The 144,179-nt window shown below is 39.0% G+C and overlaps 2 protein-coding genes across 3 annotated transcripts in view; both read left to right on the top strand.

Annotated features, from left to right (window-relative positions):
• Positions 1 to 14,414, top strand: part of LOC127977302 (protein mono-ADP-ribosyltransferase TIPARP) — a 21,986-nt gene extending 7,572 nt beyond the window's left edge. The window contains exons 3-6 of the mRNA XM_052582134.1: positions 7,081 to 7,267; positions 7,810 to 7,997; positions 9,531 to 9,806; positions 13,385 to 14,414. Coding sequence (XP_052438094.1) covers positions 7,081 to 7,267; positions 7,810 to 7,997; positions 9,531 to 9,806; positions 13,385 to 13,832 — 1,099 coding nt within the window. The 3' untranslated portion in view covers positions 13,833 to 14,414. The remainder of the gene's footprint in view (positions 1 to 7,080; positions 7,268 to 7,809; positions 7,998 to 9,530; positions 9,807 to 13,384) is intronic.
• An 11,268-nt stretch (positions 14,415 to 25,682) lies between these two features.
• Positions 25,683 to 139,575, top strand: lekr1 (leucine, glutamate and lysine rich 1). Of its 2 annotated transcripts, XM_052582699.1 has the most exons (13): positions 25,683 to 25,925; positions 26,546 to 26,628; positions 32,613 to 32,827; positions 50,609 to 50,728; positions 57,561 to 57,724; positions 67,946 to 68,131; positions 75,574 to 75,655; positions 111,513 to 111,578; positions 115,646 to 115,828; positions 123,814 to 123,907; positions 125,101 to 125,265; positions 126,748 to 127,014; positions 139,064 to 139,575. In XM_052582699.1, the coding sequence occupies exons 1-13, from the start codon at positions 25,922 to 25,924 to the stop codon at positions 139,484 to 139,486; spliced, it is 2,052 nt and encodes a 683-aa protein (XP_052438659.1). In that variant the 5' UTR covers positions 25,683 to 25,921; the 3' UTR covers positions 139,487 to 139,575. The 2 variants fall into 2 exon arrangements, with proteins under 2 accessions (XP_052438659.1, XP_052438661.1); XM_052582701.1 differs by lacking the exons at positions 25,683 to 25,925; positions 26,546 to 26,628 and adding an exon at positions 27,041 to 27,934.
• Positions 139,576 to 144,179: the final 4,604 nt, after the last annotated feature.

The raw sequence follows: 144,179 nt of genomic DNA, 5'->3' as shown, positions 1-144,179 counted from the left end.
CTTTTGGATTTGGTCTGCTTTGTTTCCCCAGCCGACCGTCTGACACCGCAAACCACAGCTGGCTCAGGGGTGCCTTTTTACTGGCGTTTGGAGCATGTGTGCCAGGGGGGCATGGGGTTGGCGGGTTAAAGGCTAATCATTGGAGCGTGTCTTTTAGAAGTGGTTGTATGTGGAACATGCCAGTCTAGACGCAGACCTTGGGTTTGGGAATGCTCAGTGGCGCACAAGGTTTTTGAAAGCTGCTAATCCTTCACACTTCATGCGCTCTCTTTCTCCACTCGCTCTTTTGGCCACCCTCCTCCCCAGCTTTGACCCTTTTATCGCTGTTTCTCTTTAGTACCCCGGGAATGTGTGGGTGTTTAAAGCTGGTGAAATCAGCAGAACCATGATTTAGCTTTCAGAAAAGCAGAACTATATAGTGTTTTAGTTTGCCAGCTGGGCTCGAGTTCCCCTGATTTGCAGAAGTGCCGGATAACAAGAGAATGGCCTACACTGGACAAGTTAAAATAAGCTCACAAATCAGAATTCACTTTGGTTGCGTACACACTGCTGCTGAATTTGCTTGTCGCCCCTGTTCTCAGATTATAAATTTGAACTGTACACACAGAGTTTGTTTATTTACAGATATATAATAATTATGTAGGGGTGCACGATATATATCGTCCGACTAGTCGGTAAAGTCGGTTATTTGATCAGCGGTAAATACCATCAGGTGTGTGATTTCACATAGAGCAGCTGTTACTACACAGGGCCGTTGTTATCTGAAAAGCTGCGCAAATCCAATCGGATAATGAACCTAAACTTAACAACAACCTTGCTAACTATTAATAAGCAGCAAATTAGGAGTTTATTGAGACTAATGTAGTTAATGGTTTGTTAATGGTGAGAACTGGAGCTTAAAATCAAGTGTGACCATCACGATAATATACAGTATTCAACATTTAAATAATATTTATTTGAAAAGAGCCAACTCCAAACTTTTGGCATCCATGCGCCTTGTTTACAGCTGAGAGCAGTCGAAATGTTGCTTTGCTGATCGCTGGTTTAGATTGTGTGGAGTGACTCTGTAAGCATACAGAGGAACAGTTTAGGGGATTTCAAACTTCATTTAAATGCGGTTGTGTATATGGGTTTTAAATTGTGAAATTAAGGCTTGAAATATACTCTTAGTAAGTTCCTGAACACAAACAGTTTTGTGATCTGTTTCATGTGGTATTGCATTCTGAAGTATGTCAGAGAGCATTTTATATAAACAAATATAGCAGTTGATTATCAGTTTTCTCTGCAAAGTCAGCCATTGCCACTAAACTCCTGCATTGGCTAAACGTAGTGTTTTTCAGGCTTTAGTCGATGCTTTAACTTAATCTTTTATCACTAAACAGGCTTTTTAAAAGTGCCTTTCATTTAACAATTTACTTTTCAGGTTATTCAAGATAATTTAATGTTACTGGATAGTGTTTTTAAATACACCTTGTCCTGACTCTTTTTACATCTCACGAGTCGAGTCAAATGAGGGTGTGTGTGTGTGTGTGTGTGTGTGTGTGTGTGTGTGTGCACTGGCTGATCTCAGCGCCTGACACTGGTGAATCATCAGGCGGTTACAGGTCATGGTCACCGTGACGATGAACGCTGCTTCATGATTGGGTCAGGGGGACATCAAAGTGACGAAGCGCTTTAGCAGGACTTACAGGAAGAGCAGAACAGGTTATTCACCCGTGACTCCACCTCAGAGGTAGCGAGAGAGATAAAGAGAGGTGAAACTGGCTTATCAACCGCTCCTCTTTCCCTCTCCTTCTTTCTGTTTCCCTCAACACCCTTTATTGGCTTTAATTACACTCTCTCCATCTTTCTTATTGTCGGCCCATTCACATATTGCACTTAGGGGTGCAATGAGATATAATGCAATAATGAGATATATCTCAATATAGCTCTTTTCATTATATTATATTTTTGTATATAATATTATATATTTTAATTTATTCAGCGACAGCAGGCTAGGCTTACTTAACATAGTAAGAAATATTACAGAATTTAAATAAAGTGTATAAATACTTATAGACTGCATAGCCTTCACTGTATCAATGAAACATGAACTGATTCTTTTTCAAAATTCTTTGTAAGTGCAGTGAGTGATTAACTTTAATAATGACTTTAATAATGAGCTAAATTAGACTGCTGTCCCTTTAAGACCGACTACATGGATCCAATATACTGATGCACATCTGGTTTTCACCCAGCTGTTTATGTTTATTTAGCACATAACCGGCTGTGTTTACGTGAATAGTCCACGCAACAGGCATTTTGACATAATTGTGTGCATATTTGACCATTCAAGCACAATAAAACACCAAAGAGATCCATTGTTGCGATTGCATGCTGCGTATTGAGCACTTTTTCACTGCTTATTTTGCTTAATAACTATCGAGAGCGCCCTACTCTTTATTGTCTCATTCATGCATGTTTCCTTATCACTCAAAGGTGTATATAACTGAAGTAGAACTATGTTATGCAGATGTGTTTGAATACGCAATATAACAAAATCTCTAACGATAGAAACTTTAGTCTGCAGTAACAGTATATTTACCATCATATCATCCAGCCCTAATTGTGCTTATAAATCATTATGTCCACTCTCATACAGCTCTTTACGTTCAGAATTGCGTATGTCCGGATGTGGACTAGAAAAGCCTGTGGCTTCATAAGTAGGTTGTGCTGATGAGTGCAGAGAGAATCAGTCTTTGCACTTAATTTAATGGCCGGAAGCTTATTTTTAGCAGTGGAGAGAGGGAAAGAGGCCGAAAGGATTGAAACCGTCACGGGGTCCTATGGATGGGACGACCACGCTTTGTCTGCGAGGCACAGTAAGGGGGCACTGGGACTTCTATTGTTATCACCATGCTATTACTCGGTCCGTCAGGCGCCCTGGCGGATAATGGTCGCCATGGTTACCCGGTGCACAGGTGGCCAACTTGAGCTGGGGGTGCCATGCTTGGAAAAAGAAGCAGGCACTTGTGCGAAAATGAAAATTGTGTGTGGGTGAGCCACAGTGAAACCTAGTCTGTCAGGAAAGCCGGCGTGAATGTGTGTGTGTGCGTGCTGCAATGAAACACTGCGTGCTGGGTGTCGCATACCTTGATGCACATCCAAAAGAAAAGGGTAACGCGAGCTAAGTGCTATACAACTGTGCATGTGTTCGTGTTAAAGTGCACCGTGTTGTGAAACCCAAGCCAAGTTACGTCCCACCGTCGGCCCAGTATCATCTGAGAAATGACGTCATAAATGACATTGCGCACAAATGTAGTAGCGCGAGAGCTCTGGTCGTTCTGAGATGCTTATTTTTTTACCTCCCAGTGCAGTCACTTAAGTAAACACTCATTCTTTCTTAATCCCAGAATGCCCTGTTCTTTCCTCATTGTACCTCATTGTACAAGCAGAGAGTTCTGGACAAAGAACGAGTGTTGCACAGAGAACAAACAGAAAGAAACGGGACTGCAAGCTCTCCCACTTTTCTTTCTGTCGTTATAAAGAGCCTCTTCATTTACCCAAACCAGTTTTCTCTCATTTGTTGTGTTGTTGTGTTTTCATTCTGGGAAGTGATAGCTATCGTTCTTGGTAATGGCCTTTGTCTGCTCCTGATTTAGATGTAGAAGGGCAGGTGGAACGAAAGTGCAGTGTCCACACTGGACTTCTCGGTCACGAGCCTTGAGGAGAAATGCTGGCACTGTGGAGCGTGTCACTGCTGCTGTATTGAGCGCAGATGAATTAGCATGAGTCAGCAACACCCTGGAGCGAAACTAGCAACTAGAGTCACTCCTGCAGAAGGATATTTGGGTTGTGAAACTCATGAGTGGCTCATTTCTGCTAAGAAACTAAAGCTCAGCCCTATCTTAAGAATTGCATCTGTGGATTTCTGGCAGTTTGTTGTGCAAGGCAAAGCGTTTTTATTTGTCAGGGCGGACATTTTGTACATAGATTCCAGGGAATCTGATAATGTTGTTGTTGTCTTTTGCATTCAAGAGAGGGATTTGCATCATTGATTCAGATGTTTTGCACTTCTTGTTGGTGACAACACTTGTTGGAGTCAAAGTTGTTTGTTTCAATTTCTCCATTTTTTCCAGAGCCGTCAATTTTATTCTCCCCGTGTTTACTTGCCCCCTTGAGATAATGAATGTTTTCTTGACGTGAGATTTCACAAACAATCTACATTTTGTTCACCTGCATCTGGCTGTTTGAGTAATTCTGGATTTAGTGTCCTTTTTAGTGTTCTGAAGGACATTAATGCCTCTAAATGTTCAAGTTTGACTGCTAGATTTGGTATTATCTGGCGCCTTGGCTCCGATGACCTAAAGGAAGTGATGAAACGCCAGTGTTCTGGTCTCCAGCATGGGGAGCCGGTCTCGGTTGGTTTTTGTTGGCTGAGCCAGAAGCCGCTTGCTAGGGCAAAATGTGTATTTGTGCCCAGAACTGTCTGTAAAAGACAGGCTGTCCTGAACATGCTGCTTTAGAGTGATTCTGGGTGTGTATGATTGAAGCCCATGGTGTTCCAGTTGAGAGGACACAATGTGTGTCTTTCACTATGAAAAAAGAGAGTAGGGGCCGACCGTTTTGGTAGATGCTGAAGGTTTTGGGATGATTTCAGAGCCAGAATTTCTGTCATCATTTACTCAGCCTCAGTTGTTCCAAGTCTGACTTGCTGCCTTCGGTAAAAAATTGAAATGGAAAATTTTAATGAAGTGAATGAGGACCAAACATTAAACAAAAGAAACTATTCTTGAAATTAGTTTATGTGACTTATATATCAAGTATTCTGCAGTCAGTCGTGATTGTGTTAAAAACACTCAAATATTGAATTAATCACTGATAATCTTCCACTCGGGTGAGCTGTTAAACACTGTGACTCATTGTGTCAGTCAGTTCCAACCAGTTTTGTGAACAACTTTTAATAGTTTTAGTTAACTATAACACCGTTGTGAAATGACTGAATCGATTCACTAACAAAAAGCTGACTCAAAAGAGTGATTCATTCATTACAAATCAGAGATTTCTGTTTTCATTCTTCCGAATCTCTCTGTGTTGAAGGAATTAAAGTCATATGGGTTTGGAACAGCATGAGGTTGAGTAATTGATGACAGAGCCTTAATTTTTGCATGAAGTAACCCTTTAACTTGTTTACACAATGGGTTTAATTTTGGAAAGGACTGCTGGGATGCCCTTTTACACATTACTGTGGAGACTACATGTTGTGTGTGAATGGCTGGTTTATGGATACGTGTGTTTTGGGCTGACTCTATTCAGTAGGTCAGTTAACACAGTAATGATAAGCATCTTCCTCCCTCTCTCTCTCTCTCTCTCTCTCTCTCTCTCTCTCTCTCTCTCTCTCTCTCTCTCTCTCTCTCTCTCGCTTACATGCGCATGCGTGCATGTGAAGTCTGGGCCTGGATTTGTTTGTCATGCATTTTTTAGATCAGATTTGGTGTCTGTTGGCATGATTTCAAAGATAGAAGACACTGTGTGAGCATGAGCGAGGGAAGATGAATAACCCTCATTTGCTTATTTTATCTGTTCTTTGCCATCTTCTATGACTATGACAATGACAGTTTTGGCAGCTTATGTGCTGCACTTCATTTTCTAAGATGCCTTTTTTTTTTCTCAAATCTTTTAAAATGATGGTCATTGAGAAATATCCTGGTCATAGTCCAAAAATCGGAAGAATAAATCGAATAGATTTTTGTATGGTGACATTATTTTCATGACGAATAAGCACATTGTCATACATTCTCATTAACATTAAAATTATTTTCATCATTGTAATGGTGTTGTAATATATATATATATATATATATATATATATATATATATATACACACAACCGAAAATACCATCAGCATGCCATTCCAATTTTTAACTGTCCTCATTTAGGATGCATTTTAAATTAAGTCTATAGGATTGAGATAATCAAAGCATTTTATTGTGCTTTATTTCCTTCTTTCAATTCATCGCAACATAGATTGTTTTTGATCAGTGTTCTCATGTTTTGTCTACTATATTCATGTTTTGGAGGCTTGTTAATTCTTACAAGCGGTCTCTTGCTGTTTAATTGTATTTCGTGTGTATGTATTTGTGAGGCTGTTGAGATCTTCTCTCTGCTGTTCTCTGGACTGACAGTGTTTAGTCTACCTCGCTTCTGTCCGCCACGTTCGCTTGTGAGTGTTTCTTTCAGGCCCCAGTCCACCCATCCTGTCAGAGCTCTGTGTCCTTCTGGTGTGCTTCTGAGATTAGCTCTCAAAACTTTCTGGTGTGTTGATTTTGAGTGTGTCGGTCGGGCAGTTTCAGTCTAGTACACTCAGCAGTTGTCTGGGTTTTGACCTTTACAGGTGTGTTTGAGTAGGAGGATGATTGTTTGTAAGTTTTTTAATCTCTTCTTGGAATCCTCGGTGTCATATTTTCATGTAATTTATGTGCAGTTTCATATTTGGCCCCTTAGGAACCCAAAGGTGCATTAATACTGAATGGATGGCATTTTGTGTGTGATCACCTTTGAGCATAAGTATTTGAGTGTATGCGTTTGTAAACGTTTTATATGATTTGACCGTTAAAAAGGGGCTGTACAGGCCTCTTATTCTTCTATGGGTATAATTTTGGGTTAGGCATTATTTGAACCACTTTTGGCCAGACATTCACCTTTAACCTCAAATCCTCTTTGTGTTGAGAGTAAGTGTGATCGATGAGGCCATTATTTGCAAGGAGGAGGAGTGACCTAAAAAGCCAGGGTCTGAATGCAGGTGGCAGTCAGGGGGTCACCATTCCATCCCCCTCCGTCTGGAGGACAATCTCGCCCCTCTTTGGGTTTTTCATGACTACAAAGACCAAGGGAGTGTTTTCTAATAAGCCTAAGGAAATTATATTAGGTGTAAGACATTGTTTTTCTTCCAAGGCCTAGGACGTTTATCGATGTTGTGGCTCAAGGACAGATGATAACTGTCGGGAACTGAACCAACTGTTTTTATTCTGTGTAAGTGACGCATGCGCATGTGTTTGGGATTTTGTGTTTACATCTGTTTACTTTTGTTTCACGCACAGCGGTCGAGTGTTTACATTGGACTTCAGTACCATGCAAGTTTGTGACCTGGAGTTTGACCTCGTCAGGCGTCTGTCCACGCCTTCCAGCTCCACAGCCACACCCACAAACACAAGCCCCACCCCTAACTGCCTGACTGTGTGGAAGTACTACTGTAGAGATAACTTTGGCTGGAGGGAATATTCAGAGGTGAGACACACCAATCTTATCCATTCTTTCCCTTTCATTTATAATTCCTTTAAAACAATTGTAATTTTTCATTAGACTCGTATTTTAAATGACGAAAAATGCTGTTCTTTTAAACCTTCTATTTATCAAAAGATCCTAAGCAATTCAACGTTCTTGAAAGATTTTTTAAGATTGCGGACATAAATAGCAGGTTTTAGTTCTCAGAGTTAGTGTATGTGTGTGTGTGTGTGTGTGTGTGTGTGTGTGTGTCTTTGGTTGGCTCAAAGAATGTACTCGTGATTGCGTTGTGTATTGGGTCTCAAGTCGTACTGGCTTGCACACACCGGAGAAGACGTCCTGTTCTACTCACAAGCGCCTGAAATCAGAAGATTGCATAAGCGTTCCTTTGAAAACAAAGCTTTTTATTTCCTCTGAAAATCTCCTATGATGGATACATTCTGACCAGTGCTCCGGATGAATTGAGTGGGAGTCGGAGCACATTGAAGTGTTCTGTTGTTCTCTCTTTCTCTGTCGAATTAATTCCCTCTCTCTCTGTTTCACAGCCGGTGGTTCGGTTGATTGAGGAGGCTAGCGGCCGAGGACTAAAGGAGGTCCGTTTCATCACACTGCAGAATCAGTACATCCTGAACATTCGTGAGGGCTTCCAGCAAAATGCTGTTTTCGGTTTCCGCCGGCAGATCAAAAAACGGCCGCTGTTCAGGTCCTCCATCATGCTCACGCCTTACCTCCAGTGAGTATCCCTGTTTACCTTCAGTGCTCATCAAGTGTCCTAAAACTTTTGTTAGGTTCCACTGATTCTACACTGAATATTCCAGAACAACATAGGTTTGTTCCTCAAACGCCTTAAAAAGAGCCACATACGGCATTGTTTTCTCTGGATGCGTTCCGAAACCCCAAGATAACTCGCAAGCGGTTCACTGCTAGCCAAGGACATATCGGACTTCGCAGTATTCCCATCAGTGAGGGGTTTAAAGCGTGTATCTTATTTTAATTGCTAAGTACTGCTTGTGCCTCCAAATAACTTTTGTGAAATATAGTGTTCCTACTCGCCTTAAGCTAGAACATGGACTGCCGCCTAGGCTAGTCTATAAAAATTCTCAAAAGGAGAGAAATCTCTGTTACATCTCTTGTCAACTGAAATATGATGCGTGCTTATTTACAGGGAAAAAGAAAACAATTTAATGCAACAGAGATTAAATAGCTTATAGCTACGTGTAAATTAAGGGGAACATCAGTTTTGAATCTTTTCCTCCCCTCTTTATTTTTTTATTTATTTATGTTTTAATAGAGTCTAGCTGTAGCTGTCACCACCAATATTATTGGATTCGAATCAGGAGTGGACAGAATATTATTTTAGCCATTTGACAAATAATTTATATCACAATATGTATAAAAAAAAATTTAAGGGTTGAAGTCAGTCAATTTTAACTGATTTACTGAAGCAGACAGTTTGAACTGATTTAGGAAAATAAATGGAAGTCACTAACACTTTTGCTACTACTAATTTTTAAATTAGACTTGCTATTCATCTTTTCGCATTCATATTTGAAAGTTGCAAGACAAGTAGGGATTGTTCACTTATTGCCATCACTCTGCTCCTGTTGTCAGGTAAAGGCCACTGCAATGCAATGGGTGGCCATTTAAAGGGTCCTGCAGCGTCAGGAACACATTGTTCTGAGCACAGGGGTGGAACTCATTAGTACGATTGACAATTTGGCTGAACCACTGCCGGCTCCAGCTGAATTAATGCTCAGCACCCAGCATAAATCAGCCTTTCATTCACACACAGACATCTTAACAAACAGTCCATTAACAGTTGCTTTCCAAAAAGTGTTTGCTTATCTCTTCAAAACGATTGCCCTAGTTTCATTTCATTTGCTTTTCCTCAGCGCCTCTCAAAAATATACGGTAAAGGAATCCAGCACTAGCAGTCTAGTTGAGAAAGGAAAGCAGTGCGAGATAAAAGTTAAAAGATGACTCATAAGGTAGTCACACTGATTTGAGGTATAACCTTTACCTTCTAGAAATCCATTGCAATGTTTAGTCACAGGACTGAACCCTGACCTCCATTTAGCCCTGACCTCCAGTCTCATAAACTCACAAGAACCATAATTTCAGAAGACATTTCTGAAATTGCATGATTCCCAATACCAATTTCTGTACCGCGACAAAAAATACATTACCATTAATGTTTTTAAAATGAATCTTTTCTACATATTTTATAATTAAATCTCATGATTACATGTTGTCCTCTCTTCTTTAGGACTCTTGGTGGCCTTTCCTCAGCATTTCTCTCCTCCCTGGAAAGTTCTGGAAACCAACCTCTCTCTCCAACGTCGAGCGGTCCTTCCAAAGTGTACCCTGAGACTTGGTTACCCATGAACACCAGTCAGGACTACCTGCAGGTGCCCGTCTCCCGGGATGACCGCAGCTACCGGACCGTCTACAGCCTCTTCCACAAAACCGTTTCCGAGACCAAGTTCCGCATCCTGAAGATCCTCCGTGTCCAAAACCCCTTCCTCTGGGAGAAGTACAAAAGGTGTGGTTGGAGATTCTCAAACAATGTCTAGATCCTTTGTGCTATTCAAGTTGTTTAGACTATTTATCTGGGGCCAAAGCAGTGTTTAGTAAACACTGACATTACAAACTGGATGAAGGCAGACAATAAAAAGTTATCAGGACAGATCTGTGTTTCATAAACGTCTGTAAAGTGAGTACTTAGTCGCACACCTGAACACGAGGCTCTGAGGCTGTTATGTTTGCTTTTAAGCTGCTAGATGTCAACCATGTTAACAGTTCTTACTAAGTTTTGTTGTTCGGAAACAGATGTTTTTTTTTTTTGTGGTAGGTCCGCGAGGTGAACTTCTCAGAGTGTGAAATGTGGAACATGTACAGAGGAAGTGAATGAGAGAGGAAAGGGTGCTAGTGTTGGATGGTGTATTTTAAAAAGACATTTAATGCCCCTCGTCCGCGGACGATAGGTTACAGAAAAGGGATGAGTCAGTAAGAAAGAGTTATTGCTGCTGACTCGTAAGGTCTGTTTGTGCGTGCGTGTCTCTTTACTGCTATCTTAAGCATGCGACCGATTAGCTAATCCTTACATATATCTGTGTTTGTCTAGTAATTCAATTGCTGGAGTGATTGCTTTTTACGATCACACAGTAGACTGCATAATGTGGTGACAGTTCAGGTTTATTAATTTTTGGTAGTCTTGCATAGTCATTTTTAAACTTTTTAATGCCAAGAGCCTAGTGGTGAGCGGGATGACCAAAAATTAATATCAGTATTTTTCAAAATTATACCGGTTTCACTGTAAATAATGGTATTTAATCATATTATTCCATGCATGACCGGATGTAAACCACTTTTTCTATGGCTATGCTATGGTTTTTGCTATAGCTTTTACTTTTTTGTCTCATGCAGCGAACTACCTGCGTCTGAGTAACAAACAAACGAAAAAGAAAAAACAAAAAAGTGCATCATATTAACAGACGAACTATGCTCATATTTATAATTCCAAACAGTCAATCAGTGTTTTGTACTCATTTACTGACGAGTCGGCTGCGGTAAGGCGGTGGTTCCCTATCTGTCGGTCACTACGAGTTTTGTCAAACGACATATGGAGACCCGATATGTCGTTCGACAAACGTCTCCGTTCCCTCCATCAGGGAACAAGGTAACCGAGAACCGGTATACCGCCTAGCACTACAAGGACCCTTAAATACTATGAACCCCCTTTCTTAAAATATGAAGGCAGCTACATATTTAAATGTGTAAAGACTGACCCATTTATATCGTGTAAAATATTAAGAAAATATTAAGCATGATAATATGGACAACACGTTGTTTTTAAAAATGAAGTAATAGTTTCAATATAGCCTAGTCATTGTACTTAAGCCAAATCAAATTATTTATATTTTCTGGAAAGTATGTACTTTGTATTAAGTTCATAGCAAATCTTTTTATTCTACTGACTATTTATTAGATGAAAATTTTTTCACTTAATTATCTGTGGAACTGGTTCTTTCTGTTAAAAATAGGCGTGAATAGAAATAACAACAACAACAACAAAACCTGTTACAGCCTTTTAGTTTTTGCACCTTCGACTCGTAAAATAATTCGAATAGTTTTTGCATTGGTACTGAAATTGCTACAGAGAACTGTGAAATTTGACTGGTATTGGTGGCAATAACTACTTCAGAATAAAACGGAATATTTGCATAATGCTAGATAGGCTTTATAAATTATTTAAAAAAAAACAGTATATTACCTACTTCTGTAAAATCTGTTAAAATTGTTAATGTTTAATATATATATATATAGCTAACACCCATATACATATATTATTTATATGCTACTATGTGTCTTAAACAGAAATCCTTAATATCATTCAAAGATTCAATGCATTGAACCTCACAACATTTGGCAAATCCAGCGATTAGTTCATCCCCTTGCAAGCACTTATTGTAGTAGCCTGGGAAAGAGAGCAGAAGGAATAAAGGTTGGTGTGTTCATAGGCTTGTGCAGGTGAAGATCTTTTGTGCAGTAGTTCTGAGTGTTTCCAGGGTGTTGGCCAACGAGCGAGAGAGAGAGAATGTCACTGGGTAAGCATGAAAGAGGATTTGTTTTCATCAGTAAAAGAAAGAACAAAACAGACTGATGGCAGAGTAGCTTGTTGTAAAAGAGCTTAAAGGAGATGAAAGGAGAAGCTGAAACAACACGAGTAATGACTTTACTGACGCATATGGAGTCACTGCTCTTCGGCAATGTGCGCGTGAGCGTGTCAGTCGATGATTGTGACAACTGGGCCTTGCCAATGGAAGTAGGGTCACTTGAGGTCATTTAGGGCCAGGCTATGTCACACTGAGTACTCCACTGATCAGAGAGTTTCTCTCAGCCAGGCTGACCTTGCATCCCCTCTGCCCACAACAATAGAGGCACAGATTCGAGGCTAATGGGGCCCTGTTGATGACTGGGTTCACTCAGGTCCCTGGCACTCATCTGTTCACTCACCCTTTCTGTACCCTCTCACTTCTCTGTTTCCATTTGACAGGATGAGCGCTCTAGAGTTGGCTTGTTGTCTTGTTTTTGTACAAAGACAGCTGGTGTGCTCTGACACAATAAAGTTTGTTTTATTTTAGTCCTCAAAGTTTGCATACAGTAATAGTTGGCATCAGGGTTCAAAATTAACTTTTCACAATAGTGGCTGAATTGAGAAGATTTATTAGATGTGAGGTTGTAAAGACAAATACCAGTGCAAAAGTATTAATTTCAATAGTTTTTAGTGTATAATTTGTAATTTATTTAGACATTTATTTCTAATTTAAATATTGGGAATCTATTCATTATTGGCCATAACGTGAAGATAACTATCAGCTTATCAGAATCAACTAGAATTGTAATAGTGCATCATTAGCCCCTGTAAATCACATTAAGGTATACTAGACAAACATAGGATGCTATATTTTATTCTTTAGAGGTTGTGACAGATGTTTTCTTTAGTTGATGGTTTGTATGTTTTACATTTTTATTTTAATTGCATAAAATTATTGTTCTTATGATGCAATGAAAACCATGCATTCTGTTGCAGTTCCTAACAAAGTTACTGGCCAGCTGGTTTGAATCCTGGTTGTCTCACACAGTCTTAGGGCCAGATTTACTAAATGGGGCAAATTAGTGTTAGAGTGCAATTCTATAAAAGCACCGATCGGAGGGAAACATTTTACAGGTGATTTAATACCAATGCGCACGTTAAGGAATAAAGACCCAGCCAGATCATTTCCATAATGACCAGCGCATTCTACCAAGAGTAGTAGAAATTACCACCTGATTTAAGACTTCCTTATTTTGGCCATTAAATATTGGCGCAAACACAAGTAATTTCACAAGTGCAAATGATATTAAATCGCGTTACATGATTCATTTTATTACTCTTCTCCCATAAATTTAGTGTCTGAAAGTGAAACTCCTACAAATGCATATATTCAATAAGGTCGGGCACAAAAATGTCCATGCCTTTTCAGTGCTAATCCTTCACCTTGCGTCTTTAGTAAATATTGTCTTCTTTCAGCTTTTTACGATGTTAATTGAATTCTATGTTTATCCTTCTCGTTACAGGAAGAAAGAATACATGTCACGGCACATGTCAGAGATGGACTGCATGCTAAACGAACGCCACCTGTTCCACGGCACGTCCCAGGATGTGGTGGAGGGCATCTGTAAGCACAACTTCGACCCGCGTGTGTGCGGCAAGCATGCCACCATGTTCGGCCAAGGCAGCTACTTTGCACGCAAGGCTGTCTATTCTCACAACTTCTCCAAGCGCTCGCCCCGCGGTGTGCACTACATGTTTCTGGCCAAAGTCTTGACGGGCAAGTTCACAGTGGGCAACTCTTCCATGCGCCGACCTCCTCCCCTGAATCCAAGAGATGCCTGCAGCGACTTATTTGACTCCTGCGTGGACAACTGGATGGACCCACAGATCTTTGTCATCTTCAGCGATGATCAGAGTTATCCTTACTTCATCATTCAGTATGAAGAGGTGGGCAATACAGTGGCTATTTGAAGATCACCGCACATCTGGATTCCTGCACAAGAGACCTGTGCGCACATTCGGCCAGTTTGAAAAAAAGACTGGATTTGTTGTGTGCCAGCAATCTGAAAGGGACTCATGGACCATATGGGATATGTTCGGATACGGTTCCCACCCTCAATCATGTGTGAGGGTTTCCGTGTGACCTTTCAGTGCGCGTCTTCTCATGCCCCTGTGAATACAAATGGGGATTGTGTGTACGTGTGTGTGGCGTCCCTCCTCTGTGCTGGACAGTTTAGTTTGTGAATCATGTGTGTGGATGAGTGTGCCTGCTGTGGCTTCCATGACCATGGATTGGAGCCCACATCAGCAAGAGGCACGTCAACGGCTTGCCACTCAGACTCGAGGCTGTTGCTGCAGCTTCAGATTCTTATTATTGTTTCCCAAAAATTCACTGTTTCCATTGCTGCCATTCGCGTTCCATACTTGCTATTTGTTCGAAGTTGTAAATATGTTCTCCTTGTTTATAATTGAACTGTGTGCCTTTTGTTCATAAATAAATTGTTTATTTATGTTAGTCAATGTAACAAGTAAATAAAAACAATTCAAAGAGAATGTGGCTGATGTTAAGTTGGTGTTTGCTTATATAGCCGGCCTTGCATTGTGTTAAGGCAAAGTGTAGTCATGCAACAGTTACTGTTCATCTTTGACCCCATTTGCCTCTGACCTTTTTAATCATACCCTGTGGTTATCTAACAATTCACACGACATTGTTACATGGGTGGTGCCAACGTGAAAATGAAAACATGATGACAGGAACAGAGGCTGATCCTCTGAGTATCTAGATACATCTAGTTGATGATACAACAAAGAAGGCATCCCATGACATTCAGAGAGTGAAAAGGAATGCTAAAATTTGAAGGCAGGGATTCACTTGTTACTGAATGGTTCGCTCTTATCAACCAACCCTGGAGTTAGATGTGATAAATCTTTAAGCATGTTCTCAAAATGAAAAATCTATCTCTTGCTCTCTTAACCCACACAATTCCCTCTCTTGCCCTTTCTCTCCAGAGTACTCTGGGTGCCTAAGCTCCATGCTTAATGAATCCCAGAGTAACAGAAAGAGAAAGGAGGCAGCAAGGGAACACCCTCTGCACCCTGGAGCCAGCCAGATTAGGAAACAGGTCCCTCGAAGTCTCTTCCAATATGCCTGATAACACAGTACCCAACCCCTCAATCTTTCCCTTTGTGTCTCAGCCTGAACTTTAGACATCTTTGACCTTATGTTGTGATAAGTAATTTTCAGTACTAATGTGGGACAGGCCCTGACAGATATCCTGAACTTTACCCAAATATAAAGCGTTGCTGAATTGCTTCACAAACAGCTCTGGAACCTGTGCAAAAGCCAGTTTCTGTTCGTCTGCCCTTGTGGAATTATTACAGCTCCTGTCGCTTTGCATCCCGGGGGCTGGAACAACCGAGGTGGCAGGGAAAGACAAAGGACAGTCAGCGGGGAGAAAACAAGTAGGGTCTCCCCTTGAGGCAAGTTACTGATTGTAACCTGCTGGGATGTGACCCTAAAAATGAGAAACTTACCCTCCCTCTTTACCCACTATCAGTTCTCTTTCTGCATGCTTCCCCCTGACCTTTCTCCCCCAACGCCTGTGCCATCTTGTGTTTCTAAAGGCCACAGAGAGCCCCAATCAAAGACATGAGAGCCCTTGGGCACAACTATGAATTACTTGCCAGACATCCACTGGATGACTTGAAGCAGCTGCACTCCCTACAGTAATTCCTAGTCACAAGATTGCTAAAAGACTGATAAATCTCACATTGGAGAGAGACATATTTGTTCAAGGTGTGTTTGGAAGAGTCAGGCAAAGAATGTGCGTGATTTCAGATATTTGACTTCTTATGTTTATTGCAAATATTTGACTTTTTCTTTGCTTCTTAGAGGAGGGTAAGGGTTGGGGAGAGCCAAAAAGAGCTCACAGAGAGCTCCATGATGCATGAATCCCCGTACTTCCTGCTCAACCCAGTTCCATATTGCTCCAATGACGCCCAGCTGCAACCAATGAACATTCCAGCTTACTTTTTTCATCATTTCAAATTTCTGCCATAAGCCCTTAAGAGCAACAGGGGCGGACCAAATATGGGAAGGAGACTGTGCCCTGAACTTAGCGTGACCTTAAAAGCAGCCCTGCTCCACATGACCTCTGCTTTCTGCCCTAAAGAAGGGGGCTCTAACAGCCAGTGCTCCATGCATGGTCAAGCTCAGGATTTTCCTCCTGGATTTTCTTCTTTGCACACTTCCAATTCATCTTGCCATCTCATTTTCTTTTATCTAGTGCCCTTTTCCTCTGTGTTTTATCTCTTTTCTTCTTTTGGGGAGAGAGTATTTTGGATTTCTATGAGGGCTTGGCAGTTTGACAGGGCAATCAAGCCGGTCTTTCACTTCTTTTTTGGAGCCGTCTACCTGTCATTGTCTGTTTCTTTAATTGGATTTTAGAGCAGGTCAGGCAGTGGATAGGGGATCAGGGAGGTTAGGGCCAATGCTATCCAGAAATGGACTCATTTGCCGGGCAGAAACTAGATAGGAGGCTGAATTGGACTAAAGAATATATAGCGGCTCTATCTAGGGGCCAACAGGTTATCAAGTTCCTCTGAGTCCAGAGCTCTGCTTGCATTTCCCTGCTTTATGCTGATAGTTCACTCACTCATGCTTGAGCAGTAAATCTTGGGTGTTGTGGAAGACATGCGAATGAATTGCTTACTCAGTAGGCAAGGTTTCCTAAAACATGATTACCACTGCCAGTGCATACATGATGATTATTTCATACTGTTTCGACCTCTCATGACAGAAATTTGTAGCTCTCTGTTTTCTCAGAAAATCTCCATCTGGAGGATTAGGGTGAGAGGAAAGGCAAGTACTGTGGGGAGAATGGAGAACAGGAAGGAGGTGGATGATTGAGGCTCATTGCTAGTATATACAGGTGGAGCAAATGTGAGGAGGCAGGAGATATCTCAGTCCGTGCTTAATGCCTGATGGATTTGAACACATTTGCAATCATGCATTCCTACATATTGAGACTAAAAAATGCTAAATGCTTTTATTAGCACACAAGAAATTATAGGTTTATTCTGAGAGTTTTCAACTGTGTCTCTACTGTCCTTTGATGTTGTTTGCCTTTTGCTTCCGTCTGAAGCACTAAGCATGCCAAATGAAAAGACAAGGAAACAATAAAACCCCTACAGTCCAGGATGGTAGTGCTGCTTGTAAATCATCATGAACACTTGGTTCATGGTTGGGCAGAGTTGTTAGTTGTAGCAAACCCCCTGGTACCATTTCCTGACTGGAGCAATGGGAGGTTCTGGAATATGCTGGATGCCCAGAGGAAGGGTAAAAAAAGAGGGGGGAGGTGTGTAGCTAGGGGCAGCGTACGTGCCGCACAGCTTGAGACTGGTGCTGGAGGTGGAGACAAAAGGAACAGAATGCTGAGCGCCCTACAGGAATGCATACGCCCCGGCAGTATGTGCATAACACTCATCCCTCCCGCCCATATAACCACACTGGAAAAAGAGAGCGATAGACTTAAGACAAAAAAAAAAAAAGATAGTCACTGAGAGGGCAGGGTCAGTGAGGAACTTCATTAGGGTGAAGGAACTTGGTGCATCTCTCGTAAAGGAAATGATCTCTGCAGATGTAATTTTAGGGTAGTGTTGACTGTTCTATCACAGTTTCTAGTTATCACAAAAATCAGGGCTGATCAACATACCACCAGTTTGATTCACAGGACTCTGACGTGTGCACTCGAATGTTTACACTGTGCAGGAAGTACCTGATTAACATGAAGTATAAGTAACAGGACACGTGAAAACACATGTCTGCTGACACACTAAATAAACACATAATAAATAATTGGGCATGCACATCTGGGTTAATACAAATTATTTAGGGCCATTTCAGACCCAAAACCCACCCACCCACCCACGTACACATACATTCAGTCATGTGTATGGACACAGGGTCTAATTTGTTTTCATTTATAACTGTTGTAATAGTGAACTATGCAGCAACATATATGAAAGTATAGAAATTGCGACAAAAGGTGTTGCATCAAAACTATTTTTATCACATTTTTATAATTATATAATGTAAGAAAGTGTCTTCGTAACATGGAAACTTTATAAGATGGCAACTTAAACCAAGACATTTGAGTTCCCGCACACAAAAAAAAAAAAAAAAAAAAAAAACGAATGTGAAGTACAGCCACCCCTTGCCTTGACAACAGCTTTGAAGATTTATCAGGCAACTGTATGAGAAAGCCACCTGGGATTTTTGAATCATCATAAAGGAGTTCCATTTATGTGTGACACATGTTGGCAGCATTTCCTTCACTATCTGTTCCAACTCATCCATTTGTAAAGGCAAAACTTACGTTTGATTACAGAACTCATTTGAATCATTTAAACAAAAGCCTTCAGAACAAACAGTCATAAGACATTTAAATTTGCTCAACTGTATTCAAACTTTTGACTGTATGTCTACTTTGAACCAGCTGTCCCACATTGTTGTATCTTAAATGTAAGTTACTATGAAAGCCTGTAATCTAACGTTCAAAAGCCCAGCTGGATTTCAGGCCTGTGTTGTACAGAATGCATGCCGTCGTGTCAAGTGTTAGCCTGCCTGGGTGTTGCTTACAACTGCAACTTCCCCTTACCTGAGGGATCTCAATCTTCAGACATTCCTGAGTCTTAGTCACTGGTAACAGTTTTCATTGAAAGCACATAATACCTTACATAAACCCTTAAGCGAAAGGTTTGGACAATAGCAGGTTTTTGTCACCCTAGAGGCCCCTTGGTGCACTTGAGTGTGTTCAGTAACATTATAAAAAGAACATATTGCTAATCCAGTCGAGCCAGGCCTGGACACCCACCACAAATCTGAAGTTAACTGAGAGATGTGGTTGATATAGAGAATTAAAATAGAAAGAAAGCATGCATTTGTGTCATTCATCTGTGTAAAGCACCAAACGTCACCTTGGCACGTGCGAGAACGACATGCTGGCGTATCCAAGTGTGGGGGCACGGAGGTAACAGGTGACAAAGAACAAACACTGGCTCCCTCCACTCATAGGATCCGACATCAGAGTGCTGCTCATTCCACTCGTACAGAACAAGCCCAGGCAGGTTGTCACGGCAACAGTGAGGGCACATAGTCTCACACTACCTGCGTCACCGGAATTCCATGTAAGTGTGTGCGTGTGTATACGTGAGTACGCTTTTATGCGCGAGGACTGAACAGTGGAATTAAAGCAGAAGAAGACTCTCATCATCCGCCTCGGAGAGAAAAGGCTGAGAACTTAAAATTCCCCTCACATTCATGTCCTTAAGCGGAGCTGCCATTTTACTGCTGTTGGCTGGAATCTCAAGCAGGGTTTCCAGCAGTGCTTTAATTACGGATACTGGGTTGTGTCTTTAAACAATGGGTTTATTTCAGAACTGTGTGACACTGCCACTCTTTATGAAGTAAAACAAACGTGTTGGCACATTTTTGATGTTTATACTGTTTAATATTTTCCATTGTCTTTTGGCTGATATAGTGAGTTGATGTTGACCAGACACGATTTATTCAGTGTTTTATGTTCGCGTGAAGTGGAGGCTTTGGGCTCGAAACCAGTTCCTAATTAGAAACTAGAGTTCAGATTCAACCATGCCCAACAGCAACCTAATCATAATCAACAAAAACAACTCAACCACCACTTCATAGGTCACATGCAGTGTCACATGGAAGCTTCTCTCCCCCGCTCGGAGTGCAAAATAAAAAGTTAATGTGAGGAAAAGTTTAAAATAAGAAATACATTTAAATTGTCGTAAAAAAGTTAGAACTTTTACTCTAATGCTTCCATGGTGACTTGAATGTGAACAGTTTTGGAAATGTGACCATGCTCCACAAAACCAGTCATAAGGGTCTATTTTTTCGAAATCGATATTTATACATGGTCTGAAAGCTGAATAAATAAGCTTTCCATTGATGTATTGTTTGTTAGGATAGGACAAAATTAATCTGAGATACAACTATTTGAACAGCTGGAATCTGAGGGTGCAAATAAATAAAAAAAAAAAAAATATTGAGAAAATTGCCATTCAAGTTGTCCAAATGAAGTTCTTAGCAATGCATATTTTTCATTAAAAAAATTTGTTTTGCTGCACTTACGGTAGGAAATTTAAAAAAGATTTTCATGGAACATGATCTTTACTTAATATCCTAATTATTTTTGGCATAAAAGAAAATCCAATAATTTTGACCCATACAGTGTATTGTTGGCTATTTCTACAAATATACAAAAATACCTGTGCTACTTATGACTGGTTTTGGGGTATAGGATCACATATGAGTTTATGCATTGCAGTGACGCTGAACCTCGATTAATGAAACATTACATGCAAAGAACTTTGTGAAATATTAATCTAAACAAATGATGCTCTATGCCAACCATTTAACGTTCACAAAGATAACCTGTTCCACAGAAACAATCATTAAAGGTCACCTGTTACATAGTGTTCAGAAAGCTTCACGCGTCCTGATATGATCAGTCAGTTATGTTACATTGAGGAGCAAACTGAAACCTGCCTTATCATTATGCATCGCACAATTATGGCACACTTAACATGGAAGATTCTAATCAAGCGGACACACACTACTACTTCCTCACTGTCAACTTCAATCAGTCTTATTTAATCCCCTCCGCTTTCCAGAACAATCTTTCCACCGGTCTCTCGCAGAGCTTAGTAGTAAACATCCACACAATAGCCGATCCACTGAAGGAGCTATTGTCACTCAGAGTGTTTGCCTTCTCACAATAGAATCTCTTTCTTTCAGGGCTAGAAGACTGTTTTTCCTCTTTCCTGCCTACCTCAGGGGTGGTCTGGTGGAGATAACCCAACGGAGAGGTGCTGATACAGATCAGATTTGGGAGAACTGGCTAGAGAATGGCCCACTAAATCAGTCGCAGTTGAGGGAGAGGAAGATAGTGGCAGGCCTGCCTTGGAGCTCTTTCAAAAACCTGATGAATGCTTATGAATGGGAAAAGAGTGAAGGGTTATCTTGTGGACTGATAATCTTCTGTACTCTATTATGTAAAGAGATTTCAGGTAATGGAATAAATAGAGTAATGACTGGACTGGTTAGTTATTGTTGGACCGATTTTAGCTAGCTTTTTTATTTTAAGCAACCAGGAAATCAGACATAAGAACAAGATCGTACAAGTCCTGTCTTTATAAAACATGTGTTGCGGCCACTTTAATCCTGGGTAAAGCAATGCTTCACATTTGTAACTTAAAAAAAAAAGGATAAGCATATGATTAAATCCTGTAATATTATGAAAATAGTGCTACCAGAGAGTGTTAACAGATATGATGTTTTTAATGTGCCAACACTAAATGTGGTGCTTAAACTAAGCTACAGTGAGTTGTGTGGCAAAAGACAACCAATCAAATTACTAAATAGTGCTTACTTTGGTTATTTAAACAGGTTGTGTGCCTGCATGCATTCGTTTAACTTACTGACTTCATTAATATGCAAATAAGAACGTTGACCCAACTGTATAGTGAAATTTTGATAGCTGAACACCCAAGATATGAACATTGTGAGACATAGCAGGATTTCGAATGGTTATGGGTTAACAATTTCAAGTGGAAATAGCCTATGAATGTTGCCCCGTTACATGTCATTTGAGATCGATTGTTCTGGCCGGGCAGAGGATAATGTGCTGACAAGAAAACCTCATTGCTTAGATCTTTCCGTGGTTTATCTACTCCAGGCACACTCTGTTGATGATTAACAATTAAATTTTAATCCATTCTTTGACATGATGCATTAAAGTTTATCTAAGGTCACCATGTTGAGTCCAAACCTGTTCTTTAATCTTTTTTAATTACGCAACTCAGCATGAACTACAGCTCTGATGTGTATATTGTCTCCGGGGTCAGTTATTAGGGTCAGTGACGTGCTTGCAATTATGCACTGATTCTTCCTTAATGTGATTTAAAACTAAGAACTTCCAGAAACATATACAGTTATTCTTTCTTTTTTCTTTCTTTCTTTCTTTCTTTCTTTCTTTCTTTCTTTCTTTCTTTCTTTCGTTTTCTTTCTTTCTTTCTTTCTTTCGTTTTCTTTCTTTCTTTCTTTCTTTTAATCACACATCTTTATCAGACAATGCATGAATGAAAGAATGAATGAATTGTACTATAGAACTGTAGGGATTAGTGAACTTGCAGATGTGATATTTAATTATTAAAATAGTTTAATATCTCAGGTGTACCTCAAGTAAATTGTTAGGTGAAAGAGATTCGACTGCTAATATACACGGATACAAAATAATTAGGATAAAAGCATCTGCTAAATTACTAAATGTGTGGTGCATATATACATAAATACATACATACATACATACATACATACATACATACATACATACATATATATATATATATATATATATATATATATATATATATATATATATATATATATATATAGTCATACATTCATTCAGACAAGATCATATTTATAAATAATATGTATTCTTTTAATGCAACAATTAACATAATGCAGCTCACATTTTACACCAGTTGTTTTCTTTGTGATGACGAACAGGCAGGATTTACGGCAGTTGTGACGCAGTGGTTTATGCCACTCCCCCTGTGCTTGATGCGTGACTACGCTCAGTAAGTCACAGCGGTTATTTGAACTGATACGGCGGGGGATTGTCACGACATCCGCCGCTTAAATGTGTAACACAACGCGCTGCCGTGAGAGGAGCCGAGTCGCCTCTGTGTTTCTCATGCAAATCTATTCACAAGGGCTCTTTTAAATCTCCCTTCCTCCATCTTTAAACACACAGACACGCACGAGTTCAGCTGTCTCCTTCAAAAATGTGCGTAACGTTTAAGCCTATTGCCTATTCTTAGCCAATAACCGTCTTTTTTTATGAGAGTAAATTAATGTACGATCATATTCCTGTCTCTTTTAATTTATCACGGGCTACAGAACGCTCACCCCACTCCTCAATTCTCTTTAAATGTGGGTTTATTTCATATAATAGGCTGCTTTCATGAGGCTGCCCAACCAACGTCAGTCGTCAGGTTCCTTGTACTTTATAGCACTCTCTCACGGAACTGGGCGATAAGTGAACAGCAGTCACTGATATGGAAAGCGACACACTGGCCATCAGCTTTAATTGATTTGCGAGATTGGGTTAACACACGTTTGCGTGCAGACAGCACGAAAAGACCATTTGGTGTTTAGGTTCCCTGGGAGGCACAAATCCCCAAGGACTGAACGCGAGGCTGAACAGTTTTGTGTGGAAACAAATAACAAACCTCAGCAAGCCTATTTACTGCACAAAGAAAACATGCCCCACTAAATAACAGAATGAGTAAACAAGAAAATATGTTATCTGGCAAAATAACGTGCACTATATACAATTAAACATATGGCACACATTTTGACACATATTCATAGATTAATTATTTAACCCTATTGACAGCTGGCATGTGTTATTTAATAATTTATTTATTTATATTTGTAAAAAAAAATGGGGGGGGGGGGGGTTATATAAACACTATTTATTTACACTTACAAATACTATACACACACACACACATTAATAATTATTCAAATAAAAAAAAAAAGTTTATTTATTATATGTGCACAGGAATATTCTATCAACTGTAGAATGTTAAGCTTTCTTTCAGAATAAAGTAGGTGTATATGTAATTTAATTAGACTTTATATTTTTTATTTTTCTCCTAAAATAGCATAGTGCTAGCACCACTGTTTACAGGAGCTGTGCTGTTAACTGTTGTGGCAAAATAAAATTGACTTTCACCGCATTAGAGACAAACTAGCTCAATTGTCTTTTTCAAAGGTTTTAATTCTTGCAAGAAAGGTCAGACAGTCATACAGAAACAGGAGCTTCTGCAGGGTGCGACAAAGAAGGGAGGGTTTCTTTCACCTTTCTACCTCTTGCCCTTCAAGGTTACATCTCCTAACAACTGTACTTTTCCACACAAAGTCAAAAACACATTCTACCATATCATACTTCTAGGACTCGGGCCCTCATGTTTAAGGACATGGTGACCTTCTAGGTCATGGACAGGCGTCTTTGGGTCTCCCAGTTGTTCAGTTGAGTTGAGTTGTTCAGTTGTCCCAGTTGAGCCCAACTTAGGCCTGCACGAACCCCTTGTCACCCATACATCTTGTTCTTCAGGCCCCAAACCATATCTCATTCAGACTTCAAAGCAGTTCTAAGTAAAGCAGGCGTGCTCCATAAGCATATCATGTAAAGTCAATTAAATGATTTTTTCTTTCACAATAACAAATCACAGTCTATACTGCTTGAATATTTAATCTATGATCAAATAATATATATATATTTATATCTGTGTGCGTTTCTGTGTTTATATGCTAATTATTTGTCACATTTTATTATGTTGTTTACTCGGTCTGTTATATATAGTAGGGGACATTTTCCTTTATGCAATAAATAGACTCGTTGAGGTTTGTTATTTGTTTCAGCATACAACTTTTCAGCCTTTACTGACATACAAAATTCAAAAACAGAATCCATAATACCATAAACAGCCTAAATAACTATCAAACCTTAACAATGAATCCAGAACGAGGCAGAAAGGTTAATTTTTAATGAGCCAAAAAGAATACACGTCACACTTTATTTGACCCTCTAACTTTAACACTCACTATTCTAATTATATTCTTTAAAAAAATGTAACTACCTTTTTAATATTTTTGTATTATATTTTCTTTTCATTTATTATTCAATTGTGTGTGTGTGTGTGTGTGTATATATATATATTTTATTTTATTATATAATTTAAAAGCCCATGCTACGTGTACTATGTTAACCTAACTGAGTCTTGTCATAGCACTTACATATCATTGCTCTTTTTGTTGTTTTGGATTGCTTCCACTGTCCTCATTTGTGAGTTGCTTTGGATAAAAGCGTCTGCTAAATAAATGAATAAATGTAAATAACTCACAGCAGAAAAAAATATATAATAAAATAAAATAAAAACAGTCAAATAATAGGGACATATCCAATACCGCTAAATATGTGTATTTTACAAATGAGGCTACTAAACCAATCTGAGAGCATTTTCATTAGATTTTTTTATTCTAGACTCCACCCATTCCTTCCGTAACGTTACTCTCACGCAAATTTACGCCACGGCACGCACATGGGATCGCACGCACACTCTCAGTCATATCCTAACGCACACAAACACACTCATCCAGTGTCCTTTCTTCAAGGTTCTTCTATTTACTTTACACACTTCCCCATACACATAGCGTGCCTGGATGAACTCAGTCCTCCAGGGAACACTGCCATTTAACAGTGGTCGCTTTCTATTGGATTAACATGACATCAACCGATTCATAAGCAGGCAGTGTGTCTATACTATTTAATATTCTAAATATAATAATATATTATTATTATTATTATTAACGGAATTAGCTGAAACATTATTATTAAATCTTGAAAGGAGAAAATCCAAGCCCTTACGAGCAGAATGAGCTCTGCCCGAGTGCCCGGTCGTTGCGTGTCTTCCAGGGTTTAGCGTTGAGAGACACATAAGGACGGGGTTTCGAGGATTTTCTCTCAAAAATCCCCTCAAAGCCCACTTGTTTTATTTTTATCACACGCATCCTCGCTATTCTGCTGTAAACGCGGATCATCCTTCACCAAAGCTGAGCTCATCTGCATTTTTAGACACGATTCACTATCATTCGCCAACCTATTTTTTATTAACTGTGAAGGAAGCGAAACATGGGCAGGGCAATATTTCGAAGGAGGATCCTTAAATAAACGCTGTACCATCAGTTTGTGGGTTGGGTAAATGAATCACGCTCGTTCGCTCTGAGAATACTCACTCACCCAGTTCAAACGGTTCAAAGAGCGTCCTGTTCTTTACGCCGTTTGCGTAGAAAGGCGCGTTGTCGTCATGGTGACTGCATAACGCTTAAGTTTCACCCTAACCAGGCGTGCTTTTCACGGGCATTGATTTAACAATCGAGTTCAACCGTTTGTAGCAAAATAATGGGTATGTAAATACTTTTTGTATGGAATTATACATTTTAAATCCGGATATTTTCACTAAACTGCTGAAAAGCTATCAGACATTCCACCAAAACGTTAGGTTCTTTTGTTCAGGCTAACGTTAGCTTATTATTATTATTATTATTATTTTTTTTGCTGTTCTGCTAATAGCGAAAGGATTTAAAATTAAACTCAGTGTGACTCCTAAATCTGTTTCAGTATCATGGAATAATAGGAAATAATATTATTGCTCTGGTTACATTAAATGTTAGACAATATCACTTCAGTACCATTGTGATACTATTATGCTAAATATTATTTAATAGTACGTACTATTAGTTTATTTATCTATTTAGTTGTATATTTGACGTTTTTATATGCCTGAGTAGTTTTTATTAATTGTTATTTTAGTTATATTTTAGTACATCATGAATGAAAATGGGGAATGCTGCCTCAACAACTAACTTTAGATTGACAACTAACAAACTAACGAATTGAAATACGATTTTTATTTATTTTATTTAACATTCATATTATTTTACTAAATAATACATGAACTTATGTGATGGCTTGTATTAAAAGTAAATTCAGTAAAACTGTTATTTTTTTTCTTCTGTCCTACAGAGGAGACACCTAGGGAGACAGCTGATAAAGAAGACATGGAGATAAACATCCCTTCATACCCCCTACCCCTGGAAATACAGCAGGTAAACAACATTAATTTCACAGATTTTACACCCCTGCTGTGCAGATATAATTGCATAGGTTCTCAGTTTTGTTGCTGTTGTGCTCCATTTATAATTACATACAGAGGGAAGTTTGATCCTGTGTGATCCGTTATGCTCAGGGGCAGCTGGCGAGAGATATGAGAAGATCAGCATTCATTCTGTCTGATTTATCAGGTGCCTTTGTGTCCTAAAGAGGTCATGTTGCACTGGGTCATTCAGAGGAGGTATCTTATCAAAACCTACTTTGTGTAGTGAAAATGTTCAGACCTTCTACATTTGCCTTCTATTCCACCTGCATTTTTCTCTCTTAACACCAAAACCACTTGTTAAACCAGTTTACCTTTTTTTATTTAGCTATTTAACATATAAAAAACATCAGATCAGTGTTCCTGAAATGCCAAATGATTTATTTCTTTAAAAGTAATGCAGAGAACGACGTCCTTTTTACTTACTGTAAAGCGTTATATTGTATATTTAAGACCAGGAACCTCTGCTATTTATATGCATACGAATATGTTTACTCCCTGATTCAAAGAAGGAACTGAAACTCAAGTCAATGAGATACCATTTTGGATTTTGGATGAAGTCATGTGCGCATTTTGCCCTAAGATGCCCTTGCTCTCTGAAATGTCTTTACATAGGGAGGATCCCATTTAAATGAACTCCTTTTTAGTATTGTGTTCCGTGTCAGATTCATGGCGTGCCACTCACAGGGTAAACACAAGGTCAAGAACGCCTGTTATTATCCTTGGGCTATGAACAATTAATTTAGCTATTTTTATGTGCCTCGTTAAAGTGTTTTTCAAAAAAAAAAAAAATGTCTCAGATGTCAATAAAAAATTATAAAGTGTGTTTGACATTTATTAAGCACAGATACAACTACTCTAACTTCTCATTTATTGATTCTGTTTCGCTTCCTGTTTTTTCCTTAACCCACATCCGCCTGTGTTAGGATTTTCAGCCTTTCTTCTATTTATTTTTGATGTTAGCGTGGCAAGTGGCTCCAATGTGACGAGAAATGATGGAGATCCTACTGAGTCTCACTCTTGTGCCTTTCTCTAGCTCTGCTGCTCTCTAAATAATGAATGGGACACGAAAAACAGCCACATTTTTCTACCTCGGGAGACATGGGGGAATAATGGCGGCATGTGTTGCCTGTTTAATGGGATGATACTATCCTCAGGTCCCCCTCTGCTCACCCTCTGTTCACAAACAACACCTTCTCTCGTCTCTCACCTGTGCATCTTACGCTGGGGTAAAAACAAACACTCATCTAGTGCAAAATGTAAGTATGTTTTGGCTTTGGTGTGAAAAAAACAAGCGTATAGCTGGTAACTTAATCAGGAACTGCAGTACAAAGCATGTGGTTTAAACGGCAAGAATGATCTTCCACTTTTACCTAAGTGGAAAATTTGCCATCGGAGATTTATTGAGGATGTCTAAAGATTTTTGTTTTCCGTCCAGAGCTCCGTATGGTGAAACATACGCGAACTATTACTCATGTTAAGCCATGAAAACGCAAGTAAAAATGTTTTTATTAGAGGAAGCATTTCAAGTAGAGACTGGCTCAGACTTTTCACAAGTCTCTGATTAAAGTCAAGTCTCAAACCTTTTATGGTAATTGTTTCCCCAGTTTCTGAAAATTCATTTGATGTGTTTCTTAATTACATTTCTAGAGATTTGCTTGTTTATTAAATTATGTCATGCATACACACTACCATTCAAAAGTTTGAAGTCAGTCAAGCAATTAGCGCTTTTATTAAAAAAAGATGCATTAAATTGATCAAAAGTGACAGTAAAGGCATTTATAATTTTACAACAGTGTAATAAACAGCGCAAGTGTGTGATAATAATAAGAAATGTGTGTTGTCACACTGAGTGCATGGCTAGAATAAACTGCATTCGAAAATGTATTCATATATAAAATAGAAGTCAGTTATTTTATATTGTAATCATATTTGACAATATTACTGTTTTCTAACCGAATAAATGCAGACTTGGTGTGAAAAGAGAACTATTATAAAATCATAATATATATATATATATATATATATATATATATATATATATATATATATATATATATATATATATATAAACTGAACTCAAACTTTTGAATGGTACACAAAATTAATGCAGATTAATTTTTATACATTGATTTAAAGTATATGTCACTATGAGGGATACAGTGACCTCTGTTTTGTTACATAGAGGAAATATGTAATATAATAATATATAATTATTACCATTATGAAATAATATATTTATATTTTGTAATTAAAAGTTATAGTTATAGTTTCATGGCTTAAACTCAAAGCATGAATGACACAAGCCATAGCAGAAAATTAAGTGGTTTTATTATTTTTCTTTCATAAGAGCAATGGAAAACAATGGTCCCAGCTTGTTACTCTCTGTGTGCTTTGGGCTGTAGATCAACATGCGGTCAAAGGTGATTCTTCTCAGCCACTGCCTTCTTCTCCCTCCACGCGAGGAAGTGTGCGTGAAGGCGGAAGAGGAAGGAGGGAATTGGGAGAACTCATCCAGGCGTCAAATTCACCCATGACTGCTGAAGGCCATCGTCTGCCCCCTCCCTGCCCCAAGACCTAGTCTACACCTCCCCCTCCCCAATTTCCCTCTCAACAGCCATCCTGCTGTCATGTAATGTGTTGGCACTGTGGGTCCAGATGAGAATCTCAGCATTGGCTCATGGTACAGTGAGCACCACGGGGGGTCTTTATCTCCCTGAAACTCCACAATGCTGCAGTCACGAACCATCCTCTCATGCTCCAATCACACACTTGCTCGGAAACATCATTTAGTGAAATTAGGGAAAAAATCAAGGAGAAATTCCTTAGCTTTTACTTGATCAGCAGTGTCTGTGACTATTTCATGGGTAGTAGGAGATGAGAGAAGATCAAAAACAAAAGAAAATCACTCTGGGGCCAGTTGTTCTGGATTCTTGAGACTTAACAACCTTAAAAGGATTGTTCACCCCAAAATTTGAATTATTTACTCACAGAGCCTTAACTATCATATAACATATGGCCAAATTGTCCCCAATGTTTGAGGTCCTTATTCTGCTTCGTTAAGATGACAAAAAGTATTTAATGTTAAACTTTGTTCTAACTGCGGTCTCTATCTATCCATCCATCCATCCAAACAATATATCTATATACACATACATAAAATCATAAAATCATAAAATCATATATATATATATATATATATATATATATATATATATATATATATATATATATATATATATATATATATATATATATATGACCTTGGAAGTTGTCCAAATGAAGTTCCCTTTCCAATTTCCCTTTAATACTGCATGACATACTGTTATAAAGTACACATTCAGGTCTAACTCTGTCATTTGTCAAGCATCTTTGTGTCCCAAATGATTTAAATACAGATTTATCAGATGAAATATATAACCGGTTGCTTCATGTAATGGTCGGAGGGGGTTTGGTAATTTGTGAAGGAACTGGGGGTATGTTGCGTGCCTGTAACACTGACCCATTTCTGACACGGGATTTGATGGAGGCAGATGAGAAGAGGGGAGGGGTGAGTCGAAAACAAGATTAGGGGTCTGTTTTTGAAGACCATGGCACGTAAACTGCTCTTTCCTACCCGGTGTGCATGAGACGATAACCCGTGATGCTTGATGAAGGCAGAAAGGTTCCATTTAAATTAATTATGCCTCTTTCCTTGATAAGACCTCTGCTGTTATTTTCAGCCCCCCTGCTATGACTCATATGTTTAATTCATCTTGTCCTAGGGCCATCATATCGATTAAAAATACATAAAATAGGCTTACATTAAATTACCTTAAATGGGAAGTGTGTAATTTCTGCACAAATAGCAGCATTAAAAAGAACTGCTGTGTATTTGTTTTAGTAATTACACCAACAGTGGCATTATTTGAGACTGTTGCCTGTTTGTCAGACAATGGAAAAAGAGGACTTATCCGAAGTCATTTATTTGCAATTTTGCTAATAGCGCAGAAATTACACACTGCGCCTTTCATTTGACTTTTAAAAACGTGTGACCGACATAACCTGTCAGTCAAAGACTTTCTGAATCGGAAAGTGCGATTTTTCTTTTATTCACTGAAGGTTATACAAAGTGAACTTTTATATTTTTCCCCTGAGAAGGAATGTAGAAACAGGGCCTTCCGTGTCTTGGAATATCCATCCAGCTCAGTACAAGGTATGTGTGTAAGCATGTGTGTGAGGAGGGCAGTGTGTATGAGCGCTAAGCGAATGTGTCAGTGCCAGGGGCAGAGGCCTCCCCGAGGGCCATCACTGTCAAGGGAACACGTTCCTACTGGTGGCAGACATCCTCCCCTGAGGCCAGTATGTGCGTGTGTGTTTAAGCCAATGCATGCGTGCCTGTCTCTGAATGCGTGAGGGAGAGCGAGCGGGGGGATCAGGGCTTTCAGATTTCGTGCAAATGTTCGCATTTCTCCGGGAGGCAGAGGATTGCGTGTGTGTGTTTAGACAGTTAGGTAAGCGGGATCACAGACAGGCTTTAACTGAGACAGGGTCAAACTCATAAAGCCTAGTGTTGCATTTGTGTGCATGCGAAAAATCCAGCCATGATCACCGTATGATTAATTAAAGCAAAAGTGACTTATTTATGAGTCTATGAGCTGATCAGCACAACAGCCAACCTGAAAATACACACAGAGTGAAGGGGTGAAAATGACTGGTTAAAGAAAGCACGATACAAATGCAAATAATTCCTTTGGTTTCTCTGCTCAGCAAGAACATCTCTATCACTTCTCTTTTCACAAGCACTATAATCAGAAAGCGTCACAGACCGTATATATTTACAGTAAAATGACTGACGCACAGCTGCATGCTGGTCATCGTGAAAACATGATCACTTACAGTAAGTGTAAGAGAAACTAAGGCCAAAAAATAACATAAAAATGAAACTGCTGTGTCTCTTCTGTTAATTGTCGCTCATAGTCACAAACCTAAATGAAAGGGAAACACGTTGCCAACATTGTGCTGTTCAGATCAAGGTTTAGTGTGCTTTGGTGTGGCATTTGTGATGACAGGTCTCTTTCAGTCCCAGGAGGAGTGGCAAGGCTTGGTTGTTTGTCATTCTCAGATGGTCATTATAAAGCTGCCACTGGATTCAGTGAAGTGCAACGGTGTATAGAACTGACTTATATGATAGCACAAATAAGGTCTTTGAAATGTAATCAGTGACTAATTTTCGCTCTCTGGGTGTGTGTGAAGTGGTGTTGCTAGGTTTATGATAGATGGCTTCATAGTTGTGTGATAGATGGATAGATAGGAGGATAGTTGTGCAGATAAATGGGAAGATAGGTAGATGAGTAAATGGATGGGTAGATGGATGAAAGGTCGGTATGTACTGTAGTAGATGGATGTGTAGAGCACTAAGCAGATGTGTAGGTAGGTAGGTGGGTAGGTAGATGGATGGATAAATGGGTAGATGAATGATGAATAGATGGACAGACAGATATCAATTTGTGAATATTTCTGATAGTTTGAGTGTGTTTATATTTGTGTTTGTGTTCAGATGAATTGATCTATGAAGGCCTGTCATTACTCTGGCATAAGTTATTTGATAGATAGATAGATAGATAGATAGATAGATAGATAGATAGATAGATAGATAGATAGATAGATAGATAGATAGATGGATGGATGGATGGATGGATGGATGGATGGATGGATGGACGGACGGATAGATAGATGATGGATAGTTGGATGAATGGATGGATGGATGGACAGATAGATAGATAGATAGATAGATAGGTAGACAGATAGATAGATAGATAGATAGATAGATAGATAGATAGATAGATAGATAGATAGATAGATAGATAGATAGATAGGTTAGAAAAAAAGATGGGGAGACAGATTTGTGAATATTTGTGTTAGGTTGACTGTGTTTATATTTGTGTTTATGTTCAGATGGATCATTCTGAGAAGGCCTGTCGTTACTGTGGCATAAGTTATTTGATCCTGCATGAGTTCCAGCACCTGCAGGAGCGTTTGCGGGAAGTCGAGAGAGAGCTGGAGCAGGAGAGAGGAAGTGTGGGGAGAGAGAGAACCTTAAGAGAGGAGCTCCAAGAAGCCTACACTCATCTGGAGGAGCTGAAGACATCTGTGCTTCAGCAGGAAGAAACGTGAGTCTCAGCCACAGCTCCATGACTGCACATATCATTACTATAAGGCTGATAATACACTGGGCAACTTTTTGAGCAATGTTGCCATCAACGGGCAACCAGGTGACACACAGGGCCCATGACCGATCTAAAATATCCAGATAGAAATTTGTTTCCCATTCTCAATGGGAAACTGCCCAAGTTACTTCATCAGCCTTCTATGAACATAAAACAATATATTTTTTAGCACATAAATGTGTTTTTCTGGTGTCTCCTAAGTTCTGCTTTTTGATTGGTGCTCTCTACTTACAGTACATCAGTATTTGGCTGTAAGTATACTAACATATAATATTAGGTTGCACACATACTGCATCCGTGGTGCATGAGATGAATTTTGGTGAATCCCATATTGATGGGATTCAGCATTCATCTGGTGCACGAGCCGTCTAGTGCTGCATCCTCAAAGTATTACGTTAACATTCTTTGTACAGAGAAATCAGCTTATGATTTTCTCCTATCGCACTCCAGCATTATAGCAGGTTCTGGACTGGCAGCCAGTCACCACTAACATTTTCTTCAAAAAGAGTCAAAATCCACTGCAGTAAACCATCAAAGAAACTTGCGGCAAATAGAGAGACTTCTTAAATCAAATCCCATCTTCCCCTTAAAAGTGTATAACCTGTCAGTACTGCAGAGGAACTATGATTTTATACCACCTATTTTCCTCTTGCTTCTCTCTGTGCTCTTTCTGTCACCAGCTGCAAAGCGGTCAAGTGCAGACAGGCCAAAATATATGAATTCCCTGATGTAGAATGTCTTACGCTCACTGCATAACACACATTCAGTCTCTCACTCCATACAGCATCCACTCACCTCTTAGCTATTTATGGTGCTACAGTTTGGATTCACATGTCAACCCATCCAGTCAAACTAGTTAGTGAGTCAGGTTTTGACTAAAAAACTAATTTTTATGTACTAGTCAACAGGTGTACAAACATATATTGGTGTGTCAGTTGCAGACACAGATCGTTGTATACAGAATGAAGTAAAAAGGGTCCATGACACTGTTTTATAGGACTTATCTGGGATATACCCTAGGAAAATTTCATATGGAAACTTCAAGTAAATGTTTGGGAATCCCTGCCCTGCATAACCTTAGTAGGGCCCTCTCATCACCGGCCCCGGGGAATCCAGGCCCCTGATGTGTATGAATACACGTGTGAGTGTGATCACTTTATGTATATCTATTTTTGTATATGTGAATAGTTCCTCATTCCCTGAGCTCCGTAGGTCTGGTTTCCCTCTTGAGGCACTATGGGAGAGACGTGCATGCGTACGTCTTCTCTTCCAGCTGACGTGAATGCCAGGCATAATTATACCACCACAGCAATCAAAAATAAACCTCTCAACACCTACGCCTCCGCAGCTTAGCACAGACAGAAATTCAGAGAATGAGGAGAGAGGTGCAAAGCGAGTGTGTGATTGTGGATCCTATTTCAGCTCACTCTCCCGCTGTTGCTGATAATAATAGCAGGTTGTGTTGTCCGTGTAAGCTCACGAGAAAAACCAAACAGCACAGCAGTCGTGTTTCTAGATCGGCCCCACTGATTCATTCATACCCAGCACATTCCAGACCCGACACGACAGAGCAGCAGGCATAAGCGTGCATGTTTGGGTTGTGTGTTTGCTAGTGGTATGTGGTGGACTCCTGAAATGAGGACTCAATGTCACTTCTCTGCTTTTTGTTAGTCCATGGCAGCTGCATTTTCTTGGAGGGGATGTTGATGATGTTTTTGAACAGGATTGTGGCCAGGAGGCCAGCTCTAGGAAGAGTCCTAATTGTTTCAATCTTCTTCCATTAAGGGTAACAGAGACTACATGTTTCTGTGACCCTTCATTGAAGCAGAATTTTTTTTTCTGAACTCTTCCACAGATGTGTGGCTTGATGCAAACCTGTTTCTGAGTTTTGCAGGCAGTTCTTTTGACCTCAGTGGTTGATTTTTATTCTGATATGCATTATCAGCTGTTAGACCTATTATTAAGATGTGTATGCCATCCCAAATCATGCCCATTCAATTGAATTTGCCATAGGTTAACTTCACTTGAAATGTAGTATCAACTACAAGCAAAATGAATTCTCCAGAGCTAAATTTTTAACTGTTCCAGATAAGGGTATGTAAACTTATGCAATAAGTTTTTTTTATTTGCAAATATGTTAAAAACCTGTTTTTCTGCTTTACAATGATGGTGTATGGAGTGTAGATCGTTGTGGTAAAAAAAAAAGGTTTTAAAGCAGTTTAAAGGGTTAGTTCACCCAAATATTAAAAATATGTCATTAATAACTCACCCTCATGTCATTCCAAACCCTTAAGACCTCCGTTCATCTTCGGAACACAGTTTAAGATATTTTAGATTTAGTATGAGAGCTTTCTGTCCCTCCATTGAAAATGTATGTATGGTATACTGTCCATGTCCATAAAGGTAATAAAAACATCAAAGTAGTCCATGTGACATCACAGGGTCGGTTAGAATTTTTTGAAGCAATGAAAATACATTTTGGTCCAAAAATAGCAAAAACTACAACTTTACTCAACATGGTCTTCTCTTCCGGGTCGGTTATGAGCGCAAACACTGAATTGTAGTGATATCTGGTTCGCGAACGAATCACTCGATGTAACCAGATCTTCTTGAACCAGTTCACCAAATCGAACTGAAACGGTTGAAACTGTTCGCGTCTCCAATAAGCATTAATCCACAAATTACTTAAGCTGTTCATTTTTTTTAACGTGGCTGACACTTAATAAACCAATATCACAGAGTAATTCATTTACTCAAACAGTACACTGACTGAACTGCTGTGAAGAGAGAACTGAAGATGAACAACGAGCTGAGCCAGATAACGGAGAAGTCTGAGTGGTCACTTAAAACCAGACTCACGGATGATAATTTCAAATCATTTTAAGCCAATTTTGATGAGACTAAAAGTGTTGATATCGGAGCAGGTAATGCTGGGTTTAAAAGTGCCATGTGAAGCTGAGATCTTTTTGACAGCAAGACAACTACCAAATTCAAGGCCCAGAAAGGTAGTAAGGACGTTTTAAAAATAGTCCATGTGACATCAGTTGTTCAGCCTTAATGTTATGAAGCTGCGAGGATACTTTGTGTGCAAGCAAATCAACAATTGCTTCACCTTTGTGTCAGTCTTTGACGTGTGTTGTACATGAGAACAGTACAGTTTACCACATCTCTCGTGAACGTGCATTGAAGACTGACACGGAAGTGCAGAAATTGTTAAATAAGTTTTTTATTTTTAGTTTTTTTGCGCTCAAAAAGTATCCTTGTAGTTTCATAAAATGAAGGTTGAACCACTGATGTGTCAGGAAAAGGATCCAACTGCGGTGGAATGAAGGACACGTTTATTGAAAAAACTCAGGAGGACTCCTCTCCTCTGGACCGTAACCCTCCCAGTCCACCAGGTATTGAAAACCCCTGCCAGGACGACAAACATCTAGTAATCTCCAAATCCACTAGACGAGGGGGAGAGGGGGCAGGGGAAGAAATGTTGGTATTAAGGGGGGACCTTAAAACCGGTTTAACCCTGGCTACATGGAAAACAGGGTGAACCAGACCAAGAGAGGAGGGCAACTTGAGCCGTATCGCAGCCTGATTAAGGACCTTTTTGATCTGGTATGGACCAATGAACCTGGGTGCCAATTTGCAAGAGACAGCCCTGAGAGGCAGGTCCTTGGTAGACAGCCATACCTTCTGACCACAGACATAACGGGGCGCTGGAATCCAGTGGCGATCAGCCGCTGCCTTGGTCCATCTAGAAGCCTGGACCAGGGCCTTCCTAGCCTTCCTCCAGACGCTACGACATCTTCGAACAAAGGCTAGGGCAGACAGAACTGCAGCATCGGGTTCCTGAGAGGGAAATAAGGGAGGAAAGTAAGCAACAGAACATTCAAAAGTGTGACATACCTGTAGATGCTATTGGAAGAGTATTATGGGAATACTCAATCCAAGTGAGCGGTTGGCTCCAGGAGGCAGGGTTACAGAACGCCAGGCAGCGGAGGACTCGCTCGAGATCCTGATTGGCTCGTTCACACTTGCCGTTGGTCTGGGGATGAAACCCTGATGACAGACTTGTAGAGGCCCCAATCTGTCGACAAAATTCTTGCCAAAAACGGGAGACAAACTGGGGACCCCTGTCAGAGACTACGTCCACCAGAAGGCCATGGATACGGAAGATGTGGTCAATTACCAGTTGGGCTGTCTCCTTGGCAGAGGGGAGTTTGGGTAGGGGCACAAAATGAACCGCCTTAGAAAAGCGATCCACCACTGTGAGAATAACAGTGTAACCATTCGAGACAGGCAAGCCAGAGACAAAATCGAAGGCAATGTGTGACCAGGGACGAGAGGGAATTGGTAGGGGTTGAGGTTGGCCAATGTAGGGACGGTTAGAGACCTTGTTCTGGGCACAAACAGAACAAGCCAATACAAACTGCCTGACGGATCTCCTGATTCCTGGATGGCAGGTGACCTTAGATTCATGACCCCACTGAAGGACGTCAGTCCGTACTGTCAGGAAAAGGATCCAACTGCAGTTGAATGAATGACACGTTTATTGAAAAAAACTCAGAGGACTTAATCAACTGGAGCACGAGACAGTCAGCACTCTGCAAGAAAGGCCAGCTTGGTGATCTCTTCGGCAACAGCCACACAGCAGCAGGGAACAGGTGGCGGATCAGCACTGGAAAGCCGTAGCTTGAGTCCGAAGGCAATGCAAAGGTAAGTAGAGTCTGCCGCCTGGTAGATGTGGGCTACTGAGTAACGAGAGGCAAGGCAGGGAAAACACAACAACAAAAAGCAGGAACAGCAGATCGACTCGACAGAGAGAAAAAAATACAAAAAACGGAGTCAGCAAACTATGGCTAGCAACGAGAAAGCTTACTATAACAACGCTTACGGACTGACACAAGACAGCAAACACAAGGGCATGATAAAGGGAAGATAATCAGCGTAAGACAGGGTGCAGGTGAGGGAGAAAACGTTAACAGGGATAACAAGAGGGGCGGAGAAAACATAGCGGGAATAGTGAAACACCTGGCGAGCCAGCAAAACCTAAATCATGTGCTCCAGGACAGAAAAAGCTTCAGACCCCACTGAGATCATGACATGATGTCTCATGGACTATTTTACTGATGTCCTCGCTACTTCTCTTGTGCTTGCACATGATAGTTCAGTTGCTGTCTATAGAGGTTCAATAAGCTCTTGGATTTCATCAAAATTTTGTAATTTGTGTTGTGAAGATGAACAAATTTCTTATGCGTTTGGAACAACATGACATTATTTTTATGAATTGAAAACTCCTTTAAATGAGATAGAGGTGTGAAAAAATGGGTCACAGCTTAATATTCTAGTGACTTTTTTTTTTTGTTTGTTTTTAAACAGTTCTAGGCGTATTTGGGACGTTCAGTTTGACTTTGGTTTTGTGACCTGCTAGTGAACCCTCTGAGGTGACGCAAAGCAAAACTCAAAGCTAGAGAAGAGGAAGAGGCAGATGTGAGATGGCAGTAAATGGGTCGTGGGAGAGAGGGCATGTGGTAGATGTAGATAGTTTAGTGGGCAACAACATCCGTGACAGAGGTGTGAGAATGGTGCAGGCAGGGTTCCTTTAAAAAAAGAAAGCACCAGCTGCTATATGAATAAAATGGAATTCTAATACATTTTTTAGAGTGCAGCTGTACAGGGAGCTTTCAAGCAAACAAAATTATGTTAAAATTTGAAGTGTATCATTTTTAAACTGTTGCTGTCAAGCATATGTATGCCTTTTTAAGTGTGTATGTGTTCGTGTGCGGCTTTCGCAATGATGTAGATTTATCGGGCTGACAGCACTGTACTGGCTTTGGTGGTTTTTCACTTCCTCATAGTGCATCACTCAGCTGTTGAGACCTTGATATCTTGGTATGTCTTGCACGCATGTTTACCAAATGCTCTGTATCTGTGGTGAGCCTGTGAGCATGGCTACACTTCTGTCAGTGTGAGGGTTAATGTGTTTGCATTGCCGTATGATTGCATATGTGTCACAGCCACCATAAAAGGCGCATTTGCACGTACTGCACGCCAGCACAAATACACGCTTGTTGTGTGTGGTTGTTGCAGGAAGTGGAAGAGGGCAGTATATAAGGGCGCTATGTTTCTCCATATGCTTTACACATACTTACACATTCTAATTAGGATCTGAAATATAAGAAGATCAAGGTGTGAACGTGCTTTACTCGATGGCAGATAATTTACATGTTAATTCCCGTTTGCAAGGACTCTCAGTGATGGAAAATGCTTTTGTTTTTGTGAAATTATGTCTGACAGCTTCAATTAGATTTGAGATATGAATTTTGAAAGGCCTGAGTTCTGCTTACCTTTGTTCTTACCTTAACTAATGGAGATCGACAGACCAGCTGTGGTACCTGCTCTTCAGAAATCATCCTAAAATCTTCACATGTGCATTTTTCAGTCGGTATTATTATAAAAATAATCTACACTGTAAAAGATTATTTGATTAGTAAGTCAAGTCGACATTTTCCATTTAAACTCATCAAATAAAGTAAACTATAAAACATTTAAAGCAGCAACTATATAATTTATATATATGTTATCTCAGATGCTTTGTATGTGGCTGCTAAGTCAGTGAGCAGTGGAGCATTTCCTGTTTTCTGTCTGTGTGAGTTCAGATGGAGGTCACACAACGGTTTCTTTCATTATTGATAAGTGGTTCTTCTAGTTGTGCGAGTGTGTGAATTTAAATGACCCCCTGGGCCTCCCTGTAGGGCTTAAGTAAGACCCCATCAGCATGGTATCATTAAAGTAGCTTTAAACCAAGTTGAAGCCCACTCTTGAGTCCCCAACACACCCACAGGGCATCAGTATCCATGTCAGATTTATGTGATTGACAGGGTCGAAAGATCAAATGATGCATGATGGGATTGGATTTATGCATGAAGACTGATGAGGTCTGGGTTTACAGAAGAGATTCATCTAGTTCAACTCTGTCTGGGGCCCTACAGGGGACCTGCAGGTTTAAAAGGGGAGCATGGAGAATGTAAATCAGACTCTTTGGGCTGTTTGTGATGGAGTTCTTTATTGTCAGAAGAGGCTCTGAATGAGTCAACGGAATGATTAGAGATTCAAATCAGGTCTGTGTCATGCCACTTCAACACAGAACTGCCCTAAACGCTTTCCTTTGATGTGCTGCAATATGATCTAAGTTGCAGCCTATAAGTTAAAAATGCAAAGTATCTTTTAGAAATGGAAAAGGGGATAAATAGCCTTTGGTGTTTCATGTTGTGATTATGAAAATCACACTCCTGAGTCTCTGCACTACAGTAATGATTACTCTGAAACACATAAACACTACAAAGAGACCAGTCTCCACCAACAATTTTTGATGAATTAATTATCATTCTATTATTTTGTTTATATATATATATATATATATATATATATATATATATATATATATATATATATATATATATATATATACACACAAATATATATATAAAAAAAAGGCACCAAATCAGCATATTACACTGAGTTCTGAAGGATTATATGACACTGAATGCTGGAGTAATCACTGCTGAAAATGACATTAAATATATATATTTTTCAATTATAAAATTAAAATGCTAAATTTTACAATTGTTTAAATATGTGAGCTTATATATATATGTGTGTGTGTGTGTGTGTCATATATATGTGTGTGTGTGTGTGTGTGTGTGTGTGTGTGTGTATATATATATATATATATATATATATATATATATATATATATATATATGCTGTGGTTTTGGTGATAAGACACGTCTTTTAAATCTTAAAATCTTTTAGAGTGTTACTCTATTTTACAGCCTAAAGATTTTACCAGTCTTGTAGTGTAAAAAAATATAATATAATATATAATATATTATATATATATAAATAAAGAAATTAAGCTGCTGTCTGATTGACTTCGCCATTTTTTTTTCTGTGCTCATTCATCCCTTCTTCAGACATTTAAATAGATGACTGAAGCACACTTACCAACACTTTTTAAAACTTTTTGTATTATTAATTTTCAGTTAATTTGTGCTGTTTTTGTATGTGTGTAGTTCAGCATGCCATCATGCATCATATCTATCTTCATACTTGGACTTGTCAGTTTAATTGGTCCACAGTAATAGTGGTGACAGAGAGATCAGCACGCAAATGTGGAAATAAGAATGCCTGTGTGTGTGTGTGTGTGTGTGTGTGCATCATATCTGTAAATGTACAGTGAGATGTTTTCCATTTGAACCTGGAAACCAACAGGATGTCAAGAAACAGGTATGACATTAAATAATGAAGAAATATCTCTAGGTCAATAATCAAATCAATAAATCTGTGACACTGATCATGTGACTCTTTGACAGATGGTCAGATGTTCTTCTTTCACTGAATCTTGTCTCAGATCATGCTGGAGTTCGTTCACACACTAATATTTTTTTAATTTAATCTCAGTGGTCTCACTCTATATTTACACATAAGACTATTAAGCAACACTAAAGCACAACCGGATTGAACTGAAACAAAGAAACCTTTGGAGTGATGATTAGATTACAATAATTTCGATACATCCTTGGCCTGTTGTTGCTGCTAGCAACCAAGCAAACAGTGAACGGCTGGCCATTATCCTCTCTGCTGTGGGTCTGAGTCAGCACAAATCATGCAAATATACTATTCCACTCGTCTCACATGGAATATTCAGAAAGGATATATTTCCAAATCAAAGGAACCTGTCTCGTAGACCAGAACATGTTATTTCTTTCTTGCTTGCTTGCTTTGTTTTGACCTTTCAACCTTTAATTTGTTCTTTCATTCTTTCGTCCTTTCAACCTTTCATGCAGGATATATTTGCAAAACAAAGGAACCATACTAGCAGACTAGAGCATGTTCTTTCTTTCTATCTTTCTTTCTTTGTTTTTGTCTTTCTTTTGTTCCTACTTTATTTTTTGCCTTCGTATTTCAAACAGGTGTACTGTATATTGTGTCCTTATAGAAAGCGATGGAGCTGAAACAAGAGCTATATATTTCCTTTCTTACCTCATCACCTCAAACCCCAGGCCTTTTGTGTACGTGTGCGCACTCATGTCTATACGAATGTGAGAGATATTTTGTGTATGCAAACCCAGAGGTCTCATTTAGCCACCTGCACATAAGATGCATCTGATATACTTTTGTGTGTCTTGCTTGTATGAGGAAGTTTGGGAAAACACGAGCAGGCCACACATTTAGCTTTAGGCACACATTGCACATTCTCCTCGACAGTTGCGATGACAATGGCAGCAGCAACAGAGGAGTAAATGGAAAAAAATATATATAAATAATAAAAAACTGAAAACCTCCCATTGTGGGTTTGCAGGAGAGTGACACAATGATGCATATGATTTTCATATTTCAGCCAGACATTTAAGACCTATGTGTGCGAGTGTGTGTTGGTGAGTGTTTCGCCTCAGTGTTTGTGTGCATCTCATCTTGTTTGTGTTTTATGATGTTTGGTTTCCATGAATGATGCCATAGCAATGATTATAATCAAGGAAATGCTTTAGGATGCGAAGGACAGGCTGTTTCTCTGTTTTATACATACACGCACACCAGTTGACACCATTGCCCTTTAAAATTTGCGTGCTACTTCTATTCTTGTTTTCACATTACCGCTTCATTTGCTCATCAGCGCTGAGTAATAAAATTAATCCAGACCATACATGTCAGTTCAGTTAATTAGGATAGGTTTGTTTGTCTTTGCAATGATTAAAGCAACCCTTTTTGTATTTCCAAAGGTTTGAGAAGTGAATATTCCACATAGCTGCTTCCCAGTAGCCTGGTTCTTTCAGTAAGATGGTGATTTAGAATGAGCTCTTTGAGCTTCTCAACTGATCGGGAATGCAGCCATGAGTCACGTCTCTGTTCTGTGTTCATTACACTAATGCTCCCCAGCTTCACACTGCTGATCAAAACCTCACGTTCAGTCACAGAGCTGTTCAACAGAGGGGTGAGAAGCCCACTGAGCCTTCCGGCATGCTGAAAGAAGCGGAACCGGCACTTTTTGCTGTATCGTAATTGTTAATCGTTGCATAATAGTTTTTTTTTTTTTTTTTTAGATGGTGTGATCTTTCTTCTTTTGATCACAATGCCTGGCAAAACAAGGCTGGATGTGTTGGGAGAATAGACAAACGTTGATCACGGCAACACGTAGGTTATCCAGATGTGTACCAGATTCACTGGTATTGATTTTATATATCAGGTCCTTGTCTAATTTAATCAGGCAATGAAATTATGGCTTTTTCATTTAATCGTTCTTTATGTGACAAACACATGGCATTCGCTTACATTACCCCTGCCAAGTTATTATCCGACTCTGGTTCAAATTATAAATCTGGCATACTTATGCTTCATATCTGGTCAAATATGAGTCACAAGATTGTACTGGTGGGGGACGGCAGCGAACAAACTATGCAACATGCAAATAGTAAAATGCAAATAGCATACGACTGGTAACACTTTATTTTAAGGACCGAATCTCACTAACTAGTTACTTGTTAGCATGCATATTACTAGCATTTTGGCTGTTTATTAGTGCTTATGAAACATATGTTAATGGATTATTCTGCTTGACCATATTTTAGGTCTCTTACACTCTAAAAAATACTGGGTTGTTTCAGACCATGGACTGACCCAACTTTTGGTTAAAAGACAACCCTCTACAGACAACCCCCTACATAAGCATCCAAAAATTAGTTACAAACAGTCATATTTTCGAACATTTAAAGGCCATGTTGCAGGTTAACCACCACTGTCGATTAATGGGTACATAAATCACTCATTGGATTGCACAGAGTGAAAAATCAACGTATTCTTTATATCTAGTGGCAGTGATCATGACGTTAGTTCAGATAAGTACAGGTAACCTTTGTCATAGTGTCATAGTACTGGTAAACTTTGTCTTTGTCATCTAGAAATAAAAGGCATCATGCTAGCTATATGGGCGTTTCTAAGCGTTTATCTCTTCCTCCGGTGAAAATGTTGTTGCAAACGTAGCCACGTGTCTGTCGCTGTGTTTGGCAGGTGCTTGTGTGGGTGGTGCTGTCCCATGGAAACTGCGCTGGAAAGCTTGTGCTGTAGGGAAGTGAGTGCGTTTTGGTCGCTGTTGGTCGATATCTATCTATCTATCTATCTATCTATCTATCTATCTATCTATCTATCTATCTATCTATCTATCTATCTATCTATCTATCTATCTATCTATCTATCTATCTATCTATCTATCTATCTATCTATCTGTCAGAGATGCTCACAAGTCTCTGAGCTAGAGTCCAAGTCAAGTCTCAAGTCTCTGAGCTAGAGTCCAAGTCAAGTCTCAAGTCTCTTTATTATATTAAGTCTCTGGTTATAATAAATGTTGCATCACGTACAGCGACCCATCCAAGCTGCTTAGAACACTGCATAGCTATATATAAGGAATTCAAAGCATGTAATATGTTATTATGACAACTCTATTTATTAGCATACAATATCAACTTTGATTTTGGTATATAATCAGTGTAAACAGGCTATTGCAACATGACAAAAACACCAAGAATGCTTTACTTTTAAGTTAATATCTGTATTTTGCATTTATGGATTCAGTAATGGCCTTCTGTCTGTCCTGGCTGTATAGCTGCACACCTCTTGTCTGGCTTAAGAATGAACAAAGCTACGCTGACTTATGTTATTCATACAATACCTACTCACAAATAAACATCAAAAACAAACCCGGCTGCAATGAATTTCTGTGCAAAACAGCTTTTACTACAAACGCTTCCTCACAAGAACATTGTTATCACACAAGAACATTTTGATAGAGAACCAAAAATATTTAAAGTAGATAAAATTAGAATAAATAAAATGGAAATGTCTACATACTATTACTACTGTAAACTTTGCAAATAGGACATCAGCCCCTTCAAGTCAATGAACAATAACAAAGTGGGCTGCAATGAATATCTGTGCAAAACGTCATGGCTCCGCTCCTACCCAATGACAGAGGCACGCAGGTTTTTTTCCACTGGAGTACTCACGTGAAGGATGCGTGCACAACTAATAACTAATATCATCACGCTTTAAAGGGTTGGCCTGCTCTGGGTGCGCCCCTCCCCCTATAACTGTTCTGTCTCGCGGAGGAGCTCATTTGTGTGCATCTGTGTGAAACACGCGCTCTGAAACACGCATAGGAAAAAAGAGCGACAGAAAGAACGGCTCCCCTCCAGCCGTGACTCGGCTCCCATCGTTCATGTTTATGAGCCGTTCAAAAGAATCGGTTCGTTCGCGAACGTCACAACTCTAACAGCGAGCTCATCTGACGTTTACTAAAAATTAACATTGTTCACGAGTCCCGGAGCTCGAGTCCGAGTCGAGTCTGAAGTCTTTCGAGGACGAGTCTCAAGTCGAGTCTGAAGTCACTGTTTGTGCGACTTAAGTCGCACTCGAGTCCGAGTCTCAAACTCGAGTCCCCATCTCTGCTGTCTATCTGTCTATATATCTAGTCTATCTATCTATATCTATCTATGTATTTATCTATAATCTGTGCTATCTGAATACTCTCATCTACTACTCGTCTCTCTAGTCTCTCTCAATGCTCTCAAGGCGGGCTTTGGTAAATTCTCTCTCCAATGTGATGCAATGCAATGCATTGTGGGGGAAAGGAGAATCGTTGTAAACCGCTGTAAGATAGTACCTACTTTTTCGTATTATATTCCGTTTTGTGATACCCAACAACATAAAACACAATGGATTACAGTTTAAATGTTTATTACCAAAAAGCAAACTGCACAAATTTGTTTAAAAATTAACCCTGCAACACGGCCTTTAATCACAATACATTTCTATCAGTAAGAAGTTTGCATTTTTAAATTGCAGAAAAAATATATACACACCAGATTTTATAGTAGATTCTTTAGTTTTCACCTGCAGAGATATTTAAAAAGTTTTGTGCATTTTATGCTTATCAGAGTATCATGTTTTCCCCTTAGAAATATGCTGCATTGAAAAATCTGTATGCTTTATGTGTGGAACTCAAAGTCACTGCCTATCTATAGTATAGTTTCAAATCACCTTATGAGGTTCCAATTCAGCCTATGTAGGCCGTAGACGCCAAGTGACTCACTATTGGAACAAAGCCAGTGGCACAGTATCATAAATGTCTATTACTAGCACAAAATCGTTATAGTGATTCACCGTTGCATGCAGTCACAGATAAATGTACGGAAGCACACGCACACTCAGCCTCCCACTCAGTCACACGTTAATAGAAAGAGCAGGTCAGTTCCCCGGCTCACTCACGCACATGCTTGCAACTACAGCCAGTTGCTCACTGTTATCACGATTTTTTCAGCCTCCTACACGCACACACAGTCCTGTAGATGAGAGAACAGCAGAGTCGTCTTTAGTCTGGGATTTGCAGCCCATTATCACGACTCTCTCATATCTCTTGGCACACACACACACACACACACACACACACATTCCGCAGGCAGCTGAATGTCTGTACCCAGTCTGAGGCTCTGCTCTAATTCTGATGGAGTAACAAGTGAGATAATGAGCCAGACATCGCTAGCTCTGCAACTGTATCTCTTTAAGCCTTGTTTTGAGACAATAGGGCCAACATCTGCTGCTGTTTACCCACAATGCATCAGAACCCTCTGTATCACAACAGTCTGCTCTATATCTTAACATATGGATTTATTTTCTGATGAAACACTCTGTAATCTGCTCATTCCTGCAGTAATGAGTATCTGAAGCCTACAAAAATACCCATAAGCCTCAGAATTTACCTGTTTGGATGATAGGAATGTATAAAGGAAATACCAGAGGCATCTGAAGATGAATATTATGTTTCGTGCTGCTTTCTCAGTGCCGTTAAATAAGTGATGAAGACTCTGGAACAGGTCTCTCATGTCCTTACAAGATTGTAGCGTGTGTAATTTCACAGACAGTACTGGGTACAGTGCATTCCGAAGCCATCTGTGGCTGCGCCGTATTTCAAGCATGGCTGGATCGTCTGACAACAGAAGTGAGAACAGGACATTCTCACTCTTGCATCTCTGTGTTCAGCTGTGGCTCTGAGATTTGTTAAGGGATAATAAAGAACCAAAAGAGATTCATCTTTCGTTTCCTTTGTGGGGTTTTTGAAGTCCTTTTTCGCAGTATGAGCAGGCACTTAAGCTCAAAAGGGCCGTTTATCAGAAATGTCAAACTAAGAATGTTGATCTGGAAACAGTTTTTGCCCCTTACACTTACATTCCCCATAAACTGATCTGGCAATAGAGCTCTTTTAACATATCCAAACAATAGAGTATATTCATTAGGAGAGCACAGCTGTGCTGTGTGTATTTGTTTTTCAGGATTTTGTTGTAAGTGAGCATCTGCTGAGATTTCAACCTGGTTTGTTTGTTTTTGAGTATGTGTGTGTGTGTATTTTCTTCTATTTTCCTTCTTTTTTGTTATCTCATTATGGTATTGACATATGGTGGCATATCGTTTTCCTTCATGTTCTTGCTATCGAAATTCAAAGATAATGATTATGTCTTTAAAGGGGTCAAGATGAAAGGAATCTTTTTCTTTTTCTTTTTGTGTATATCCATACATGCATATATAATGTATTTTAAAATATGAAATATTTGTAATTATTTTTTAAATATATTATATATAAAGTAAATATATTTTAAAAATTAGTCTCTTGTGCTCACCAAGGCTGCAATTAAACACAATATGAAAAAATATATATATTAAAAATTATAATTTTGTATATATATATATATATATATATATATATATATATATATATATATATATATATATATATATATATATATATATATATATATATATATATACAGTATTGTTCAAAATAATAGCAGTACAATGTGACTAACCAGAATAATCAAGGTTTTTAGTATATTTTTTATTGCTACGTGGCAAACAAGTTACCAGTAGGTTCAGTAGATTGTCAGAAAACAAACAAGACCCAGCATTCATGATATGCACGCTCTTAAGGCTGTGCAATTGGGCAATTAGTTGAAAGGGGTGTGTTCAAAAAAATAGCAGTGTCTACCTTTGACTGTACAAACTCAAAACTATTTTGTACAAACATTTTTTTTTTCTGGGATTTAGCAATCCTGTGAATCACTAAACTAATATTTAGTTGTATGACCACAGTTTTTTAAAACTGCTTGACATCTGTGTGGCATGGAGTCAACCAACTTGTGGCACCTCTCAGCTGTTATTCCACTCCATGATTCTTTAACAACATTCCACAATTCATTCACATTTCTTGGTTTTGCTTCAGAAACAGCATTTTTGATATCACCCCACAAGTTCTCAATTGGATTAAGGTCTGGAGATTGGGCTGGCCACTCCATAACATTAATTTTGTTGGTTTGGAACCAAGACTTTGCCCGTTTACTAGTGTGTTTTGGGTCATTGTCTTGTTGAAACAACCATTTCAAGGACATGTCCTCTTCAGCATAGGGCAACATGACCTCTTCAAGTATTTTAACATATGCAAACTGATCCATGATCCCTGGTATGCGATAAATAGGCCCAACACCATAGTAGGAGAAACATGCCCATATCATGATGCTTGCACCTCCATGCTTCACTGTCTTCACTGTGTACTGTGGCTTGAATTCAGAGTTTGGGGGTCGTCTCACAAACTGCCTGTGGCCCTTGGACCCAAAAAGAACAATTTTACTCTCATCAGCCCACAAAATGTTCCTCCATTTCTCTTTAGGCCAGTTGATGTGTTCTTTGGCAAATTGTAACCTCTTCTGCACATGCCTTTTTTTTTAACAGAGGGACTTTGCGGGGGATTCTTGAAAATAGATTAGCTTCACACAGACGTCTTCTAACTGTCACAGTACTTACAGGTAACTCCAGACTGTCTTTGATCATCCTGGAGGTGATCATTGGCTGAGCCTTTGCCATTCTGGTTATTCTTCTATCCATTTTGATGGTTGTCTTCCGTTTTCTTCCACGTCTCTCTGGTTTTGCTCTCCATTTTAAGGCATTGGAGATCATTTTAGCTGAACAGCCTATCATTTTTTGCACCTCTTTATAGGTTTTCCCCTCTCTAATCAACTTTTTAATCAAAGTACGCTGTTCTTCTGAACAATGTCTTGAACGACCCATTTTCCTCAGCTTTCAAATGCATGTGCAACAAGTGTTGGCTTCATCCTTAAATAGGGGCCACCTGATTCACACCTGTTTCTTCACAAAATTGATGACCTCAGTGATTGAATGCCACACTGCTATTTTTTTGAACACACCCCTTTCAACTAATTCAACTAATTGCCCAATTGCACAGCCTTAAGAGCGTGCATATCATGAATGCTGGGTCTCATTTGTTTTCTGAGAATCTACTGAACCTACTGGTAACTTGTTTGCCACGTAGCAATAAAAAAATATACGAAAAACCTTGATTATTCTGGTTAGTCACATTGTACTGCTATTATTTTGAACAATACTGTATATATATATATATAATTTAGCAAAAATATGTTATAACAACATGTCTGCTACTCTGTATTCCAGCTGAAACGTCAATAATGCATTTCTTTGGGACATTTTATAGAAAACTAAATCAATTAAATGTTTTGCAGTCATGCAGTTATTCATTTATGCATGAACAACTTGTTCTCAGGCAAAATATAGAACTCTGAGTGCAGAATCAGCTCAGCAGCGTTATGATGTGTTATGCTTTGAAGAACAGCATTGAAGCACACATTCAATGTGAATTCCATTTGAGACCATATAAGTTTGTAGTACCTATCAATTTAATTAGAAAATAAATGCATTTATTAGTTTCCTAACCACTTTCCATTTTCCATAGAGGGCTATTAACTGATATACATTATTGCAAGATCCCAAAATCGGATTCTATGGCCGTCGTACACCAGCATGCAGCAGAATCTGTCCAAACGCAGGCAAAATCAAAGTGTGTCCACAAACACTCTGGCCTTTTCTGAGTTCAGCTACTGGAAACTAATTCATTGAAATGTATAGATCCGCATGCGTTCCGCTTTCTCACACATGCATACAGATGGCGTGAATGAAATTCATGACTTCACCACAAGAACCCAAGAATCTGCAGCTGGGAATCTTCTTTAGGTCTAAATTTATTCAAACCCATGTCTTTTACCAGCACAAACACAAACAATAGCACTCACACACTCTCTCTCACGCTCTTGTTCTGTCTTACACAAACACGAGCCTGAAATAGGCACACGCAAACACAATGACAGACAATTACGCTCCCAGTGATATCACACTGATACATCAGCTATTGCCTCAGGTTCGATAAACCCCTTCGTGCCAGGGATTTAGTCAGCCTTGGTGTGTACTCTTCTGTTGCTATAGCGACCTTGTCTTTGTGAGATCCACAAAAGCCCATAATACTCCGCAGACCGTATATCTGCCCTACAGAAGTCTGTCTCTCATTTAGTCTCACACACTCCACACACACAGCGTGTAACGCAACCCTCCTGGCTCTGTGGCTGGGCCGCTCTTCTGCCATTGAACTTTTATTGAGAGAAAAAGAAAGACTTTTTATATTTGGAAAATCGACATGTGAAATGTTTCCACACAAACAATATTGTTCCATAAAAATAAAAAAATAAAAAAAAAAACTCAACGTAATAATTATTGTGCCATTTATGCTTTTTGTGTATATCTTATTCCATGTCTATTTTCCAGCACGAGGGCCCTTGACCTGCAGCTGTGCGTGGTCACGCGTGAGATGGAAAGCATGAAGGCGGAGAAAAAAACAGCGATTACAGAGCTGGAAAACGAGCGCACTTGCCGCCTGCATCTTAGGTAAGGAAATGAGGGAACAATGGCACAAGAGAGACAAAAGAACAAGCGCAGCAGATCTCATTGGGTCGTGAGTGCGTGTGTGGAGTGTCTGCAGTAGCCACCTCAGCCACGGCACGACAGGAAGAGCTCTGCAGATGGGAAACAACTGTGTGCGTGTGTGAGTACACTTGTGGGTGCTTGCAGGCACAAGTGTGAAATAACAAAATAGTGAAAAGGGAAGGAGAACTAAAAAGAGAACAAGCGTACATTGATTTGAGCAGAATAGATTTCTGTGTAGCCTTACACTGGGATTATCTACACAAAAAAATGACAAAATAAAAAGTCATTGTGCATGTCCATTGAATTTCTTCTTTCAGTAAGATTACGTGACTATAGCGGTAAATTAAATCATACACTAGTCTAATTGCAAATCAAAATGATCGGCTGACATTTCTCCCCAATGCAGTGAGGTCAGGCTTTCAGAAGCAGAATGAACATGTTTTATTGGTATGGTAAAATAGGGTTTATAATACTAAAAACATTTTAAAAATACACATAAAAGATAATTACTAAAAGCATTAAAGGTGACATATCATGTAAATCTGACCTTTTCTCACGTTTAAGTGCTGTAATTGTGTCCACGGTGCATCTACCAATCCAGAAAACGTGAAAAAGAACAACCCAAGTAAGCCACGGTAAGCCATTCTCTAAATGTTTGTGAAAAAAACAAGCGGCTTAGATCTTCCCCCTTAATCTGCAAGTTTCCACCTACGGTGACTCCACTGTTTTTGTGAGTGACAGCGGTGTACCAGTTCTAATGCCATGGCGAAAGTTCAAGCAAAGCATTGCAACTTTTCTGTCTTTGGCTGCACTGACCAGCACAAAACACTGTCCCAGCCTCAGAGGAGAGAAGAGAGCAGTGGATTTGTTGATTTATTTACTGTACTGTATATTACACTGCTGCCACAAAGATCTAATATAAACATGCATTTTTTTTTCCTAGCTGTTTACCAAGTTTCCGTGCATGTCTCTTTAAATGCAAATGAGCTACTGCTCCCCGCCCCCTTTTCAAGAATAGGGTTGTGCCTTTACAGCTCTCTCCTCAGATACTCTGCTAAAACAGACATCTATTTGGTTTTGATTATCATGTCTATTGCACTGAAATCATGCAATTGAAACCATATTAGTTTAACTTCTGCATGCGCACAGAAAGCATCTGTCACATGGCATGTAAGTACTAAACCAAAACGGAGACTTTTAAAAAATGATGTGGCGGCTACCCACATTCCCTCTGCGTATCCTTGACGACCGTGTAAACAATAACATCATTTGCATTGTTGTAGCCATAGATGCATAGGTAGATTCCCCTTTAGATCACTCCAAGAACGCAGACGCCTACGCGATCTAAATCATAGGGAATCTACCTATTTATATCTATGGCTGTACCTGGATGAATGGTCCCGTGGCATGCGTTTTAGGTTGTGTAGTGTAAACGGAGATCGTTTCTGAAACGCTGTGGAAACGCCAGTGTAGACGAGGATTTTTGTCATTCTAAAACGCTGTTTTAAAACTAAAACGCACTGGTGTAAACGTGGCCTAAGTTCTCTTTCATTTCTTAATGCGCTTAACTCACATGAGTTACAAAAACTATTTGGTTATGAGAACAAAAGAAATGAGAACAGCTTGTTTCTGCTTCCACTCAAAATAGTATTTTCAAACCAATATAATAAATCATCTGTGGAGTATGGGATCTAAAACAGACACATTCTTGGGACACCTGAGATGTATATTAGATGTTATGTTAGATGTTAAAAGAAAGGAACATTATAGGACTTCTTTAATATAAAAATACTAATTTAATAAACTTTGATAAATATTTTAAATTATTTAACATAATAGTAATAGTGTGCATTATAGAGTGATATTACATAGTTTTAATAATGGACAAAGTAATAGTAATATTGTGTAATATTATTTCAATTTAAAATATGTTATATTTTAAAATGTAATTTATTCTTGTGATGGCAAAGCTAAATTTTCAGTATCCATTTTCAGCATAATGGATTTTCTATACATTTTCCCCATGTTATTCACTTTAAGTTTTTTTTAGGCTTGGGCCTCCTGCTGATATCTGTTGTTTGAAATGTAAACAGTTAATAATCAGATGCTGTGAGAGAAGCTGTCATGAACGACAGAAAGGAGAGAGGTCTCGGTTGACTGGCAAGTGATAATGCAGTCATGAGCTTTCTGACAGGCATTTTCATCTTCTCCAACCGTCTGTGTGAGTGGCACACATAAAGGCCTTGATGGCATCATACTGAGAAATGCTTCCAGGAAAGGTGTGATCAGGGGGACTGTATTTAAGTAAAGGAATGTGTGGCCAACAATTATTTGTGGTTAGTGTGCAGCAGCTTGGTGATGTAAAAAAGCCTGCTATGAATTGAAAATCTATTTCTAATTGGCCTTATATTCTTGTTAGTCATCTCTCACATTTGTTTTCTTTCTCTTTTCCCAATTGATTATTTCAGCTGATGGCTGACATTTATGAGAGATTTCAAAAACTGATTTTAATGTTTTTTTTTGTTTTGTTTTGTTTTTTTTCATGAAAAACATGCAATGACCACAAAGTCTTAGCAGGTGATTCATTTGGTTATCATTGTATCATATTTCATCACCTGTAGAACGAGGAGCTTTTTGGGAACACCTGAGACTTATACTACATATAAAAAAAGGGCATAATGTGTCTTCTTTAACGATGGTTGCCACCTTTATAAAACAGAAAAAAGGGACGAAGACACACCCTACACCCAATGTGCATACTATGCATCCTAAATAGTATGTGTAGTAATGTGTGAGTTCTTCACATGAAAGACCCACGACTGGCAGATTGGTAGATGTTTCTTTTCTCTCTGGTATCGTAGGAAGTTAAATGAAATGAAATGTGGAGGATCTCACCTGTGACAAGATGATGGACAGGCCAGTTTACAGGAACAGGATGTGTGTAACTGTGTGACAAAGCGTCTATTAAAGAAGCAACTGTATGACATGACAATATCTCCCAAAACTTACCTACTCCTCTGCTGCACCTTCTTTGTAAAAAGAGTATTTACTTTGAGGGGGTAGTATACTGTAAGTAGTCAAATTGGGACGCAGCAAAACCCACGTGAGAGGAGATGACACTCGATCCTCAGTTAGCTCATCAGTGTGTGATTTCATAAAAAAAGACGGGGTGTTAGACCCCAATCAACAGTTCTTTTTATAAGTTATGATTGCGAACTCTCTTTACACACATATTTTGAGTGTGATACATTGGCCAAATAAGAGAAAACAATGTCAATTTGACTGATAGTATTTTTGTAGTGTTTTCTGTAGATATGGTGAAAATATGTATGGAAATCTGATATTGTGACAGTCGTACACCCTAGCACGGTGAGTGAATTTTTGCATTGAAAATCATTACTCATATTTTCATCAGAAAATAGGAAATGTAGTTGTGAAGAAGCCTTTCCCTGAAAGTCAGTAAAATGAGCGCCGAAGTACGCTCTCTTTGTTCTCTACTTCACAAAGATATGAAGGAGATTTCGCATCTTTGAACTGCCTCAGTCATCAGAGCAAAGGAAAAATGAAATAGAGCGATTCTTAGATGTCTTCCCTCCTTAACCCCTCCGAGCCGTAATGTTAGCGTCTCTTTAAAGTCCCCTTTTCATGTCTTGTGCGTGTGCATATTTATTTTTTGGAGTGAAGTGTGCGTGCTTCACATATGGGGCATGTGCGTGTGTAGTGCGAGCTCACTGTAGCGTGAGGTCTAGCAGTCTGTTCGGTCAAAAGGTTTATAGCCTGATTATAGACTACGCCCCAGCGGTTCACAGAAAGAGATGGGGAAGGACAGAGAATTGGACAGGAAGCATAAACTGTTTGATCCATGAACACCCCTAGGCGAAAACGGAGAGCACCAGAATGCTGATAATGTTCATGATGATTATGATGATGATGATTCGAGAGGTGATTTATTACAGTTATGATGAAGTCATAGATGTGAAACCGGACAGGCTAAGAATGCTGAGAAGCCGGGGGAAAGCAGCTGGCCAGACGCACACATCAAAAAACAGACCATGTGCTGTCCAGACACACTCCAGAAACACTTCAAACACTGAGGGGCGAAATGAGAAAGAAAAAGAGGACAGGAGTGGGGAAAAAAGACAAAAAGCATGAGGGGTCAGTCTGAATGGGGTCAGTCCAGTTTAACTGACACAGCCAGATGTACTTCCAGAAAACACACACAGCTGTTGGTAATACTGGTCTGTCCGGTTTCTCTTTTGCTATCATTTTGTCTTCTTTTCCACATGTTTCTTCTCCTCTTCTTTTGAGACCATGTTTAGTCTCATCTCATTTCACCTCTTATCCATTCTCTTCTTCTCTCTGTCTTTTAGTCTAATCTCATTTGGTTTAATTTGCTCTACATCCCGTTTCATTGCATCTTGTCTTTTCTTCTCTTATTCCATCTTTTTGTTAAGCCTCGTTTCCTCTCCTTTCCTTTTGATGTCCTCTCTTCTCTTCTCATCCCAGCTCGTCTCACCTCTTGCCTTCTCAGCTTCTCCTCAGTCTTTTCCTATCATCGTGATTCCTTTCTTCTTGTTTCTTCTCCTCTTCTTTTGTGACCATGTTTAGTCACAACTCATCTCATTTCAACTCGTGACTTCACCTTCCAATTTCCTTGCATCATTTATTTTCTTCTCTTTTCATCCTTCCTAGCCTAGTTTCCTCTCCTGTTTTCCTCTCCTTTCATCTCATTTCAACTCCTTTTCTTGTCTTTTCAGTTCCTGTTATTTTCTCATCTCAGCTCGTCTCTTCTCAGCATTTTTTATCATCTTGTCTCCTTTCTTGTTTCTTCTCTTCTTTTGTGACCATGTTTAGTCTCGTCTCATTTCACCTCATGCCTCAGCTTCCCATTTCCCATTTCCTTGCATGCCATAGTTTTTCTTACATGTAATCTTTTTCTCCTCTTATTTCATCTAGACAGCTTGTCTCCTCTTCTCTTGTTTCATCTTCTAACTTGTCTCGTTTCGTTTCCTATTTGTCTCTCATATCATCTAATTCCATCCCTTCCTGTCTTGTCTTTCTCATTTAGCCTTTTTACAGTAATTCTCTTTCCATCATTTAGTCTCCTCTCTTCTGACAATTGCCATTTTTCGTACCCAGTGTTGTTCCCTTGTTATGAAAAATTAATTCCCATGGTTCTCTCCCGCTGCCTCTTTTACTGTCTGTCTGTCTCCATGTCTCACCCTAACACTGCCATGTTTTCCCTGTTACCATGACTTCTTTACAAGTGGATGAGTGTGTGCTTGTGTATGTTTGTTTACGTGGTGACAGGCAGGGATGGGGGGGTGGATATGGTTGCTGAAGAGATTTCATACATGTGTTTGTGTGTGTGTGTGTGTGTGGATTTGGCGTCCTGTTTATCCACATAGAGACTTCTGGCAGCTCTTATCTGCCCCTGTCTCATGATGATGATGTCATGCTGGTGGGAATGGAAGGGGCGTGATGTAGGGCAGCAGTACAGCTGAACTGACACAGAACTTCAGTGTACAAACCTCATTAAATCACCCGGCTAAACACTGACAGTGCTGACGCTCAGCCAGAAACTACGAGAGACGCTGACTGTCCCATAGAGTACTGATGGAGTTCTAAATGAAGGTCCAGCAGGAGCGTGTTCATCTAATCCTGTCCGTCTCAACACTAAGTGTATACTGTATAAACAGCTGCTCACCAAATGTGTTTACCTTAAACCTCCTCAAGGATTATATGAAAATGTGTACTCATAACAAATGAGACGCAGCTTAAAATTAACAGGAGTAAAAAATATCCCACCCACACATAAAGTGTTACATTTATTTATCTAGGCTTATGTCTGTGTTCTTGAATATTTAGAGATTTAGAGACTTGACATTACATTTTCATGGATCAAAACCAAGATATCCAAAATAATAAATACAAATGAAAGAAAAACAGTGATTCGGTGTTGATTAAACAGTGATTTCACCTTTTTTTTTGTTTATCAGTACTGATTATTCTTATTAATTACTGTTTTATAGACAAATCACAACTTACATGTTTCTTCTGAATAACATTAAGATTGAACATTTAATGAATTTCAAATACGAACTCAAAAATTTCACCTCATATTTTCTTTTCTCTTCACTGGTGTCCTCAACTTTTTCTTTTCTATTCTGTTCTTTTCTTTTCTTCATCTCATCTTCAAACGGAACTTAATAATTTAATGTCTTCTCATCTTTTCTCTCAGTCTTGCCTCATCTAGTCTGTCCTTATCAAAATGAACCAACATTATGTAATCTCTTAACTACTCTTGTTGTCTCATCTCATCAAAATAAACTCAAACATTTCTCAAAGATTTCATCTCTTCTTCTCATATCGTCTCTTCTCTTTAAAATCACCCTAAGCATTTATTGAAGACTTTTTTTCCTCATCTTTTATTCTTGACATCTAATCTAGTCTCTTCTGTTCAAATAGAGCTCTGATGTTTCAAATCTGTTCTTCTCTCATCTTTCACGTCTCTCTTGTTTCTCATCTTTCATCTTGAACGTTTGTTGAAGTGTCTCCTCTGCTTATTTCTGCTTTCTTTTCATCTCTTCTCTTCTCCTCTTTTCAAAATCAACTAAATGTTTCATGTAATGATCTTTTCTCTTTCCTTCTCATCTTGTCTCATCTCTTTTTTTCTGTCATGATTGGACATTTCTTGAGAAAGTCATGTCCCCTTGCAGTAAAGCAGTGCAGTATTCTTCAGTTCTACATCAAAATCTTTGAATATTTTGTTTTGTGTCTATGTGTGCATCAGATCAAGGTTTGTGCAGCAGCAGTGGCTTCTCAGGGAGGCTTTGGCCCTGCTGCATTCGTCTCGAGGGGAGATGACGACTGTTAAGAACCAGTTAACTCACTTCCTGGAGACCTGGGAGAACAGCAAAGCACTGATACAGCAGAGTTGCATCAGTGCTGATGAAGGTAATTACACACACGCACACACATATGCACACAAAACCACTGCTTCTGTCCTGTGAACTCTTTTGTCTTGCTTCAGAAAAAAAATTCTCCTATCTGATTTGTACATCTGTTACAGCTTATAGTACATGTGTGTATGTGCATGTGTATTACACACGTGCTCAGGCAGAATCTGAGCCTTGTGCACAGAGCACACTCATACACACTGAGGATGACAATCATAATATATCTTGTCATGGTCTAAAATTAAAATAGGAACACATTCGTCCTCGGCCTCTGTGGGTGCGTGTCGGTGGCTATGAGATGTAGGGCACACTGTACCCGCTATGCTGAGATAATTGCAGTATAATGATAATAGAGGATGTGAGACATTTACTATAAGTGCTGGAAGAGAGGAAAATGTCAGTGGATGGCAGGGTTGATATATATCCCATAGTCGTGTGTGGTGTTAGCAGTCTTGTGGAAAATTATTGCCTACCCCAACCTTTTAAATGCTAGAGTGCATTGTCGAAACATCCTCTCAAACTGACTCTGAACTTAATAAGGAGTTTCTTCATATGTATAAATAACTAAATGTATGTTTGAAGTTAAATGTTAGAGACATGAGAAGACATAGGTTTAAGGTTAGGGTGAGGCATATTCTTATTTCTGTCATTCTCACTGTGGAGGTACATGGAGTGCCCCCAGGTGGTGTGTCATGTGATGGGAAATTTACAATAATAATAAATAAATAATAATTACATTTTTAGTGTCCATGCATGCTGTATTATTTATTCTATATATAATTTCTATTTTATATAATTTCAACAAAGCTTAATTTAGTATTAAAAATCTTATACTAATTCTTCTTCATTATGGGATGCAAATAAGAAAATGATTTTTTTTTCCTCCTGACTGTCAACTGGTGCAGCCAACAATAAAGGAAGGAATAAAAAAGCCATATTTCCAATAAAATCATCTATCATTCTGTAAATTTTCATGAAATATTTCAAAATGGCTTGTTTTTACACCGAAGTCAGCGCTCAGTTTTGAGTAGGGATATGCCGGTATCAAATGTTCCTGTTGCGATTAATTGCTAATGCTTTTATCATGGTATATGGTATTATCATGGTGTTGAAATGTATATGGTCATAATACAGTATAACAGGTTAAATAACTTTTTTCTTATAACAAAAATAGCTGAACATTTAAATACAATAAAGCAATACAGAAAAAAAAAAATAAAGATTCATTTACACAGATTAAGGGCCCTATTTTAACAATCTAAATGCAAAGTGTAAAGCGCACGGCGAAGGTGCACTCAGGGCGTGTCCAAATCCAGTTTTGCTATTTTAATGACGGAAAAACGGTCCGTGCACCGGGGTGCATTTTTGGAATGGGTTGTCCCCATTCTCTTAATAAATAATGGGCGTAACATTCAATAAACCAATCAGAGTGTCATCTCCCATTCCCTTTAAGAGCAAGATGTGCTCGCGCTATGGCGGAAAAGCTGAATGCTTCTCAAGCGAAGAAACCGAAGTTAAAGTGCGTGAGCAGATGATCTACGGGAAAAGCAGGAATCCGCCAAAGCTTCTCGAGGTGAAGAAGGCGTGGGATGAAGTAGAATTTCTTTCATCATTATAAGTAGTAATAGGCTGAATTTCAAATAGGTAGCCTAATTCTAATAAACACAATGAATATCCATCATTACATTTTTATATTTATGTAGCTTACACCAGGGCCGTGCAGAGACATTTGGAGGGGCAGGTGCTCAAAGTATAAAAGGGGCACAGGGAACAAGGATTTAAATAGCGCGGTTCAAAATAGCAATACAGCAATATACTGTGATGCATTCCTTGCCGATTTGCGTATTGATATGGATGATTATGTATTGATACGGCAGCAAATGCTGTGATGCAGTTTTGAAAAAGAAAAAGATTAGAAGAGACAATTTTAAATTTAAAAGTAAAAAAAGAAAAATTATTTCCACCTAATAATAACTCTGGGATTAGAAACTGAAATGTCTTAAATTGTCCCAACCTGATGGCTTTTTCTTCTCTGTTCAACAGAATAATTAAGAACAGCTGTTATAGAAAACACTTGTGCCTCTACATTCTCCTCTTTCTCACCAGCCTCTGTCTCCTGGCTTGCTTACCTGCTCTTTCTGTCACTTGTGCGTCTACATTTGCCTCTTTTTCTTCCTCTCTCTCCATCTCTTAATCTGATCTATTACTTTCCAGTCTCTGTCCATCTAGGAACAAGGCACAATCTACTATTTCATTATCAATCTATTATTTTAACCATCACTACTATTCTTGCACCTAATCAATAAGTCCACCTTAAATATTGATACAAAACAATAAACAACTGAGTCATGCTGTGAAAGCACTGAATAACTTATATAGGCTTATGTTTTATTTATTTTTCCTTTTTATTCAAAACAATTCCAAACATGCTTAATATATCAGGAAATATCTCGATTCTCAAACGTGTAAGTAAACGCGTTTTGCACCTTTATAGATTGTTATTTGATCAATAAATGGAAAGGTAGTGTAATCTATTAACTACACATAAAACCCCGACTTTTTACTTAAGTGCCATATCACGACATAAAATATTTTAATACGACTGAATTTGCATTTAATGTAAATTTTAATAACAATATTGTAAGTTACTTATTTTAACACTTTAATTTTACAGAGAGTAAAGAACATTTACATTATCAAATAACATTTTCATTCAGTCTAGCCAGAGTTCAGGCACTCTCAAAAACTCCCATTACAATCACTGAAGCACTTTATATTACATTATGCACATCAGGATTTTTTTTTTAGTTTTCTCTCTCTCTCTCTCTCTCTCTCTCTCTGAAGAAATAATTCACTAAATAATTCAGTAAGCGAGCAAGTGAACAAAAACACCGCGTTTCATGATGACTCTTCTGCACGTCTCCGATTGGCCATTGCATTCGCGCAACAGAACTGTTGATTGGTTATCATGAAGCGTTGTATGAACGTCTCTGGCTCAGCGCCAGCCAGCGAACACACACAGATTTGAATTTAGCATCTGATGCTGTGCACTGAACAATCTAATCACAACAGTGTGATAATATCAAATATATAAAAAATATTATTCTGCTGTTTTTTTTTTTTGTTTGTTTCTTTTTTTGTCGTTTGGAAGCTGCATTTAAAATCAACTTGGCTCAGAAATCTTTGAATGGGCATGACGCCTCTGCCCTCGATGCCTGTGAAACGTTTCTCCCTCAAATAGCACGCTAACGTTACTCTACATTACAATAGAGGATAAATAAAATAGAGGAAATTTTGCTTTGACAAAAGAGGACTTTGGGCATCAAAGGGCAAAGGGGCAGGTGTTGAGTGACACACAACGCCCAACTCCCCCACAATCCCCCCCACCCCCCCCCCACCCCGCATATGCCTGGCTTACACAATAATATTCTATAACACTGTAATCCTTTTGTTTTTCATATTTGGCATGTTTGTGTGATGCGCATCCCTGTATGTAATAAGCAAAGTCAACGTGCACTGTGGATCCACCCAGAGGCCCATTTTCTACCAACGCGCTCTTTAAATAACAAAAAAAATATTGTGCCATTGACATTAGACTTTAGACCAGGTTTGAGTTGGTCTATGGCGCAGTGTACTTTCAGCTCCTTAAAATAGCAATGCACCAGCAAAGCGCCTGAACGCACCTCATTTTTAGACCAGCACGCCCATGTGCGCACAAATGGGCGCAAAAGCATTTGCTAATTAAACGACGTGTCGCTGGACAGGGAAATGCGAACAGCGCCGGACTGAAACTAGCAAACACACTTGCGCTGAGCCTTGGTTGCATTGTGCTGGGTGTATAATAGGGCCCTATAGAGCAAAAGAACTATAAAGACCAATCAGTATCACTTTACAATAAGACCTCTTTAGTTAACAATTAACATTCACAATGAGCAATAGCTACATGTGTTACAGAATTTATTAATCTTTGTTAAAAAATAAAAGTCTTAGTTCATGTTAGCTCATTAAATAACACAGCTACAACTTTTGATTTAAACAACGTGTTATTAAATATAGGAATACCTAAGATTAATTCATACAATTAAATTCAATTCAATTCAATTTTATTTATATAGTGCTTTTTATGATACAAATCATTGCAAAGCAGCTTTACAGAAAATTAAGTTTCTACAATATTTAGTAGCAGCTTATTAATGGTGACTGTCAGTTTATGTGCATATGATAGACATTTTCAGAAAAATGAATACAAGACGTAGTCAACCAGATGATTAACACTATTAACAGCAATTACTATTTGATGCAATCACACTTGTAGCAATATTTGGTAGATCATTAATTAATTTTCAGAAGAATTTTTCATTGGGAGTTTATGTTAACTAATGAATTAACTAATGAAACTCAAACATAAAGTGTGAATGAACAATAAAGAATCAAAACATTTTCAAACAATATCTAGGGCATGATGTAGTCCAGATAAAAAAAAAAGAAAATTTATATTAAAAATAAAAATGGAAATAAATAGCCTATTTAGTCTAAATAAGTATTTGGGGCTGTGATGAACACCATAGCAAACCCACAAAATCTGAATGGCTATCTAAAATGATTTAAATATGTTTTGAAAAGTAGCGCTGCTTTATTTATGGGGTTTCCAGTGTAAAGGCTGCATTTTCAACAGTTTAGCACCATCTGCTGTTAGAGAGTGAATGTGCTTTCATTCAGCGCATCTCTTATATGTTCCCCCATGTGCTTCTCATGCATGCTTGTTTACAGTCAGCGCGATTTTGCCAAGTAAGACTTGTTCCTGGATCAACATCTTTTGTTGATCCTGGATCAACATCACTGTCCAAAAATACAGACTTAACCCAATCCCTACCTCTAAACCTAAGCTTACCCATAATTTAATCTTAAAATCAGAGGGAAATAATAGCTGATTAACAAGGGTAAACCTGACATTTCCTGAAAAGTTATATTTTAATTCTGACTGACTGATAGGAATGATGTTCCTGGATCAACAAGGATGTTGATCCTGGAACATATTATGCTTGGTGAAATCACGCTCACCCTTGTTTACATCAGAGTGGCACACACGTCTTTCAAGCAGAAAGCTGTGTTGTGCATTTTGAACAGTTGATGGGGTTATGTTCATTTCTTAAAATGAATAAAACAGAATAAAACCTGTCCTTTATTTTGAAAGATAACTACTTGGGGAAAAGATTATCTGTCTGTACACTGATTAAGAAATTGCTGCATTTTATATTTTAGTAAAACGTGAAGCACTGAATAATTTCACTCCCATTATTTAGGCCAAACTAAAACAAGAAACTAATAAATTAAACCTGGCCATGATTCAACTGAAAAGAATGGATGGATTAATAAAAGGTCCTCACATTTTGACTCATGTTCTCCCATTATAATCAACAAAGTGCACACAATGTAAAAAAGAGCTTCATTAATTGACAACTTCAGTGATTTTAAAGGGAGCCTTCTTTACTTGCTTTCACACAATTTAAGTAAAAAATTTGCAGCTGCATTTAAATGCATGAGTGTATGCTATTCCTTCAAATATCAGAGTGCAAGAATTGCGCTGCGCGAATGATGCTGAGTGCAACGCACAACATTTATTCTTATTTGTCTAAATACTTTTTCTTCATTACAAACTTTTTTTGTTTTATTTTGTATCATTGCACGTAAAAATAATTAACTTTGTAATGCATATGCAAAATGTGAAACTGCAATCTTATTAAACTGCAGTCTATAGCATTTTATAATTATTTTTACAATAACCTAAAATAAATTTGCTCTATTACTAGCAATTCATTAGAAGTACAAACCAAGGATTTGCAAAGAAAAATGACAGAGGATTTCGATTTAAACCAAGAAGAGACTGGTTTTACCTTGCTAATATAAACAAACTCACTAGCATGTCTCAGAGGCGCACACTGCGCATACGTGTATTTAGTGTATGACCAAAGCTATCTCACGACCAATTCGTACATATTTTACGAGGTGGCTAATTTGTAAGAATTTTTACAACCTCACTCGTACGATTTTATAAGATTTTTCTAAACCCCTGTGTCGGTTAGGTTTAGGGGCGGGGTTAGGGGTCATTCATACAAATTCATTCGAATTGTGCAACTCGTAAAATATGTATAATTTGTCAAAAATCGAATGAAGTGTGAGTGTGAGTGTGGTCGTACGAATTCGTACAAATTAGACACCTCCTAAAATATGTACGAATTGCTGTGAGATCGGGTTGGTATGACAGATAATGAAAGTGAGAGAAAAGTGTTTATTACGTTTGAAATATGGATATTTTTCTTATAAAAACACATGCATTCATTACAGAAGGCCTTTATTCATATTCCCAGAGCCATGTGAGGCACATTTTTTTTTTTATGAATGTGTATGCTTTATTTGATGACTTGTGGACTGTTCAACTGCAACACCCGCTGACTGCAATGACAGAGCTTGGAATAGCCAGGACAATTTTTTATATATCTCAGTCTGGATTCGTCTGAAAGAAGAAAGTCATATACACCTAGGATGAGTTAAACAGTCTAATTTTAATTTTTGGGTAAATTAACCCTTTAACCAAGGCAAAGCTGCTTGGTTTGAAAGTGAATTCAGTATGAGCTGTACTTCATGCATCACTAGACCTTTTTGCCTGTGAAATTTCACCAAAATGTAATGTGACCACACCTTAATAGAGAGAATAGAGTGTTGCAGTGTGGGCAAGTTTCAGTATTTTTCAGTTTTTTACAGACCGGCTCTGCTGTGACTTGCATGTTTGTGCATATGTGTTTAGAGAGGTTTTGCATGTTTAAAGGCGTTTGTTCGGTTCATACATCGACATGCAAATGACTTCATGCACTGATACTAACACATGCATACTTGTTGTGTGTCACTCAACATAGTTTTGCAGATGATTTGGGTGCTGTAGGGTGAGTTCACCTCTCGCTCACCCCTGGGGTGTGTGCCTCCTCACCACAAACGTTTGGAACCGCCTTCCTTTTGCCTGTTGCACGTTCCATAAAGCTGCCAAATTCCAGCAAGTGTGTGCGTGTGTGTCATTGAGAGGTGAATGAGTACAAAAGGCTAGAATCTTTTGAACCAACGGACAGGTATTTTGTTTATAGTAGCCTAAGGAGTGTTTAGGCTTTGCTTTTCCTGCCTCCCCTACCTGTCTTTCAGCATACACGTGTAATGCTTGCATATTTTTGTATATATGCTCTCCAATCAAGTAGGTTTGAAAGAAAGCTCTCTTGAGGCAGTTTGTGCATGTAGGTTCTGCTTGTTTATATGCAGAAATATATGTGTTGCGTGGGTAAGGGCTAAACCTATATGGGAGTGGGTGCAACAGTTATGCGCTGCTACCTGTCTGTCTGCTTTCCACGGTTATGAGACATAAGGGGGAGATGAGATGAGAGCAGAAAGGTATGAAAAGAGGGAGAAACAGAGTAAGCAGTCTGAAAAAAGATGAATGGATTTGTATATGTTGTTTTCCACCGCTGCAAGCTTTATGCTAATCATTAGCTCACACTAGGAGTAGATTTGATCTCAGTAAAGTTGGTTGGGATGTTATAAAAATATAATATTCAGAGGATGCAGTTGAAGCTATACATTTAAGCAACATATGGGTCATTGGGATTATGTTTTTTTTTTTTTTGGTCTGATTTATTGATCAAACCTGCAAGACATTCTGCAGCCATGAACAAACATGTATAGAAAATTTATCTTGATTTTTCATGCAGAAATTAAATTTCTTCTTGCAACTGAGGTTTCTTGTAAGTTTGGTTGATATTTCTCCACACTGTTTCCTGTGGTCTTTAGTGCAGCCAAGTACATATTATAAATACCTCCTCGCAGTGCCTTTGAGTTGCGTACGCTCTGTGGTTTGTGCCAGAAAAAAATGTGTCAGACTTAACAAGACCTAACTTGTGCACATACAGTACTACACTGACATTGAGTCTTCAGACTGGTGCTCGATCAATGACCAAATCTTAAACTTTTACATTTGATCTCCCTTCCAGTCTTACGTATTTAGTTACAGTTTGAGTGCCAGCTAGCAACCAAAGTAACTCCTATGTTAATTTACCAAGGTAAATAATACTTTAATTTTTAAAATTGTATAGTCAGTATCCGGTAGGCTTTGGTATGGATGTGTCCCTGTTGGTCATATGGCCTGGGAAACCCAAAAGCAAGTTTACACACTCGCACAGGTCAGGGCTTTACTGTATATTGCAGCCCCTATACACACACACACACATTATGCAGAAGTATGCTAACGAGTGTTATTCAAAGCATTCATTGAACCCTAACCCACGCTGGGTCAGCACTAGCAGCTGTTGTTCAGGTGCTTAGTCAGCTGAGAGAGACAGGTAGGGTTTGAATGTTTTTGAATGTGTGTTCATGTGCATGAGACAGCAGGTCTGGGACCAAATGCAACAGAGCTGGTAACCGCCCCATGACCCCAAGTCAGCAGGCATAGGCATAGTCTCTCTCTCTCTCTCTCTCTCTCTGTGTGTGTGTGTGTGTGTGTGTGTTCTGCTCTGTTAATGTGCAAGCACTTCACTGGTCTGCATTGTTGACGTGAATTACTGCACCCGCTGCTGTTCTCTGGTATTTTCTCACCCATCGGAGAATTTGCTTTGTTGTTATCATTGTTATGCCATGCACAAGCACTTGTGTGAGATTTTTCAGAGTTACGTATTTTACCTTCGCGGGTGATTGATTTCTTATGTGTTTCAGTCTTGAGTCACTTTATGTGGATGGATCTTAAAGGTTTCACAATTTCCTCATAAAAAAGTATTTAAAGCGATGGGATGATAATGTATGTGAGGTAAATCAGATCAAACCACACTTTTATCTGTGATACAGCAGCCCCAAAATGTATTATGGCACTTCACCCTTAATATATTGATTGCATTCATCTTTCCTGTTGGAAAGTTCAGTTTATCAGGCATCACAAAATATACATTCAGACATATATCAAACTCTTTAAACAAATAGTTTTTGGATTTACTTTTAAACCTTTTCGACTTTTTTTTTTTTTTTATTCATGTTTTATGTCAGTTTCAGTGTTATACTGAAAATATTCAGTATATTTTGGTAACACTTTATTTTGATAGTCCACTTTAGACATTGTTCTACTCATTAGTATCTTTGCAACTACATGTCAACTAGCAGTCACTAGACTATTAGTAGACTGTCTGCTTAATATCTTCTAACACTGTATTTTGATGGGTCTACAACATGCAAGATTGACATTAAGAAACGTTGCAAGTATATGTGAACTTATTCTACTAACCCTAAACCTAACCTAACAGTCTACTCTAAGAGTTAGTAGACATGTAGTTGCAAATTAACGAGAACTAGTTGACATGTAGTTGCGAAGTTACTTATAGTTAGTAGAATGTCTTAAGTGGACTGTCAAAATAAAGTGTAACATATATTGTCCTTTTTCAGAATTATTTGATAAATTGAATGCTTAAAGGAACAGCATTTATTTTAAATAAAACATATTTTATAACATTGTAAAATATTTACTGTCACTTTTGATATATTTAATGCATCCTTGGTGAAAATATATATATATATATATATATATATATATATATATATATATATATATATATATATATATATATATATATATATATATATATATATATATATATATATATTTTTTTTTTTTTTTGTGGTAAATGTATTGATACTTTATAATTAAAATACTACTAATAATAGTGATGTTTTTAACTGTGGCTTCTATATTTTTTTAGCCCACTGTGTTTATGCACTTAAGCTCTGCCCCAAATAGTCTGAAACTAGCCTACCAGCATCCATGCAAGGCCTGTTTACTGTCATTATACAGTCTGCTTTAGAGGGTGGGAACCATGCTGACTGGATTCCCCTGCACTTCAGTGAACTCATTGTCTTTTCAGCTGGTCAAATTATTTTTCACCTGGGCATCTTGTTTTTAGTTTTTATTATTAACTTTTCACAAGTACCTGTTTTGCATTTTTAATTATTATCTGAAATACTACACATTAAAACAGGAATGAATGTGGTTGACATCAGTGCACCACACTGCCAATACAAATCAAAATATTAAAACACACACACACACACACACCTAAACACTAACACACACACACCTAAACAACAAGCAAAAGTGCAGATTCTTCTCTCTGACCACTTTCACAAATGTATTCTTTTTTAGAGTGTGCTCGTCTGAAGCAGCAAGTGGTCGGGTTGCAGGAGGAGCTGAAGAAGCTGCAGGTGGAGGTGCCAAACATGAAGTCATGTCTTGATGCAGCTAAAGAACAGATTCTGCAGTTGGACAACCAGGTTGAGACCCAGAAACTATTGCAGAACCAAAACCAAGAAGCCCAGGTTCTCATACAGGGTGTGTATATAGTTTAAAGGTGCAGTGTGTTGTTTTTGTTTCTTTTTTTTTTGTTTTTTCATTAGCAGCACCAAGCAGAATTGCAATAGTAATAGTAATAAAAATAATGATATTTTTTAAAGTGCTGAGGAGGTTCCCTAACCAGGTGCTCAGCAGTTTAAGCATTTATTCTCCACGTTTGTCCTCCGTTTTTTGCCCTCCATAGACATCAATGTACATCTGATGTGTTGCGTGTACATGTCTGTGCTGGACAGGTGTTTTAGAGTTGCAGTCTCACACCTTGTCTGTATCCAGACATGACTGTGATGTGTTTCACTTGCTTTTTCAGTTCTTGTCAGTTTGTGTTTGTGTGGTATTGTGATGTTTGTGATGTTTGTGTCCGGCAGGTGTTTAGGGGTTGGAGTCTCAACCCCTGTCTATTTCTTTTTGGAGCCTCTGAAACTCTCAGTGGTGCAGTTAAAACTTGTGAAATGTTACCCTTGTCAGCAAACTAACAACCCTTTTTTCACTATGAGGAGCATATGCTCAGATTTGTAAAGATTTGCTACTGTTGAAAAGTTTGGGGTCTATCTATCTATCTATCTATCTATCTATCTATCTATCTATCTATCTATCTATCTATCTATATATCTGTCTGTCTGTCTGTCTGTCTGTCTGTCTGTATATATTGTGGCATAAACCGTGGTAACAGTAATATTGTAAAAAATAGCAACACTATGAAGTATTATTAAAATTTAAATAACTGTTTAGTTCTATTCTAATATAATTGTAAATATAATTTATTCCAGTGTTGGCAAAGAGTAATTTTTTGGTAACACTTTTGTATTATTCTCATTTATAACTAGTTGCATGCCTATTAATAACATATTGGCTTTCTATAAGTACTTGCAAAGTACAAGTTCTGCATGACCATATTCTGCATCCCTAATTCTACCCAATACTACTTAACAACTACTTAACAACTACCTTACGAACTATTAATAAGCAGCAAATTAGTAGTTTATTGAAGCAAAAAAAAAAAAAAAAAAAAAAAAAAGATTTCTTATCGAGAATTTTGAGAAATGAAATGATATATAAATGAAGTGCAGCTTAAAACTCTATTAAGTCTCCTGAGCTATGAAACAGCATGACAACTGTTTTTGGAGAAGTACTCATTGGCCTAGACTCATAAATGAAGTGGATAGATTTTTCCTTGCAATGCGAGGCAAAAGAAAGCAAAAGAGAGCAAAACAAACAGCGAATAAATTTATACCTTGCTCTCTATTTATCCTGGTCATGTTACGGTGACCAGAAAGCAATTATCAGTATGCTGCTGAAGAGATGAAGCTCTCCTCCTAGGCACTCTTTTACCCCCATTGAGAAAATGTCAGACTGACACAGGCAGCACAGTAGAGAGCACTTTCAACAGAAAAGCACGACGTCACCTTAAAGGCACTAAATGTATGATTTTTTATTAAAATATCCAAAAACTTCTAGAACAGTGTTATATATTTAGCTGACTTGTGTACTTACATTATCCCAAGTGTTTTGAAGAATGTTTAAATCCAGAGAAATAAGCTATTTTAACTAGTGACATGGAGTGTCCATATTGTGTCTTTGTGTTGCCTGCCAATTATGTCATAACACCTCCTGGAAACACAAGACGCTTTAATATGTTTATGCATTTTAATAGACCAGCTTTAAAATGCTGCTTTTTTTCCCTCACAGGCACGACTGTAAGGAGTAGAAGCAGTCGACTGTGGCATAATAAAAGCTCCACTGCTTTTGAGCCGTGTGCCACGCTCGTTTAGCGGCCTTGTTTCACTTCAAAGGCGTTCAGCCTAACCCTGCTTCATTCTACTACACTGATAAATCATTAGCTCATCTATGAACATGATTTCTGCCCAATTGCATGGGCTGTGGGGATGAGGACAACATCTCCCATGATTCCATACTCTGTGCAATTAATTGCATGTGATTGTCATTCGCATCTCGTCAGTAAAGCCGGTCCCGTGATTAGTATTAAATCTCCATCATCTGCTTTCAGATTGAGCGTCATTCACTACACAGAGCTGTAGTTCACTGACAATTAGGCAATAATCACAGATGAATCACATTTGATTTCGAACACAATTTCGCATAGCTTTTCAGTGAACTACAGCTCTGTGCAGTGAATGGCACTCAATCTAAAGGCAGGTGATGGTGATTTACTGCTAATCACGGGACCATCTTTACTGACAAGATGGGCATGACAATTGCATGCGATTAATTGCTAAGCCCTAGTCACGGTGTCATCAAACTAAGCTACCTGGTCTTTGTTTATTTTGAATTACATATTGTGCCTTTAACTGGTCTCATCTTCTCAAGTCCTGTCCCAAATGGCACCCTAAACACTTGCGGTCTTCCTTTGACTCGCTTTTGTGATGTAATGCTGCTTTGACTGTCGGGTAGAAGTTTACTGCGGAGCTCACCCCAGTGCAGGCTCAGCAGAAGTGCGGATTGAGGGTGCTCGCAAGCACCCTTCTGAATGTTAAAATGACAAATGGGACACCCTACCATCTGGTGGACTTAACGGACACATGCATGTGTCGGCCATTGTAAGTCCATATGACCGCAAGTGCACATGAAGTTTTCCATTTAGAACAGGACCTCGGAGCCAGCCAGAGTGTGTGTAAGGCTTCCCTGCCCCTGGCCACAGCGAGTTGGGGCAAAAATGCTTCTGCACAAACAAATTAAATCTATTACAGCAATGAAAATCAATAGAAAGTGTCGATTGCTGCATTAAATTAAGATCTGTTCATGTTTTACAGAGTTGCGCATTATAACCAATCATACATGATTTTGTTGAGCTTAGGAATGCAAATGACCAATCAGAGGCGTTCAGATGAGTCATCACTGAAACTCATCTGTTTTGAGTGTGCGTGTGTTTGCTGACTGAATTCCAAATACACAGATGTAGGCTATGTACAATGTACGTAGGATATTCATTACAGTGTAGACAGCTTAAGTGATAATAATTGTGTTTTTTTTGTGTAATAAAGCCACCTTTTGTATATTAATTATTCGCTGTTTAAATAACCTAGGAACGGAAATGTTTTATAATTAACAGTTTATAATGTTTTTTATTAAAATATGATCACATTAACCCTTAAACACGTATTATCACACCACTGTGATCAGTCTAGGCTGGTCCCTAAAGCATACGATCAAACCGGTGTGAATAGAACTTTCAGTGCGTCACGTCATCAACTGCTGAATTTAAATCTGCTTTCACACTTTGACTGGCGCAGAACCAGATCGGACGCGCTGAGCACTCATCATATTATCACAAATATTCAGTGTCTTTAACCATATAACCCTTATTTTAGGTTTCAGACATTTAAATACACATAAGTACTGGCAAAACCATACATTTACAGTTTGTAAAATACATGCTGATGTCTATGGAAACGGCATTAATGACTCTTACACATATATTCTGACTTCACGTTTTTATTGATATCATATACAGATTGTGTAGGTAAATAAAGTTTACTCTGCTCTTCTCCCAGTTTACCGGAGACTAACTTTTATGCGTCTTGGGAGGAGAGGATGAATGTGCGTGTTGTAAATTCCACAGCTCGGATTTAGCGTGAACTAACATGGCGGCGCCCATCACCCGGTATAGATCAACTACCACGGTCAATATAAAAGTTACCAAAACTACCAAATATATTTACTTGCACATATTTCAGAATCGAAATATCAGATATTTCATAATATAGTGAGCATGTTTTGGGAACATTTTGAATAAAATAGGAAAAATGAAATAAAAGCGATCCATGTGTAATACAGATCTATTTTGGCTGTGTGGTGTCACATGACAAGCATGACGCATCGCCATGGAAACAGTAAGGCGGTACGTTCTAAAATAACGGTCACCTGAAAAGGAACTCGCACTGGGGACTAAGCTTGAATATTTAAAACTCTTGTGTGAAAGGGTTAAATACAAATAATGTCCCATTAAACCTGTTTTATAAGCCTACATGACACCCAATGTCTAGTTCTTGCCTAAAAAGATGGGTTTATGATGTTTGTAGTAAATAGATTTGGCTGCTTTTAGTCTTACCCTGGAATTGGTTCACCCTCCGCCTATGCAGACAGCCAACTCACCAACAAACAGACAGAACAAAACAGCCCATTTTTCCTCTAAATAAAAGCCCTCTGGACTGACCACGTAGTGAAACGATCCCATGAGCCTTTATGCAGTTCTGGAATACATCCTGTTGTGAGTTAGCGGACCTGCTTGCCAGTACAAACAGTTTGAGAACAGAATGACTGCTTCCTCTGGACTGTGGTTTCAGGTGTTTACGGCTTGGCCCCCAGTTCCTTTAGAAACAAACACATTTGTTTCCCATAATTTACTGTGCTTTTACACCCTCTATCTCTCTTTCTGCAGCTGCTGCTTTAACAGAGATGATGCAACCTCCTAATTATTGTCTCTTCATTCGGTAAAGACATTGTTGTGCTTTCTGTGGTGTTTTTCCTCAGGAGATGTGCTTCAAAATTAGACCAGCGTCTTACAAATAATGTCTTTCTGGTTGTCTGAAGTCTCGCTGACTCTTTTGGGTATTTTTGTCCCGTGGTTTATGATGCTAATCACTAAGAGTAAAGAGACAGAGAGAGAGGTCAGAACGACTTGCTCCGGTCAGTGGCAGTAAAGGGCAGCCTCTCATCGACTCCATCTATTTAAGCACTGTTGGGACCTGTTTGTGTCTCCTGACTGCTGCTACACGTGTGACAGTGTGTTCTTGCTTGTTACATTGATACCTTTGTAAATGTCAGTAATTCTTCATGCAAATTGGTTGATCTTATCTCTGTTATATGTTCATATGTTATCCATGCATTATTAATAACCTTTGACAGTCATAACCGTAACTCTAAATATAGTTCAAATATATTGTAGTCAATAGGAAAATCTTTTTTTTTATTTTTTATTTGTTTGTTTGTTTTACCTAATACGTTTCATTTTATCCATATTGCACAATATATTTGACTTTGAATTAAAGTTAAATATATTTTCTAGATTTTTGGCAAGACATTTTTAAAGTCATTTTTACATGATGAATTCACATTTCTTGAGTATAATTCATTTCAAACAGTATATGAAAAAGTGAGATGAAAGGCGCTTAAATCACAGTTAAAATGCAGAATTTCATTAAACTACTTAAAAATGAACAAGCAAGCAAAAATTTCAAGCAAAACATATCACAATATAAATTATGTATATATATTTCCACCTTTTTAAACAGTGATTTTTCGCGACTTTTGACCCCTTTAGTCATATGAATAAGGATTTTTAAAAGTTATTTTGGTAATACTTTACATTGAGGTTTCATTTGCTAGAAATAATTAACTATGTTAGTTAACACAAACAATATTTAATCTTAGTTAATATTAAGTTTAAAAAGTCAAGGTGAAGTTATTTTTATAATAATTAAAAAGAAAACACGTAGATAGAATAAAAATAGAATACAGAGTTTTATTGATAAAGGTTCAAGTGTAGATGGAAGAGATGTGCTTTGAGATGGTTCTTGAAGATTGCTAAAACTTTTTGGATTTAGTTGGGCAGGTCATTCCACCGGTAGGGAACAGCTAAGGTAACTGTTATGGTAAACATATATTGTTCAATGATAGTTCATGTTGGTAAATGCATTAACTAATATTAACAAATGAGACATCATTAAGTGTTGCCGTTATTTTAATTCTGGTATATTCTGTAATCTTTGAGGCCATTTTGTGAACCAGTTTGACCAATTTATTTACAATGATCTGCCTCAACAAAAAAACTAAAACAATACAATTCTCAACAAATGGAACATTGCATGTGTCACGATCATCAGCTGGAGTGCCCATGAAGTCCTATAGAGGGCACTCCACTCAGGACTCTGCCATTCTTGTATTTCCATTCCCAACTCCATTTCCCATAATCCCGTGCTCAGGGCTAATAACCACAAGGTGTTCCCCATTACCACTCCCCTATATAAACTGTGTTTGGACTCTCTAATAGGGCGAAGTCTTGTTTAGTTCTGTCTGGCATTTCCGAGCATTTTCCTAGTGTTTGTTCCTTCCTTGTTTGACTTTGGATTGTTAATACCGACTGTGATTCTCTGCTGCCTGCCCCGACCTCTGCTTGTGTCTGTTTTCGATTTTGGATATCCCTTGACATACCTGACGCTTCCCTTTGATCATTGCCTGTTTGACCATTCTGATAATAAACCACTGCATATGGATCCGAACGTCTCTGACTCCATGTTACAGAATGCAGGTTTAACTCCGCATAATGTAAACTCTACATAAAAGCAATATGCTGCTGATTAAATATTTTAGAACAGAACTACAAAAATATATTTCCATGATTTTTCAGACATATTTACTCCCATAACATTTCTAGGCCTGAAAAATATATTGGTCCCACATGCTCTTTCCAGGTTTCCATGACTGTTTGGAAGGTATTTGTCCACATTCTGGTTGTTAAATGTAAGTGGAACATGTTCACAGTGTCCTGTGTGGGTTTGAGAGGAACTGAGTTCATACAGCCACTAAAAATGACCTTGACACCAGCTAGTTAAATGATTAAACATGGCATTAATTCTGAGAAAAGCTCAAACATATTTTGGTTGTAGATGCCTCTTAGGTTTGTTGTATAATCAAATGACATAGATTTGAAGTGTCTGAATATGTTTTGAGGCCACTGAAAATACTCAATGCTGTCATCATACAAAACCAGATGAAGATAAGCTTGTATGCCCATAATTTGTGGGTTAGATGTCCTGCATGTTGGGTGACTGCAGTAGCACAACTCTAAATCTGTGGCTGATCTGACTCCTACAGTTTCCTGTCATCCTCTCCTCCCTCTTGTCTTTTAAAATGTCTCCTGTTTCAAATTCTTGGCCATTTTTCCTCTGTCTCCCTGCCCTCTTCACGATAATGAGAGCAGGGTTGAGTGAATACGATCTCCTGAATGCTGCATCGGATGTCACCGAGCTGAGATGATGAATGAGAATGCTTTCACTGGCCTGTGTTTGGGTGTAGAGTTCACCCTCAATTATTGCTGCTGGCAACCGATAGGCACCAGATTATGCTTCAGTGCTTCAAGAGAGATACAAAGCAGCGACAGAGAGAGAGAGAGAGAGAATTACATTTATTGGCACAGGAGGAAACAGATGAATGAGGGAAGAAAGCCAGATGAACATTTATAGCAAGTGACAAAAGACAGTGAAACAAAAAATCTGCTTTTAACTTTGCCAACAGTTGATGTTGAACCAAGTTGGATTTATTATGGTGCACATATCTTTCAATGTTAGTTTCCTGAATAATATCTTAGTCACCTGACCAACACTGTACATGTGTACAATGTGGTGTCCTGTTTTTGACTTTTAACAGGGTACTTGACCCTTTTTTTTTTCTTGATGTTTTTACAGGCCTGAGGGAGGAGGTGAGGACTCTGAAAATAGATCTCCAGAACAGCATGCATGAACGAGAGCATGTAAAGAAACTCCTGGAGTAAGTTATTTTTGAACAATCTACACTATCAACACATTCAAAAAGACATGTTCATGTTTCCAAAATACAGTAAAATTACAGTGTCTGTAAACTATAAAATGTTCTATTTACACTAAGTGCAAATTGCTTGTCTTTATAGAAAAGCCCATGTACACTAATTGCAGTCATTATACTGTATTTAGCTTCTGACATGACAGACCCAAAGGTGTTTATAGCCACTTTATTTCAAACAAATTATTTGCCATATTCCTGTTGAATATGAGCTTGGAGAGGTGTTTATATTTAATAATAAATAAATAAAATATGCAAAAAGTGGAAATAAAGTTCCTAACGGATATATAATAATGAGAATAATGTGCCTAACATTTTTTTTTTTTTTTTAATCCTTATAATTGAAACTGGATGTGGTGTCTTCACATTGATCTGATGGGCTGTCCACCAACTGGATGTGTGCAGCTCATATTGTTACCACACTTAAAGTCGTGGCACTCTTCCTGTATCTTTGAGGACATATTTTCTGGTTGAATAAGGTTTAATTTAGCATTGTAAGGGTGACCTTTAGGGATAGGGACAAGTAAGTTTACATCCATTTATGACTTTAATAAATATACACTGAAAATTTGCTATTGAAAACTATTTTGTAATGAATTACAATACACTGAAGTGCAAATAATGTCTTTCAGTGTCTTTGCACTATATATAAACAGCATCTAATACTATTTGCACTTAGGTATTTGAGTCAAGTCAAGTCAACGTTATTCATATAACACTTTTTTACAATGCAGATTATCAAAACAGCTTAACAGTATTAAAAAGGGAAATAGTGAGTCGAAACTGTGTGCTGAGACAAGACCAGCAGTTTAATTCCAGCAACACAATCAGATTGTGCAGAGGACTCATCTGGTTCCTGTGGTCGTGTTCCGAGGGCCCTCTAGATGATGAGGCCTTCTGAGGGGAGCTGTCTCTGGGGCTCATCTAGTATTCCTGGTCACCGCTGACATTCATGGCTGTCGAGGTTATCTCTAGGTGCTGATGCATCATCTGATCTGGATACAGACTGGATCTGTTGGCAACGGTGATCTCGGAATACAAAAGAAACAGACTAATATTACCCTAGATGTAACATGTACATTACGTGTTATGGCAAGTGTTCCCAGTTCCTGTTAGCCTAAGTAAATCAGCCTAACAATCCTTAAACAAATTTGATTAATAGAAATGTGTTAGTGTTTTATGTGTAAACCAGGTTAAAGAGATCTAGATTAAAACTGCACTCCATTTTACGGGCTTTTCATTTTACGGCACGAGTGTGCTCATTATACCACGCTGTCGGACTGTTTTCTTATTCTTCCTTAAGCGTAAACTGTTTCTAAAAACAGAGAAAAGAGAGTCCATAGTTTCTGTTGATCATCAAGTTGTTCTGAGGTACTGGATATGCTGAGGAATTGAGATAAATTGGGAAGATTATTTACAAAGTAGTCTTTTGTGGTAGAAGTGAAGGCTGTACCATATTGTAACAAGGAGTTGAATTTACAACTTTAGCTATATGGAGTATCCATGAGACTAGATAATGATCAGAGATATCATCACTCTGCTGTAGAATTTAAACACCATTAACAGCAATTCCACATGACAGTATGAAATCCAGAGAATGCATTCAACAATAAGTAGCACCTGACCCATGTTGTCTGTCCCCAGTAGAGTTCAGAATGTCTATAAATGCTGATCCCAGTATATATTTTACATTATCAACATGGATATTAAAATCACCTACAATTAGACTAATCAACACTAACTCGGATAGAAATCAGCGATTCTTAAATAAAGTCTGTATGGTGCCTAGGTGGCCTATATACAACAACCAGTACAAACATCACAAGGGAAATATCATTGACACTGGTGTCTCTGAATAGCATTATATGAAGCACCATTTCTTCAAATGAATTATACTTGAAACCCAACCTGTCGAGAGTTGTTAATATGCTGGCATTCATGCACGTTGTGGTTATTTATTGGAGTGACAACCGCATTAATCAAACTCACATCTGTAAATTTTCAGAACTCACATACAACAAAGTCCTACTGTGTAAACAAAACCATACTAGACAACTAGTTAGTTATCTGTCATGTTATATAGTGCAAGAGAGGCACTCTGCTCTGCATATGTGTGTCTGTCTACTACACATACATGGGTTGTCATGTGTGTCTGGTTTCAGTAATTTGTAGAAACAAATATGTGCTGTTTGTCTGAAGGTTTAGATCCACTAACTGTCCACAACTTGAGCTACTCCACAGACTTTTCAGATTTGTCTGCGACTCAAATGTCTAATCCTTAATGAAGTATAAAAGCTGTAGACATTTGTTACACCCCATGGCTGGAAAAGGACACAACAAAAATAGGGACACATATGAAAGATCAGATAATATACAAGATTTATTAGAAAAAATAGAACTATACAGAAAGAAACAATGTAACATGAAGCAGTCAGGAATCAGTGGTGTAAAGTTAAGTGAATTCATGAAAGTGTAATGGTCTTTAGTAATGCTGGATGTGTAAAATAAAGCAAGGTTAAACAGAAACCAATTGAAACCAAGTTCAAAATGCAGCTCACCACTGGCCAGTTGTCATACTGCTTTTTTAAAATGCAAGACAGGAAACCAACAACAGGTGTCCGCGATGAAACCATCAGAGAGCAATCAGCTGTAATGACTGGGTGAAAGGAGTGGCAGGAAGCAAGTGCGAGTTAAAAATATTTAATGAAATCAATGATCAATCTCCCTCATCCGGAGCAGAGTCTCGCGGGCTCTGGTCCAGGTGCGGTGGCACCTTTGGACAAATGCGTGAGCGGAGGGGACTGCGACTTCAGACTCAAGACTAGGAAAAAACCGGTGACTGGTAACCTAAGCTGCACTGAAACGGAGAGAGGCCCGTGGCTGACACTGGTAACGAGTTGTTGGCTCCAGGAAGAAGGATTCTTGGAGACTAACCATCGCAACGTTCTCTCTAAATCTTGGTTGTCTCGCTCAGACTGCCCGTTACTCTGGGGATGATAACCCGAAGACAGACTAACCGTCGCTCCTAACAATTTACAAAACTCTTTCCACAATTTGGATATGAATTGGGATCCCCTGTCAGAAACCATGTCTACCGGAAGGCCATGTAACCGAAAGAAGTGATCAATTACAGTGATCGCTGTCTTCTTGGCTGTAGGTAATTTGGGCAAGGGAATGAAATGTGCCGCCTTCGAGAACCAATCCACTATGGTCAAAATGACCGTCATGCCATTAGAGGGTGGGAGGGCGGTAACAAAATCTAGAGCGATATGTGACCAGGGTCTCGAAAGGACAGACAGCGGTTGAAGAAGCCCATCAGGAGGTCGGTTAGATGACTTACCACTGGCGCAAACTGAGGAAGCCAAAACGAAATCGTGGACGTCGCGAGTGGCCACCAGAATCGTTGCTTAACTAAACCCTTGGTTCGGCTTATCCCTGGATGACAATCCACATTAGAGCAGTGACCCCACTGAATAACCTCGGACCGTCACTCTTCGGCACAAATAAACAATTCGGTGGGCATCCGGTCGGGGGCATTACCCCTTCTAAGGCTGTCTTGACCTTCGATTCGACCTCCCATACGAGTGCTGAGACGACTATTTTCTCAGGTAAAATACACTCGGGAGACACCGGGCATTCTGAAGTATCAAAAAAATGTGACAAAGAATCGGGTTTAACATTTTTGGAACCCGGACGGTACGACAGATTGAAATCAAAGCGGCCGAAAAAAGTGCCCACCGAGCCTGCCTGGAATTGAGTCTTTTGGCAGTTCTAATGCACTCTAAATTATTGTGATCGGTCCAAACAATGAAAGGTACCCCTGACCCTTCCAACCAGTGAGGCCACTCCTCTAAAGCAAATTTGACGGCCAACAATTCTCTGTTACCAATGTCATAATTGTGTTCAGCAGGAGATAAACGATGTGAAAAAACACGCAGGGATGCATCTTATCGTCTGAGGCAGCACGTTGGGAAAGAACTGCACCTACTCCCACCTCTGATGCGTCGACCACCACGAACTGCCGTGTGGGATCAGGGGCTACTAAGATGGGAGCCAAAACGAAGCGGCTCTTGAGGTTGGTAAATGCAGTTTCGGCTGCATTAGAACACCTGAATGGAGTACTGGGGGAGGTCAAGGCGGTCAGAGATGAGACTAGTTGGCTGAAATTACGAATAAAACGTCAATAAAAATTGGCGAACCCCAGAAACCTCTTTAGAGCCTTATGGGAATCTGGAGATGGCCAATCTATCACAGCCTTAACTTTGTCAGGATCCATATGTATTCCCTCGGACAAGACGATATACCCTAGGAAGGGAACAGACAGTGCATGGAATACGCATTTCTCCGCCTTGACAAAAAGACCATTCTCAAGTAATTTCTGGAGCACTCGTCTGTAGTCTTGCACATATTCCTGGAGATATGAAGAAAAAATCAGTATGTCATTCAGGTAAACATATATAAACTGATCTACTGTGTCTCTCAACATGTCATTGACGAGTGCTTGGAAAACTCCTGGCGAGTTGGAGAGCCTGAACGGCATCACCAAATATTCAAAATGGCCTCTAGGGGTGTTAAAGGTTTTCCATTCACCCCCCTTCCTGATGCGGACCAAATGATAAGCATTACGTAAATCCAATTTTGTGAATACGGATGCTTCTTGTAACCTCTCAAAAGACATCAACGGCAAAGGATAGGTATTCTTTATCATGTATAGAAAGAGAGATAGAAAGAGAGTAAAGTTTGCCTTTAGGCGGAGACTTACCTGGAATTAAGTCTATAGCACAGTCATAGGGACAATGCGGAGGAAGAGAAGCAGCACAGGACCTACTGAACACCTCCTTCAGGTCCAAGTACTCTGCAGGCACGTTTGATAACATCATGGTCTCCTCCTGAAAGACAGAAACAGGCACAACAGGACATGCAGAAACCAGACAAGACTCATGACAACTCTCACTCCACAAAGTGACTGTGTAGGAACCCCAGTCCACTCGTGGATTATGTTTGACCAACCAGGGGTGACCTAAAACAATGGGAGCAACAGGGGAGTCCATGAGGTAAAATGATATGGTTTCGATGTGGTTGCCTGAGGTGAGCAGAGTTATGGGTTCGGTGTAGTGAGTGACGTGTGGCAGTTCCTGGCCATTGAGAAGGACAGGAAAGTTCAGTTGATGTGCAAGGAGAAAGTCAATGAAATTACCTTCGGCCCCAGAGTCCAGAAGGGCGTGACATTCGTGAGTGTAGTTTTCCTACCGCAGTTTTAATGGAAGGAGAGACGAAGATGTAGTTGAGGACTTCCCGGCGGAGATCCCACCCGATAGTAGCCTCAAACTTACTACCAGGCTGGCTCTTTTACCGGGCATGAATGGAAGGAATGACCCGAGCCACCGCAATACAAACATAGTCCAGTCCTTGGGACCTTCCGGGAGAGCCGAGCTCTACCCACCTGCATGGGTTCGTGATCGTAGACGGGACCGACTATGTTCTCTCAATTCGAGTGGCCCCATTCCGGAGAGACGTGGAGGAGTGATGGACTGGTTTGTTTACCAAGGCGATTAATCCGGGCGTCCACCCCAAGCGCCAAGTCGATGAGGCCGTTGAGTGTTGGGGGCAACTTGAGGAGGTAGATCTCCTTAAGAACACAGTTGGCCAGCGCATGCAGGAATCGATCCCACTGCACCTCCTCGTTACACTGGCATGCAGCCGCAAGCGTGCAGAATTGGATGGAGTAATCCGCCACCGACGTTTCCCTTGTAAACCCTATATTTGGTAAGCTTGGCCACAAAGCGAACCTTAGGAAATTCCTGTGATGAGAAAAGATGGATGTATGTAGTATGCGTTGTTAGGATCGATCTCGGCAAATCAGTCCATTCTTCTTCGGAACAATGAAGTAGCAGCTGTAGAACCCGGATTCTCTTTCATAAGGAGGGACCACCTCACAGGCCTCCTTCTTCAAGAGAGTGTATACTTCTTGTTCCATTATCAGAGCCTGCTTGGGACCCACCAAAGTGGGGATAACCCTGTTGAACTAAGGCAGAGGAGAACCAACTGGATTCTGTGTGCAGGACCCACTGAGACACATTTGGCATTAGTTTTCACTGTGCCAAATAGTCTACTTATGGGAATCAGTCTCTCATGACTGACATCTGATGTAACCAGAGCAGCTAGCTCGGTTGCCTGTAGCAGTGGGCCGGCAGGGGATGGCCGTACTAGCTGCTCTTGAGACCTTCATGGAGGTCGCAAACCTCTTTGCACCTCTACGGTTCCAGGGGGCAACTGAGAGAAGCGCTCTCAGCTTGAGACTGCTGTGGCCTAAAACACTTACAGGGTTGGCACACTGATCTCCTGAGGGCACTGAGGAGAGACAGGCAGCGTGAGAGACAGGCCTGCCCTCAGAGGTCCCGAGCCACAGCATCAGAACTCTCATAGCTGAAGTCTCCTATAGAAAATGACAGCCCTAAGACCCACATTGTTTGCTAGGAAGACTAGACCAGAGCCTAATCAGAGGAGGACCCAATGAAACACGCTTGGCAGGGGCTCCCACAAAACCAGGTGACCTCCTAAGGGAACCAGAAAATGGCATTTTTGTTTTAAAACACTCTCCATCCAAAAGTGTCTTATCCACACTGAAACATCAGAAAATGTTAACTTCGCTTTCTACACAAGCGTGAAGCCTCAAAAAAGCTCACTAAAGATGATACTCTCGAAAAACAGACATGACAAGTTTTTCTGACAGGATTTATTTACGAAAATAACTCCACATTCACTGATGCTTCCAGGTCACACACACTCACGATTGTATGTCTGATCTAAAATTTAACTACCCTCATGCTCTCCAAAGTGGATAGATCTGAAAACGCTGTTTTTGCTTTGTAGTGTTGACTGTGAAAGTCTTTTGAAAATGATACTGCAAGTTTGGTCATGTGACACATATTATACCAATAGATATCCGTGTTTATACTGGTATTGTGCACGTTATGTGCTTGTGCTATGCACTTTCAAACTATTGCTATAGATGTGTTACTAGAAAGATGTAGTCCAAACAGGTCGTTTTTTGTAGGCAAATTCTGTTAAATAAAATATCTCGCTTGGCATTGAACTTTGAGCTTTAGAATTTTACAGATATTATTTATACTCTAACAACAACATTACACACACACTAAAGTTTAAAACATGGGATCACAGAGAAGGGGGACCTTTAATTTCTTTTCTGCTGAAGAAAGACATGAACATCTTGGATGACATGGGGGTAAGAAAATTATGAGGAAATGCTAATTCTGGAGTGAACTAATCCTTTAAGAATTTTTTTCTTAACAAAATGCAATATTTATGATCAAATGGATTTTTTGATTATTTATTATCATCATTGACAGACACACACACACACACACTTGTCATATTCCAGGTGAAGTACTGTAACCCAGTAATGTATCCGGATTTACCCAGGATTCAGTGTTCTACTTCTGATAGCTCTTCATCATACACAATACATCCAAACATCTCAGCACAGCTCACATTACAGCTCAGTACAACACCATTATCTATAAAACACACCTTCCTCCCTTCTAAAATGATTTAATGTGTGTGAGGAAGGAGAAAGAGGAGCATTTTATGATTTGCTCAGTTGGATAACAGCCATCCATCTTTCTCCCATTCTGAGAGAAACCGTTTTGTATTACATTTGCATGCCAATACTCAACCGTCCACACAAAACATTATTTATATAACCAAAGCAATGAGGATATGTTCCCTTGCATGATGTCTCTCCTCATGAAGGGAGTTAATTTTTTTTTTCCTGGAGGTGCAGGAAGAGTGAAGACTTGCAAGCTCGGTGACCTGGCAGCATGTGAGGAGGAAACATTTTTGTTGAGTTTAAGGTGTTGCTTCACACTCTGTACACCTTTCCTCTTCTGAGGTTCATCGCATTATGCAGACTGACTCAACATTGGCTCATACTCCTTTTATAATCTGTCCCAACTTCTGGTTTTCTAGATGATTTTTCCCTTTTGTGAGCAAAGGAGCCTCTGTCTATTTCTCTGTTGATGAGAGCTGTCAGAATACTCAGTGGCAGGACAGTGTATGTGATGTGACAGTGGGAGAGCTGTGGTAGCTGTCAGGACCGCTCTGGCATTGACAGCTGTGTATGTGTGCATAGGTAGGGACTTGTCGTGTGTTGGCCATTCCTGCCTTCTGCACTAATGTACTTTGCTAGGTTGATAAACATATAAACTGGACTGTGTGTTTGTTTTCACTGAAACATGGCTAAATGACAACTTCCCAGATTCCGCTATTCAGATACATTGACTTGCCTGCTATCCAGCGGACAAAGACAAAGAACTGTCTGGTAAGGCTAGCGGGCGTGGTTTATGTGTGTACGTCAACAAAGAGTGGTGTAATAATGCAGTAGTAGTGACAAAACAATGTTCACTGCTTATGTCTGTGAAATGTAGACTGTTCTATCTGCCGCAGGAGTTCACAGCAATTGTTATTGTCAGCCTGTGACTTCAACCACGCAAACTTAAAGACAGTTTTGCCAAAGTTCTACCAACATATGAACTTTGCAACAAGTGGAAAAAACACACTGGACTATGGTTACACAACAGAAAAGAACCTGAACAAGGCTGTACCCTACCCCTACCCCGGGTCCTCTGATCACATCTCTGTTATGCTAATTACAGCATACAGACCACTTCTGAAACTTGCCAAACCGGTTCAAAAGCTCATCACAGTTTGGCCAGATGATGCTACCTCAAAACTACAGGACTGCTTTCAGTGCACAGACTGGAACGTTTAAAGAGGCAGCCACCTACAAAAACCTCACAGACCTGCAGGAATACACTGAAACTGTGAGTGCTTATATAAAAAAGTAAATTGATGATCTTACAGTCACCAAGACCATCACCACACGTGCAAACCAAAAGCCATGGATGACAGCAGAGGTTCGTGGGCTGTTATAGACCAGAGATGAAGCATTCAGATCAGGAGATAAAGCAGCCCTCAAAACACCAAGAGCCAATCTGTCCTGTGGCATCAAAAAGGCAATCATATGCAAAAATGCAGTCATATGCTCAAAAAATCAACAATCACTTCACAGACAGCAAAGACACACGGAGCCTGTGGCAAGCCATTCAGACCATCACTAACATCACCACCACAGGCCTGTGATGACAACACATCCCTGCCGGATGCACTCAACCACTTTTATTCATGGTTTGAAATGCATAATGACACACTTGCACAAAAACTACCCATACCTCCCAGCGACCAAGTGCTCTGTCTGTCTCCAGCCGATGTAAGGAAGATTCTTTCTAGGATTAACCCACACAAGGCTGTGGGTCCTGACGACATTCCTGGCTTTGTACTGAAAGACTGTGCTGCACAGCTGACAGAGGTCCTAACAGATATCTTCAACATTTTGCTGAGCCAGGCAGTTGTTCCCACATGTCTCAAATCCACAACCATCTAACCGGTACCAAAAATTTTTTAAAAATTCACCTCTGTCCTGTCTAAACGACTACCGTCCCATAGCACTGACTCCAATCATGATGAATTGCTTTGAGAGGTTAGTCATGCACAGCATCAAAACCAGCCTCCCCATCACACTTGATCCACTCCAGTTTGCATACTGTCCAAACCACTCTACAGACAATGTAATTTCCTCAACCCTCCACCTGGCTCTTACCCACCTAGAAAATAAAGACTACTATGTCAGAATGCTGTTCATCGACTTCAGCTCAGAATTCAACTCAATAATCCCACAACTGCTCATTAATGAACTAAACGTGCTGGGCCTTAACAATTCCCTCTGTAACTGGATCCTGGATGTTCTAACTGAAAGACCACAGTCAGTCTATGTTGGCCACAACACCTCACGCTCTACCACATTGAGCACAGGTGGCCCACAAGGCTGTGTGCTCAGCCCACTGCTCTTCACACTGCTGACCCACGACTGCACTGCCAAGTTCAGCTCCAACCACATCATCAAGTTTGCGGATGACACAACTGCGGTAGGTCTCATCAGCAACAGCAACGAAACGCACTAGAGAGGAAGTGGCACAGCTGGCTGAATGGTATGGCACTAACAACCTCTCCCTCAATGTGGAGAAGATGAAGGAGGTTGTGATGGACTTCAGGAGAAACTGTGTTGACCACCCCCCACTGACCATAGAGAGCATGCTGACCAGCTGCATCACTGTCTGTTATGGGAACTGTAGTGCGGCAGACTGCAAGAGCCTCCAACGGACCGTAAACACAGCTGCAAAGATCATAAACAAAGATCATCGGTGCCCCTCTCCCCTCCATCCTGGACATAATCCTCACACAATGCTCCAACAAAACCAATAGTATCGTGAAGGACCCCACCCATCACTTTTTGGACATCAGGAAGACAGTACCGGAGCATCAGAGTTTGCTCTTTTCCCAGCTGACTCGAAGCACCAACTGGCTGAGGTGGCTGAGTACCATGTCCCTGTGTTCGCACAACTATGCTCGAGAGACTGGGCCAGTATGAACCAGTCGTCGAGGTAGTTGAGAATGCGAATCTCTCTTTCCCTCAATGGGATGAGGGCTGTCTATGACTTTGGTAAATACACAAGGTGAGAGTGACAGCCTGAAGGGGAAGACCTTACTGATATGTTCACCCCTCGAATGTGAAACAGAGAAATGAACTGTGTCAAGGGAGGATCGAGACATGAAAGTAAGCATCCTTCAGGTCGATCGCTGTGAACCATACGTGTCGACGAACACATTGAAAATTATGTTTTTGCATCAATATCCTGAAAGGGAGCCTGGGGAGTGCTCGGTTCCGAATTCGCAGGTCCAGGATTGGTCGTAACCCACCTCCTTTCTTCAGTACAATGAAGTAAGGGCTGTAAAACCCCATGTCCATGTCCATGTCCATGTCCAGAAAGGTAATAAAAACGATTTTATTCAGCATTGTCTTCTCTTCCGGGTCTGTTGTGAGTGCGTTCATGGACAGTATACGATACATACATTTTCAATGGAGGGACAGAAAGCTCTCAGAATACATCTAAAATATCTTAAACTGTGTTCCAAAGATGAACGCTCTTACGGGTTTGGAACCACATGAGGGTTAGTCATTAATGACATAATTTTCATTTTTGGGTGAACTAACCCTTTAAGCCAGGGGTTTTCAACCTGTGGGCCGCAGTCCCCTAGTGGGTCGCGATGGTTTTGCAGGTGGTTATTGTTAATAAATGTAAAAATGTCTAAGTCATAACATAATAACATAATTTCATATATATAATTAAATAACAAAAAATACATATTAAACTGTAACTATGGTTCCACTATTCGAGCTCGCTGATTGGTTTATGAATAAATCACCAATTTATATTTTTGCTGCATATGCTACAGAACAACACATCCAAACAGGCATAAATTGCTGTTAACAAGGTCAACATAAATGGATGTCAACATGTTCCCTCCTGACTGCCTGCTCCACTGACTTTCTACCCACTGCCGAGCTCTGCCTGGATCTGGTTTTTCCATTTTGCTGAGCGGTGCCAGCCAGAGTTTTTTTTTTTTTGTTCATTGCCAGTTCATCCTAGGGCCATGCGATTAATAGAAATCATCATTAAAATTTCTAAATCGCTTTATAGCACGATTTTCAGTAGCTCTGACCTCCAGCAATATGCTATCCGATCCAATCAGAATGCAACGCGCCTACCGCGAGAACAGAACAGACTGGGCATATGCCTAACTCCAGGTTCACACACTGTCTGTGATGCGCCTTTTTCCCCGAGCCCATGTTAACAGATCAGAGCATTCAAACTGCATGCGGTAAAAGGCTAGAAATCAAAAATGTGCCAAAATAATTAATATCTAGCACATGGTAATAGAGAGAGTTGTGAGTGCACAGGATGCAGTTTAAGTGAGAGACACGTTTTAAGTGCGCACACTCTCTCCAGGCGAGAGCAACGTCTATATGAGCAAGCACGTCTGGTTTTGTGACAGAGCATAGGAAATCTGCGTGCGAACAGAGAGATTCATGCTCGCACATTATTTTAATGTGCTTTCGCGTTACAGTAATGTGCTTTCGCTGCTGCTTCTGCACCGCGCACATACTATATACGCTCTGCAAACAGAGTACTTGTGAACCTGTATAATGTATAACAAATCTACACCTGAGGCACCGCTACAATTAATGAGCTCTATGAACAATGCATGGCAAAAAAGAAAAAAAAGTCCCAGGACACGGGATTTATTTATTTATATATTTTTTGCCATAAGTCTACACCCTTACTATAGTGATTGTTTTGACTTTTTTCTGTTCTAGAGACATTAAAACTTTTTGATAAAGCTCTAATTGGTTTTCTTTGGAAATATGTTTGAAATTCATCCTGAATAAGTACAGTTAACAATCTAGCTTCTGAGTGCCCCAACAATATTTATTTTATTTTTTTTGCAGTGGGTCTCACAAACATATGTGTTTGGTTGTGTGAGCCGCGACCTAAAAAAAGGTGGGAACCATTGCTTTAAGCTATACAAGCAAACAAGCAAAGAATAACACCTGAATTATTCAACTTTCTCCGTAAAGACACTTTTTTTTTTCTTCAGGAGGGAACTTTAGACCTTATGAATTAGATTGTGCTTCGGCTTCTCTGAAACAGCATGACGTGTGTGTTCAGGTGTGTGCCAAAGCTTTGATATCTCCGTATCAGGGAAGAAAGAACAATGTTTGTATGCAGCATGTGTTCCTAAGACAACCACGCAAACTCTAACCCCATTTCAGACGTGCATATCACACATCTGTCAAGTCATTTTGTTTCCCTGGATACGCTGATACATGTCAGAAATAGTTAGGGGCTATTTAAGCAAGAATGAAAGACATAAAGAGGATGGACACTTTTGTAAATGGCCTGAACCTGGTGATATATGAAGTGATATAAAGTACTGTTTTACTTCATTGTTGAATGTCTGTGTTTAAAGGTGCATCTCAATAAATTAAAATGTTGTGCAAAAGTTAATTTCAGTAATTCAACTCAAATTGTGAAACTCGTGTGTTAAATTAAATGCACACATACTGAAGTAGTTTAAGTCTTTGGTTCTTTTAATTGTGATGATTTTGGCTCACATTTAACAAAACTCCCTCAACAAATTAGAATATGGTGACATGCCAATCAGCTAATCAACTCAAAACAGCAGTAAATGTTTCCTGAGCCTTCAAAATGGTCTCTCTGTTTGGTTCACTTGGCTACACAAGTATGGGAATACTGCTGATCTGATAGTTGTCCAGAAGATAATCATTGACACCCTTCACAAGGAGGGTAAGCTGTATTCATTGCCAAAGAAGCTGGCTGTTCACAGTGCTGTATCCAATGTTAACAGAAAGTTGAGTGAAAGGAAAAAGTGTGGAAGAAAAAGATGCACAACCAACCGAGAGAACCGCAGCCTTATGAGTAATGTCAAACAAAATCGATTCAAGAAATGGACTGAGGCTGGGTTCTGAGTCTCGATACCAAAGCATAACACAAAAACATGCTTATTATTATTTATTTTTTTACTATGCTGTCGTTTAATCCAAACTGTGTACATATTTAATTTTAATATGTAGGCGTGCTTATGCTAACGATTAATTACTGTTAATCTACAGTGTTAATTTAAATACGGCATTCAAATTAAAATATTTAATTGTATTCATAACAGAAGCTGTGTTTCCCACAGCCTTGCACTCTATTTGTTGTGGCATATATTTGCAAATTCATTCTCTGGCGGCAGGAGGAGCTTGTAGAGTGCAAGCTCAGGCATTAGAGGCAAGATGAAATGAAAATGGCCTCCATAATTTTCTAAAGACATTCAGTTTTCTTTAGAAATACAATATCAAAACACTCGCACCAGGTTTCATGTTCAGTACTCATGTTTATTCAACAAAGGAAAATCTGTTTGTGGCGGTCAGTTTTGATATTTCCAAGTGTATGGGAAAAAAAGATGAAACTTACCTGCATGAACTCTTTCATTTGATCTTAGCACCTTTTGATGTCGTCATGTCTCATTGCTTTTATAAAGAGAGCACATTTGCGCACCTTTCGGATAGGGAATCAAGAACCGAGTTGACTGGGTACTCAGTACCACCGGTACTTAAAAAACCTGGTACCGTAAAATGTACATTTTATAGTACCGACTTGGTACCGAAGTAAAGGGTCTTTTGACAACACTAGTTCTTACCTGTGTGAAAGTTTCCTTCATGATACAACTGCAGTCTGCTTGTCAGGGTGTTTTTGTGGATTTGCTGAGCACATTGCTGTGGGGTTGCTCAGGTGTTCTGGGTGGTTGCTAGGTTGTTGCTATTTTGCTATTTTATAATTTATTTTCATTTTTTTTATTTTTTTATTTAAATAATCATAATTTTTACTTGCATTGAAAACACTTTCTCAGTAACAGTATAGGGACCAATTATCACTATTAAAGCTTTAGAAAACTGATTCGGGCCGACTATAGCAAAACAAACTCGTAGCCAATCAGCAGTAAGGGGTGTGTCTACTCATGATTTGGAGGAGAAAGCATTTAGTGCACAGGATGAACATTGGTGAGCCAAGAGACAGAAAGATAAAAAAGTGAGTGTCATGACACACAGCCAAGTATGGTGACCTATACTCAGAATTCGTTCTCTGCATTAATCCCTTCCAAAGTGTACACACAGCAGTGAACACACACACTGGGAGCCATTTATGCTGCAGCACCCGGGGAGCAGTTGGGGGTTCGGTGCCTTGCTCAATGGCAACGGCTGTCAGAAGTTGTTTGTTGTGTCTTGCCACGCCGCATCCAGTGTAGACTGTAGATATGTATACTGTATATGTCTATGGTATAGAAAACATCATAGATTATTATGAGTTCAACCCACACCACTCGCGTCTGGTGTAGACACGGTGTAACATTGGTTTTGCTTTGTTTCACAGAACTAATCTTTCCTGGGTTGCGTACGTATGTGTGGTGCAGAGCTATCAAAATAGGGGCGAGGCCCTTTTGGGGTGGAGTGTGTTTGTTTTGGTGATTTCAAATGTAAACATTGGCTTCCAGAAATTGCTTACCCCATCTTTAACTAGTTGCTTGTTAGCATGTCTATTATTAACGTATTGGCTGTTTATTAGTGCTTATAAAGCAAATATTCAGCATGACCATATTCTACATCCCTTATCCTACCCAATACCTAAACTTACCAGTTACCTTTTTAACTATTGATAAGCAGGAAATTAGGACTTTGAGGCAAAAGTTGTAGTTACTGGTTTGTTGATAGCAAGAAATGAACCTTAAAATAAAGTGTGACCACTTTTTTTTTTTTTGTGGATGAAAAGTTTCAGTTAGCTTCTTTATTGTAAGACTGGGTAACAATTTATAATACAGTCATATTAGTTTACTTCAGTTTGCATTTGTATAGCAGTTTTTGAGTGTGTTATACTGTATATATATATTAGGGGTGTAACGGTTCACAAAATTCACGGTTCAGTTCGATACGATACACTGATGTCACGGTTCGGTTCGGTTCGGTACGGTTCGGTACGTTTTAGATACAGCAAAATGTAAAAACATCTCAACTTTTCATAATTAGCCATACTTAGCAAAGGCAGATGCCTCATGGGCACTTCTGCCTGAGCGCTTTGTAAAGGAGGAGAAAGACGCGCCTAGCGTTTTCCACGCATTTTTAGGCGCGATATGTTGAACGGCCACTTAAGGCGCTTGCTCGTTCACTCAGCATGCGCTGTAGGCTCGTTGCAAAATGTCTAATGCATTTAACTGACCAGAAATAGAAGATCCTCCAATAACCAACAGGTCTGGTGTTTGGGTGCACTTTGGATTCCCTGTAAGCTATAATGGTGATGATAGAATGAATGGTAAATAGTAAGGTCTCATATCCGTGGCTATAACGTAAATGTAACGTAAATGAAGCCTACCAATCGCCGCGGTGATGCCTTTTGCCCTGTTTGAGTCAGTTGGAGTCTGTCTAAATGCTGCGGGGATAGTTTGTTGCGTGTATGTTTCTCCTTTTTTTCGTCTTTTCCCAGATACTGACACACTAAGGTGATGTCGGCGTAAATGAGTTGACATGTTTCAAGTATTCCCGCTGTTGTTTTTTTTTTTTTTTTTTTTTTTTTGCTGGTGTACCCTATTGTCATGTAGCAGATGCGACATACCGTTGTTTTTTTTATCCACCACTCTCTTGCCATCACCATTATAGCTTACAGGGAATCCAAAGTGCACCCAAACACCAGACCTGTTGCTTATTGGAGGATCTTCTATTTCTGGTCTGTTAAACGCATTGGCTATTTTGCAACGCGCCTTCAGCGCGTACTTAGTGAGCGAGCGCCTGACCGAGCAGCCTAACATAAACATATAAATTGGTGTTTTTTCTTCTTCGGGGATGTAAGGGGCGTTGCCTGTTACGTCGTGTGGGTTATTGGGCTACCTTGTTGAACGCATATCATTATATTTCACTTTTTTTTTCAAACATAATTAATTAGTCCAACGAACCGTTCGGTACATATTGCGTACCGTGTACCGCGTACCTAACCGAAAGCCTCGTCACGAACGGTTCAAAACGAATACGCGTATCGTTACACCCCTAATATATATATATATATATATATATATATATATATATATATATATATATATATATGTACAGTACAGACCAAAAGTTTGGATACACCTTCTCATTCAAAGAGTTTTCTTTATTTCCATGACTATGAAAATTGTAGAGTCACACTGAAGGCATTAAGGGCTATTTGACCAAGAAGGAGAGTGATGGGGTGCTGCGCCAGATGACCTGGCCTCCACAGTCACCGGACCTGAACCCAATCGAGATGGTTTAGGGGTGTGCTGGGCCGCAGACTGAAGTCAAAAAGGCCAACAAGTGCTAAGCATCTCTCGGGGAACTCCTTCAAGACTGTTGGAAGACCATTTCAGGTGACTACCTCTTGAAGCTCATCAAGAGAATGCCAAGAGTGTGCAAAGCAGTAATCAAAGCAAAAGGTGGCTACTTTGAAGAACCTACAATATGACATATTTTCAGCTTTTTTCACACTTTTTTGTCATGTATATAATTCCATATATAATTCCACATGTGTTAATAACACATAGGGCCCTATTTTAACGATCTGAAATGCAAGTGTCAAAGCGCGAAGCGCAAGTAAGTTTGTGGGCGGGTCTCGGCGCTGTTGCTATTTTCCCGGCGGGATAAATGGCTCTTGCGCCCGGCGCAAATCTAAAATGGGTTGGTCTGAAGTAGCTTCATTATTCATAGGTGTGGTTTGGGGCGTAATGTGAAATAAACCAATCAGAGCTTCATCCAACATTCCCTTTAAAAGCAGGTGCGCAAGTTCCATTAAGGATTGCTATTATGATGGCGTATTTACCAGGCGCACGCCAGGAGTGGTTCACAGCCGAGGAGACTGATGTTCTTGTAAGAGCAGTGAAAGACAGAGAAGTTGTGTTGTATGGGGATGGGAGAAACTCAACCAAACTAGCGTCGGTTAAACTGGCGTGGGAGGAAATAGCCACAATTGTTTCATCGATTTTTTTTTTCCTGGTTCTTGACGGACAGACCAATTTGTCAGATGTCCTTATATACATATATGTCTTGCCACTGTCGGGCAAACAGGTCTGATCCTTAATTACTACAATTAGCCTGAATAATTTGTAAGCTAGATTTATGCCTATTTTTTCACATCTTCGTGGCACACCACAATGATTTCCGTCATCTCATGTGTTAATATTTTTTTAGTGTAACAATTTATGATTTGCAAAAATAACTGTTGCATCTGTGTAGATTACATGAGCAAAGTGTATGCGAGTTGTGCACGCTATACATTATGGTCAAGCATGCGCCCTTAAAATAGCATAATGAACAACGCGCAACGCGCAACGCGCCACTGACTTTAGACTAGGTTTTTTCTGGTCAGTGGTCAATTGTTTAATGGAACAGCAAAATAGCACCAGGGATTGTTTGCGCCGGAACACGCCTCCTTTTTTGCGCTGAACCGCCCAGGGAGCGCAAGTTCTTTCACTAGTTTAGCGACGTGCTTCTGTGGAGGGAAAAGCGCGCTTTGCGCGGGTGCAAAATAGGAATGACACATGCGTCGGTGTACAAAGTCAATTGCGCTGGGTGCAAGATAGGGCCCATATAGTTTTGATGCCTTCAGTGTGAATCTACAATTTTCATAGTCATGAAAATAAAGAAAACTCTTTGAATGAGAAGGTGTGTCCAAACTTTTGGTCTGTACTATATATATATATATATATATATATATATATATATATATATATATATATATATATATATACACACACACACAAACACACACACACACACACACACACACACACACACACACACAAACACACACATACATTTACAAGAGGGGACAATGGAAGCAATCAAAATCAACAAAAGAACAACATAAAAATAAATGTATGTATAATATGTAAATTGCATTTTTGTATCTCTATAATAAAATGCAATATACAAATTTTGTGATATTTATTAAAATTCATATACATACTGTCTTAATTTCTGTAATTACCCCTTACACATATCTGTATCTGTTCTATTTGTTTACTTCATTTCATTTTCTTTCTTACTTTCTTTCTTTCTTGCCTTAAATTCTGAATTGGAACTGAAACAGAATAAATCTAGATTAGAACTGATTCAATAAATATGTATCAGTTCTGAATTATTTTTCAAAATTAATGTTTGTTTGTATATTTATTTATTTTTACATTTTTCTAGTCATGAAAAATACATTAATAACACATCTCTCCTTAACAAGCTGCATGATTTGGGGAATCATTCATATAATTCACAAATGGTATATGCCAGAGTTCAATGGGGTTTGATCAAATCCTTACTCTAAGTATGAGCAAAAGTGACTCAGACGGTTTATTTCCTTCAATTCTGATCCATTCTTTGGTAAGAGTCAGATGTCTAATGAGCATGTGAGAGTTACAGATTGCATTCTTGTTTTCAGGTCCACTTGACCTGACAGCCGTCATGTTTTCATCCAAACAGAGACATCCATCCTTAACATGTTAATCCCATAATGGCTTTCTCATTCTCTCTCATTCCCTTTTCCTCTCCCCCTCACTCTTATCTCTAGTGTCACAGAGATCCAGGGGAAATAAAAGGTTATCTTAACCCGCTGTCAGATAGTAGTGTGTCACAGAGCTCAGTGAAACCTTCAGGCAACCATAATAAACAAAAGAAGAAATGTCTTCACCAAACCTACATAAGATTTGTCAATCCTCTAAACACCGGCAGATACTGGCTCAGCTGGGAGACACGCTCTCTTCTGATTCTCTCCAGACTGGCGTTGAGGGAGCCGATGGTGCAGGATGGGGAGCGCTAGCGTGAGAGGGTGAAAAATATTTGTGAGTTGGGGTGGGCTGATTGTGCAGAAGGTTTAACAGTTGACAGATGACACCCGCAGGGAATCTATACTGTGCTGACCTTGAGAGAGAATTGCAGAACCTAGAGAACGACAGAATGAGACACAGAGTAAGAGACTGATTGTTATTCAGCTTAGCAATGCAGGGATTTCTCTGCTATGTTGTGCTTAACATTAGGCCCCAGGAGCCTCGGCTGGTGTAGATGTCTTGCAGAGGGCAAAAAAGAAGAAAGAGAAGAGAAGAGATTCCGTTTATTAGAAACCAGGCTAAGACATGCAAGGTCTGTGCTTATGTCCTGATCGACAGGAAGGTCAGTCTGAGAGCCAGAAGGAGAATTTGTCTGAGGTGCCTATATGTGAAACTATCTGGGTTGAGTGTTTGTGTGTGGGTGTGAGTGAGCCAGATTTTACCTTCACAGCAGGGATTCAGAAAGCACCAGCACACACCAATACTGATGATTATTTTCAAGGCTGAAAATGATTCTATACAATTTATAATAAGGCAATTCAGTCATTTTTGGGGGGGATTAGGGCTATTTTGCTTCCACAACTTATCTTCCTTCAGACTATTTGAATAAAAACATACACATTTAATTGACAATTTCATTACACTTTATCTATTGAGTCGGAAGATTCCAAATTCAATCGGTTTCTCAAAAAAAAGGAAATTTCCACTTCAGTAGCACTTACATATGCAAAACTTTCAGTTTACTTCACAGAATAAGTAAAAAAATAAATAAATAAATAAATCACTAAATAAAATGATGCAAAATGACAATAGTAAACACTCAAATTTCAGTTAAAGGCTGTTCATCATTTAATTCAATGATGTCATAATTCAGCTCAGTTCAGTTTAAATAGTATCCGTGTGATCAAGTTGACAATATCACTGGATATTATGTGTCCCCAGCCAAGCAAGTCAGAGGAGACAGTGGCAAGAAACCAAAACCCATCATTAACAGAATGGAGAAAAATCATTGGAAGAAACCAGGCTCAGTCAGGGGTCCAGTTCTCCTCTGGCCAGCCAAAACCAGCAGTTCAATTCCAGGCTGCAGCAAAGTCACATTGTGCTGAGGACTCATTTGGTTTCTGTGGTCTTTTCCCTGTGGCCGTCAAGAAGACAATGTCTTCACTGGTGATCTGTTTCTAGGGCTCATCTAGTTGTCCTGGTCTCTGCTGACTTTCAGGGCTGTCGAGGTCATTTTTAGGTGCTGATCACCCATCTGGTCTGGATACGTACTGGATCCGGGTGACTGCAGTGACCATCTGATCTGGATACAGACTGGATCTGTTGGCTACAGTGACCTCAGAATAAGAAAGAAACAGACTAGTATTAGCGTAAATTACATTCTTCTAAATATGTAGCAAGTACATTGTGTGTGTTATTGGAAGTGTTCCCAGTTCCAGTTGTGATAATTTACATTAAATTTGCATTTATTCACGCTTTTATCAACAAGAAACAACAGAAAACGATACATTTGCAAAGCCTCAAAAAAGCTCACCGCAGATGATACAGAACAGACATAATACTTTTTTATGCAGTTCTTCTGACAGGATTATTTTATAATAAAAAAAAAAAAACACCATTCACTGACGCGTCCAGGTCGCACACACTCACGATTGTATGTCTGATCTAAAACGCAACTGCCCTCAAGTTTTGTTTTAAAGTGTATAGCACATAACATGCACAATACCAGTATAAACACGGATATCTATTGGTATAATATGCGTCACATTACTAAAATTGCATTATCATTTTCAAAAGCCTCTGTTTTCACAGTCCACTCTACACTCGACTGTGCATTCCATTTGTTTTTCAAATTGGTGTGTTTTATAGATAGGGATGGGTACCGAAACCCGGTATTAAAATGGCCCCGGGGCTAAATTATGAAAGACCGTAGTATCAGTAAGATCTGACGGTATCGGTTCTGCTTTCGGTACTGGAGGGGAAAAAATGAATGTACTATTTATTTTTGCGTAATAATGTTATCGTGCACATTTTATCTCACCAAACATTTCTAATGTGCGATCATATTAAGACGTTTGTCTGTGAGATCTGCGAGATCTCTCATGCGCACCGCGGAGGCTGTCTGTCAGTCTCACACACACACACACACACCACAACGAGCCTGGCGCATGCACAGACATAACAGTATGAAAACTCACGCTTAATAATAAAGAGTGACGATGGCGAAGAGATTTGTTTAATAATGTTATCGTGCACATTTTATCTTACCAAACATTTCTAATTTGCGATATTATTAAGACGTTTGTCTGTGAAATCTGCGAGATCTCTCATGCGCCGCGGAGGCTGTCTGTCAGTCACACACACAACAAGAACGAGTGCGGCGAACACACACGCATAAGGGAACGTTCACATATTGTGTCTTTTGCGCGCTCAAGTTCTTTATTTCAAATGTAGTCACGTGGTATGCGCACTCATAATGGAAGCGATGCGGTCCACGCGGTGCAACGTTTTTTCCAGGTGCGTCCGCACCGCATCGAGTTAAAAACATCTCAACTTTACAGAATGCCGCAAGCGCAACGTAGGTCATATAACTTCCTCACCATTTCCATAACATCGTTGAAAGCTCAGCCAAGATGAAGGAACAGTTGATAGCTGTATGTGGATTTTTAAATTAATTTAGTAGCAGTGCTACTGCAAGCAGTTTTTAGTGCTGCAAATCCATTCATCCATTGCTGAAATTTCTGCGTCTTCATGGAGAGAGCAGGTCATGGTTGCTTAGCAATGGAAGACTCCTCAGGAGCGTGCCTAGCGTTTTCCACACGTTTTTAGACGCGATATGTGAACGGCCCCTTACAGTATGAAAACTTCTGCTTAATACAAAGAGTGACGATGACGGAGACAGCAAAACGTTCCAAAGTGTGGTTATGCTTCACTAGAGTGGATGCAGACAACCCTGGTTTTTCATAAGTGCAACAAAATTTTTGCATGTAGGGGCGGAAACACAAGCAATCTGTCAAAGCATCTTTTAAAAGTGCAAACAGAGAAATGCAAAGTTTTCGACTGCCTAACACAACACAAAGTACCGATAAGAATACCGTTAAAGTACCGGACTGTTAAGAAGTATCGGTAAGAGTAGTAATACCGTTAAAACCTTAACGATACCCATCCCTATTTATAGAGCTGTTTGTCATCAGCATAACAGTGAAAGCTAACACCATGTTTCCTGATGATATCTTCCAGGGCTAATATTTAAAGCGTGAAAAGTAACGTCCTTAGTACTGAGCCTTGAGTTACTCCATACTGCACTTGTGATCGATATGATACCTCTTCATTCACTATTACAAATTGATGGCAGTCAGATAAGTATGATTTGAACCATGACATACTGTAACTTCCATTAATGCAAACTAAGTTTTCTAGTCTATGTAAAAGAATGTTGTGGGCAATAGTGTTGAACACGGCGCTAAAATCCAGTGTCACTTATAGAGAGATACAACCACGATCAGATGATAAGAGCAGGTCATATGTAACTCTCAACATTATGATACAGTCAAAATCCTGACTGGAAATCCTCTCAGATACCATTTTTCTCTAAGAAGGAATATAATTTGAGGATACTACTTTTTCTAGTATCTTGGACAGAAAAGGATGATTCGAGATGGATCTGTAATTAACTATTTCTTTTACGGTCAAGTTTTTTTTTTTTTTTAATGAGAGGCTTTTGAAGGTTTTGGGACATATCCTAATGACAGTGACAAATTAATAATAGTCAAAAGAGGATCTATAACTTCTGGAAGCACCTCATTTAGGAGCTTAGATGAAATAGTGTCTAACATACATATTGTAGGTTTAGATGATTTAACAAGTTTATACTATTCTTCCTCTGAAGTTGTTTATCAGGGTATCAATAACACACTATCTGATGCGATACTGTAGCTGACAGATGGATGGTTACAATTTTATCTCTAATAGAATCGATCTTGGAAGTAAAGTAAGTCATAATGACATTACTGCTGTGCTGTTAGGAAATGTCAACACCTGTTGATGCTTTATTTTTTGTTAATTTAACCACTGTATTGAATAAATACCTGGGGTTATATTTGTTTTCTTCTAAAAGAGATGAAAAGTAATCAGATCTAGCAGTTTTGAATGCTTTTCTGTAGGACAGTGTACTTTGCCGTCAAGCAAAACAAAATACCTCTGTCTGAAAGTCTATTCTTTAGCGCTGAAGTTTTCTAAGCGCGTGAACGCTCCATCACGTGAAATGCGCCTGGACAGAGAATGTAGTGCGCTGCTCAGTTGTTCGCGCGCTCAGGGATGACGAGAGAAAACGCTGAGACCCTTTTCTTTACTTTTGTGTGCGTTTTATGAAAAGCAAGTAAGTTTTTACTACTGTTGCATGCTTGTACTGCATTGTGATGAATGTTTGAGATTCATGTATGTTCATGCGAACTAGTTTTATTTGTTGAACTGCGTGACTAATTAGTGTAGTCATGATGCCAGAGCGTGATATAATATGCAACATGTTTCCTGTGTGCAATAATTAGCCCTCTATATGTCGATTTAGACTTTATTTGTGTTAGTTATTTAGCGATATGCTTCTGTGTTTCAGTGCAGTGCATTTACTGTTTATTTGGTGCTATCTGCATCGAGTGTTATAGTGATACAGTCTCAGGCTGCATAGCCAATTAAAGGTGCAGCGGTATAGATATTAAAAGGTATAATAGTAACATATTTTGTTGCACTGTATTAACATAAATTATTATTTATGTACTGTACTGTTGTGAATTATGACAATGAGCATAGTATAGTATTCCTTTATTTGTTTATTAATCAGTTATTCTTACCATTGCATTATTTCTTTTTCCTTTTCTCTCTGTTTAGACCACATAGACACTTATAAGAACTTGTATATTGGCATCCTGATCTTGAAAATAAAGCTGATAAAAGGATTCTCTGGCCGGAATCTTTCTGTAGTGCTCCCATCCTAAACGAACCACTAGTCCATACTTTACATTGGTCCTTCGAGCCGGATTTGGGTTCCACCGACACTATGGAGTCAGCAACTGATGGTCAGCAACAGGAGTCATCGGACAGACCCAAGAGAGACCCTCGTCCACCTGCACATTTGGCCCAGTACGAAGTCAATTTTCTGCCCTATCAACAGCCTGTGGTCCAAGCCTCTTCTACCCCAGTAGGACAACCAGACCAGGCTCAGTCAACTAGAGTTAGGAGTTTGACAAGTTACCGGTCAGCTGCACATTCACGACGGTCCTCTCAGTTATCTTACGGACTCCATCTGTTTCGAAGTACGTCTGATATACAAGAAGCTGCTTTAGAGGAGGAGATCAAAGGATTGGAGCTAGCTGACTTACAACAGGAAATAGAAGAGGAAAGGAAAGCTGACTTAGAAGCGGCAGCATTGGATGCACAAGCCAGAGAAGGACAGCGGCTGCAAGAGGAAGCACATCTGGCTAAAGAGAGAATAGCTAGAGAAATGGGAAGACGCAGGCGCTTAAAGAAACTCGAGAAGGAGATGCACATTGCCAGTCTTGTAAAGACCTACCTGACAGGGACGAATGATGATTCCTTGTCTACGTCGTCAGCTCCTGCTACGTTTTCCAAGCTACCTCTGCCATCACAATTGGTTCAACAGCCACCTCAGGTGCAATTAATCCCCAAGCAGCATCCACCTGTGCAACAGCCAAATCCAGAGCCAGTTCCGATAACACCTCTCTCCACTGTTCCTACTCCGATATTAGCACCACCTGCTAATCCCGTTACGAGTGCCCAGATCAGTTTTCCTGTCAGCACAGCACCGATTGCAGTACCTGTACCTGTCTCATTCGTTCCCGTCCTACCCACGGTACAGGCAGGTGGAGCGTCACCGTTGGCAAGGTCTTCTGTCACAACTAATCTACCGTCTCAGAACATAGGGGCTCCAGCTACCAGTACAAGCTTCACAACGCCACCACGAGCAGTTACAGTGGCACCGCCACCTCCTGCAGTGCAGTATACTAACTGCAGTATACCAACTGCAACACCAGTTCAGACAGCATCACCCTTGACCTACCCAGGTATGGAAACCCTGATTGCGACATCTTACGGCATTCCCAAACCAACACTTCCCTTCTTCGAGAACGGCAAAGAAAGTGATTTCGCACTTTTGAAGATGGCGCTCGACAACTTGATGAATAGTCACCCTCATCTCAGCGAGCACTATAAATATCAAGTTCTTCTGAGTCAGCTCAAGCTTCAGAGTGCTCTGCAGTTGGCTAAATCATACATGTATGACCCCCCACCGTATACAGCTGCAATGGGAGCTCTGCAAGACAAATATGGCCAGCCAAGACAACTGGTTCAAAGTGAACTGGCAACAATACTCAACTCCCCAGCCATTAAGTCAGGAGACGCAGAGGCATTTGACTCTTTCGCTCTCTCAGTCCAGTCGCTGGTCGGTATGCTGCGCACTTTAGAGGGACCAGTTGGATACGAGCTCAGGTGTGGTTCTCATGTTGACCGTCTCTTAAGCAAAATGTCTCCTTCCCACAGAGATGGATTTGTGGAATATTGTCTCATTCACGGCATCCTGCAGCCAGGTTCAGAGCTCACCTACTCCCTGCCTGACCTCGCTGCGTGGCTGCAGATGAAGGCTCAAGCCAAGCGTCTTGCTAGTCGAGCTACTCTTCTCTACAATTCTACAGGGCCTACCCTTCCAAAGAGAGATCAACGTAGTTCAAAGCCCAAAGATAAAATAGCGTCAGTCTTCCTCTGCTCTGGTGAGACAGCTAACAAGGAGACCTTTCATGCGAAGTCCCAAGCTTTCAAACTCAGTCCTTATTGTCCATTCTGCAACAATAAGGAGCACTACCTTAACTCATGCCCCGACTTTAAGAAAATGTCTACTGCTGAGATTAAGAAGTGGATCCAGGAAGGTGACAGATGTTGGAAATGCGGCCGCGGCCACAAAGCTACAGTCTGCACGCTTAAACGCCCCTGTAAGATTTGCAAAGAGAAACACCTTACAGTCCTCCATGACACCATTCAAGAGTCATCCCAGAAAGTGCTGATGGTCAGTAATCCGAAGCCCATTGTCTACATTGAGCAGCCCCGAAGCCCTCAGAGAGTGTTGCTGAAGGTTGTCAAAGTGCTCCTGCATCATGGAGATCGCACTCTTGAGACATTTGCAGTGCTCGATGATGGTTCGGAGAGAACGATTATCCTCCCACAAGCTGTAGAGCAACTACAACTCTCTCAACATCCAGAGACACTTTATCTGAGGACAGTCCAGCAAGAGGTGAAAGAACTGAAAGGTTCCTCAGTTAGCTTTCATGTATCCCCCATCTTCAAGCCAAACAAGAAGTTTTGGATTCAACATGCGTTCACTGCAAGCAGTCTGAGTTTATCTGAACACACATACCCAGTAGCAGCTCTCCAGAAGCGCTATGAGCATCTCAAAGGACTTCCTTTGACGCCTATCCACAGAGCCCAACCTCTGCTCCTCATCGGCTCTGATATGCCTCAGCTTCTTACTCCTACACAGCCAGTCAGAGCAGGTCCATCTGGCGGTCCTATAGCCATCTGCACAAGGCTAGGCTGGTCCTTGCAAGGTCCTTCTGACATCATACCAGTCTCTTCTCACCAGTCTTCCTGTCTGCACATCGCCACTGAGTCTTCATATACTGAACTCCTCAGGAATGTGGAACGACTTTGGCACATTGACACAGTCCCCTATGTCAGTGAGAAGACTGCAACACGTTCCAAGCAAGACCAACAGGCACTCATCCTCTTACAGACAGCCTCCGAACGTGTATCTGTGGATGGTACCCAGCGCTACGCTACTCCACTGTTGCGTCGTCAGCCAGTCATCCGCCTTTATGCACAGCAAGATGCCGTGATGCCTAACCTACGCAGCACTGAGCGCCGGTTGGCTAGGGATAACGCTCGAGCAGCCTCATATTGCAAGGAGATGGATAAACTTATTCAGTCTGGTTATGTCGCAGAAATCTCTACAGAAGAGGCAGCAAAGTCCACAGAGTCGTGGTACGTACCTCATCATATGGTGCACCACAATGGAAAGGACAGAGTAGTATTTAACTGTTCCTTCTCCTTTAACGGTCTGTCCCTGAATGACCAACTCCTGCCGGGCCCAACGCTCGGTCCGACCATGATTGGAGTCCTGATGCGGTTTCGATGTCATGCGGTTGCCATCAGCGGAGATATTAAGTCGATGTTCCACCAGATCCGCTTGTTGCCCAGTGATAAACCACTCTTACGGTTCCTGTGGCGTGACATGCAGAGGACATCTGAACCACGCATATTCCAATGGGAGGTGTTACCATTCGGAACAACGTGCAGCCCCTGTTGTGCAGTCTTTGCCCTCCAGCAGCACGTCAGAGACCAAGAACAACCAGATTCTCCTCTCATGCATGTGACCGAGCACTCGTTCTATGTCGACAATTGCCTCCACAGTGTGAGTAAAGCTGAGTATGCCAAGGCTCTAGTCGATGATCTGCGAGCACTTCTGAACAAGGGAGGTTTCGAGATCCGGCAATGGGCTAGTAACATGCCTGAAGTTGTAGCACATCTACCTCCTGAGGCGCAGTCGGCTAGCAGTGAGCTATGGCTATCCAAGGCCAGTGACAACCTCCAAGAGCCCACGCTTGGACTCTGCTGGGACTGTCTGAACGACACCCTGAGTTACAAACATCGCCATACGGAATCTTCAGACGCTACTCTTCGTAACGTCTACAGTGTCCTTGCCAAGCTTTACGACCCATTGGGCTACATTGTGCCATTCACAACAAGATGTAAAGTGCTGGTTCAGGACATGTGGAAGGCCAACATTAGCTGGGATGACAAGATCCAACCTGCTGACCTTCTGGAGAAATGGTTGAATTGGGTGCAGGAAATTCCCACTTTGCAACATCTCAAACTGCCTCGTTCCTATGCACCAGCCACCGCCGATACTGCCAGCGCAACCCGTCACATCCACATTTTTTGTGATGCCTCGGAGCGCGCCTATGGGTCAGTAGCCTACATGCAGACGACAGATGACAGTCAACGAGTCTATGTCTCCTTCGTGTTTGCCAGATCGAGAGTCGCGCCCCGTAAACAGATGTCTATTCCACGTCTTGAGCTCAGTGCCGCGCTTACAGGTGCACAGCTGGCTAGAGTGATCGAGACAGAGCTTGCAGTCCCCCCTGAGCACATCACTCTTTGGTCAGACTCCACAGCTGTACTACATTGGATCAAATCAGAATCCTGCCGTTACAAAGTGTTCGTTGGAACATGCGTCGCAGAAATCCAGAACCTGACCAATCCTGTTCAATGGCGGTATGTTGATACTCTAAGCAATCCAGCTGATGATATAACCCGCGGACTCACTCTGCAAGAAATGGTACAGGATCATCGCTGGAACAAAGGTCCACATTTCCTCCATTTGTCTGAGAAGGAGTGGCCCAACATGCCTTCCTCTGAGGTAGAACCAGACACCACAGAGTTAAGGAAGTCTGCCTTCATGGGAACTATGTCCAGCATCTTGCCAACACAACTTCCAGACCCCAGTAAGTTCTCCAACTGGAAAGAGCTTCTTAAGGAAACTGCTAGCTCCCTTCACGGGGCGGCTGATGCTAATACTACAGTACACTTTCCCGCTGCTGATTTTCTGCAAGCAGAGAAGCTGATGTTACAAAGGGCTCAAGAGGACTGCTTTGCTGAAGAATTGAGAGCTCTCAAAGCTGGGCGTACTCTTCCTTCAGACAGTCGTCTCGCATCTCTGTCACCAGAATATGAAGAAGCCACGGAGCTACTTAGAGTTGGTGGCAGGTTAAGGCATGCTGAAGGACTAGACCTGGATACTATCCATCCAGTTATCCTGGACCCAAGCCATCCTGTGACAAAGCTTATCGTCAAGGATTTTGATGAGTCACTACTGCACCCTGGGCCAGAACGAGTTCTTGCCGAGATCAGACGCAGGTTTTGGATTATCCGTGGTAGAGAGGCTATTCGAAAGCATCAACATTCATGTCTGGAGTGCCGGAGATGGAGAGCAAAACCCGATGTACCGAAGATGGCAGATTACCCACCAGCTCGGCTACGACTCACTAAGCCACCATTCTATTCAACCGGAGTTGATTGCTTTGGACCTTTCCAAGTGAGGATCGGTCGCCGCACTGAGAAAAGGTGGGGCATTGTCTACAAATGCATGACAACTCGCTCGGTGCATCTGGATCTATTAGAAAGCCTTGATACCGATGCTTTCCTGCTGTCACTGAGAAGATTCATCTCTCGACGTGGCAAACCGTTCGAACTCCTCATGGACAATGGTACCAACTTTGTCGGTGGAGAGAGAGAGCTACGTGAAGCCGTTGCTGCCATGGCACCTCAGTGGAGAGAGCAACTTGCTGAACAGCAGATATCCTTCCGATTCAATCCTCCAAGTGCGCCACACTTCGGAGGCACATGGGAGAGGGAAGTGAAATCCATCAAGACTGCACTTCGCGTTGTCCTTAAAGACCAGACTGTTCCTGAACCAGTCCTGATGACAATCCTAGTGGAGGTCGAGGGCATAATGAATGCGAAACCCTTAGGCTACTTGTCATCAGATGCCTCTGATCCAGACCCGGTCACGCCTAACCTCCTCCTCATGGGCCGTCATGACTCGTCACTTCCTCAAGCAGTTTACGATCCCAGTGACCTCGGTAGAAGACGTTGGAGGCATAGCCAAGCCATCGCCGATCGCTTCTGGTCATCCTTCATCAGTCACTACCTACCAGGGCTACAAGAGCGCAGTAAGTGGAGGAAGGACGGTAAGGCACTCTCCATAGGCGATGTCGTTTTAATCGTGGATTCCCAACTCCCCCGAGCATCATGGCCTGTAGGACGGATTACCAAGACTCATCCAGGAGCAGATGGACGTGTACGGACTATCAGTGTTCAAGTGAAGGACCGCACCTACATTCGTCCAGTCGCTCGGCTCATCCTGCTCCCAGCTCTGGAGGACAAGGACGAGGAAGAGACCACCAAATAGACTTTCTCATACTCTTCAACTGCCATGTAGACAGTTGGGGGCGGCCTTGTCTGAAAGTCTATTCTTTAGCGCTGAAGTTTTCTAAGCGCGTGAACGCTCCATCACGTGAAATGCGCCTGGACAGAGAATGTAGTGCGCTGCTCAGTTGTTCGCGCGCTCAGGGATGACGAGAGAAAACGCTGAGACCCTTTTCTTTACTTTTGTGTGCGTTTTATGAAAAGCAAGTAAGTTTTTACTACTGTTGCATGCTTGTACTGCATTGTGATGAATGTTTGAGATTCATGTATGTTCATGCGAACTAGTTTTATTTGTTGAACTGCGTGACTAATTAGTGTAGTCATGATGCCAGAGCGTGATATAATATGCAACATGTTTCGTGTGTGCAATAATTAGCCCTCTATATGTCGATTTAGACTTTATTTGTGTTAGTTATTTAGCGATATGCTTCTGTGTTTCAGTGCAGTGCATTTACTGTTTATTTGGTGCTATCTGCATCGAGTGTTATAGTGATACAGTCTCAGGCTGCATAGCCAATTAAAGGTGCAGCGGTATAGATATTAAAAGGTATAATAGTAACATATTTTGTTGCACTGTATTAACATAAATTATTATTTATGTACTGTACTGTTGTGAATTATGACAATGAGCATAGTATAGTATTCCTTTATTTGTTTATTAATCAGTTATTCTTACCATTGCATTATTTCTTTTTCCTTTTCTCTCTGTTTAGACCACATAGACACTTATAAGAACTTGTATATTGGCATCCTGATCTTGAAAATAAAGCTGATAAAAGGATTCTCTGGCCGGAATCTTTCTGTAGTGCTCCCATCCTAAACGAACCACTAGTCCATACTTTACAACCTCTATGTTTTTGTTTGCTCTCTTTAGGGTGTGAGTGTGCTCATTACACCACGGTGTCAATCTTCTCTTAATCCTAAAGCCTAGAGGAGCAACCTTATCTAAAATGCTTGAAAAGAGAGAGTCCATAGTTTATGTTACATCATAAAGTTGTTCTGAGGTATGGGATATGCTGAGGAATTGATATAAACCAGGAAGATAACTTACAAAGCAGTCTTTTGTGGTAGAAGTGATGATTCTGCCATACTTGTAACAATAATTAGAATTTAAAGTTGAAATTATATGAAGCTGGCACAAGTCTAGATAATGATCTTATATATTATCGCTTGACTGCATAATTTCAACACCATCAACATCAATTCCATGTGATAGTATTAAATCTAGAGTATGATTTTGACAATGAGTAGGTCCTGACATACCCTGCCTAACCCCAATAGTGTTTAAAAAAGTCTATGAATGCTGATCTCAATGCATCTTTTTCATTATCAACATGGATATTAAAATTACCAATATATAAAACTTTATGTGCAGCCAGCACTAACTCGGATATAAAATATTTTATATATATATATATATATATATATATATATATATATATAAATCCAAGCCAATTTAAGAGTAACAATTTAATTGATGTTCAAAAAAAAAAAAAAAAAAAAAAAAAACAGATGTTATGCAAATAAACTAATGATAAAGCTTTGCTTATTGAATATAAGGTCCCTTTCTAGGTTTGGTGCCCTATATACAGTGGCCAGTACAAACATCACATTTATCATTAACACTAGTTTCTCTGGATAATATTATATGAAGCAGTATTACTATTACAAACAAGTTATTTATTCCTAACGCCCACTCTCTGAGAAATACTGAAAAATGTTTTGTTATAAATTGTAGCAACATCTTTCCCTTTACCTTTTGGATGTGGCTCATGTTTATAAAAGCAATCTTGGGTGTAGACTCATTTTAATAATGTAATCATCTTGTTTTCGCCAGGTTTCTTTCAAACAGAGCACATCTAGGTTATTGATCTGTGATCAACAATAAGTGCTTTCATAGAAAGGGACCTTATATTCAATAAGCAAAGTTTATCATTAGTTTATTTGTATAACATCTGTTTTTTTGTTTGTTTTTTTTGAACATCAATTAAATTGTTACTCTTAAATTGGTTTGGATTTTTATTTTATTTTCTAGTTCGGGGAACAGACAGTCTTTATAGTGTTATATCTAGGTGAAAGAGTCTCTATGTGCTGAGAATTAGCTGACCTATGTGACGTGAGACAGCTAGCAGACGGTCGGTTTAGCCATTCTATCTACTTCCGGACCTGGGCCCCAGTTAGTCAAGTGCAAACTCTAAGACTGTGTGCCATACTTCTAGAGAGAAGAGACCATCTCTTTTCAACAGGTCAGGTCTGCCCCAAAATCTCGTCCAATTGTCTATAAAACAATTGTTATTCTGCAAGCACCACATAGACATCCAGCCATTGAGTGATGCGTATCTCATCACCATGGTAAGCAGGGAGGGGACCAGTCTTACTGCATTTATGTTTAGCATTTGCAAAGATGTCAGGGGCTCTGGCTCCCAGTAAACATCAGACCATGGTGGTTGATGTCTCTATTTTCACGATCCAAACAGTAGAATCGCCAGTTTGATCAGGTTTCTCAGTGGGTGTGACACTGAGTGGAGAGAACCTGTTTAATGTTTTGATCAGAACAGAATACCGGTGTTTTGACCCATGACTATGCCGCTTCACAGTCACCCAATCAGGCTTACAGTTGCAGAGGCACTGTAAAGGGAACCGAACAATGTACAAGACTGCCTGAGCTTGTCGCATTCAAAGCCATATTTACACCCCTCACATTTTCATAATGTCATCAATTGAAGTTTGGGTGCTTGTCTCTTATTCTGAAACCTTTTCTGTCAGCCTTACTATTTCCCTGCATTTATCACATGTGAATCCCTCATCGCTGACAGAGAGAGCTAAACTTTATATGTGGAAAGCTGTGCAAACAAAAATAGCAGGAGAAGAACTTGTGAAAAATGGTGTGTGAGAGAAAAGAAAACAGGGAAAAGAGAAAAAAAGAAAACAGTAAAGTCAAATCAACATATACTGAAGTATATTTCATTGTTAAAGTGGAATTATTGCAAGTATACTTTAAGTACACTAGATATCTTGCATTCAAAGAACAATATTATTCAAAGAATTGTACAATACTCATCAATGGGGACATTAAATACATTTTATGCTTAATATTAAAAAAGTTTGCATTGTGCACAAGTAGTACCCCAAATACAATTGAATTATAATTTTAATATCATTAAGTCTTGAGTGAAATTTCAGGAAATATGTTAATGTATTTAAATTATATTTAATATGAAATAAACTGTCTGGTTCAGCTCAGCTACCAAATCTGACCTCAGTCCGGACTGCTGAGCGAATCATTCATACAACCCTCCCTTATATAAAAGAATTGTACTTATCCAGAGTGAGCAAAGGGGCTGGTAAAATCACTCCGGACCCCTCACATCCAGCACACCCCCTATTTGAACTGTTTCTAGTTTCATTTGATTGTCCGCCGGTTCCCGCCTCCTTCTTCCATGATCATGGGAAGAAGGAGGCGGGAACCGGCAGACTATCAAATTAAACTTTAATAACCAAAATAAACACAAAACACCTCGACAGCCCCTGACAGACAACTGTCGAAGCAAAACACAAAATAAAGCCCAGGCCTGGTCCTCTCTCGTCCTTCACTGTCGTCGCTTCCCTTTTGTATCCTTCTTATCTCCTCCGTGGGACGCGAGACCGGCAAGTGGAGCAGGTGTCGCTCATCTCCCAATCACACCACCAGCCTCGCTCCGTTCCCACGGCTCTCTGCCTCGCCCCACTCCTCACAATAACACTGGGCAGACAGGAACACACGTAGCACAAGGGTTGACGTACAATCTCGGACAAAGACAGAGACAGCACAGACTCCAACTTAAATTCAAGGGATACTTAACAAACACAGGTGCACTGAATGACTAATTAACTTAGACAAAGACAGCAACATGACCAAAAAAGGGAAAACAGGAACAAAAATGAGGCAAAGACATGACAAAACAGGTCCATGACCCTGACAATAATATAATATAATATACCGTATTTTCCGGACTTTAAGTCGCACCTGAGTATAAGTCGCATCAGTCCAAAAATATGTCAGGATGAGGAAAAAAAAACATATATAAGTCGCATTTATTTAGAACCAAGAACCAAAAGAAAACATTACCGTCCACAGCCGCGAGAGGGGACTCTATGTTTTCAATGAGAGGCTACAGGAGCATTGAGCAGCATAGAGCGCCCTCTCGCAGCTGTAGACGGTAATGTTTTCTCTTGGTTCATTTCTCTTTGTTCATATCAAATTAATTTTGATAAATAAGTCACAGGACCAACCAAACTATGAAAAAATTGTCACTTATAGTCCGGAAAATACAGTAATATAATATAATATAATATAATATAATATAATATAATATAATAAGTCAATGGTAAGTCCCTACCACAAAAGGAAAACAGTCATGTACATGTGGAGCAAATGTTTGGTTGTTGCATGACACAGTTACTAGACTAGCATGCAGAATTTGAGAATGTCATGGTGAATTATGAGTAGAAGCACTGACAGAATGATAGACACACATGTAAACACTGTCTGGCATGCATTAAACGAAAGCACGCTCATACACACAGAGGCACACAAAAGCCCCCTGTTAGCATATTAATAGTCTCACTTAGCCAGACTTTTGACTTGCGGCAGAAAAGTTTGGTCCACTTTGCAGATGATTCTGTTATGACATGAAGGGGCCGTCTATCTGACATCTTTAGGTTATGGGTAAATCTGAATAAAAATGAATAACTGGATCTGAGCAATAATAGAATTACATGTTCAATTATATCTCTGTAAATGGTAGTGCATTACATACTTGTGGATTAGTGGAAACGTGTACCGTTCAAATAATTGAAGCCACAAGCTCTGCCAAATCCAGAGATTAGTTCCTCCTCACCGGCACTCATCATTATAACATAATATCACTTGGCGCCACTGTAGATTTAATTCTGTTTTATTAGATTCCCACATTCACTCTTGTCACTTCTGTGCTCGCTAACCAAGTTTCACATTATTACTCAAACTACAGAGGGATACAAAAATAAAAAAAACATAACACTTAACAGCTGTATGTCAGATTGCGTTTCCTTCACTTTTCCACCTGCTTTCTTTCTTTTTCACCTTCTCCCTCTCACTCAGTGAGATTTCAACACCCATTATACCCTCGATGGTACCTGTTAGCTTCACATGTGGACGTGCCCTGGGCTACACTAATTTACAGGCCATTGTTTAGCTGCTCGCACTGAGTTGCTGGTGTTAGAAGCAGATGCCAGAGAGACATGCTTGGGTGACTTTTTTGGAGAAGGAATATTATTTCAGTATCTCTCGCGCTCACAGGCAATAGAGGAAAGAGGGAACAGATGTTAGCGGCCGCTGCTTTAAATAAAACACGTCTTTGTTGTCTTGCAGAATAAAGTCCGCGGAGAAGGAGGATCTACGAGTGTTGTGGAGCGAACAGACGGCCACCATTGAGAGGTACAATGATAAGAATGAAATATCACAAATATGTCACAACACAGTTGATCAGATACTCTATATAAGTCAAGATATTAAAGTCTGAAACCAAAAGCAGAAATTTCGGTCTGAACTCTAAACTAAATAACACAATAAATTATTTATAAAATATGAACATGTGAAAAGTGCTTTTATAAATGAATTTTTTATTAAAAAACAAACAAAAGTAATGTAAGCTTGTATAGTCATTTTCCAAGTTTTATATGTTGGCAGCTAATTCAAATTCTATTTTTAAGCATTTTTTATTTGAGAGATATCAGAGACAAAGTTAAAAAAAGATAATAGAGTAAATAAAGATACAATGACTTAGCAACACTGGCAAATATAATATTCCTCTGAGAGGAGAAAAACAGTAGTTTCACAGACTGACAGAAATACTGGACTGGCATGTCGAGATTATTTTGGTCACATTTTATGTGTTTTGATTGATGTCATGGTCCACTCAACTGTGCACAACCATGAACTATTGTATATTTGTTTTTGACTAGGCTGTGTTCATGCGTTTATCTGTGTAAGTGTGGTGAGTGTGTGTCTGTGTATTTGTGTGTGGTGGAGACAGAGTTTGTTAGTGTCTGTCAGTCATCTGTAAGAGTCTCAGTGGATTGATGCGCATTCCTGGATGTGGTTTGGAGTGCTGTGTGCTGTTTGGCACAATTGCTCACCAGTCTGAAGAGAGGATGGCATGCTGATAAAGAAAGGTTGAAAAGACCAGAAAGCTTTTCATAAAGGGCAAAGAGACCTCAGACATAAAGAGACTGGCAAACTCCACAAATACCATTCCCCATTACAGGGATTAATGTTTAAAAAAAAAAAAAAAAAAAAAAATCATCATTAGGACTGTTTCTATAGCATGGATAGAAGACTTTAAGAAATTTAATATCGTTTGGTTAAAATAAAATAAAAAAATATTGAAAATATGCCCCTACCGATTCTTAATTTTTCCTCTTATGCCTTTATGAATGTTATTTCATTTGGTCCATATGATTGTAACGTGCTTAAGGTGTATAGCAATACACAATGAAAGCACTATATCAATGCCACATTCATTAATTCATTAACAAAATAAACTATTATTCAAAAGTTTGGTTGGTAAGATGTTTTATGTTTTTAAAAGCATTATTATTATCCAATACTACATTTATTTGCTCAAAAATACAGTAGAATTATTTTTATTTTTTTATTTTTATAAATGCACATTAAAAATAGTTTTTACCATTTTAAATAAAAAAATTCTGCTTTAATTTATTTTAAAATGTAATTTATAATGGCAAATCAAAATCTCCAGCAGACAGTAATAATTCCTTCAAATATTTTCTTCAGAAATCATTCTAATATGCTAATGTAGTGCTCAAGAAAGATGTCTTATTATTAAGACATTAAACATTTCTTGTTATAAATACTGAAAACTTATACTGCTTCACATTTTTGTGGACACAGACACACACACACACACACACACAACAGGGTACAAAGAACGTTAATTAAAAAGTTCATAAATTTAGTCGGCAACCTGAAAATAAAATAATCAGGAAATAAAAGTTGGAAGTTTGCAGTCAGTTTCAGGCTCCGTTGTGTACCTTGTATGTGGAAATTGACTAGTGCTACAAAAGGAGGGTAAAGGACAGAAGACAGAGATGAGAGAAAGGTGAAAGAGGACCCAATGCCTTTGAGCTTAGAAAGTAGCACGTATGTGAGTGATGTTCTGTGCTCTGAGGTCTTACATCCTCCCCCTCTCTCCATGTATCACAGCTCTGCTTCAGACGGAGCGATTTTGTATAGATATTAAATTCTTTAATGTGTCAGGGCTTAAGCTACGTGTGAAGCTCTGTGATGGCAGATGGAAGCACTTCCCACTCATGGGGCTTCGGGTTTCAGAACTTTCTGCACCTCACACACACACACTTCCCATCTCGGTTTTCAAAGCTCCTTTAATTTTCCCCATCCCAAAAGAGCCACGGTATCTGCAAAGTAGACTCATATGTCACAGGCCCTAATGATTTATTCCGATGACAGATATCAGACTGAATCTATTTAAAATCCGACCCCTGTCATCTTTAACCACGGTTCTCACTCTTCCATACTTAAAAAGAACAGTATGAAAGAGTGACTCCTCGACTCTGCAACGCCCACAGAGAAACCCATGCGCTCCCCACATTGCTTTCATTTTGTATTTAACTTTATAGTGCACATATGTTAAGCTTCAGCATTTCATTTATTGTTTAGGCATTCCAAAGCAGCCAGTGTGTACTTTGGGGAAATGTTTTCTCCACAACATTCAAGCACACAAGAAATACACAGATGTGAACGTGTCTGTGGGATGGTGCTTATCTTTGTCAGACTTAAGGGCATTAGCTCAGATTTAAGACCATAACACCCTCTTTTGTTTTTCTCTGCCTGGTTCTTCTCTGCTGTTCTGTCTTATGAAGGAAAATGCCTGATCTTTAAGCGATAACTGTTCCTCATGGGAAGTGTGCCATTATCACACCTTTTCCTAAAATATCTTCCTCAGTTCAGGGAGAGGAGGCTGGAGGCTAACAGAAAAGATCTTCAGTGTTTGGGAATTTCCTACTTTTGTCCTACAGGGAAAAGATAGACAGAGAGCGATAAAGGGAGAGAATTTGTAATGGAATGGTTTCTCCAGGAAGTTTTTTTTTTTTTTTTTTTTTTTTGCAGCAGGTAAAACCCCAGTGTTAAGTGTGAAGAACTTTGAACCTCACCTTCATCTTATTGTCCATATGCCTACTGGCAATGGTATAATCCTGCATTTCCACAATCTTAGAACCACATTCCTAGGACCCTAGCTGTTTCATGACAGCGCCACCTACCAAATATAGTAACTGAAAAAAGTGCAACCATGTCAGTATTCCTATGAAATGCTAATAACTTATAGTTTTAACATTGTATCCCACCCAAATACTTACTTTTTGAAATGCAACCTGGTTGCTAAGAGGTTAGAGTAAAGGAATGGTCGTATTTGCCATTGTTCAGTGATTTTTTTACAGACAAAATCCAGCTGTTTCAATAAGAATACATGCAATCTGGAATTTATATGAGAACCAAACATTCTCCATGCATATTTTGCATTGGGTTCAAGCTGTTCATTGTGTTATTATGTTATTATTAAACCTGCTGGGTTAGAAAGTGACTAATGCGTGAACCCCCCCCCCCCCCCCACACACACACACACACACTGACATTTATAAGCAACCAAATGACTTCTGATTCCAGTTAAATTGCTTCAATAGTAAGTTATTTTATTTATTTCAATGAATGAATTCAGAACAAAGATTAATTCACAAGTAATAAACCAGTCATTAAATCTTTCATTTCAATCTCAGAGATGGATTCAGTTTCAGTTGATTCAGCTTTTATGTATTTTCTAACTATTTTCCTTGTATAAAAAGAGAGAGTAACTGGCAATATTGTATATTGTGTATATTATTGTTTATTGAAATATACTGAGTGTATAAACTTCTTTAACTAACAGTTTAATTTAAGGTCCAATTCTCCATATTAACAAACAAATAACTACAACTTCTGCCTCAATAAACTACTAATCTGTTTCTGTATTAATAGTTAGTAATTATTATTATTATTATTATTATTATTATTATTATCATTATTAAATAAACTTTCTATTCATTAAAGCATCCTGAAAAACATGTATTGGTTTCCACATAAAAATGAAAACACCACAACTGTTAACCAGTATCTGTTTGTACTCACATTTTGTTTTTGCATAGCAACATGTTCTAATGCCAACTCTATTGGAATTGACTGTGAATGTTAAGAAAACAAGAAATCTGCTAAGACAACCAGCATGTCATCATCCAAAAAAGCAACATATGCTGATCTTTTCAGCAGGGTAGGGTGTATGTAGACAGTATGCATTGAGGCAGCACTCTTGGTTTCGGAACAGAGCTATTTATTGTGTGTGTGCGCAGATGTGTGCAGATATCAAGCTTTCATGTGGGTGTAAATGGTTGCATTTGTTGTGAGTCAGTGTGTGTTCACGCTTTCCTCTAAAGGCTATCCCGAGACCTGAGGGAGAAGGAGGGGAACCGGTTGTCATGTCAACAACGATGCGAGTCCATACAGGAACAGCTGTTGGCGTGGCAACAGAAAGAGGAGGAGGTGGCCCGGAGACTAGAACGGGCAGAGGGCGAGATGAAGGACCTGAGAGTAGCCCGATCCACTTTACTGCAGGAGAGGTCTGTTGGACAAACACTCACTAGTCACACTCCACAGCAGGAGAGAATAACTAGTGTTGCTTGCTTTACACAAATACATGTGTATTTTTTTCTTTTTCTGTTGCATCCCTAAATCCCACCTGCTCCTCTAAATAGTCTGTCGGCATGTTGGGACCTGTAGGATATGACTCACTGTTTGCGAACCTGTTACCTCTCTATCTGTCTTCATTTACGATTGTAAAACAAACCACCAAAAGCGGTAACGCAGAAGCTGTGCTTCAACTAAAGCTGTGTGTTTCTGAGATATTACTAGGATTAAGGAGTTTTCTTAGGCATGACGTGAAGCATCACATAAATGCGTTTTTGCGTCGAAAATGTAAACTTAATTCAAATTAAAAGTTGAACTTATTTTAACTTGAGCACCACAAATTTAGAACACTGTGTCATGCGTGAGATGCCACAGGAGATGCGAGAGCACAACAGTGGAACACACCCAAAAAAATCTCCGGTTTGAATAACCCAGAATGCATTTTTGCATTCTACCATGCTGCTTTTCCTTAGTTTTTTCTATGCAAGTATGCCTTAGACAGATATGTTTGGCTGTTACATCGTGTCTTGTGCATTCTAAAATGCGGCACTCAAATTAAAAAGTTCAGCTTTGAAAATGTATTTAGAACACCAAATGCTAATATGAACATGTGTTTGTATTCCACCGCACTGCTTTTCCATTGATTTCTCTGTAAACATTAACTAGACTGACATGGAAAATGTGTCTTTCATTTTTTGCAGCTACTAACACATAACATGCCATTATAAATATGCAGTCAATATTTTTTTTTTTCATGTGTCTTTAGAAATTGCATTCTTTATTTGTTCTACTGCCCATTGTCTCAAGATGTTAAATGCAAAATAACGTTTTTTTTTTTTCTCCCTAGTGAAAAATAAATATAAAATGTATTTGTAAAACATTTATTTTATGCTAAAGTACACTACAAATGCATTAACATATTTATCTACTTAAAAAAAAAATACCCTGGATTTGAACTTTTGGATTACTAAACTGGTATATTTAAAGTCTGCTAAATTTAAACAACTAATTTTCTATTTAATGCACTTTAATTGTGCAGAAGTAGTGTTGAAGTATATTTCGTTGTACTAAAGTGGAACTATTGCAAGTATACTTAAGGTACGCTTTAATATCTTACATTAAAAAGGCCTTTATTGTTCAAAGATAATACAATCCTTGTTAAAAGTAACATTAAAACACATTTTGGGTTTAATCATTTGAAATATGCATTGTACACAACTAATGTTCCAAATAAAGTTGAATCATACTTTTTTATATCAGTAAGTCTTGAGCGATATGTTAGCAAATATATTAATTAGGGGTGTAATGGTACACATATTCGGAATTGGACTTAGAATGTGAAATCCTTGGGTACGGATCTCATGAAATACATGACTCACGGTGAAAGATAAGAGATCGAAAAAACAAGCTAAAACTGCATGAATGTGATCTGTTCATACTATCTGATAGGTTTAGATGTAGTGTGGATCTTATTATAAAACATCACGGGGCAATAGAGTTATAGTGCCAATTAATAGACATTTCAAGTCAGAACTGTGGTGACACGTACAAAACCACCATCACATAAAACACACCATATGTACATTGAGCTTTTCTGGGGAAGAAAAAAAACAAAAACACTTTTAGCTCCACTCAGTAGACATTTCACATCGAATATGTCACGAAATGTACATGGCGTAACGTATTTCGTGTTTTGCATTAAAAAAAAAAAAAAAAGTTTTCATCATGAGATGAGGTTATTATCACGGTCAGAAATGGGCAAGAAAATGACTAGCCAGCTCATTGGTCACTGCTGAGACCAACTAGACCTGTCACAACAACTGTTCAGTATCTTCAAAGATGTCTTTGCAAGCATGATTTTGCTTCATGAATGTTTACTAGTTTTATTTTACAGCATGCAGTGTTCTCTACTCAGTCCACCCCTGCCTGACATTCTTGTATATTAAAGCAAAGACTATATTACCTTTAGTTGTCAGGTGGTCATTTGGTCAAGTGCTATTAAACACCTTTCATTTCAGCCTAAGGCTAACACTTGATTTTCCAAAAATGTAGTGGTCTAGTCATTGAGCAGTCAAACCGATTTTCAGACGTGGGCTTTGTTAGGCAGGCTCATACTTGTGCTGCAGGTGAGGAGGAGTCAGAGGTCGCAGGTGTTTGAGTAATGAGATGGAAATGAGCATTTAAGCTGTCATCTTTTAAGGAATGAGGATGTCAGACTCAGCCCAAAAACAGAGCTTTATAGGATTGCACAAGGGGGAAATCCAGCTTGCCTTCAGAAACAGTAATAATCACAAATAATAGCAGTAAAAAGCAAGTCTAGATGTAGACAGGCATAATCATTACAGCTTTCCTTTTAGATTTTACATAAACTGACAGAAAAAAAATTGATTAAATTAATCAGTCAATCAATCTTCTAAAATATCACTTTTTAGGAGCAACACCAGCAGATTTTAGATTTCTTTTTTTTTTTTTTTTTTTTACGCAGTATGATGTAAATGTGTTTTTGTGTATATATATATAATAAAATAAATAAATCAGAAGAGTGGACTGTACGTTCAAACAATGAATAAACACATTGAAGAACTGCAAAGAAGTTATCAGAATGTCCTGACCGTGTGCTTGTACTGAGCATGCTGTTCTCCTTCAGAGGGACAAACGCTGAGCAAGCACACTAAAAGGCAAGTGATTTCTATTCTCACACACATTCACAGGCATACAATAACAGTGTCCTGCAGTAACCACGCTTTGCTTATTATCACAGTCCTGGCTTCTGCATTTCTATCGGCTAAAGCAGGAAAGATTCTGACCCCTGTTTTGCTCTACAGAGAACATTTTGTCCCCCAACTCTCTATAATCTCTTCCCACCAAACAGCTGCTGCTTCAGCCTTAGTATAACCACTGCATAATAAGAACAAACCCCTCTTTCATGTATCCGCCCAGATCACAATGACACTGGTGATGTTTTTAATAAACAGAGAGTAACACTTCACTAAGGTAGCTACTTTTTGTCTCCCACAAGGATGGCCCAGGGTCATACAACCACAGTCACTGAACCCCTGAAACCCCTTCACAATAGCTAACAAAAAACAGTACAAAGACTGAGAAAGGGAACATTAGGTTATTTTGGAGACAAAATGTTTTAAACCTTTGTTAAAAGAAAGAAAGAAAGAGAAAGCAGTTAATGGGCAGTTAAAAGGCCTATAATTGAAATTTAGCTGAAAGTATACTAAAGCAAATACTAGAGTATGCATACAGCTGAATATATAACCTTACTCTTCCTGAATTTTAGAGGAGCACTATACTCCCGTGCAAAGGCAAAAGACCTTAACGTCGAAAATAAGTTATTTATATTTCTTTGACATTCAAGAGATCTTTCATCTATGGAAGCATATAGGTGGCACTATTCAATTTGGGATGTAATATGCAAAATGATAATGCAATATGTAAAATGGCAATGCATTTCTGTATTTACATTTACATTTTCCAATACACTTGTGCAACGTTTGGTGAAAAATGAAAATGAAAATTAAATTATATAATTTTCATTTGCCATTTCATACACCAGTTTTAATATGTAACATGAATGCTAATTTTAATGCTTTATAAGTTGCAAAATTAAAATGTATTACAGACATGATTAGATATATATAACATGTTCAAGCAAAAGCTGTGGCAAAATTATCATTTAAATGCAATTTTTCTTAAATGCATTAACACTCACAGTCAAGACACTTACGATTGCATTTTCATTCAATGTGCCGCAATGAATGTAGCAAAATTCAATGTGCATATTGAAAATGCATTCCGAGCCGATCACGTCTCCGCCCCCTCACGCCATGTCAATCACTGCATAGGTCAGAGACTCAAATCTCAAGAAGAGGATTCAAGTGAGAGAACATGGACAAGACAGTTGTACGTGTACGTTTTCATCATTTCGGCTTCAATATTTCATTCGCACTTGTGGGCGGAGCTGAAACGCTGCTTTCATCTGATTGGTCGAATCGCTCCACCTTCAGCTCAGACTTTTCATTCTTTCAGGCTGAATACTAGTCAGTGCGAGCGAAGCACTGTAATGTCTGAAACCAACGCTCACTGTTAATTAGCATAATATTTTAATCAGTTGTAGCTGGCACATAATTCGTGCTGCTGCGACTTTCAAGAGACCCCGTTCAATTATTTCTAAGTTGTAGTATTGTATGAAAATTGTCCCACTTATAAAAACAGTGCAAATAGTTCTGTCTCCTTGGATAACAGTGAAGTGGATATAAATATAGTTACATTTATGAAATAAAATTAAATAGGATTTTTTGGAAAGGTAAGTCTGGCCAGTTTTACAGCAACAGACGAGTCTGAAGATCTGAGCTGAATTTGGTTTGCATACCATATTTAAAGCAAACCCGTTTTACTGTATTTTTTTTATTGTACTTTTCATTTAGTTGGTTATTTTATTTAGCTTAGTAATTTAATTTAGTTTTTATTTTGCCAGTGTTCTTTAATATGATATATTAAAATAATAATGAACATGCACAGTATAGTTACCATGGGTTTATCCTTTTTAGCTTCTTTTCCATCAACTGTTAAATATTTAAAATATGTATTGTGCATAAAAATTTAGATATTTTTCACATTGGTTTGAACAAACAAACAAAATAAATAAATAAACAGCCATTCATATGTTCATATTTGCAATGGAAAACAAAACAAATAAATAAAACAAATACTAATCTGAACCAAACCATGCCAGTCTAGTAAAGTTAGTTGTAAAATGTTTTATTTCTTTATTATTGTTCTTCTGCAGTTTATTCAAACCTAACACAACACAAATGTGATACAACATGACATTTTTCATAACTATGCAATTTTTTATTTATTTTACTTTTTATTTTTTTATTTAGTCTCATACTTGTGAGCAGTTACATACAGTATTTAGTATCTGTGACCTCATCCTCAACGCTGTGTTGAAAATGTAGACTTCTCTCAGAACTTTTATGGCATGTATTTTTTCTACTCCCTTCAAACTTCTTCCATTTTCAGAGCATTTGCTTTCTATCTGCCACTCTGATGATTTCCCATTGATTTGATTACACAAGTTCAGTGAAATGTGGACATTCCAGGCTGGGCTTGTTTAAAGGGATCATATGACATTGCTAAAAAGAACATTATATTGTGTATTTGGTATAATGCAATGCGTTTATGCGGTTTAAGGTAAAAAAAAACAAACAAAAAAACACAGACATTTTTTTTCCACATAATGTCCATTATTTTTGCTCCTCTATGCCCCGCCTTTCTAAAACTCGTCTATTTTTACAAAGCTCATCGTCCTGAAAAGCAAGGTGTACACTGTTTGGCCAGCTGTCCAGTGCGTTGTGATTGGCCAAATTCCTCTAGCGTGTGACGGAAATGTTACGCCCCGTGCGTTATAAACGAGGCATTTGTTGCATCCAGTGGGGACAAGTGCTACTCTACACTTCTCAAAACTCACGTTTGAATCATCAGTAGCAAATTCTTTAAATATGTAAATGTACTTACAGTCAGAAGCGACAGACCGTCATTACAAAGTTGGAACTGCCGCGACAGACACTGTCATTGTAGGCTGCTGTCACAGAAAACATCCTCAGTAAAATGCGATGCACACATCCCAATATTTGGGTTGAACTGTTCTGGAACAGTGTTGTAAATACAACTTAACCACTGATTTCTAGTTGTGTCCTCTTTTGGAAGAACAAACAAAGTAGTTTCTCCTTCACAATGAAACACACAGCGTCTTCACAACATGGCGGCGGCGAAAGCGAGAATAAAAGTTATGTCTTCTTTCTTTGCGTGAACAATTGAATGGTGTTATGGAAATCTTCCCACATCGTGACGTAGACTTGTGCGGTGTGTTAGAATGAGCTGTTTTAGGTAGGTGTGGGTTGACCCTTAACCTTTATGAAGAATATCTCTTTGGATTTGAGACTTTAGTTTTTGCAACTTTACAGGTCTTCTTTCTACACCAAGAGCTTGGAACACTCTAAAGAGAGGAGAATTTGAAATCACATCATATGACCCCTTTAACACTTGTATTTCTGAGAGCCACTTCCTCTAGACATCCCCATTATAGGCCAACTCTCTTGAGACCCATCACATAACTGCTGTCAGAGAGCTGCGTGTCTGTCAGTCCCCAACCTATCTAACATTAATAGTATGCCACCTCACGGCCTGTAAACCCATAGACCGGCAAGATGAAACGTTCCCTCTCTCTTTGGGTGAAAAAAAAAAAAGAATACGCATGGAATCTTTTGCACGCTCACTCTATTTTCTCCTCTGTGTGACTTCCTCTATCTCAGGGGAATTACAACAACCTCCATTAACACATAGGGTGTATCAAAGTTAATTTTAGCCTGTTATTCTCATTTAAGGTCTGAAATGTTCTGAATATCTTATTCAATACACACATTTAAACTAAGAGAGGTTAGGTCAGGATAGGTGGATGTAGGAATGCTGCTATGTGGCGATACGATTCAGTCGGTCTGTTTGGACTTTGATGTTTCTCCAGAGCTGTTTGTTTGTTTTGGTGAGTGTCTCAGTCTTCACCAATCTGTGATGGAGGTAGTCTGTCTACGAAGTCACAGTTTATGTCTCATGTGAGGAATGTTTGAGCCACAGAGGAATGTGCAGTAAAAATGGAATTTCTGGCAAGCTGTCTATCTGTCTGTCTAGTCACCAGCTTTTTTCATATCCTCGCTGTCTGTCTCGGCAAATAGCAGAAGTTCTTTTCAAAGGCTTTTGTTTAGATCCCGACAACAAGAAGTAGGTTTTGATGAGTCAAACCATAAAAAGAGCTTAACACTGATGACAAACAAGGAGAGAGAACTCTTGGAAGGTTTGTCTTTCAACCATGTTTACTGCATGTATGAATACTAATTATTTAGAAAATGTGTCATTAAAACAAATATATATATATATATATATATATATATATATATATATATATATATATATATATATATATATATATATATATATATATATATATATATAATGATTTAAAATAATTGCTTTCTGTTTAAAAAAACTTAATTTTCAGAATTACTCCTTCTTCAGTGTCACATAATCCTTCAAAAATCATTCTAATATGCTGATTTGCTGCACAAGAAAGATTATTGGTTTTTATCAGTGCAAAAAACAATTATACTGCTCAATATTTTTGTGAAAACTGTGATTTGTATTTATGTATTTATTAAAAATATTTCTGTCAAAGCTAAAAGATAACAATTTACCGCAAAAACAAAAAACAACAACAAAAAAAAACATTCTTGTTTTAGCAAGAACCAGAACTTTTTTTTTTTATCTGCCACTTACTTGTCAGCTTATGTTTATGTTTTATGAATGGCGTATTTGTCTTCAGCAAGGATTGATAGTTCTTGTGTTTTACTCATTACTGACTGTTTACCGTGTTTCAGAGCCCCTTCTCATTTCCTTTGTAATTTCTCTTTAGCCCTGAGGCTGCAGACTGACATCACTCATAGTTTTAAACAAGACTGTTTTATGACATGACAATTAACAAAAACAACAATTATGTTACCATAACAACTGGATCATAAAATATTCTTGCTCATAAATACGTCAGTACATGTGTCCCTGTGACTCTTTGAAATGTACAGCTAAGAAACCATACAGTATGTGCCAATGGCCTAATATTTGTTATCTGTCATATTGTGACACCTATCAATCACATTACGGTTTTAGAAAACTTGTGTCCTGGCAGGTATGACACCATGAGTCAAGATTGTGACGATGATGCTTACGTTTTACATTGTGTTTGAAAATATGCTCAATGACGTTAAAGCATTCACTTATACATTTATGTAATCCAGTATGTTGAGTTGACTTATATAGTCTTCTGTTGGTGTATTTAATGTAGTCTTTCTTTTCAAAGGGAGGAACTGAGGAGAACTCATGTGGGAGAATTGGAGAGACTGGAGGAGAGCTTTAGAATGAGGCTGAAAGCTGCAAAGGAGCAGAGTTCAAAGGTCAGGTCACAAAATACAAATAACAACCTTTTAAATTGATAAAAAAAATTGCAAATTGTCTCTCATAATAATTACATTTTTAGATCTTTTGATATTTTGTTATCTAATGCAATGATTTTCATGGCTTTAAGGCCAAATGTATTTAAATATGTACTTTATTCCCTTTAACCACTGAAAAGACAAATATAGTGTTTCTATTTGGCCAATAGCGTCACTATCCCAGAGAACCAGCAGCGCATTTTCTTTCTTTCCCTTCTGTCTGAAGTAGTTCTTTTTTTGTTTTTATTATTTGAAATACATTTATATTTTTTTGTGGGCTGAGGTCTGCCCTCAGCACGCTAGTATTAAGAGGAATGCCGTTTGATTTAGTGCAAATTATATTTAAGACCCGCCGGTTTCCTGGCATTAACACAGACATGCATCCAAGTCTAGGTGGAAGTGGTCTTTTACTGTTCAACACACACACAAACACAAATTCTCTCTTCATCACACACACTAAGATGCTCTCTCTCTCTCTATCTTTCTCTCTCTAACCACACACTCTGACACAAACCCTGCTGTGTTCTCTCACACGCACTCTGTCTGCACTCTGGTCTCTATGAAAAACATGGTGGCCTTGGTCATGCCCGACTTAAAATACATGGCATGCCACCATCCCCTTCTTTGTTGTTTGTAATTGCTCAAACCATTTTATTCAACTGCTGACAGTTCAATATTTCACAACACACACACAAAAAAAAAAAATGGTGAAAAATCTCAGACTTTGATATGACAGCATGCAGTTACAGAAAACTGCACAAACAGCTTTATTTGCTTTTTCCTCCAACACCAGGCCTAAATTAACCAAAATTAAAACAGATGAATGTATCTCATAGCCATTCTGTCCTGTTAGCTGTTTTACTGTGTAATTTTTAAATGACAAATTAATATTGTTATGCAAGAAAATTCATTCAACATTAATAGCGGCAAGTGTGATGCAAGTGTGCAACTGTTAAGGGGATTTGCATGGGCCTTCCTATTTGGTTATGTATTATGGTGTAGTTTTTATTTTATTTTTTTCATTTTATACAGTATTCAGTAGGCTGAATATCAGTTTATTCTTTAAGCGCACAAACAACAATCTGATACTCGGTAGTTTTTTTTTTTTACTTTATTTGACCTCCCTTATTTAACCCTTATTTGTGTGCATACAGATGGAGGCTTTTCTCCAGCAGAAACAGGCTGAGCAAGACAAACAGCTGAAACAGCAAGAGATGGAGTTAAGAAAAGAAGCTGATATTGAACTAGACATCGAAAGACAAAAAAACCTGGAGCTGATTAACAAATACCAGAGTGAAAAACAGCAACTACAAAACAAGGTACAAATGACTGACCATGTGACATCTACATGTCTTGATCATGGACTGCTGCTCATCAGAGTAACGAAGCAGTTTTGCTTTTAAATATTGCTAATATTTGAAAAAACCTTTGCTTAGATCAGATTAGAATTATAAGCAAAATGCAGAGAGTCATTTTATGAAAAAATAAAAATATATAAATACTATAAATTATCACAAAGTCAGTAAGTTCTTGCTAACTAGGTAAGCTTCATGCATAATAATTATGATGTGTATTTTCAGATGACTTCTTTATAAGAAAATATGTATTGTATTTGTAATGTAAAGACAAACATGTCTGACTTTCTTGGAGGGCCCCAACATGAGACTCGAACCGCTCTCAGTTTCCCACTGAACTAATTAATTAACCCTCTGATGCATAAATTATTAAACCACAAAGGAAAATATATTGTATCTTAGTTTCTTTTTACATTAAAACAAGAATTATCAATAGTCAGAGATAATTTGTCATTGACTTACATAATTAGATTTAGTCCATTATTCATCCTACAGCACTACAGCCCCCCAACCCCAACACACACACACACACACACACACAGAGTCCCATGTGTCTGTTTCCAAGTGTCTCTCAGAGAGTGTTTGGTTTTTGGCTCACACCTCTCCTTTGTTCATGGCCATAAATGATGTCTGATTACTGTCTGTCCGGTGGAGCCTGATACCCAGTGTGTGTATGTGCGTGTGAGTTTGGCCGGAGTAAGATTGGTGGAGGCAGGTCTACTGGTCCAGAAGTGATGTTGAGAGGTTTTGTCTGTCTGCATGCCACAGACGAGGGGTTACTGGGCATGGCCGAAATGGGGAGGAGATTTGGGAGCAAAGGGGTTAAGGGCAAGTTGATGTGATGCCCAAATATCTACTGTATATATGCACTAGGGGCCAAAAGTTGGAATAATTACAGTTTTTTTATTTTATGTTTTTGAAAGAAATTTCTTATTCTCACTATGGTTACATTTATTTGATTTACAATACATTAAAACAGTAATATTGTCAAATATCACAGTTTAAAAACGGTATTGTTTTTCTATTTACTTCTATTTTCCTATTACTCCAGTCTTCAGTGTAAAATAATTCTATGGAAATCCTTCTAATACAGTCATTAGGTGTTCATTATCGATTATAATTGGTGCTCAGTTATTAATAGTGGTTCTTATTATAATCATTGTTAAAAAAACATTTTTATTTTTGTGGAAACTGAGATCATTGTTTTTCAAGAAACTTTGATAAAAAGAAGGTTCAAAAGAACAGAATTATTTAAAATATTAATATTTTCTAATGTTATTAATTTCCTCACTGTAATTTCTATTTAATTAAATGTGTCATTGTTCAATTAAAAAAAAGATAAGAATAATAGTCATCAGCACAAAGTTGTTTGGTGTCTGCGTGTGCTTTTCTTTTCCAAAGTATATTTGCATGCCTGTCTATCTCTCCTTCTCTCTTTTGCTCTAGATTCCTGCTCTCATTCATTCAGCCGTGCAGGGGCTCCAGGAGGAGTTGGCAGTTCTGCAGGAACAGATTAAAGAGCAGGAGAAAGAGATGAAGCAGTTTTGTGAGAGCGCCTCCCAGAGGCAGCATCAGCTCCTGGAAGAGCGGAGGACAGGAGAGGCACAGCTGCAGTCGGCCCTGCAGGAACTGCGGCAGAAGACACAGGAGTTAAACCAGGTTCAGAGTAACATACAGCAGCTCAAAGAAGAGAGCGCCACCCTACAGGAAGAGGTGAGGCACATATTTACCCCTCCGTTCATTTACAGGTGGGAGTTTTAGAAGGGTAATTGACACACAAATTGGCCATAGCCTGTCAGTCCAGATTTAACTGACTGCATATTTATACAATTTCTTATAGGAAGAGCTAGCTGCTAGAGATACCACAGTGTTCATGTATATAGTCTTTAGTTTGGGTATACATTTAAGAATGCATGCTGGGAGCGTAATTTCATTTAAATGTAAAACCAGAGGTCAAATGTAAGAAAAATAAATACTTTAAAGATTCAGATCAAACAAACTTTAATATTACATAAAGATAACCCAAGTACATAAAATAAATAAATATTGAAATAATGATTTAAGTTATCAAGGGCAAAGAAAGAGGTTCAAACCTACCTGGCCCTATGTGAAAAAGTAATTACCCCCTAAATCTAATAACTGGTTGTGCCACCCTTTGCATCAATAACTGCAATCAAGAATTTGCGATAATTAGCAAGGAGTCTTTCACATCGCTGTGGATGAATTTTGGCCCACTCTTCTTCGCTGAATTGTTTTCATTCAGCCACATTGGAGGGTTTTCGAGCATGAAAGGACTGTTTAAGGTCATGCCACAGCATCTCAATTGCATTTAAGTCCAGACTTTGACCTGGCCAATCTAAAACCTGATTTTTGTTTTGTTTTTCTTGAGCCATTCAGAGGTGGACTTGCTGGTATGTGTGGAATCATTGTCCTGCTGCATAATCCAAGTGCACTTGAGCTTGAGGTCACAAACTGACGGCTGGACATTCTCACAAAAGCCTTTGCGTTCTTTCTGGTCAGCAATGGCTTTTGGCTCAGAACTCTCCCATGGATGCCGTTTTTGCCCAGTCTCTTTCTTATTGTTGAATCACGAACACTGAACTTAATTGAGGCAAGCGAGGCCTGAAGTTCTTTAGATGCTGTTCCGGGTTCTTTTATGACCTCCTGGATGAGTCGTCATTGCGCTTTTGGAGTGATCTTGGTAGGCCGGCCACTTCTGGGAAGGTTCACCACTGTTCCAAGTTTTCTCCATTTGTGGATAATGGCTCTGACCGTAATTCGCTGGAGTCCCAAAGCTTTAGAAATGGCTTTATAACCCATTCCAGACTGATACATGTTCTTGAATTTCTTTAGATCACGGCATGACGTGTTGCTTGTTAAGCATGCTTCACGTTGTCAGACAGGTTCTTGTTAAGTGATTTCTTGATTGAACCGGTCTGACAGTAATCAGGCCTGGGTGTGGCTAGTGAAATTTAACGCTGCTTTCTAAAATAATGTTCTTTCATGATTTAACAGTAGGGGACAATTTTTTTTTTTTTTCACGTAGGTCCAGAAAAAGGTTTGGACTGTTCATCATTTTAAAAACTGCATTTTGTATTCGCTTGCATTATCTTTGTGTAATAGTAACATTTGTTTGATGATCTGAATCTCTTAAGTGTGACAAATGCAAATATAAAAAGAAGAAAACAAAAAAGGAGGGGGCTTCACAGCACTGTATATAGTGTGTGTCTTGGAGTTTTTATTATTTTATATGTTTAATAGTTGAGCATGAATCTAAGTTTTTTGTAATCTTTTAGTTTTTTTTTTTTTATTTGTATTTGATAAACTAGGCTACATTGAACCACAATTGTTTTGGTTGTATTGATCTGTTTTTTATATGGCTTTTTACTGACCTCTAGAGGAAAAAAAGGAAAGTTCAAGAGGTCTGACAATTTAAACACTGCTTGCACAAAGCAGACAATTGGTAATGAAGGCTAATAACAAAGGGTCATACTAACAAAACCATCACTCATGTGCTTAGACAGCTGATAAACCTGACATTTATATCACAGTGCAAAGATTTCGACAGACAGTGTAGTAGCTCACTCCTAAAGCATGCAGAGGTGAGACATCAACAATCGTGACCAACATCAGGATTCATATTAACAACTGAAATGACTGGCACACAGACCTTACCCAAGTCAGAGAAGAGAACAAGAATAAATATACCAAAATAAGAAACAGCAGAGGTGGCATGTGCCTGCGTGAGAGTGTGGGAGAGATGAGTGAATCATTCTAGTCAGAGACGAGTATTTGGGGCAGTACTCTGTTGACACGCATGCCTGAGTCTCCAGGGGGCAGTCTGTGGTTTCAGTCACGACACTCTTGTCAGTTCTCCCACTCCAAAAGCCCTTTCCTCCACCCCTCAGGGTCCGCCATCCACCCCCACCCTCCTCGGCCCACTCCTCTCTCTCTCTCTCTCTCTCCTCCGTGTCTCACCAGTTCATCTAGTTCAAGGTGCCGTGACGTGAATTTCACAGCTGACATATTCTTTTATGCCGGCCCCAGAGCGCAGCGTCTCTCTCGCTCTCATCTCCCTCCCCACTTTCAAAGCAAATGGCTTTCTTTTGTGGGAGGATTTCGCTGCATTTTAAGAATCCATTAAAGCTATCTTAGATCTAACTGTGATATAAAATCGATACCTAAGGGCATTTAACGCTTCACCTTTTATAAGAAGCACCTTCTTGATGTTCTTTTCTCTTCCTCCCCCTCTTGCGCTCTCGTTTTCTCTCTGCCTTTTCATTTTGTCTTTGAACTTTATACCTGCTCTCTTCAGAGGCACGTGAGATATTTTCCAACTGTATGAGGATTTTTGAATTTGCAGGTTCAAGAGCAAGTATGAGAAACTATAGATTAAATGTGCTGCCTACCTAGTCGGTATTTTAAGACATTATAAATGCAGACTTGCCGCAAAAGCTGGTCTAAAATATTCCCTTCAAAGAGACCTATTTTTTGTTCAATTTAAAGGCAAGCATAATGTTTTATGCTTAGCAAATAAGCCAATCTTAGTGATGAGAGAAACAGTTTATTCAAGATGGCAGATGAGTCTTAAGAAATGTGATTAAAATTAGACTTGATTAAATTATTTTATTGCCCAAAAGCTTCATATAAATAAACAAATCTAATTAAAAAGTGAAATATTCATTTAAAAGGTAAATATTCATTTTCCAGGCTTATAATCAAGTGCTATAATCAGGTCCCCAGTGCATCTACCAACTAAGGAAACGTGAAAAAGATTAACCCAGTCACTGGTAATGGTAAGCCATTTTCTGGAAGTGTCTGAAAAATGAGCGCGCCTGATTTCACTCCCCTATAGTGACATTGCAAAGGGATTTGATTATAATATTACCGCCCCTTAATCTGTAAGTATCCACCCCCAGCACCATCATTTTGATTTCACAAGCGACAACAGTGTACCAGTTCTAATGATATGGCGAGAGTTTGGCTGCACAGACGAGCACAGAACACTATTCCCAGTCCCAGCCTCAGAGACAAGAGAGCAGTGGATTTAATGATTTATTTACTGTATATTGCTGCTGCCACAAAGATCTAAAATAAACATGCAATTTATTTCCCAGCAGTTTACGTGCACAGACCGTGCACAGACCGTCATTTATAGATAAATTGTTTTTCTAACTCGTGTGTGTTTTTAACGTAAATTTGTGTGTGAATGAGAACTTAGTTTAGAAGTCGCATGTTGTGACAGCCACTTTCTGTATGTGCGTTTCGGATGTGTACACTAGAGGCTGACATTCCTGTGGGTTGGAAAAAAAATCACTATTAATTACATTGGGAAGGAACAGGAAGAAATAGTTTTTTATAATAGATTTAATAGATTTTTATTCAACTACAGTGGGCATGCTGTGATCTGCACTGTATTTTTCTTTTTCTTTTTTCTTTTACTGTAACTGACAGTTTCCGGTCAAAAAACAATACAAAACACAACACAACACGGGCGTGGGAGGGAATAGGAGTCATACTTTTGAAATAGGGACAGGATTTTCTCCCAGTTTTTTTGTGGGATTGGGAAGGGATGGGATTTATTTTTTAAGTCATGTTATTGTTGTTTCTACATTGATTTGATTGTATGTGGAATTATTGCAATATAAATGTAGATTTTAAAATTTGTTAGGTGGGATTAATCACAAATATTGACGTTTTCTGAATAAAATCACAATTATTTTAATTTAATTTACTGACATATTCATTTGACAAATATACATACAGGTTCTTCTCAATAAATTAGAATGTCGAGGAAAAGTTCATTTCAGTAATTCATCTCAAATTATAAAACTAATTTTTTTTTAAATAAATTCCATGCACGCAGACTGAAGTAGTTTAAGTATTTGGTTATTTTGATTGTGATTATTTTGGCTTACATTTAACAAAAACCCACCAATTCACTATCTCAACAAATTAGAATACTTCATAAAACAAATAATAATTATAATAATAATAATAATAATAATAATAATAAAAACATTTAGTGAAATGTTTGCCTTCTGGAAATTATGTTAATTTACAGTACATGTACTCAATACTTGTTAAGGGCTCCTTTTGCTTTAATTACAGCCTCAATTCAGCGTGGCAGGGAGGTGATCAGTTTGTGGGCACTGCTGAGGTGGTATGGAAGCCCAGGTTTCTTTGACAGTGGCTTTTAGCTCATCTGCATTGTTTGGTCTGTTGTTTCTCATTTTCCTCTTGACAATACCCCATCGATTCTCTATTCTCTATCGTCTTGTGAGTTTACTGGCCAGTCACCAGTTTAACCAACTTTTGCTGCTTTTGGCAGTGTGGGTAGGTGCCAAATCCTGCTGGAAAATGAAATCAGCACCTTCAAAAAGCTGGTCAGCAGAAGGAAGCAAGAAGTGCTCCAAAATGTATTGGTAAACGAGTACAGTGACTTTGGTTTTCAAAAAACACAATGGACATACACCAGCAGATGACATTGCACCCCAAATCATCACAGACTGTGGAAACTTAACACTGGACTTCAAGTGACTTGGGCTATGAGCTTCTTCTCCCTTCCTCCAGACTCTAGGACCTTGGTTTCCAAATGAAATACAAAACTTGCTATCATCTGAAAAAAGGACTTTGGACCAATGGCAACAGTCCAGTTCTTCTTCTCCCTAGGCCAGGTAAGACATCCCTGGAGTGGCTTAACAAAAGGAATATGACAACTGTAGCCAAATTCCTTAACACTTCTGTGTGGTGACTCTTAATGTCTTGACCCCAGTCTCAGTGCATTCCTTGTGAAGTTCACTAAAATTATTGAATCCAGTTTGCTTGACAATCCTCACAAGGCTGTGGTTCTCTCAGTTGGTTGTGCATCTTTTTCTTTCACACTTTTTCGTTCCACTCAACTTTCTGTTAACATGCTTGGATACAGCACTCTGTGAACACCTAGTTTTTTGCTAATTTTGTGACTAAGACTCCTTGTGAAGGGTGTCAATGATTGTCAGATACCTTTTTTGAAGGCTCAGGAAACCTTTGCAGGTGTTTTGAGTTGATAAGCTAATTGGCATGTCATCATATTCTAATTTGTTGAGATGGTGAATTGGTGGGGTTTTGTTAAATGTGAGCCAAAATCATCACAATTAAAAGAACCAAAGACTTAGACTTCTTCAGTCTGTGTGCATTGAATTTAATACATGAGATTCACAATTTGAGTTGAATTACTGAAAGAAATGAACATTTCCTCAGCATTCTAATTTACTGAAAAGCACCTGTATGTATATATATATATACCTTTAACCAAAGACTGAAATTAACACTTGCCAAGCACCAAATGAGAGTAAAAATCGGCTTTGGCAAGTATATGTAACAGTGGCAGTCACCAGTTGGCTGGTAAAACTTTTTTTGAAGAGTTGCTGTGTCTGATGTAAGCAAATAAAATAATATTTTCTGCTGAAAAGACCATAGTGATTAGCTGTACTGTCATATTAAAGGGATAGTTCACCCAAAAATTAAAATTGGATGTTTATCTGCTTACACCCAGGGCATCCAAGATGTAGGTGACTTTGTTTCTTCAGTAGAACACAAACCAAGATTTTTAGACGAAACCGTTTAAGTCTATCAGTCGTATAATGAAAGTGCAGGGGGAATCACGGCTAAAATATAAAAAAAAATAATAATAAAAAAGTCAGTTATTGTTACATATAATTTTGTGCCATGCAGTTGATAAATTACACCGAAATAGGCTAATGTGACTGCTGTGTGCAATTTCAAGTTTTATGAAACTTAAATTTTCTTTACTACATTGCAAACTACATTGCATTTCCTCCCCTTTATTTCAGGACAATATGCTGCTGTTCATTATTTTAAAGTGAAAAAATGGAGAAAGAGTGGCGTAATGCATAAAAACGTGTTTTAAAAAGACCAAACACGTAAACATTTTTAATAAAGCATTCTACTCACAGAAAAGCAGGTTATGGGAGGAAAATGCTTAACGTGTAATTAAACGTTGCATTCGTATTCTGGGTCAATTTCTGCTTGTCTGTGTATTCCATTATAGGATGGTTTATAAAATTATTTTTTTTACTGAGTTTGGTCTTTTTAAAACACTTTTAATGCATTAAGCCACGTACTTTCACGTTAAGCATTTTAGAATGTCCCAATGATTAATTTCTGAATTCGACTGCAGAAGATTAAACTTTGGGTTTGTAAATCTGCACAGCGTTTTTATCTGTTTAAACAACATTCTCCATCCTACACCAACTAAGCACACATTTCCTATCATGTAGGTCTTTTAAAGTCGATCAAAACAATCAGAGTAGGTATGGGGCGGGGCGACACGTGCAGCTCCTCCCCAGATGCAGCACCGCCTTGATCTGCAAGTTGCAGCTGGGTGTACTTTGATTGATTTGCCCGTTGCAGAATATGTATATATATATTTTTTTTACTTAAAAAAAAAACATCCTGGGTTGTTATTGCTGTATGTTTGCTGCATTTGACTGAATCTGGACAGACAGTATATCCCTATACACTTCAGAATTCTTCCGGGTGATTCTGTCTTCTGTCACGTCATCAATAAACACCAGTAACTGAGTGCCACTGGAAGCCATGCATGTTCATGCCATCACGCTGCTCCACCCTCCACCATGTTTCTCAGATTATGTTGCAGTTTGGATCATGAGCTGTTCCAAGCCTTCTCAATATGTTTTTCTTCCCATCATTCTGGTACAGGTTGATCTTAATTTCAGCCTTCTAAAGAATGTTTGTCAATAAGTGGTCTGGTTTTTAGATGTTTTTGTCAAAGTTTAATCTGGCCTCGTTTGCACCTTGTGGTGAACCCTCTGTATTTGTTCTCACAAAGTCTTCTCTTGAATGTAGACTTTAACATTTACACAACAACCTCCTGGAGAGTGTTCTTCACTTGGCTTGATGTTGTGAAAAGGTTTTTCTTTACCATGGAGAGGATCATCTGATCATCCACCACTGTTGTCTTCTGTGGACTTCAAGGCCTTTTTATGTTGTTCATTTCTTTTGTACCAAACTGTTGATTTGGCCACCCCTAATGTTCCTGCTATTTCTCTGGTGATTTTTTTTTTGGTTTTTAAGACTAACAATTGTTTGTTTCACCTGCATGGAGAGCTCTTTTGACAGCATGATGTGGGTTCATAGCTGCAGCTTCTATATGTAAATGACACACATTTAGTATCAACTCAAGAACTTTTACCTAAATAAATTGCTGTAGAAATAATGAAGAAATAGCCCTCACCTGTACAAGAAACAGCTTTTGAGTCAACTGTCCAATTACTTATGATCCTTTAAAAGGTTTGGGGGGGGGGGGGGGGTTCTTTAACCTTTCCTCCAATTTTGATGTGAAAACCCTCAAATTGAAGATCAGTTCATTGATGGCCTCCCCAAGCATTTCTGTGTGTTTTTGTTTATTGGTTTTTTGTTTTATGATTAGAGCTTATAGCTCATGAAAGTCAAAAATCCAGATTTTCAGTAAATGAACATCACTACAGTATAAATTTCAGGTATTTCTTGTTTTTTGAAATCACAATAATGGGGAAGACTGCTGACTCGGTCCTGACAAGGGTCCAGAAGACAATCATTGACCCCCTCCCCAAAGAGGGTCAGTCATAGAAGGTTATTACTGAAAGGGGTGACACGAAGCATATTAAATTCAAAGTTAACTGGAAGGAAGAAATTTGATACGGTATTAAGCATATTAAATTCAAAGTTGACTGGAAGGAAGAAATTTGATAGGATATTAAGCATATTCAATTCAAAGTTGACTGGAAGGAAGAAATTTGGTAGGAGAAGGTGCGCAAGCAACATGGATAATGGCAAGCTTGAGAATACTGTCAAGCAAAGCCGATTCAAACACTTGGGAAAGCTTCACAAAGAGTGGACTGAAGCTGGAGTCACCATGCTTAGATGTCTTCAGGAACAGGGCTACCAAGCCACTTCTGAAACCGAAACAACATAAGAACCATCTTAACTGTGCTAAGGAGAAAACAAACAGGACCGTTGCTGAGTGGTCCAAAGTCCTATTTTCAGATAAAAGTAAATTTAGCATTTCATTTGGAAATCAAGGTCTGGAGTCTGTAGGAAGACTAGAGAGGCACAGAAACCAAGGTGCTTTAAGTACAGTGTGAAGTTCACTGATGATTTGGGTGCCGTGATATCTGCTGGTGTTTGTCCATTGTGTTTTATCAAGTCCAAGGTAAATGCAGCCGTCTACCGGGAGATTTTAGAGCACTTTGTGATTTCATCTGCTGACAAGTTTTATGGAGATTCTGATTTCCTTTTTTATGAATATGCTTATTTCCTTTTCATGTAGGACTTAAACACCCGACTTTAGCAATACTTATAACTCTTAACACTGTCTACCCTTATTGTCATCTGTTACTTCCACTTATTTGTTGCTCTGTCTGTGTATATTCTGCCTATGGTCACTAAAGTCACTCAAAATCTCAGTGTCCTCCACATACGTCTATGTCAGGTCAAGTCACCTTTATTTATATAGCGCTTTAAACAAAATTCATTGCGTCAAAGTAACTGAAAAACATTCATTAGGAAAACGGTGTGTCAATAATGCAAAATGATAGTTAAAGGCAGTTCATCATTGATTTCAGTGATGTCATCACTGTTCAGTTTAAATAGTGTCTGTGCATTTATAATTAATGCGGCCTAAAAATCATTTTACGGATTTGGATATTAAAAGCATATTAGTGTGTTATGTGTAAGCCGGGTTAAAGAGATGGGTCTTTAATCTAGATTTAAACTGCAAGAGAGTGTCTGCCTCCCGAACAATGTTAGGTAGGTTATGTCTGTTTATGTCTTGTTATTGTCACTGTATGTCTGAGCCTCGTCACATGCATTTCCATGCCCAGTTTTCCCCAGTGTTAACTATGCCAATGATAAATTAATGCCTCTTGAATCTTGCCCACAGTGCCAAAACCACTTCCAAGTGATTTTCTGACCATGATATGACTGTGCTTCACCGACCAGCCAACATGCCTGACCTGAAACCCATATGAATCTATGGGATATTTTCAAGAGAAAGATGAGAAACCATCGATTCAACAATATAGACGAACTGAAGGCTCAATAGTACCTCAGCAGTTTCACAGGCTGACCACCTCCATGCCACAGCTCACTGATGCTGGAGTTTGTGCTAAAGGAGCCCTGACTAAGTACTGAGTGTATAAATGAGCATACTTTAAGTTACTTGAACCTTACTGTTTTGCAAATACTTTTTGATTGATCTTAGGAAATATTCTACTATTTTGAGATACTGGATTTTTTCCTGAAAGTTTTTTCCTGAAAGCTCTAATCATAAGAAAATGTAAAATTTTAGATGCACCTGTATATGGATCTAACTGTATACATATATTGGTTTATAAAAAAAAAAAATAGCATTGATACTGTTTCTTAAGCACAGGTGTGCAATCATAACAGTGGCAGATTTCTGACAAGCCTTAAAGGACCCAAGGAAAACTCAACGACCATAAAAAGAAAAAAGAAAAAAAGACCCCTTTAAAATAACTGAGTTCTGTTATCATGTTATATAAAAAATATTTTTCAGCAGCCACTACTGCCAACTTCAGTGTCACATAATTCTGCAGGAATTATTCTAATACTGGATTGGTGCTCAAGAAACATTATTCTTATTATCAACATTTAAAACAATTGTGCTTCGGGGAAAACATGAAGCATTGTCTTTGTTGGACAGTAACAACATTTGTTTGAAATATAATTCTTTTTTTGTGACAGGTCTACTATCATTTCTAATCAGTTTAATGTAGTTTTGCTTAATATGCATATTATAAAAAAAAAAAAAAAACGTTTTTGAAAGATTATATTTCCTGCCATAAATAAGGGGATAGCTAACAGGAGTAAACCATTGGGAATTATTACAAACTTCATTGTTGTGAAATCTACAATTAAGTTGGTGATCTACATAGAATTCAAAGCCCACACTGAAGCTTTGGACTGCTTAAATTGTTTTGATTCAGTCAGATTTATTGAACAGAAAATGTTTTTGTGGTTGTCACTTGATTTAAGACCATTTTTCCAACCTGTAGTGTTTAATTTGTTTTTCTTTATTTTATTAAAGCCTTATGGGCCATGCTTGCAAAAAGCTGACCTCTTAGTCCTTTTCGGTTAAGATCATCATTCGGGATTTCTCCTGAGTGAGCTGCACTGGGGCTTTGCTCTCTCTGCCTCACTGTGGTTAGATGCTGTTATATAAACCCTCTGCGGCTTTATATGTCAGACAAGCAGAGGAGTGAAGCAAAGGTCACTGTGTCTGATGCACGTATAGTATTTGACCTTTACTGACACACTCGCACTCTCCAGTGCTGTTAGAGAGTGTATGCCTTTTTAAGCAAGCGAGTCTGTGCAGCAGAGTGTGTGTGGGTGGCTGCATGCAGGGCTTGTGTGTGGGTATGTGTGCAGGGATAAAATCGGGTGTATGTTTTTGATTAGTGCTGGTTACACATAAACTACAGTACACATTTACAGAACATATAATGCAGATTAAATCCTTCTGAATGGTGTAATTACTTAGTTGGTCCAGCAGAGGACGCTCTATTGTTTGCTACTGGAGACCCAGGTCAGTGTAGTGTAATAGAGTTGTACGTGTGTATGTATATTTTTAATGAAATCCAAGAGTTTATGAATATTTTGATTCGATTTAAGTTTTTTTATATTTTCATTTATCATTTTAAATTCAGTTTATTGTAATGATATGTTGTTGTTTTTTGTCTTGTATATTTTTGTCATTTTTATTAATTAATTAATTAATTAATTAAAAAGTAGTAACATTATTTTTCTCAACCTAAACTTATTTTAGCTATTTGCCAGTGTGATATATATATATATATATATATATATATAAATTTTAAAGGTTTTGATATTATTATTATAATTATTATTATTATTATTTTGATAGTATTAATAACCCTATTACAAACCTGTAACTACTTAATATTGGCTCTTTAGAATATCTGTCAGCCCATTAGAATGAAGCATTCATGAGTGCCTTTATAGAATACATGCAATTTCAGAATTCTAAACACGAGACAAAGGTTGGAGTCCCAGTAGTTCTGAAGCCATTTGCATACTGCAGTATGTAATTATGACCACTAGATGGCATCGGTTTACCTAAAGATTGTAGCTGGTGACATCATGAAGTCAAATGCTGGTCAAAGCGTCAATCTTGAGCACATGTACATCTGTTACGCAAATTTGGGAACTCCCCATGGCTCTTGTTTGAAAAAATCCTGGGCTATTCCTTGACTATGCAAGTTTTCACAGGCACGTGTCTTGCTCACGTCATATTCCAGCTGCTCTAGATTCTTTCCAAGCAGAGTTTCCCACCATCCCACTTTCACATGTAATAAATTATCTTTTGCGTCAAAAACACTTTAGAATGGATTACAGATGTATTGTAAACAAGGGTAAAGGCATTTGATACGTTTAAAGCCTCTGTAGCTCCTTGTTGTAAATCTTTAAGTTGTATACATTTTTGTTTAATTTATATAATTAAATGTTCAAAGTGTAAATGTTCAGTTAATATGGGCATTATGGAAGATCATAGTGCTCATGGTAACATTGCTTATCCATGTTCTCCCTCTGGGGTGTTTGATGAGGGGATATTGTCCAGTTTTGGGTATGTTAGGGTTGTATTGGTCTGTGAGAGATGATTTAATAATACTGTCTCATGCTTTCCCTTCACCTTTTATTCCCTCTCTTTGTCAATTAGAAGTCCTTTCTTGAAGAAACAGTGAGGCGTGAGTGTGAAGAGAGGGAAGAACTGACTGCAGCACTGACCATGGCCAAAGAACAACTGCTGGAACTCAAACACTCCACCGCAAAACCAAATGACACCCAGGCACACACCCAAATTTCCAGAGTCAGACCTTCACTAATGAACGCGGACCTCCCCTTCCCCAGACTAGATCCCAGCCCTCCTCACACACGCAGCCAAAGATCTTTGTCCACTCAGAGCACCAGACAGTGTTTGTCTGAGTCAAATAATTGTAGTGAGAGTAGAAGTTCGACATCCTGGCATGGATCATCACTGCAAACACCCATCCTGCCCAAAATCAGCAAAGAGAGATTCACTTCAGTTAATGACTTGTGCAAAAGCATCAGTATGGTGAGGGGCAGAAGGGACAAACTCTGATTGCATTAGAAAGTCCCCTACATTGTGTACTCGTGTACTAGTTTTTTTCTAGGTCAGAGGTCACAGCAACACAAGGGAGAGGTGGAAAGTAGCTAATTACAAATATATATATATATATATATATATATATATATATATATATATATATATATATATATATATATATATTTTACATGACATACATACTTTTTCTCTACTTTCTTAAGTTATACTTAAAGTGTGTGGTTGACTTCTCAACTTTTCTTTTTCACCAAAACTGCAAAAAAAAAAAAAAAAAAAAGAAAAGAAAAAAAAATAGAAAAGATGAAGGTGCTGATAAAGAAACATGTCAAGCTTTCATTTGACAGGTACTTTTCAAACTACGGGGGTGGAGCCCTGTGCTTCAGGCAATAACAGACAGTTCTGACCTGGTTGCAATACCATTAAAAAACTTCCAGTTCTGCTGGAGGACGGGCTGTTCAAACTCCACTTTGCTCTGACAGTCAATCTCTGGCGTTGGCGTTCCTTTCAGGCTAGAGGGCTCAGCCACTATAAAGGCAGCACCAAGTGCCATATAATCTCATAATCTTGCTCCTTTATGTAGCTATGAAGCCTCCTATCACTCACAGTAGAACGCATGCTTTGCATTTGATGGTGCCAGGATTGCCATTTCCTGAAGCATTCTGTAAATATGACATATTGTTTTATTACGATGGAGAAGCTGTCTGTACTTCTTTTCTTTCCGCCACCGAGCCATGGAGGTGAAATCCCCGCAGCTTGAAATAGGGGGTTTAGGTGATGGGCCTCAGACGGGTCAGTTCCCACATCTCCTTGTTCACCTTAACCTCCCATATCTAGCATTCTGAATTAATATTGGCTGCCTCTCTACCTGGGCTGTCCCATGCAGATGCATTTAAACATGAGTTTGCCTACCCTCCAGCATACGATGGCCCTAAGACTCGGTTAACAAATCATGAGAGCTTTGGTTCCGCGTTCTCCTCCAACTCTCCTCGCTGAGGTCCCACGCTCTCCTCCAACTCTCCTCCCTCTAAAGTTGGAACCTGAAGTTGGTGGGAAAATGGCCTCACTGCTGACAGAGAGGAAATTTACTTAGGTACAGTGGTAGCTGAGTTCAATATATCAAAGAAAATACAGAAGTGATCAGATAGCGCTAACCCTTAATATATATTTATTATATATTTAGCAGATGCTGTTATGCAAAGTGACTTACAGTGCATTCAGGCTATAACTTTTGTATTTTTTTTTACCTGTGTGTGTTCCCTGGGAATTTAACCCACAAACTTTTTGCACTGCTGCCGCAGTGCTCTACCACTGAGCCACAGGAACACAGTAATAACAATGGATGAGATGTTTAGAGCCCTGCCGATAAGTAAATCTAGAGTGTGTCCACGATAGTGTGTGGGTCATGCACATCAGTCAGTCAAAAGTCAGGTCAAACGTCAGGTTATAATTTCTTTTGTAGCATTGATTTCTGCATTATCTATGTGAATATTAAAATCTCCTGCAATAGCAAAACAGTCAAACTCTGAGGAAATCATTGATAGCATTTGGGTAAACTCTTCCATAAAAGCTGGAGAATATTTGGAGGCCTATAAATAGTTTTTAAACAGAGCAGCTCCACCTCCACCTATTCTAACAGCTCTGCAGACATTCATCACGTGATAAATCACAAATAGAGAAATCTACAGGCACACTGGGTTCCCGCTTCCGTTTACATTTGTGAATGTTTCTGCTATCATAGCGTGGACCTGACACATATCACTGTTATCAGTTGTTTATGGTTCACCTACATCAGATGGAGGAAGGTTTGGGCCCTGGTATTGTGGCTCTCACAGGACCTGGGCCCACAAGGCTTTGTTGGTTGATTTTTTCTTTTTTTCTTCTTTTTAATGCACCTGTATACGGCCCGGGCCAGTGTTGCCACCTTGTGGAACAACTAATTAGAGCAAAACAAATTCAATTCAATTCAAATTCAAAGTACGTGTGATTACAAAAATTGGGTGGTACTATCCTGATGACTAAATTTACATCACACACACACTGAGCCTCATTCATGAAACACGAGCAGAACAAATTTTTGTGTAAATCGTTCATTAAACCGTTCTGACATAAACTTTTGAATTTGTGAAAATGTTCATATTGTACATAAGAAAATATACTTCTGCCAGTGCAGCTGAGTTGATAACTGTAAAATGCACTGCTCATCACTCCCATTATTTATCCAGCCATCCAATCAATGGAGAAGGGGCGGGACAAATACAGACCAACCATCCTACTTGTACAATGACTGCCTACAATAATGGAGAAGTCAATAATACTGGTTACTGCTATTTATATTTAGTCAAATTCTTAAAAAAAAAATAATAAATACTAGTAATACATTGCTGCCATGGATATTCCAATCATAGCAACCAAAGCATCTCATCTGGAAAAATGCTTTGCCCACCAAAGTGTTTTCAAGCACCACCAGCTGGTCGTTTTAAGTACCTGACATTTTTTTTGGTTTGGTGGACACGTTATTGAATATGTATTGTTAGGAAATATGACGTATTAGTCCTTTTTGCATTCATGCATTATACTTTCTCAAAAACCTGAGATATTAGACCAGAATATCGCACTGCGGTCCTGGACACATAACTCACGTAGTTGTAATTCATAGCCCTGGATGCTAATTGTGAATATGTGGGTACGAGCACACTATTTATGAATGACTGAAATCCATTAGCATACACATTTAACTATCAAATCAGTTCACGGAGTGTTTGTGAATTCGGAGGATAATTTTCGGGAAGGTCTGTTTTAAGTGCATATTACTCAGAATTTACTCTTATATATACACACAATTTTCATGAATGAGACACACTGCATGCATTCGCTAGCATACATGTAAAAAGTGAAGCATATTTTGGGCTTAATACCATAAGTTCATGTTTAATATTTCCTGCATAATTACATAGGCTACATAAATAAAATAGTTTTATATTGTATTTCTAACGTGTGGGCTGTGTGCAGCAAACACACCCACCTTAACAATTTTAATGGAGCATGGCTGATTTCCCTCGAGTGCCAGGAAATTGTTTCTACATATAAATATGCATCCAACAAACAATGTAGACAGCTTTAGTCCGGAAACATTTAAAAAAAAATATTTACAGAGAATTGGCAAGTAATAAAGAGTAAGGAGTGTCACACCCAACTTGCATTGCCCAAATCAAGACTGTTGTCTCCATCTGTTGTCTGGAAACATGTCAGACATGAGACAATTTGAACATGCTCCAGAAATTGTATTGCTGTCATTATCGGACACATTATTTCTTGCACAGACAGAAGTAACAGGATGTAGCTGCCATAATGGGACAAAGATACAGTATATTAAATTCGATACACCATGTCTTATTGCATGTCATGTGTCATACAAATGTTTAATTTGGCACAGATCTTATTAGGCAATTGCAAATAGATGCAAAACACCATATTTTTCTACTTAGTACTTGATGACAGTGACCAACAACATTTGATGACAGTGTTTATGTTTTTTATTTTTTTTATATTTTTGTTTCTTATAACGATGGAATTATTGCATAATGTTATGAGATTAGTGTAATTTAAAATCTATTAAGTTTAATCATCAACATTTTGAAACAGGATGTCCTCAGAGTGCAATAAGAGAAATGTTTATTTAAAGTAGACATGAGAGAGGTACACTTGTTTATGAGAGTTTGGGAATATATGAAATATACTGGGTTTCGGGGTACTTTAACCGATTGAGAGAAAAGATCAGCCTGAGCCATCATAGCAATTAAGCGTCAGGTTCTTGCTAGGAGATGTGTTATGCTTTCCCAACGTTTTGTTGACATTGATTGATACTGTTTTTCTGTTTAAAGTGCTTACACATGAGGATTAGAATTTTTTCTTTCCAGTTGATTTGAGGAGAAAGAAAAGGGTTACAGGTGTAATAAATCAAATCTTAACACACCTACCAACCACCTACACAGGTTCAGAATGAAATGGTGCATAGTTATAATAAGCCTCGGGCACTGGTAACTTTCCCATGTATTATTTCAAAATAGTGAATCAGACACCTTGTAAAAGGAATGCATTGTGACCTATGTTTTGCTAAACATCAATGGTATCACTGTTTTTATTACCTTGAGTCTTGAGTCAGTAAAGTAAAAATAATTGTTTTAAATTGTTTACAAAATAATGTTTTGAAAAACATAGACTGACTACTTTTCCCCATTGAGTCTTAGGGTTTTTTTGATAGAATTGTTAGAGACAAATTTGGCCAGACATTTTTCTATCCACAGGATATTCCAGGCATTAATAAACACTTACTCATACATCAGAACATGCCAGAAATATTTGGAATTTCAGTATGGAAAAAATGAAAACTATTTTGGAGGAAAGCAAAGGCAGACTAGGCTGGATTTTCCATGTAGTGTATAAAAAGGACGTTTGCACCGGAAATCTTGCCAGCTCTCACGTGTACAGCCATTTTTGCATTCGCATGAAAAGCTGTGTGTATCTCAGTGTGGACGCACAAGCAGCTGCCAACAAACAAATTCAAACATACTCTAGCCTGCATCAGTAAGCAGCTTTTTAATTGACCTTTGACCACTGTGTTTCAAAACATGGGTACTTGGAACATACAACATATTCAACACGTGACAATGACCCGAAAAGTACTCATGGT

The sequence above is a fragment of the Carassius gibelio genome, chromosome B18, assembly GCF_023724105.1.
Source record: "Carassius gibelio isolate Cgi1373 ecotype wild population from Czech Republic chromosome B18, carGib1.2-hapl.c, whole genome shotgun sequence".
Classification (NCBI taxonomy): domain Eukaryota; kingdom Metazoa; phylum Chordata; class Actinopteri; order Cypriniformes; family Cyprinidae; genus Carassius; species Carassius gibelio.
Note: the sequence above shows the minus strand (reverse complement) of the source record. Positions and strands in the feature narration are given on the sequence as shown.

What these genes read in the sequence shown, in the direction of transcription:
- lekr1 (XM_052582699.1), top strand. An exon ending in TACCCCTGGAAATACAGCAG is followed by an intron (nt 26,629 to 32,612) that starts GTAAACAACATT and finishes GTTTATGTTCAG; the next exon opens with ATGGATCATTCTGAGAAGGC. An exon ending in AACAGCAACTACAAAACAAG is followed by an intron (nt 125,266 to 126,747) that starts GTACAAATGACT and finishes CTTTTGCTCTAG; the next exon opens with ATTCCTGCTCTCATTCATTC.